The 121,896-nt window shown below is 51.8% G+C and overlaps 1 protein-coding gene across 11 annotated transcripts; it reads left to right on the top strand.

Annotated features, from left to right (window-relative positions):
• Window positions 1-72,930: 72,930 nt before the first annotated feature.
• On the top strand, window positions 72,931-121,022 carry ZBTB40 (zinc finger and BTB domain containing 40). 11 transcript variants are annotated; one of them, XM_054222483.1, is made up of 19 exons: window positions 72,931-73,049; window positions 79,896-80,176; window positions 80,359-81,149; window positions 81,781-81,914; window positions 88,879-89,074; window positions 89,605-89,747; window positions 95,093-95,285; window positions 98,141-98,277; window positions 99,081-99,270; window positions 100,329-100,462; window positions 101,441-101,609; window positions 108,080-108,487; window positions 108,982-109,188; window positions 109,926-110,090; window positions 110,545-110,759; window positions 111,355-111,517; window positions 112,274-112,360; window positions 113,334-113,554; window positions 114,286-117,253. In XM_054222483.1, the coding sequence occupies exons 3-19, from the start codon at window positions 80,420-80,422 to the stop codon at window positions 114,481-114,483; spliced, it is 3,690 nt and encodes a 1,229-aa protein (XP_054078458.1). In that variant the 5' UTR covers window positions 72,931-73,049; window positions 79,896-80,176; window positions 80,359-80,419; the 3' UTR covers window positions 114,484-117,253. The 11 variants fall into 11 exon arrangements, 7 of the variants coding, with proteins under 7 accessions (XP_054078458.1, XP_054078459.1, XP_054078460.1 ...); XM_054222484.1 differs by having other exon boundaries at window positions 79,943-80,176; XM_054222485.1 differs by having other exon boundaries at window positions 79,991-80,176.
• Window positions 121,023-121,896: the final 874 nt, after the last annotated feature.

The following is a 121,896-nucleotide window of genomic DNA, read 5'->3' on the forward strand; positions in this document are numbered from 1 at the left end:
CACTTCTTGTCCCTGTCCTAGCAAATTTTAGTAAGAGTTTACCTTTTGCCATCCTATTCCATGGGTACTTTTGACCCCAGGGCTGCACTGACTGCAAGGGGCTTGGCGTGCGGTCCTTATTCACGGGGGATGGGTCTTCTTCATGCAAGAGCTTCCCATGGACTCCAGTGGACTCTGCCACGAGCAGATGCATTGCAAACAGCGGAGCCGTCTCGCCAGAGCGAGTGCATCCCGCACTGCCCGCAGCCCACCAAAACCCACAGATTTTTGCAGTAAAGCGCCAGGGCCAAAATTTTGCGGTGTGCAATAGGGATCAGGACAAGGGAGGGCAGTGGAGAGGGTCTGCTCTGCCTGCGGGATAACGCAGGAACGCGGTGAGATGAACAGGTGGTGGCCGGGGATGATAAACAAGAGTGTCTCCGCATGAAGTAATTTGCCACAGGATGTTGATGAAGCCGAAAAGTTAAGCGAGATTCCAATCCGGGCTGGACATTTGCATGGCTAACAAGAATATCCAGAATTATAATAGTTAATACCGACACCGCACTCGGAAGAGATATCAGATCCGCGGCCTCAGGGCAAACGCCGACTGTAACAGATTAGGGAGAGGCCTCCGGTGGGGGATGGACTTGGGGGGGGGATGGATTAGCTGACACCTGCCTGATGTGGGGACTCGCACCTTTCCTGAGCACTGGACGTTAACCCCTCCAGCGGGCAGCCCGACTCCCACCAGAGACTGCTGATTCATCAGGATGGATATATTCCCCGGAGATCCGTTGCTGCGGATGAAATCCTGATGGAAAACTGCCCGGTTTCCTGCCAGCATACCCTTGGCAGCCCGCCTGACCAGCTGGTAGCAAGAGGAGAACATGGGAGCCCGGCTCCCGAGACGTTAAACTCTCCCGACTCCCGTGCAGACCGCTGGGCGAGGGATGGCGGGCTCCCAGCTGGTGGACCACGGTATGGTGGTGTCTTCCAGCCTCCCAGCTTGAGCCCACCAGCTGGAGGAAAAGGGGAGCGATGGGCCAGACTGCTCTGCCTTTTGCAAAGGCTGCTTCTGGGTTTTCATCTCAGATCGACCCCCAAACAAATTTCGAGTCACCAAAAAGCAGCGGCAGGGCTTCGTGATCCCCCACTCTGCTGCCTGACCCTGCTTGTCCACTCCTCCGTTCATATCTGATACCCTTTCCCTCTTTTTCTGATCTTTGCCCATTTGCCCGGGTGACCAAATATCTTCCAGGGTTGCAGAAGATTCTGGTGGGCTCCTTGCAGGTTCTCCACCAGGCAGGGATGGTGTGTGTCCAGCTTTGCTACTGGACAGAGGAAGCTGAGGTGGGTCTCTCAGGGTTTGGCACCCCCAAATCCAGGTCCCCATCTCCCACACAAGTACTGACATAACAACATGGGGACACCCTGTCCCAGCACTCTGTTGTATAGGGACCCCTGGGGGGGGTGTCCCTCATTCATCTTCCTCACAGGTTGTGGATAAACAGGACGTGAACATGGGGCTCTCCATAGATGCAATGGTAGGAGACCACTCTTAGCCTGATGCCTCAATTCCTGTCTCTGCTGTTTGTGGGTGGCTGGAAACGGACTTTTTTTTCTTGCTTTAAATGCACACTCCCCTTTGCTAAGACAACCCTGAGACAGAAAATTCTGCCAGAGTTTTCCTCCCTGAGAAGGTCGCCTGTGCCTTGTCCGTGACAAAACTCCCAACGGCCCACGCCATCCCTCAGATAAGCCGCCTCTCAGAGGAAAGGTTCAACAGTGACCGAAAACATTCGGGATATTAAATTCTTGGGCACGAAAGCTGTGCTTGGACGTGCCACTCCTGGAAGAGTACACAGTGCCATCTAGCCGCGCTGGTCCGAAGTACAGAGCTCTCTGCAGGTACCTTCACAACCCCAAAACCCAGACCTCTGCACCCCCGACCTCAGGAAGCCTTGTCACCCCTTTTCTGTCACTGACCAGGCTGCTGGGAGACGAATGTTTCCAGCCCCGTACCCGCGGGTGGGGGGAATGTGCTTATTTCCGACACATGTATTTGTTTTTAGCTCATGGTGAGGTTTGTACCTAAGCAACCCAACCTGGCTGAAACGGCAATGTTTTAGTAAAAGCTGGGACTGGTCCCGTTTCTTCACGGTCTCCTCCAGGGTGGTGGCTATGTCTCCTGGTGTCTCCCTTCTGTTTGGTGGTAGTGTGCTGGGAGACCTAGTCTCCTGGTCCTCACTGTCACTGTTCCCCTTTCTGCACCCGATGGGTGGGAGAAGCACAGAGAGGTGCTTGTTGTGGCTTCAGGCATTTCCCAAAGTCATTTCTTCTGGTCCTGGCCATTATTTCCCTTCTTTTCCATTTGGTAGATCTCTGTGCCAGTCCTGGCATCCAAATCTGGAGAAAGATCAGAGATGGTAGGATAGCTGGAGAGCTTGGGGTGGCTTTAGACTCCATCTAGCAATATGCTGAGCTCCTCTGTTCCAGCACAGCCATGCTCACAAACATCTACCTCAGGTGTCAGAGACAATGTCCTCCAGTTGGCTTCACTCCGGGGTTTCCTTTGGTGCTGTGGCATTTCACCTGCGAGGAAATTGTGGGTCTTGCTGGTGCTGAGTGTTGATTCTTGGTGCCCATGGAGGGCAAGTCCTGTCTCTTGGAAATTTCACAGCTGGAATTGACAAGGCTTAGACTGTGCTGTTCATCATCTGTCTCTCCTTTCTTCCCCTCTACCATTTCTCCGTCCCTCACCAGAGGATGGGATGGAGAGAGAAACGTGCCACGCACCTACCCTCTCATCTGGCATGGAGGGAGATTTAAGACCTGATCTGTCTGGACTAGGATTTCACTAGGACTTCAGTCCTCTGTCAAGCCCTGGCACAGCTACTGGATGCCTGACAACCGTCTTCAGCTGAGCCTCATTCCAGCTGCCATCATCAGTCAGGAACATCTGCAGGTCTTGATGCTGGAAACCTTGCCTTTTTGTAGTCCCCTCTGCCTCCAATTCTTTGCTACTTAACCTGCTTTTCTGGCCCTTCCCAAACCCCGGTGCTGAAACCATGGGCCTTTACCACTGTTCTGTGTCAACCATATTAATTTTAATCTCACCTCACATCACTTTTTTATTCTCGTCCATTTCTATCAGCTCCTTTTCCCACTTACTGCTCTGTTGCTGGACTGTGTGGAGCAAGGGGAGCATCTTGTGTAACTCTGGGAAGAGTCCTTCTTGAGCATGGTGTCCGTCACCCTTGGATGTGTAGTGCCTCTGGTTGAAAATGCTGCAAGATGCCCTTCACTAGCTAAGATCCCATCATCATGAACTATAGAAGAAGAATGGGCAGGATCATTGGAAAGACCGGTTCCTTGGGTCTTCTCTAGTTATGTGTGACCTGAAATCTTTATGATGCTCATAACTTGGCAAAAGTTGTGACAACATTGAGATACAGGCACTCACATACACACAGACAAATTATTTAAGCGAAGGCCAAATGCTGTTTCTCCTTGGCCCAACTCTTCTGGCTTAGGTTTCCCCTGCAGACAATCCAGCCCAAAACTGTACCTGAGGGTGGGATTAATTGAATCCTCCGTAGACACCAGGAATCTATGGGAGAGCCAGTGGTGTAGGCACCTTCTAGAGAAACTTTGTCCTACCTGCAATGCTTGCCTCAGGATGATGTGATTTTTTCCCTAGAAGCCCCTATTTCTCTCTGATGACTATAAAGGCAGTCAACCCTGTAGCTGGCTGAGATGGAAAATAGCCCAGCGGTTAGAGTCTGGTGAAATGTAAGTAACTGAAAACAGTGTTTTATAATAGGAAACACTGCCTTAGCACCAGACCTTGCTGTGAGAGCCACCTGTGACAGTGCGGGAATGGAGGAGGCTGAGCCAGGTCTCAGTTACATCCTGCCTCCTGGGCATTTTCGTGCAGGGCTGGGTGTTCAGCTGCAGTTTTACATTTATTCCCCACACGCCCTGATCATGCTGGTGTGATTTTGGAGAATGAAAGAGCGAGACGTGTCCTGCCTCTGCTGGGCGTCTCTTTGGTCACATGGAGATATCCTCGGGCTGAGGGCTCCTGTGCACCATGGCTGGCTGGGTGGGTGTGGAACTGCATTGGACAACTGCGTCACACTGCTTGGTGGGAGAAAAGGAGAAGAATGGGAGAAAATGAGAAGAACAGGAGAAAATGAGTTTCGTCCAGAGCTATTTTGCATTGACATTAAGGAGAAACATCAACAGCAGCAGATCAAAATATGACAAAACTGGGAAGCTTTAATCCAAAAACTGAAATTTTCTGGAAGACCTGAAAAGCATTAAAACCCAAGAATGAAGCTGTGGCTGTGCTCCTAGCTCTATCAGGTGTAACGTTGCCAACCTGGGCGATAGTATTGCAAGTCACTCTAAAATTAGTGTTTTCCTTAAAGCCCTGGCTGCTGGAGACAAATAAAAAGCATCTATTAAAGAAGCGTGATTTTTCAGCCAGTCTCATGTTTTCTGGAGCCTGATGTTTTCAAGACAGTTGAATTGTTTCACATCTGTGACTGGCGATCCTGTCGGTGCCAGAATACAGCCGGGAACTCACACAACACCCCCCGAGCACGGGCGCACGCGGGTGTTGGCGTGTGCTGAGGTGCTGCCAACGCGCAGGGTTTCAGCCCGTCGTTGTTCCCCTAATAACCCAAGATGCTGGAGTCCTGTGAATACCTACGCCTCTCAGTTTTCATTTCAAATAAAACTCGTTTTCTAATCCTCCCTGTTGCAGAGGAAAAAGTCGACAGACTGTTTTGAAAGCAGCTTAAGCACCCCGAAAGCAGAAGGCCTATAAACCAAATTAACGAACGTAATATTTAAACAAGATTGCAAGAGGTTTAAGCCAATTCCATGCTATTTTGAAGCCTCGCTGTGCTCTGTGCCTCGCTTGGCTACGGTTGGGGTGGGAGGTGGTGTGGGCAGAGGAAAAGCTATCATCTGCTCCCTAGCTTAACTCTGTTTCTGCATCTTGTTCCTTAAAAAGCCACCTCTGAGGCACCCTCTCCAGGGCTCCACAGGAGCGAGGGCCAAGTGCATCCCTGGGGAGCGCAGGGAAAATTTAATCTGGGTAAATTGTGAAATGCACAGGGAGAAGGGCTGGATAAGGACAGCTTCCTTGGTGCTCCGCAAACCCCAAGGGAACCAAATGGGACCAAGCTGATCCTCTGGCTTCTCTGAGGCTCTACATTCATGGTCTGCACCGCACGCTCTGCGTCTTGGCCTGACACCAGGGCAGGGACGCTGACTGGCTCCGAACTGACAGTGCATGTTATAATAGCTGTTTGGAAACAATTAGGAGTGTCTTACTGGAACCTCACCACTGCTTCTGGGAGGCTTTTGGCTCTAAGGCTCCAGTTGTAGCTGCAGACATTAAGGTCAAGAGGAGGTCGGGTTAAAAATACAGGATAGATGCGCAGAGCCCAGACAAGCTCCATCTGACACTCATGGCGACTTGGCTGCATGGCTGCACACAGACCCTTGGCCGTGCACAAATACGCAGTGAGCACCCTGGAGTGCCATCGTTGCTGGTGTTGCCATGCTCTAAGGCTAAAAGAAAGGCAAAGTTTGTAGAAAGAAACCATCTTACTGTGTCCAGCTCTGGAGCCCTCAGCACAAGAAGGACATGGACCTGTTGGAGCAGGGCCAGAGGAGGCCACAGAGATGATCCAAGGGCTGGAGCCCCTCTGCTGTGAGGACAGGCTGAGAGAGTTGGGGGGGTTCAGCCTGGAGAAGAGAAGGCTCCGGGGAGACCTTAGAGCCCCTTCGAGTCCCTGAAGGGGGCCTACAGGAAGTCATAGAACCATAGAATCATTCAGGTTGGAAAAGACCCTTGGGATCATCAAGTCCAACCATCAACGCCACTCTACAAAGTTCTCCCCTACACCACATCCCCCAACACCACATCTAAACGACTCGTAAACACATTCAGGGATGGTGACTCCACCACCTCCCTGGGCAGCCTATTCCAGTGTCTGACCACTCTTTCTGGGAAGAATTTTTTCCTAATGTCCAGTCTAAACCTCCCCTGTTGCAGCTTGAAGCCATTCCCTCTTGTTCTATCACTAATTACCTGTGAGAAGAGACCAGCCCCAACCTCTCTACAGTGTCCTTTCAAGTAGTTGTAGAGAGTGATGAGGTCTCCCCTCAGCCTCTTCTTCCTCAAATTAAACAGTCCCAGCTCCTTCAATTGCTCCTCATAAGATTTATTCTCCAGGCCCTTCACCAGCTTCGTTGCCCTCCTCTGTGCTCGCTCCAGCACCTTGAGATCTCTCTCATATTGACGTGCCCAAAACTGGACACAATACTCACGGTGTGGCCTCACCAGTGCTGAGTACAGGGGGACAATCCTGGGGAGGGGCTGTTTGCAAGGGCGTGGAGCAATAGGACGAGGGGCAATGGTTTAAACTAGAGCAGGGCAGGTTTAGATGAGACATTAGGAAGACGTTCTTTCCACTGAGGGTGGTGAGACACTGGCCCAGGTTGCCCAGAGAGGTGGTGGAGACCCCATCCCTGGAGACACTCAAGGCCAGGCTGGATGAGGCTCTGAGCAACCTGATCTAGTTGAAGATGTCCCTGCTGACTGCAGGGGGTTGGACTAGATGGCCTTTAGAGGTCCCTTCCAACCCAACTCATTCTATGATTCTATGATTCTATGGTCTTGTTTGTTAGGCTGGTTGCTATATGCAGTCCTGTATACAATACGCAGCCCCAGTCTGCACAGGACCGGAGGATCACAGGACAGTTCATGTCAGAAAGCACCTCAGAAGGTCTCTGGTCCAATGTCTTGCTCAAAGCAACATCACCCATGAGATTAGGTGAGCTTAGTCAGGGCTTTATCCAAATTGCACAGCCTCTCTGAACAACGTGCTCTGCTGCTGGACTGTGCTTAGAGGTAAGAGAGGTTGAAACCCCTCTTAAGGAATACATTACACCGACATGCACAGACATATATGTACACACACACACAACATGCACAGACAGAGGCAGGGAGATGCTTGCATTCACTGTGCTCACCTTCTGAGATAAATTACATGAGCTAAAAAGCCAGCCTCTGCAGCAAGACCCCCAAATTCATCCAGTTTGGCCCCAAGGAGACCTCTTAACACACCCAGACCAGATACTCACATCCATCGCCCAGCCAGCACCACCACAGACCCATTTGGATGAAGCCTGGCTGGAAACGCAATGAGGAAGAAAAGGAGGCGAAGGGCTCAGCAAGGAGTGGTAGTCCTGGGAGTGGTTGTGTCCACAGCACAAGATCTTCCATGCTGAGGCGATGGGGAGCTGAGGTAGGACACCCAGGACAGCCAAAGCCTGGGGAGAAGTTGGTATAACACCCTCCCGAGTACTTTGGGATGGAAAGGCTGAGTGCAGAGTGGAGGAGGAATGAGTCCAGTGTCCCCATCCCATACCTCTCTGCCCCTTTAGATCCAGGCTTGGATCTTCTCATTCAGTCATTACTCAGAGCTCAAACTCTGGAGCAGGGCTTCAGCCAGTGGCAGCTAATCCCAACAGAAGATCAAGAGATGGACCTGATGAGAGGCACCCTCAGAGAAGGTGGGACTCAGTGTGCCACCTTCTGCCTGCCCATATCCCAGTTTGGAGAGGATTGGAGAGGGAGCTATAAAATACACTTGAAAGTGCAAGTTCCAGGTACTTTGGGAGACAAACAGACATTTATTTTAAAAGTCAGACAAGGAAGAAGAGAAAAAAAACCCCTGGAAGTCCAGGCACACCTCCCTGGCAGTCTCTCTGACTCTTGCATCATTTGCAGCACTCTGGAATGGTTTTCAAAGCCGGGTTTTCATTCCCTGACTGACAGTGGTGCTGGTTTAACTGAAAGCTTAAGCTACTCAGTGTAAACAGGCATCCAGCCTGGGAAACTGCAGCCAGGACAGGGAAAGTTTGTCAGAGGCCATAACAGCTTCAACGACAGGATTCCCTAATCCTGCTGCCTCTAACAAGCCCATCCAGCTCCCCTCCATCCTGGGACCTACCATCCCTTGTTCCTGGATGGTCTTGTAGGAATAAGACCCTTTAAAGAAGGAGGGTCTGCAGACAAGTTTCCCCTTGCAAAATCAGGACACAGAAGTCATTGTTTCCTGTTAGGATGATTGCTGTGAAGGGTCTTTGGGCTGCTGCGAAGTGAAGGACAAAACTCAGCATGACTCAGAGGTCGCTTTGGCTAAGGAGGACCTTGCCCTGTGAATAATGCTGCTGAGAGCAGAAGGGGAAGGTTCAGGCCAAGGCAGGTGCTGGTGGATACTGGAGGGATGCAGATTAGTTTGGAAATGAGGAATTCACAGGTTGATGGTGGCAAAGATCAATGAATGCATCATCAAATAGGAGCTGATCCATAAAACAAGCTGCCACTGCTCAGGGGAGAGGCTGTGCTGGGACCTCCCAAAGAGACAGTGATAAATGGAGCAGACATGCCACTGGTCTGTGTTATCAACAACAAATGCTTTGACCCTCTCCGCTTTTGGCCAAAGGCTGCTGGTATTACAGGGAACCCTCTCACGGCCATAATGGAGCTATACTGGTTTATACTGGCTAAGACCCCCGCAATTCCCAGGCGGTTGATAGACAGGGTGGAAAGAGGAGCTGGTTCCCCGTGTGGGCTCATGACTCTAGCTGGCTGGCAAAAAGCTTCCGAAAATTTTTTCAAAGCAAATAGGATCGATGGAAAAAATAAGGAGAGTGGGAGAATGAAGAAGAGACGTGGGGCATGTGGGAGAGAAGACCTTCCCCAGGCTCTCACATGACCCCAGCCACACGTGAAGGAGGGTCTGCAGGGAAGAGTGCCCAACGGGGAGCAACACACGGCGGCTGAGACAGATGTTCACGGACACTCGTGATTCAGCTGTGACGAAGCTTTGCACAAGCGCACAAAGGAGGCCACTGTAGTGCCACAGGTTCCTTCGGAAATCCCAGTCTTTCTGAGCTGACCAACGTCATGCCCAGTCCTGCAGGGTACAGAGGAAAGGGTTAACGCCTCCTAAAACCCTGTTGCGTTGGGAACGCAACAGAAAATCTGAAAGCAGGTCAGTACCTCAGCTGCTTCTGAATTCTCATTAATTTGCGTTCCCCTCTCATTTATTAATGGGCTGACTCACACTGTATTTGCTTTCCCTTTGCTGCAATTTGCAAAATTCCTTCTTATTCCCAGTAGCCCTCTTGGCAGTGTTATTTTTCTCTGTTTTTCCCTGGCCTTTATCATTTCCTTGCAGGTCTTAGCTGAGTTTGCATATTCTTGCTCTGTTCCCCTGGCTATTTCTTTTCAGCCTTTTTCTTTTCATCTTCAGGCCTCCTAAAGCATCCCTTGGGGCTACCTCAGTGACTCTGGAAGAAGCTGGGAATATTCTGCCACCCACCGTGTCCATGAAGGGGATTTTAATAGCTCCCTTGGCTCTCCATTCCCCTTTTCCTTCCAGTCCCATGCGGGGACCCAAATGGCCTACCAAAGGCTTGGAAGCTCACAGGTCTTGGAGCAACCTGCATTTCCAGACAGGGAACCACAGATCCCAGTAAGCAACAGGTCCTGTGGAGATGTTGCTCTGCCCTTTGCTGCTGTCTGCTCCCAAGTGCTCCGTGGATTGGTTATTGCAGTGGACAGACTGCTTTCTTCTCCCGTGCTCCAGCCAGCGCTCACCATCTTGCTGTGCCTGTGGTGGAGCCAAATCTCCTCCAACCCAAGAGTCAGGCAGCCTATTAGAGATGGCCCAAGACTGCGGTCCCTGCACTGTCACACATCCTTTGGCCCCTGATTTGGCTCAGTCCAGGATTCGCACCCGCAGAGAGCAAGATCTGAGTGTGCCCGTCAGGGGAGCACTGTTTGGCTATATGTGCCCACCACGAGTGTCTGGGTGGCTATATGAGCCTTTTGGGTCTCTACACATTTGTTTTCCCACGTGCTGGAGAGTGCAGCTTGCCTTGCAGGGGTTCACCATTTGGTGCAACAAATGGGGCGAGGGGGGTGGTGGTTTTGTGGGTGCCAGCCTTGCCAGGGCTCCTTGGGTGCTCCCCTTGTCCTTCCCCAGATTTGCCCACAAGAGGGAGGCAGCGACTTGCGGTGTCCGCTCCCACGCTGCATGGGCGTCGCAGGGTCCCAGCCACGACGCCCGGGGTGCCTGGGGGCCCGTGGGCTGCCTGGGGGCTGTACCCACCCTGCACTGCCCGCACGAACTGCTGGTGACCAGGTGCCTCGGTGGGGTGGCCACTGGTGGGTGGCTGGGGCTCATCCACGGCACATCTCGCCCTGTGTGGGAAGAGTCGAGGGATAGCATCGTCTTGCCACTCTGGCTATTTTTTCGTCTCAAAACATCAAAAGATGTTGTTGGTGTTCATTTTTTTTTGACCCGAGTGAGATTTCTGTCCTCTTCCAGGGCTGGGTGAGACCTGTCATGGTGCTGTGCCCATTAGCAGAAGACTCCTCCTTTGCCCGTAACACAGACAGTTGCCAGCAGAAGACAGGAGCTGGAGGGTACTGTCCTTGACAACGATTTTCCATATCTCTCCAAACCATCAGCCCTTGCTTATTGTGGAGCAACGAAGCCCAAAGGGAAAGGCTGAGCGACTCCCTGGTATATTTACCAAGGTGATCCTTGGAAATTGATGCCTTTCCATGGACCTTGGGAAGGCAGGAGCAGGGACTCTGCTCAGCAGTCCTGGATACAAGGCAATAGCCCTGTTTCCAAAACAGCCCTCTTAGCACACTGCCTGCCTTAGAAATACTCCTGGGACCTAGTTCTAGGCAGCCAAACTCCAGTTACAGCTTAGTCCCCATGAAGCTTGCCAAGATCTTTCCCATATGGGGATCTGTTGAGGCAGCATGGTTAGTCCTGGTCAACCCAGGTGGACGGGAGGTCACCCTTTGTTCAGATATCAAAATAACAGGTGCCTATTGTAATGGGCACAAACTTGACCATGGGAAGTTCCACCTAAACATGAGGAGGAACTTCTTTGCTGTGAGGGTGGCAGAGCCCTGGCACAGGCTGCCCAGAGAGGTGGGGGAGTCTCCGTCTCTGGAGACATTCCAACCCCGCCTGGAGGCGTTCCTGTGCCACCTGCTGTGGGTGACCCTGCTCTGGCAGGGGGTGGGACGGGGTGATCTCCAGAGGTCCCTTCCAACCCCTGCCATTCTGTGATTCTGTGATCACACATAATTTACTCCAGTGCTGCCTGGATGACTTCAAACATAAGCGTGTTCCTGTGGGAAGTTCAAGGGAAGTTGGTAGCAGTCGGGGATTTCTGTGTCAGGTCCTGGGTCTTTCCGTTGTCCAAGAGATGCCCTGCTCTTTGGGCTGGACTCATGCAGTCATGATGCCTTCCTGGCTAACAAGGGCAAAGCTGGGGCTTGAAGCTGCTGTAAGACGGACCATCCCAGATCATGCCTCCTGGCAAGCAGTGGGCTCTGGGGTCATCTCACCCCATATAAGCAGTTCATTCTTCCATGCAAAGTGGCCTCGCTCCAGCAAGGGCATAGAGATTGCTTGCCATGGAGAGCTGTAACTTCTACAAAGGCTTCCTTTCTCCAAACCGTGACACAATTGTTGGAGTTAAATAAATCTGTCATGCACAAAGCAAACTGCGTTCAACAGTGTCCTCTCCCACTCCAGCCGGATAAAAGCCTGGCACTTTGGAAAGTGTTTAAAAAACATTTTTCATTCCCTTGTGTTCACTCTTCCCTCCTGTTACATCCCCATTGCACTCACTCATTCAGGAGCCTGCACAAGGACCTGAATTTCTAATAGGAACAAAAAAAGCAGAAAGGGAATAAACCCAGTGTTAAAACCCATTCAGAGCTTCTATTATTTGGGACCAAAAGGGGAAGGTCCCTTGCAGGTCACTTTTAAATGTGTCTGTCTAGAGGCAAAGAGATTCAAAGTGCATTTATCATCCTTCTTATTCATCCTCTTTGTTGTCCACAGCAACCCAGGGATTTTTTTCCTGCTTCGTGATGCGGTGATTGCTACAAACCCGGCTGGGCTCAGCCACCATGTGAGGAAGGAGGGTTCTCCTCTGCCTCACACATCAGCAGCACAGCTGTGAGCTGCATACCACTGCCACAGCATTGGTGGTGACACGCAAGGTGGAAGGCGCCCGGGATGACTTGTCCCAAAACTCAGCTGGGATGCAGGGCAGCGAAACCCGGGCTGCGGTGGGAGCAGCCAGCTGGAACCTTTTACGCGTAGTAATTCACCAAAAATGGGGTTTCAGCAGGACCAAAAGGAGCTGTAAGTTCAGGTTTCAGTCGTTTGGATGTGTGTGAAAGCGTCAGCATAGTCCTGCTAGATGTTTCCAAGGCAAAATGTCTCATTTCAGAAGTGCCAGAGTATTTCATTAGACAGCCTTGAAACAAAATTCTTTTCCTATTTTCATAGGGCATTTTTATTTAAAGGCTGACCCAAAGCAGGAGAATATGAAGCTAAGCAAAAACACTGGGTAGCCCAAAGGAAAGGGTTCCTTTTGAGTCAAGGGGACAAACGACTCCAGAGAAATCTTCTGCTCCCTGGGCTTGGTCCCCAGCCCTGGGGTCCCTGACCCAGATGTGGGCTGGATGTGGGGAGAAACCACTGGTGCAGCAGATCAGCAGAGTGATGGCAAACTTCAGGAGCGGAAGGACAACAAGGAATAGACAGAGAGGGAGCTACGGGAAACAGCATTAGTGAGGGAGAGAAAAAGGTAAGGGCAGCATGTGGGTGATAGCAAAGGAGTAGGAGAAGTGGGAGAGGCATATCTTCTACTTAGCTTTCAGTGGTGCAAAGGAGGACATGGTGGGAGAGGAAGGGGCGAAGCCCAGAGTAACGCAAACTGAGACATGGGTTGGAAGAAGAAGGGTTGGAAGCTTTGGTGTTTCCTCCCTCTTACCCTAGGGGATTTTGCTATGAAAAGGACCCCGTGGCCCATCCAGGGGTGAGGTCCATGAGGCTGGTTGAGGTTCACTGAGGTTCAGGAGAGAAGCTGAGTGTTAGGCAGGCTGTGGAGGGAGCAGGGCAGTCAGGCTGGATGACCCAGAGGCTGGTGGGCCGTATCCTGGTGGCTTGTTGAGACAGGCAGGACCCACGTGTGTCAGTGGGACAGAAAAAGAGTCATGGGGTGATCTCTTCCTATGGCTTAACATCTCCAAGTCTTTGTACCTTCCAGGATCCTGATGTGAGAGGGGATTCCTCTCTGCTTTGGCATATCTGGCTGGTGACTGCTTGGCCATCTTTCCTCTTGCCCCGCTAGGAACAGTCTGGCTTCATGTCTTACCCCCATGGCATCCCTTTGTCATGTCCCTTCACATGTCATGTCCCTTCACATACTGTGTGGGGCTGCTCTTCTCACCAAGGCCAACATTGTGACCTGTCAGTCATCACGGTGTTACCCCAGCTCTGGATCCAGCCTGGTGCCTTTTAGGTCTCCCATCTCTTTCCAAACAGGTGGCTATGAATTAATGAGGTCTAGGGATAGTCAGAGAGTTATAAATATCTTCTGAGATGATGAATTTTAATTAGGACCCTCTAACGAGCACAAGATGAAATCAGGAATGAGAATGATGGTCCCCCAATGGATCTTCATTAACAATTTAAATGACTGAGGTCTTAATTAAAGGGCTCAGGACTTAGCTGAGGGATTACAGATTGCCCAGGGGGAGAAATCAAAGACTTCAAACCCCCTTTTTTACAGAAGGTAACGAGCTTTTAAATTAGATTTTTTTTAAAAAAAAAAAAAAGAACAAGGCCTTGCTGTTTTATCTGGCTTCTTCACTCCTTCAACGATGCTCAGATCTTGAAATGTGCAACCTTGGTCTGACAGCCCCCCCATCACGTGCAAGTCCCCACACTGCTCCTGTTACCACCTCACCTCCGTGTCCCACTAAACACTGACCCTTGGGCACGGACAGCATGAGGGTATCCATGTTCCCCTTAGGGAATCCCCCAGGGATTCCTGATCTTGAGGAAGATACCTGCAGGGACACACTGAGATGAGCCCAATCTCCATCAGCTTTACAACTCTCCACCCTTGTGTAGTGGCTCTGAAATGTTTTTCCTAAAGAAAAATACTGCATACGTTCAGCTTGTGTTTGTGAAGAGTTTCAGGATATACAAAACCAGATTTTTTTGGACAATTGTAGTATTTTTTCATGCTCAACCCCAGGCCTGTTGCCTATGGCACACATGCTTCCAGACAGCAGTCTTCCCTCCTAGGCAAGCGTTGATATTCTCTGCAACACCCAACCCAGAAATTGTCCTCCTTTCTTGGGATGGAGTGACCTTCCTGTCTCTATTCCTGCCTGCCACCAACACAACTCCACCTCGTCCAGGCAGCCTGCTGTGCAATGGCTCTCCTGAGCTGGCGTTACCCGGGTGTTAGGGTGACGTCTGAAAGCTGGTGATGCTAACCCACCAGGGTGACCTCTGTTAACGCCAGGGCCTGCCCGTGACTGTCGTCTCTCTGTCAAGTCTAGTGGACACAAGGAGGGAGGGGATGCTTGGAGGTGGTTGCATGAGAGAGCTCCAGGGCAGAGGAGGAGTTTCAGACCATGGGGCAAAGAAGAGTGCTCAGACCTCCTGATGCGGTGCTTCTTTCCAAGAAGGAGAGGGACAGCCAGAGGTGGAGGCAGACAGTGGGATGCTGCAGAGGGATGGATGGAAAGAGACACCAAAGGTGAATGGTCAAGGTGGAAGTGGCTCCAAAACCTGTGGCTGGGGCTGGCTCCTGGGTCCAGCGAGGCTCAGGAGCAGGTCTCACACAGAGGGAAAGACACTTCTGTGCCATGTTTCACAGAAGCTGTTCTTCACAAGCATCTCCATTCCTGCTGGCTCCTGAATCTCTGCTGCTCCCATGGGTAGAAGCTCAAGGAGGGTCATCTGTGGGGGTAGTTTGAGGAGCCTGTGTGAGGAAGAAGCCATTTAGGAAGAGCAGAAACACTGGAGCTGGATTTCCTGGCTATTTGTGCCTGGAGAAATGGCCTCTGTGGGGATGCTCTGCTGGTTAATAAGATCTGAACTGCCCCAGCATCTGTGGGGGAAGATCTGTGAAGTGTTAGATCCTCCACTCTCCTCCCAAAAATCTCCCAGGAACATCACTGCTGAGAACTGCACTAGACGTTTGGAGATCAAGCTGGGCAAGCTTTCAGAGGGCTGAGAGAGATACACAGAGGCACTGAGTGCTATCCCATGACCTCTGTTTCATTAGGAAACTTGGCTAAAATGGACGGATGCACTTGGAAAGTGAAGCAGGAGCCCTTTCCAAAGGGGCTGGCTTGGCTCTGCGCAGTCTGCTTCGGAGCTAAGATAAAGGGCACTATAAAACCTGCAAAAGCCCCTGAACTGGCATGCTGAGTCTCACCCTGGGCTCAGGTCAGAGAGCTGCCGCGGCTCCGGCACGATGATGAAACTGTGGCTGAGAGCTTTGAGCGGCCGCAGAATGGGGCATCCTCGCCTCAGAGAGGGCCAGTGGGGAGCCGAGCGCACCTCTGCGGACATGGTGCTTCCAGGCTCAGCGAGCTCTGCACAGCTCCTTCAGGACCCAGGGGTGACAGCAGATGAACACCGGGTCCTGCACAGCTCCAGGTACGCGGGTGGAAGGACAGGATGCAGTGGGGCCGAGCACTGGCTCTGGAAGAGCCCGTCAAGGGAGTGGGGCTGGGTACCAACCTGGGGCATTGCACAGTGGGGTTGGCCCCGAGTGAGAGGTTTGGGGGTGCAGAGAAACCGCTGTGGAGTCCTCCCTCTTCTTCACACTTTCACAACAGAGCTCAGCATGGAGGGGGGGGCACAATCCTAAAGCCAGTGCCCACGTGCTTCTGCCCTCGCTCCCTATCTCAAAGGCACCACAGCCCCAGCATCTTGACCTGCACAGCTTCAGGGATGCTGGAGGGAGAGAACAACTCCTCTGAGGAGCCAAAGGACCATCGCTGACTCTGTGTCCTTTGGGAGGGAGAATTGGGCTGTGAGAACCGCTGGTGTCCTGAGATGACGAGCAAGAGAAAGTAAGTTCTTCCAGGGCATGGGGCACAGGCTGCTTCGCCTCCTGTGCTCTTCCCTCTTCTGCATCCTTGCCCTTGCCCCGGTGCCGTGCTGCCCAGGGCACCAGGACACGGGGCTGGCTTCTCCCCATTGAGAACCCCCCATCACCAACCCCACGCCAGCTGACCCACTCCCCCCTCTCCCGGTGAGCCCTGCCTCAACAGGTGACAGCCCCGGGCTCCGCCGATAAATCGTCCCCATGGCAGGCATGGGCGCAGGGGTGGCTGATTCATCCTCCCCGTGCTTGGTGTGGCGAGGAGTCCTCGCCACTGAGCCGTGTGTCCGGACAAGCGCTTGGATTTCTGTGGAGACGGGGAAGGCAGCTGGGCTGTCACCTGTCTCAGACAGCAAAGATCCCTCAGGAGGGTCTTTGCTCACCCCCTCCTTGGAGACTGCTGAGGATCTGGGGGTTTTGGGAACCTCCTCTGCAGTGTAATGGGTGGGAAGATCACACAGCAGTTTTGGGTCTGTACAAGGTAGAGGCTTGTCTCCCTCCCATTGCTTCCCAATCAGGCGCTGGGACAGAAGTGTTACCTCAAGATGAGGGCTGGTTTTGTTGTGCAAAAAGCCCTGGAGATATTGGGGAGAGAGTTTCTCAGGGGGATGAATGGGGCTGGGCAAAGGATGGATGGGAAGTTGCAGCCTCTCCCAGCCACAGAAAGTTGATGATTTTATCACCCTCAGCATGGCAGGTGATTTCCAAACTCAAGGAGACCAGCCTTGTCCCAAAGAGCATGCTGTCTGCAGAGGAGGACAAGCAGGACGGTGAAGGCTGAGACCTGGCACCGGCAACATTAATGGAGATGTTGATGACTTTAAAGAGAATCTCCTCTCTTTTTTCCCCCCTCTTGCTCATCTGTTCAAGACTTGGTGACTTTATGCCCTTGTGAGCTCTTCGGAAGGGGCAGCAATCTCCTGCCTGAAGGGGCAAGCTGTCTATGCAAGCTGTGGGGTTCAGGACAACGGTCCTTGTGGGCACCCATGATTGCTGCAAACAAGGTCTGACCCCTGGAAGACCCTACCAAAGGGGGTGGCCCAGCTGGGACCTGGAAGGGGGTCAACCCAGACCCATCTCCACCTTTTTCTGTAAATGAGCCCCATGGTCCTCATAGCTGAGGTCATGCATCCCCTAAAAAAAAAAATGCCTCATCCATTCCAGTTGTGATGCTGGCCCCCAGTGCACCTCCGGGTGCTGGGGGTACCTTGCCCGCCCCCAGCTGCTGCCCCTGCTTCTCCTGTTGCAGAAACCCGGCCGGAGCGGTGCCTGTGGTGCACCCACCACCGCCCCCATCGCCATCCCCGGCAACCCGAGGTGCGAGGGTGACTTCACCGGCTGCCCGGAGCTGGCTCAGGAGGGGGAGCAGCTGCGGGTCTGGCGGGGACTTACACCTATCACTCTGTAACTTCTGACAGAGGCTGGATTTGCTGAAATGTTCACTGGATTTTTTCCAGCCTGTTGGGGCTCATAAATCTGGCTGTGCAGAGGCCGCTCCTGCTCCTTCCCCTCGGTGAGCGGGGCTGGTATTTTTCTTGGAGGGCGAGACTGGTTGCAACCCTCCTTCCAGCACCTGCCTCTCCACCTCGAGCCACATTCCTGAGCGGTGGCGGAGAATGGGTCCGTCTCCGCCAACTGGGGATGCTGTGGCCTCTGAGCTGGCCCTGCTCCTCTGCAGCAAGGCAGTGAGGAGGTGTTGGTCTTCTCCCTGCTCCCACAGAAGCCCCTTTTCTCCAAGCCATCAATCTGTTTCAGAGCCAGAGAGCTGAGCTTGCGTTAGGGGTAGGACTCCACCATCTCTCATGGCTTCTCCTTGCACAGAGGGTCCAGAAACATGCTGTGATTGCTGAATGTCCTGTTCAGCCTGGATTCCTGGGGGACTGCCCAGCTCAGCTGGGGGTCTGGGGTGGAGCATGGCTCCAGGGCATTTCATGGGACTCTCTTCCCTATTTTGGCATGAGTCTCTCTGTGCCTCCCATCTGGAGCTCAAGACATCTCGTTGCTGGCATGGGAGCTCCCAGATCCCAAGAAACAATCCATGGTTCCCAACATGGAGGACCTCTACCCCCCTGCATGGGCCATCTTGATCTCCAGGAGGGTAGACCACCAGCTGCAGAGCAGACTGAGCGTCGCAGTAGGCGAGGAGGAGGGAGGTGGCTGGGCTGGGGCAGCCTGGCTGGGGCAGGTCTGGTTGCCCATTGTTTTTGGGCATGCCCATCATTTAACATTTCTCTGACTGGGATCTGCAACATCCCAGCTGCTTTTCATCCATCGATCCTTTATCAGTTCCTCATGCCCCGCTCCAGAGATCACCTTTGAGTGAGGAGCTCTGCTTTGGCACTTGTTGTGATGCACCAGAGAGGACTGCGGTGTCCCTGGGAGATGCTCCAATACTGAGTGAGTGTCTGAGCAGCTCCTTCTTGCTCACCTCCCACCACAGTCCTCTTGCCCCCATCACCTGGACAGTTTTCCTCGTCTGTTGTCAGCGATTTCCAGATCCCCTGGGGTCTCACTGTCAAGTATTTGCGAGCCCTGAGGGATGTGGGATGCCGTGTGGCTGGCCAAGGGATGCTGGGTGAGCATCATGGCTCTTCCTGCTGGAAGCCGCCTGGGATGTGCAAAGGGAAGTATGTGCATGTCAGAGAGGGCACTGAGACGCACCCCTGGGCAGTGCGGGGAAAGCCAACACTGAGAGCTCTTCCGTACGCCGGGATCGTGTTACACGCCTCGCTGTAATTAGCCTCTGGCTTTCCTTGCGGAATGAGCAATCGTTTCTGTAATCTGCCAGAGCAGAGTTATGGGCATGTCAGGCTGGCACAGGGGGGCTGTAAAACCAGACCTGCCTGACCCACAGCCATCATTTGTCAAAAGGAAACCACCTGGCCAGAGAAAAAGGGATTTATTTGCTTCTTCCTTCACCCCAGTCTCGCAGGCAGAATGTCGGCTCCTTGGCGAGTCCCCAGCTTTGCTGCCACAAAAAGCAGCCATTTGTGCCTTGTTCAGCTCTGTTCCCCAGTGCTTCTAGCCCAGCATCACACTCCACACAGGTATCCTAAAAATCTTTACTTTCTGATCCCAGAAACGTCCTGAACTTGTTCCCGGTAGCACAGGGACAAATTCGGAGAGTTTTGTGCTGGCTTCAAATGACTCTGTTCTCCAGGCCCGCTCTGCATGGAGATGGGGTGCCTCCGCAGTGGTTTGCCCAGGTAAACACCCCACGCTTTCCCCAAATCTTATTTTGCTCTGTTTGTTTCCAGGAATGTTTCACAGGAGGCGTCCAAAACACAGCTGCAGCCAAGGATGACCCGCAGCAGCATGGCTTTTCTACTGACCATCACCTGCTGAACATCATGCACCAGTAAAAGGTCATATAATGGCCCCACAAGGAAACACCTTGTTCCCCAACCCCTCCTGTAAGGTGTCAAGTGTCTTACAAGCAGATCGAGGACTTGGGATGCAACTTCATTCAAATTTAAAAGCGCATTCCCTTGAGCTGCCAAATTTGGCCCGGAAGATTCAGCCAAATTCCTGGTCCTCCTGGTGCACTGTGGAGACCTGAGGAGACTTTCCAGCTCCTGCTACTTTCTGCCCACGTCTGTTCCCCCTGTATCTGACCCTACCAATGCCAGCAGCACTGGGCCACCTTTGCTGTGTGCCAGTTTGGATGCCCAGTGCATGACAGCATCTTGTCTCGTGGTAGGTGACTCATTTGGGACCTGCCCCAAGTCCCATTCTGAGATTTCCACTCCAGCCACATTATTAGCTCCCAGCCTTGATGGGAGCCTTAGGTTACTCATGAAGCATCTTTATTCTGTAGTTTCTGATTAAAAACACGTTTCTGTTTCATCCTTATGGGAAGTATAGCACTTATTGCTGGGCTGCAGCTTCATCTAACCTCTTTGGCCTAAGTTAGTCAAAAATATCTAAACACAGCAGGTTTTCAGAAACGTAGCTACTTCCTAACTGTCTCTTCTGGATGTGGAGTGACACTCTGTCCAACTGTTGGTTGCTTGCCCCCCAAGAGACCCCACTTGTCCAGGCACTGCCAGCACGCTGGGGTGCTCTTTGCCTCTGGGAACCTTTTGTGATTCAGAAGGTTGGATGCAACAAAAGGCTGGGGAGGTTGATGTGCGTTTGGGGTGTCCCCATCTGCTCTGCTTGGGTACCCCGGACCTCAACATCTTCAGTTCCCTCAAGACTGTGTCTCACCTGAGGTCAGCTCGGCCAAACGCCACAGAAACTCTCTTACCCCATCATTGAGCGATGGTGACACTGCTCAGTTTATGCACGGGAGTCCACTTGTTACAGCAGTTGGCCTGTGACCAGAAGACTCATAGAATCATCATAGAATCAGAGAATGTGTTGGGTTGGAAGGGACCTCTAAAGTCCATCTAGTCCCACCCCCCTGCAGTCAGCAGGGACATCTTCAACTAGATCAGGTTGCTCAGAGCATCATCCATCCCAACCTTGAATGTCTCCAGGGATGGGGCCTCCACCACCTCTCTGGGCAACCTGGGCCAGTGTCTCACCACCCTCAGTGTAAAGAACTTCTTCCTGATGTCTCATCTAAACCTGCCCTGCTCTAGTTTAAACCATCGCCCCTTGTCCTATCACCAGATCGGTTTTCTAGGCTGCTGGTACTAGAGGAAACTCCTAGGAAGGTCCTCACGTACAGCTTACACAGCTCCCTGAGGAGCTTCCTTGTTGGAGAGAAGCAAAACCAAGGATGTTAGACCCTTGCCTAGGGAGGCCAAGCAACTCTTCTCACCACAAGTGAGGACCTATGTGCTGGAGAGGTGCTCCAAAGGAACGCAGACCTTCCTGATCAAAAGAGGAAGCGCCGGTCCCCGTGCCAAATGCAGAAGGTTGTCTCCAGCTCTGGTCAGCCTCCTCAAGGCCTGGTGGACAGTGCTGGGACCAGATGAGACCCAGCTCCAGAAATGTCCTGCCTCTGGTATTTCCTACGGTGTCCCAGCACAACGTGCTGCCCAACTGAGCTGAGCCCCACAGTTCATGCACAGGGCACGCAGATGCCTCAATCTGCTCCTAGAGCTGAGACCTCCCATCAGGTTTTGCTTGGCAGATCAGTGGGAGGTGGAAGGTCTGCAGGAGAAAGCTTCATCCCGGCTGCAGTTGGGGGTGTGTGTGCAGGATACCAAAGCTGGAAGAGCCCGGTTTGAGGGGGCTGGATTACAGCGCGCACCCAGATTGGTGTTTCACAGTGGTTGGAAGTGCTGCCTGGTGTTTGCTTCCTTTATTTCACCACTTTCAGATCCAAAGAAACAGCTGAAATCTCTGAAAACAGTGAATTTAGAAGGGGAAAAAACACACTCAGAAACTGAAGAGATCAAGGGAGCTTCAAAGGCTTTATCTTCCAAGAATCCGGGATTATTTTTGGGAAGGCAAGTGGGGCAGAGTAATGAAAGGCAGCAGATAGCCCCTGCCTCTCATCCCATGGGGCTGTGGGTGCTGCGAGGCCAGCTCGTCTCGGATTCAGTTGGGCAGATCCCAGGCTGCGGAGAGCCAAGACTGGGATTTATTTCTGCAGTTTCCCATTATCCGAATGTCCTGCTGGAACAGCACCAAAATACAGAGACGGGAGTTTTGTAACACTATTTCTACTGCAGCGCATGATGCTTGGACATCCTGCGACCAGCCTGGGCTCCCGGGTGCAGTCAAAGGGCCAGATGAGGCCAAAGGGATACTACCTCTCCTACAGCACCCCATATATTCAGCTCCAAGATAAACAGAAGTTCCCCCATGGTGTCACTGAGAGGTGAGAGAGGAGACAATATAGTGGGATGCTAGCCCCCGAGGAGGGGACATGTCCCAGCTTCGTTGCTCTCTCCTGGAGTATATGCTCAGATCGCAAGGGGCGATTCATACGTCTGCCCTGACCCTGGATGCAACTTTGCCCTTCGTCTCTGAAAACTCTTCCTCCCCTCTCCAGAAATATTGGTCCAGCAGGGAGCCAGGGTCTAGCCACAACTATGAAATGAGGCAGATTGCCACCCATTGTGCCCAGAGTTTAGAGATGCTGCCGTGAGAGACATCAGAAACGTTATACTTAGGGGCAAATCAAGTCACGGGTGGCCAGCAAAGGTTTAGCTCCCACCAGCATGTGAGCTAAAGGCAGAGATGTGATCTTTTCCCTTAATGCTGTTGTTCTTCCTGTAAAACTACAGCATGACTTCATGCAGGGACCCCTTTCCACTGGATGCACACACAGGAGAACGCTGCTGGCCTGGCTGGGCAGGTGGAAAAAAACTCACCTTGCTGGCCAGGAAAAGCCCACGTATGTTTTCCTGCAACTTTTTCAGGTAGAGGAGCTGGGTAGCAGCTGCCCTCCAAGGATAAGGTTTTAGCACATCCAAAACACAGCGCTGTCTGCAGTCAAGGGGTTTTTCTGTAAAGGGCTTCTGTGGTGGCAAAAAGTTTGCCGCTTTGTGGGTTTCTGCATGTAGCACCTTACTCTTTAAGAATGTGACACTGCTTTAGAGAAATAACCGGTTGACGGCTGTTACCCCCTCACTCTGAACTCTAAAGCACTTCAGCAAAGCACCCGTATGAGGCGAAGGCACCCCGAGTTCGGCTGGTCCGAGCCCGGTGGGTGATTCACCCTTGCCCAGAAGCTGTCTGCTCCGCATGCCGGGAGGCTGCTCCCGCTCCAGACAGACGCCGTTCCGCACACGGGTTGCACAATCCCGCCTGGCGGCTCCGGCGGCCGGGTTGCAAAACACGAAGCTCTCCGTCCGCGGCAGTCACACTCCGGCGACTCACCCGAGAGCGAGCCGTTGAGCTCATCCGTCAGGGGTGCCAGGCTTTCCAAAAGCACAGACAAAGATGCTGTTAACGGGGTTTTAACAAGCGGTAATTTGGGAAAGTCCGTATTTTCTACGGAAACTGGGCAAGAAAAGCAGCTACTGCAATGCCCCCAATATTGCAGATGTCAAGGCAGGGTGCTGGCTGCCGGCAGGGAAAGGGAGGGATGGGGATGGAGGAGGGATCATTTTTCATTTTCCAATACATTTTTCATTAGTAAAGCACCTGCGGGGCGCACATCAGGCCCCCTCTGCGGAGGGGAGTGGGGGCAGCACCACGCTGGGTGGTTGTGCCGGCCCCTATCGCCAGGCAGGGCTGTCCTGATCGAGTGCGGTCAGAAGTAATCCCACACAATTACTCTGAACAAGCACTGTTTTCCTTGGAAATAAAGAGCCTTCTTTCAAAATATCCCATTTTTATGAAATATTGTTTTTCTGCTGCCAAGTTTGATTGGGAGTTTTTCCAAAAATTATGATTTTTTAAAATTCTCTTTTTAAAAAAATAAAAAAATTAAAAAAAAAAAAATCTGAAACTCTCCCAAAAATCTCCATCAGAGAGAATGGAAAGAGCATGGAGAGAACGTGTCTTCTGTTGGCTCAACGCTGCGCCCGGACTCGGAGTGATGAGGAACCCGGGCTTATTAACAATCGAAGAGCGATGCGCCTGCTCCTGCTGCGCACCGACGGCAGTGACCGCACGCCTGGTGCGAGCCGAAAAGCCAAGAGACTTGAACCTGAAAATTGCTCAAACCCCTTCTAATCAGAAGTAATCACTGTTATGAAGATAAGCAGCTCGCCCTCAGAAATTCTGCAAAAGCACAACATTTCAGCTGTGTGTGGTGGGTCAGGGAGGTTGCCCGCCTGTACGCAAGGCAGACCCCCTTTTCTCATTTGCACTGGTTTCTGCAGCGTCCCTCAGACCCCCAGGAAACGTTGCTCTTTCCTTCATGAGGACTTTCTCTTTTCTCTCCTGAGAACTGGCTGTGTTTCTGCTCCCTGCTCTTCCCTGGAGGTTTTTCCCCACCTTTTCCCAGATCACAGCCCCGGTCGGGGATTTCTCCTGCCTGCATCTCCCCCTGCCACGCAACCATCTCTCCTTAGGTGCAATTTCCCCCACCTTCCAGAGTAGTTTCCCGCCCTGGAAAGATCTGAAGAATAAGGTGCAAAGAATCAACTCGCACCCACGCAGACATGGGGTAGGAGAAGGGCACGTGCCGGTGCATGTCGTCATGTTGCCCACTAATACCAAACTAGGACAGTCCTGCTAATAAACAGCACAGGGAAAACTCATGAGGAGGAAGGTGGTGCAGAGGAGGGGATGGAACGCTGAGAAGATGAAGGTTCTTTCCCTGGGTGTTTCCTCACGGCAGGGAGATGGTGGAAGAGGAGAAATTTCTCGTGTGGTTCCAGCTCCCGGCAGAAGAGACCGCGCAACTTCGTGCTCAAGCACGCAACAGGCAGCCAGTAATGCTGTAACAGACCAGCGGAAAAACACATGGAAAAAGCAAAATCCAGCAGACCCAATTCATCAGCACCCACCATAGCACATTCAGAACTCTTGCCCAGCATACAGAAATTGGATTAGGAATATCTCCCAGAAAAGGCAAGTAAGAAAACCTCTTTATCCTGGGCTAGCTTCTCCCACACGGGGAGCGGGGATGGTTACGCTGGTGTAAGAGAGCTTTTCCAACCACACGGCAGTGGCCAGAGTCTCTCTGTCATTAAAATTGCCAGCCTATGCTTTAAATGACTTAGTTTGCAGGCTGAACTTTAAAGCTCCTTGACTGGTCATTACAGAGTTTCCTAGAAAATTTTAGCATGTGAGCTTGTCGTTGGTGTCTAATACCAATAAACAAGCCTCAGTGCTGGTGCCTTCCATCCCCAGTGCTGCAAGTGAGAACATCAGAGGTTTCTCTTTCCTGTGAAAAGCCCACAAGCCAGCCAGGTAATTAATTTTCTGCTTTTGAGGAGAGCTTAGTCTGGCAAGGAGTTCAAGGCAGGAGCATTAGCAGAGCTCAGCTCCCGCTGAACCCCGGGAGAGATGGATGTACCTTCTCCGAGGGGCCCGCTCAGCTGGGAGGCAGCTAGTGAAAGCAAAATAGGCTTCCTAACAGGAATCGCATCCTGAGTCATTATTTTCAGATACTTGAGTGTCAGCCAAGGACATACAGTGAGTATGTCCCAGCATGAGCCCTGTTGATTTTATCGTCCTGTTATTCCACCATGCACGAGGTCGCTGCCCATCCTGGGTTTTGAGTCATTGACCCAACTCTGTCTGACTTCTCACCAGAAGAACTTCTCAGTGCCACCCAGCAACAAGCAGAGCCCGGGGCATGTCTCAGAAAACCAACATAATAAGGAGGTGTTGCTGCATCCCAGGGTACCAGCATTCCGTCATTTCCCCATCCAGCATGCAAACTGTTGGGGCTTCACCATGAGCTGTGGTGTTTCCATGTGGGACATCCTCCAGGCTGGGGCAGTTCTGGTTACTCAGGGACCTGGAGGCTTTTCCGAGTGCTCCTACAAACCAGATGGGTTATTGCACAAATTGCAGCAGATGTTTCCACCTTCTCCTGTCCACAGCTGCTTCAGGCGGTGCCGAGGGGAGGCTGGGGTGTTGTTTCTGCCCCCTCTCATTGTTGCAGTAGTCGTCCTAAGGGAGCAGGGGAACAGTTTTCTCCACGTGCTGGGATCGGTGACCTGCAGGTCTGTGTGAGGTGATTTGATGAAAGACAAACACACATTTTGCCAAGTCTTTTTTGCACCATTTGCTCTTCATTGACAACTGCCGACTGTGCCCCAACCAGCTCCCCCCTGCAGGTGGGTTGGCCGGTGGCAGCAGGTCACCGTGGAGGTGCTCCTGCATGCTGAGAGCAAGAGCTCTGTGTTCCCGGACAGCTGGTGGTGGCCTCTCTGCAAATCCAGATATTGCTCCCGGGTCAACGGGGCTAAATCGGCCAGTTGGGCCAAGGGGCTGGGCTCTGCCTGCCCAGCACACAGTTCCTTTCCCATCCCCATGCCAGCTCTTGGCCCCGAGAGGTACGAGCACCAGCCACCCGCAGACCTCGCATCCTGGGTTGGGTGCCCGGTGCGTGATGCAGAGTGGGTCCCTTCTTCAGGCTTGGACTTTCGATGCTGCGGCCGAAGAGGGTACGCACATCAGGGGTTTGATATGGTCCAACGCAACAACGTGGCACGTCACCTCGGGGACAAATGCCCACCTCCAAGGGGTGACACATCTTCCCTCTGTGCTGGTCCCTTCCTTTGCCCCATCCTGCCGAGCCCGAAGAGCGGAAAATGACTCTGCAGCAGCACGCTGCATTTTTGCAGGGGCTGGGGGATCCCCTCCCCCCGGCGGCCGCTGCTGCGTGTAAGTGTTTTATTGTTTGCCTGTTGAGGTGTGAATGAAGTAATGGGCTTTCTCCATCACTTCATCCGTCTCTGGCTGACAGCTTTGCTTAGACACATTGTGCTGTTCTGTATAAACCCTGTCACCTTGCCATCTCCAAACAGACAGCTTCCTCTGGGAAACTGTAATCAAGCTCTCCTGAGCACTCAGCCCGCACTGTCCGCGGCTCGTAAATCACGGCGGCTTTCCTGGAAAATCGCGAGAGGAGACAGATGGACCGACACACACGCACCCAGCCGTGGGGTCCCAGGGCTCCCGGGCAGGCGGGCAGGAGCCACGGGCTGGCCACGGGCAGCGGGGCTTTCCGGGAAGGGGGGAACCTTTGGCTGCCGATGTGAACGCGCCTGGCTGGGGTGCGTGGACCTCAGCGAGGTGAGGAAATGTTCCTGCTGACCCCGGCGCTGCACCAGCCCGCACATGGGCTGGCACTGCCGCAGCATCTCTGATGTGCCGGAGGCCAGAGGCGCCTGTTTCGGGACCCAGGCCTGACCCGCGGGCAGCGGGGATGCGTGCTGAGGGTCATTCACAGCCTCCATGCCCAGCCATTAGATAGGGAACACCTTTCCCTCGGTGGTGTTGAAGTCTCCTCTGATATCAAGTCATGGTCTCATGTTGCCAGAGAGGGATTGTGAACGTGGCTGGGTTGCTGCTCCTGAGTGCTCAGCCGTCTCAGGACGGTGCTGGTCACGCCTCAAGCCCCCAGGCTGGAAGAAGCATCCCCTGTGAAGCGCAATGGGAGGCAGCACCCGGCCTGCAAGGACCAGCTGCCTCGGGGTCACGGCTCCGCTCCTCCACGCCGTGCTCACCGCCTGTCACGTCCCAGCTTCACGCTGCTCGGCTCGTGCATTGCCCTGGGCCCCCTGGCAAGACGCCTCTGCCCGGGACCTGCCAGTCCCCCCGGGAGCCCAGCCGTCAGTGCGTCAGCAGCAGAGCTGCCGCATAAACCTCTCAGCACCGGGAGAACAATGCAGCGGGCTTTTCTCCATCCACCTGGGTTGAAATGCTGCGTCAGGAAACAAGACGGCAGCTCCCATTAGCAGCCCGTGCCTCTCGCTCACTTATTTTGGGGAGGATGCTTGGCCAGCTTCAGCCGAGAGCTGGCAGGAGGCGACCTGGCCACTGCCAGGAGCTGCCACCACCATCCCTGGAGCTGCGTAGGCGCCCACGCGAAGCACCCAACGCTGCAGGACCAGTGTGTCCTGATCATCTGGGGCTGGGGAGAGATGGCTGAGGGTAACTTCTCCAGGGACCCTTCAGCTGGAAAAAGGTTGTGTGCTGTTTTTTGCCATTTTTATCCTCTGTCTTGGGGATTTCACGCAGTTGGGAGCAGAAGCAGGGTGGGAATGGCCAGTTCAGCACCAGCTGGAGAAGGTCTGTCCTCCTTCTAAAGGGACCAGACTCCCCACTTCGGGACAGACCACTATTGCCGTCAGAGATACCAATTTCAGAGGACAGCAAGGCTTTATGGACCAAAGTCTTCATTTCATCCTCCCTTTTCCCTGGAGTCCATCACCAGGCTATCAAGGCTCCCCTTACCTGAGCCCAAACCTGTGGCAGAGGTGCTGAGCTCCAGAAAAGAGGTCAGGAGCTGCCTGTTTTGTGGCTCTGGCTGCAAAGGAGGTGAAGGCGAGTGGCGGGTCCGGCACACTTGGTGGGGAGGCGTATATCTGGCCTGTGACGATGGAGCGTTAAACACCAGTGAAGTGTGAGAGGAGACAGGGGCTGAGCCGGACCCGGGGCTCTCTATGAAATACAAGAGGACTTTATGTCTCTTTTAGGAGCCCGCAGCAGTGGGCTGATGTTGAGCCGGCGCGCGGTGCATTAACCTGGGATTATGTGAAGACTAACGATCGCCCGTTCGGCGCTGTCATCCCTCAGCGTGACGGATGCTTAAAGACTTTGCCGGCACGGTCCTGGAGGATGGGCCAGTGCAGCCAGTGTGTGTGTGCGGAGAAGCTGCCGGTGGGGAGAGGCAGTGAGCCCGGGCCCCGAATCCCCAGCCCAATTCAGGAAACCATCAGCATGATATGCAGCCCTAATTAGGGGAATAAACTTAGCAAAGAATTCAAACATAAATTTGCTCTTGCTGATTTCAGACTTCGCACACGTTCACTGAGCGGACGGGTTCCCCCAGGACCCCGTACTGAGCTCTGCACTGTCTCTGATTTATAAGGTCCTCTTGGACATGCTAAATATAGTATTAAGTGTAATAAATGTAGATCACTTTCCTAAATATTCTGTGATTTATGCCCAGGCTCCTTCCCCTGAGAGCTGGGCTCATAAATCCTCTGTGCAGAGCTGTCGCGGGGGGCACATTTCCTCGGGCGGGTTGGAGAGTTAATAAGCGGGAAGGGAGCGCCGAGCGTGAAAGGGAGCAGGGGAGAAAAGCCAACATGGGGAGGGTCAGAAAGAAAGTGGATGGAGCTGCGGGGAAGGAGGGAGGCTTCCCAGCGCCCTTTTTATGGTGCATGTGGCACCCCTGTGTTGGGCAGCAGGATGCTGTGATGCTCCTGCTGGGAAAGGGGCTGTAGATGTGTCCTCCGTGTCAGGCAATGCGGCTCTATAGAAGGCTGTGGGAAGGATCTGGAAGCCCTGGGCACCACTGTGGGGTCAGGGTCCGTGGGTGGGGAGCAGCTGTTGCAGTTTGGAGGTTTGCTTGGCTGACCCGCCTCCTGGGCTGCCTTAAAAGTGGTTGCATCCTATCATGTGGGCTGCTCTTTGCTTCCCTTCTCTGTGCAGGATCCATCATGGATCACGTGAAGATCAAACAGGGAAAATGCTGACACGAAGGCTGGAGGATGTGCGGGCAAACCCCAGAGCCCAGCCGGAGGGAACAGGAAGGGTTTGACCTACACCCAGCAAGGCACAGACTGGGGAATGGATGTCCCTTGGGATGCCCAGGGCAGCTCCCTTCCTGTGCCCTGGGGACCACATTGAGACCTACCACACGATGGGGCAGCTCCGAGAGCCTTGCAATGGCGTTAACCCCACCACAGCTTGGAGACGAGGGCTGTTGCAAAGAAGGGCCGAGGGGGTGTGAAACAACGTGGGAAGATGCTTTGGATGTTTCCTTGCAGGGCTGTGGCAGGGGCTTTTCTCAGCTGAGCTGCCACCTTCTTCAAACTTCCCTTGATACTCCCTGATGCAGTCCTTCCTCCCTGCCCTCCCTCCCCTTCTCACCTCTTTTCTCCCGTCTTAGGTGTGATTCCCTCCCTTTTGTTCCTCCAGCCTCCTCTGGCGAGGTCCAGGCTCCTGACCACCAGCCCATCCTTCAGCCGAGCCCTCACGGACCTTCACTCTCCTCCCCGCTGACCATTTCTCCCCACCACTTTCTCCAGTGCCCATTCTCCATCCCCACCATGGAGCACACCAGCTCATCACTCGGGCCTCTCCCTCCCACGGGACCATCCTCTCTGAAGCTGTTCCTGCAGCTCAAGCACTGTCTGGGCAGCAGAAGGACCAGCAGCTAAAACTGTGTCTCCCCTGAAGAAGTCAGGCCACCCCCGCAGCTGCTTCCCACTCCACCCGATGAGAAAGCAGCCTTGGACGAGGTGCACTATTCGATGGGAAAGCAACAGTGCAGGCTGGGAAGGGTTGCAAGTTCAGAGGAGGAACCTCTGGGCCAAATGGGAAGGGGACCTGTTTGAAAAGAGCCTCCTAAAGGGAGGAGAAGGGAGAAAAAAATGGGAGAAGTAGAAAAAAAAAGAGCTGCAGATTGACATCGGCGTGCCCTGCAGAGAAAGGCTCGTTTGTGATCGCGGACCGTGCTTCCCGAGGAGGACAAGAGGGTGATTTATCTGCAGCAACAAGAGATGGGTCAGGCAGGGAGAGATGTGAAACGCGGATTTGGTCAGAGAAAACGGTCCCACCAGCCCTTGGCACAACAAGGGAGGCTGTTGTGGGAGACAGGATTCAGCAGTCCCTTTTTTTGGAGATGATCGCACCAGTTTGCCTCCTTGGTACGCGCAAGGATAATCTCAGCGTGCAGCTTCACTGCTACTCGACCACAGCCAAAGCAGCAGGGCTGGAGCGGGGCACGAGGCCAGCTCTTTAATGACCGTACTCCGCATTACGGATTTCCAGTAAAAATCCATCATGATTAACGCGTTGAATTTGTCACAGCCTAGACTTTCATGACAAAAAACATGACTTTTTGGGTTTTCTCACAACAAGTCATGTTCTTTGTAATCTAATAAGTGCCGCTCCCCCACAGCCCTTTACAAACTCAGCTCTGTTTTGTTCCCGGGTCGTCGCAGATGGGAAAATGACCAGAGCTGTGAAACACTTTCATGCCATTTGTCAAGTTTTATTAAATGGCTTGGAATATTTTTATTACCAAACAAGGGTTTCTCAGTGGGGCTGGGGACCCTGCGTGGGCCCTCCTCCATCTCCAGGGCTTTCGTGTGTTTTGTGTGACTCCTTTCCCCCGTTTTGCCCCCACAAACAGGCAGCCCTAATGAGAATCTGAGATTTCTCAGCAGCCTTATGTCAAGCAGAGGAAACCTAGAGGAGCATTTGCATTTAGTTGCTTGAGGTATTTCAGTGTGAAAATGTGGGCTGAAAATGACAGCAAATGGGCAGTGAGGTACAAAACCCCATTAAACCATTTTCCCCCTATTAGAAGGAAAGAAAAACACCCCATCACCCCATGCGGATTTGTTCCCATTGGTATGAGCGGGGCTGTGGGAAGCTCCCACAGATGAGGATGGGATATGCAGGTCACATCACCAGCGTGACACATCTTCTGCCCTCCGTCCCTGGCCATCTCTTCCCTGTACCGTGCCATTTCACGCCATCCCGTACCATCCTGCCCTATCTTAACTCATCCCACCTAGTGTTTCTCAGTGCTGGCCTCCTCGTTGCCTGCTTGCAATTAGTTTGTAAGGTCAGTGCAAGGACTCTTGCATGGAGAATGCCTCCTGTCCAGCCAAAAAGTCTCTTGGTCTAAATTGTTACAAAGAAAATTGAGGAAGAATTGAGGAAGAGCATGAAATCCTGACAGCTGATGTAAACTATAAAGTAACATGCTGGTCTCACAGCATGATATATATACGACCAGAGGGTGTTTGTGATCCAGCCACAGAAAGCCCACATACAGTTTAGCTCTTTATTGCAGAATTTGCACCGGGATTTGGCAAAGAATGATAAGAAAGATGCAGGCTTGGAAAGCCCTTCTGGCCACGGGGCTTTGCAATGAGAGGTATAAAGTCCCCACCATAGGAAACCATCGCGGTCACTGAGGAGGGTTTGTCTGGGAGACAAAAGTATCTCGATTGTTCGGGCCAGACTTTAATTACCAGATGGGAGGATGGGTTTTATCCTGAGGCAGACTATCCCCTCCGGTCAGGTTGGGCAAGGCCCAGCCAGGACCCCGGATGACCTGGATGTCTGGGGAGACTCTGCAGCACCTCTGTGCTTCTGTGTCCTGGGCAGTGATGAGCTGGGCAGGATTTAATGATAAAAGTTCATTTTTTCTGTCTCTGGGCAATTTTCCTCCTGTGACGACAGCAGGACTGGGCTGTCTGCCAGGGCCGGTACCAGTCTGGGGGGATGGAGGTGAAGCCCAAGCACACTGGAGTGCAGACGAGGGACCCACCAGAGGTGCAGAGGACGTTTCCCAGACAGAAAGGAGTGGTAGGACAGTCCTGAAGAGATCCCCCTGCACATGCAGTATGAAACACAGACCGCTGCTCAGTCTCTATGCCTTAGGGCAGTGAATGGCACTGATTTACCCCATGAATTCTGGCACGGTAAGTCCTGCAGTACCTTGAAGGCTGGGGACTCTGTAACGTTAACTCTGAAATCAATAACCAGTAACCCTGGCCCAATAAACCAGGGTCTGTAACGTAACGTCTCCTAAGGCTCAAGGGCCAGGAGTGCAATTTGGATAAAAAAAGCGTTAGGCACAGCCCCAATGGAAATGAGCAGGCTGCTGGGGACTCTGCTCACCACATGCTGCGTCACGTGCTGTGTGAGCTACGTGATGGGATTATTTATCCAGAAACAACATTTTCCTCTTTGTAAGCCTCAAAGAAATCATCACTGCACAGCGGGCATTGCCCTGCTTAGCAAAGAGCAATGCACCCTCCAGCCTAACCTGTGAATAAGGAAGAAATATTTGAATTTTACTGAAGTGTCTGTAGGTTGGAAGACAGTTTATGGGACCAGATTCAGTGTATAATACTGGGGTCTGCAGACGGGTCAGGAGGAGAAACCAGTACGGAAGGTCAGGCTAATCTCTTAGCACAATGTATTTTTTCATATTACAGATGTCAGTCTCCCATCACATGTATATAAAGAGGATCCAGGCAAATCCAGGGAACGGTCTGCTACCAGAAATGGTTGCAGGTAGATGGATGGGGAAAGAAAGGACCAAGTCCTTTGTTAGGGTTTTTGTCCAGAGTCTCTGGTTGGTTCCTGGGTTGAGGCTGATGCTGGGAACACGGCCCAGCTGCGGAGTTCAGAGTCACAGACCTGGGACACCAAATCCCCCCGAAGCCACGTCCAGTCTCCCCTCCCGACACCTGCAGTAGTGATGGATCTCCAGGAGGTCAGTGAATTGTTCTGCACCCATGCGCCTTCTATTTACTCTTCTGCCTTAGACACTGCGTTTTCACTGAGCTCCAGATTACCTGGTTCTGCCCCTAACGAACTTGCTTGTACTTCTTCAGAGGTCTGCTGTGTGTTTTCATTTTGCAAATTAATATTATTTCTTTCTGTCCTTAGTCCTAGGCACGCTCAGCTCTTGGCAACTTTCCCTGTCCTATTTGGTGTTGGCAGTGTGTCAGGGTCTCTCCACTTTATCTTATCAGAATAGTAACTTCTCTCTCCAGATATGAATGCGTCCAACTTGCCTGTTTCCCTCCTCACCAATTTAATTTGCTTCTAATGTTACCGGTAGTTTCAGGGCGGTTGCTCAAAACACTTGAGCCCTTCTCTTGTCTTTTATGGTAAGATTGAGTGATACCTGCCCAGGCTTCCCTTACAGAAGCCTGGGGACATTTAACCAAGGACTACCGGTGTCTGCTAATTTGATGGCACAGGCAGAAAGGCGAGCCAAGCTAGCAAACGTGGTTGTTACAGATCTGTACCAATCTCTCCGATTTCCCTTTGCCATTTTGCAAGGGCCACTTGGGTGACCTGCCCCATTGCTCACCTTCGTTTGGAAGGTGATCCTGAGGAGCACGCTTGCAGCACGCCCTCTCTTGCCTCATTCAGTGCAGCTCCCGACAGCCATTCAGTCTCTCACGGGGTTGACACTGGTTTGGTGCCCCACGCGTCTTTCGTTGCTCCCCTGCTGCCAGAGGACGTGCCGCAGCTTACCCTGTCGCCATGTAAGGTTTCGGGTTTTTTAACTTTGTTCTTTTTTTAAACTCTGGTTTCATACTCAGTAGCAGCACCGGAAAACACAGTCATTTCTGAAGGACGTGAGCTCTTCCATCTGGTTTGGGAAGGCGGGGGTATTTTCTTGGAAAGGATGCATCTGAAAGCTGTCTAAAGGGGCTGCGTGCAACAGAAAGCAGAAACGTCCTGGACTGGGGAAAATGTACTGCTGGAAACACACGATCCCAGCAGAGCTGGTGGAAGGGGGCTCGGGGGTCTCCAGACCAGCCTCCCACCAGTAGCAGGACTATCTCCAGCACTCGATCAGGGTCACTGTGGCTTTGTCTGGCTGAGTCCTGGAAAACCCCATCCTGCACCTCTCTGGGGTGCTGTCCCAAAGCATGGGGAAGACGAGTTTCTCATTGTCCTGCCTGGACATACCAAGCACCGGTATGCCATTGCCCCTGGTACCATCAGTTTGGCTCTGTCCTCTTTGTAACTGCCTTCTGAGTAGCTGCTGCTGCATTCCACCGCAGGACGAGGCAGCTCCGTCAGACGGCCATACAGTGCCTGGGCTTGGTAAGAGCTCAGAGGAGACCCCAGAGACAAGACACCCGGGCACCAGCCCTCGTATATCCATGTGCAGGCTCCCAGGGACCCCAGAGCTGCCACTTGTACGAGCAGGGGTGATTTATGCTGACTTTTCATTTTGTTGTTTAGTAAATCAGGAACTTGGAAATCAGCATGGTTTCTTGTGCGAGCCTCACTAACGGCCGAGGTTATCACAACAGCTATAAATCCCCCACGATTCTGGATGGGAAATCTCATTATTTCTCCTCTCTCCTCCCCTCCCTGGGCCATGAGATCTGGCAGAGCTGTAGGAGAGAGGAGTTGATTCAATCCAGCTCCGGCTAAAGTGATCAACCATGAATCATCATCTCCTGGAGACCCTCTCTTTGCTGAGCCTGGGCTCCCAGGGAAGCTGTGCTGGCTGGTCCATCAGCAGGTACCGCCATCGAGGCCGAGCAGAGAGCAAGGTGGGACATCTCCTGCCCTGACAAGGCAGACTGCTGTGCAAGGGAGGTGGCAACCAAGCTGCCCTCCTTCTTTTGTCCACTCCTGCACTCTCTGCGGGGACACAAAATGGCCAATGATGCTAGACAACCACCATGAGCAGGTCTTCTAGGACTGGGTAAGACTGTAAAAGGTCCTCAGCCAGCTAGGACATGAGGGAAAACACTCATGAACAAAGACAGACCCAAAGGGAATTCCTCTCCTGTCTCCTGCTGCCTTCCCATCTGTCTCTGCCCCCTGGGAGAGGAGTGTTTCTGTGCCACCCTGCCCCATGGGTCCCACTCTCCTGCCACCTGCGCTCCTCCTCCTGCGCCTCCTGGCCCTTGGTGCTGTCTTAAACAGATGCTCCAGAGCCTTGCAGCTGGCACGTGGGGAGGACATCTTCTGCCGTGCCAGGAGCCCATGGGAGTCAGATGATTTATGACCTTCCCTTGCACTTGGCAACCCTCTGGAGAAGCTGTGGGTGCCCATGTAAGTCCTTCTTAGCTGGTACATCTTGTACGAATTGCTGCTAAAATAAGGACTGCTGTGCTGCAGCACATCAGTGAGTCCTGCAGCAAGGCGTCTCCTTTTCATCTGCTGCGATTCCTTCCCTGGTACCCCATTTTCGGGTAACACAAAAAAGAGAGATGGAGGATACCAAGTCATGTAGGTCTCCCCTTCCCAACACCTTCTCCTTGCCTTCTCAGCCCACCTCCCTCCCAGGCTCCCTGGAGGACCCCACTGCTGTTCCCCACAGCCTTCCTGTCCCTCTGTTCCCCCATGTCCCATGGGCCATGACATGACCGCAGGGGAGGGCGCTGCTCCAGAAGAGCACCCTGCTGACTCGTGTGACGGCTTCATAATGTATTCCAGATTCCCCTCCATTCCCATCCCTGCTGCGTCCTGTCATTTCCCTGGGTTTTGTTTGATTGCTGCTGAGCACAGATCTTCGTGTGCATATTTGTGTTAGTAGCTCAGCCACTTCATTCTTCTGTTCCTACACAAGTCTTGGATGCATCATCGGGGCTCAGTGACTTACTGCTCTTCAGTGTGTCAATTTATTCCACCACCTTCTTCTGACATGACCGTTGCTCATTTTACAAGCTGAAATGAGCAGATCCAGGGTAGCTTTCTCCCCAGCACCCTCTGTGGTCCTCAACAATTTGAAGAAACCACTCAGATTGCTACTTTTTGCTGTCACCCTCCGTTTCTCTCCCAGGCTTCCAGCTACTCACAAACATCAGATTTTATGTCTTTTTATTGCTTATTTTTATACCTTCTTTATTTTATAACATTTTTTCGCCATTCGCTCTGATGAAATCCCATCCTAATTCCCTTGTTAGGTAATCCCTGGCATGCTTTACGCTTGCTTCTATTGCCTGCGCTAAGGCTGGATTTCCTTTTTCTGAAGTACCCCGTTCAGCTCAAATACGTGATGAAACCCTGTCATGTCAGCTAATGCTGTTGGTTTTCTTTCCCACATGGGCCTTTCTGCTTTTCCTCTTAGGATACGCAACCTTCAAAGCCTCATTGATGGGCACATACACGGCTTCCATATCAAAGCTACGGCCTTAAATGAATTTGCCTTTAGGGCCCTTTAAATGAACTCTCCTCATTTATTTATTTTGAAGTAAGTTCCCGCTTTCTAACATTGAGCAGCCTCCAGCCGTTTTGGAGGCAGTGCTTCCCCCAGTGACTCTGGCTAATTGCGTTGTGATCGCTGGAAGTTAATAGCTCGCCACTGGCAGCTTCTTGAAGTAAAACCTCCACGTGATTTTTGAGCGAGGGCAGAAATGGCAAGATGTCTATTAAAAAAGAAACCCCCAAATAAACAACTCCGGCAGTAGTTGTAGCTCTGCGTGTTGCTGTCTGGCTCAGATCAGTCACCCCTGCCTGAAACAGAACCCAAATCATTCATACTGTGGTTGCACTTATTTGTGGGAGAAATGTCAGTTTTGATAACAGTCATTACAATCAGTTTTGAGGGACATAGAGGCTTAATTATGAATTTGAAGCAGTTTCGTCAGACGGATTTCAGATTCCTTGACTCCAAACAAAAGACGCAAAAATGGGGCTCGAAGCAGCAGATATTCCACCAAATGCTGCAGATTCCCAAACTTTTCAGACCAGGGTAAACTTGCAGGCACGACTATATGCGTGCCTGGGCTGAAGTGCGTGTCGTAAAAGCATCCCTTGCAAAAATATCCCGTGTGTGCCGTGGTGAGAAAACGTTCCTCTAAAGCCTCGCTGGGTTGCGCCCTGGTGCTGCCCAGATGCTCCAGGGCTTGTGCTGCGGCTTTGCAGCCATGTTGCACCCCCAATGGTGTTGCACCCCCGATGATGTTGCACCCCCGTTGGTGTTGCACCTCCGTTGGTGTTGCACCCCCGATGGCGTTGCACCTCCGTTGGCGTTGCACCCCTGATGGTGTTGCACCTCCGCTGGTGTTGCACCCCCAATGGTGTTGCACCTCCGTTGGTGTTGCACCCCCGATGGTGTTGCACCTCCGTTGGCGTTGCACCTCCGTTGGTGTTGCACTCCCAATGGTGTTGCACCTCCATTGGTGTTGCACCCCTGATGGTGTTGCACCCCTGATGGTGTTGCACCTCCGACGGTGTTGCACCTCCGTTGGTGTTGCCCCCCCAATGGTGTTGCACCCCCGATGGTGTTGCACCCCTGATGGTGTTGCACCCCTGATGCATCTCTGATCCATCCCCAACTCCTGCCCGGCGTGGGCCGGCAGGGTCTGAGTGCAGCATCCTGCCCGAGATGCCCCGATCAGGAGGTGCCTCCCGAAACAGCGAGGCAACTTCTCCCCCTTGAGGGCTCTCTGCACACCCACCTATTTGTATATAAATAGCAACTTCACCCCCGTGTCCCTGCAGAGGGGACACCGCTCCTGCTGCCCTCAGCCCCCCCGATAGCTCCCGGAGGAGGAGGGCAGGCTGTGGGTGGCATCGCGGGGCTGCCGAGCCCGGCGTAGGCAGCTCCCTGCCAGCTCCAGCCGGGAGCCAGCATTCCTCCACCGGCAAGCCTCTCGCCCCCATGAAAAGCCCCAATTCAGCCGCCTGCGCGCCGAGTACCTGACACCTTCCCCAGCACAAAGAGGGCTTTCTGCCTCCCGCAGCCGGCTGCTGCCGGGGAAGCGGTGGGCACAGAGAGCTGCCTCTTGCCGAGAGGGGTCACCGAGCCACATCCTGCACACGCCCCAACAAAACCCGCTTGTCTTGGCGGGGGGCAGCGGAGAACACAGCCCGGGGCAGGTGGCTGCCAGCCGGGATTACGGCTCCCGGTCTGCCAAGCTTCTGGATGGGGCCACTCGCCCCGGTCTCCAAGCCTTGCTCAGGTCAATGGGATGGCAAAGGTTTTAGGACCAGCCCTGTGCCTGGGCTCCTGTCTGTGAGCTGCTGACCTGGCCAGGCAAGCGGGGGTGGTCGGTGGTCCCCTGTCCCTGTGCTCCTCCACAGCAAGCCCTGAGCTGGGACGGAGTGGGTGGTCACGCTGAGACTGCCACGCTGGTGGGTCGGAGGGGGCGTGATGATACACAGGCTTGGCTGGGAGGTGCGGGGTAATCCTAGCACCGAAACAGGGTTTGTGATGGATGGAGAGTAACTCATTTAGGGAGGCATCCACTGGGGAAGCACTGGCGAGGCTGTTAGTCTTCATATTATCTTCTTTGTTCTTCCCATTCCCTAGGAGACCCTAAGTTGGAAGTGGTCCACAAAAGCTCCTTCACCCGACAGTGCCTAAAAGCAGGACACAGTGTGTGACGCAGACCCCGCAGGACGTAAATTACTCATCTCGGAGACCCTGCACCATTTCTGCTTTTCATCCAGGGACTGTCAAGTGCGATGTACATAAGCCATCTAGGAGGAGAGGACCATGCTGCAGCTGGGAGCCAAAGCCTCTAGCCTGCATCCAGGGCCTCCCGTGCCTGCTCTCAGCCTGCGCCTCGGAGCCTCTCCCTTCCTCATCAGTGGTCTCCCGGCACGATGTTCCCAGAGCTGGGTGTTGGGAACCTGCCTGGGCCCCCTCCCCAGGTTCCCTGTCCATCACAGAGGGAACCCAGCCTCGCAAATCCATCTCTTGATCAAGACACCTAAAACTCAGACTGCGCGGTGCAGAGCATCGCAGCAAACCCCCTTCTTGGATCCGGTCCTGTGAAACTCAGGGTGCACGTTGACTTCAGCCAGCTTTGGCTCGGACCCTGCGGTCATCCTGCCACAGGAGCACAAAGGTAAGTCATCTTCCCCAGGTCTGGTGTCCCACCAGCCCCGGGCACTGCCTGAAGAGGCTCAGCCCATTATGAGAGACCAGGGAGATGCTGGATGCATTTGCATTCCTTCTGAACGCAAGTCAGATGTGACATGAAACGTCACAGTTCAGGCAGATTGGCCACAAAACCAAAACCAAGATTGCTCTCAGCAAGATGTGCAGACCCCTTCCTGTCTCCCCTAATCATCATTCTGCCTTTTATTGCTTTCATGAACTCTCTTGCAGAAAGCACACATGGCTTAAAAAAACCCAGATCCATTCTAGGTTATGGCCCACGTTTCCAAAGCAACAACTGAGCACTTTGAAGGGGAAGCAAGAAATCACCGTGAGGGTCTAATGAAGGGATAAAAAGCTGAAGTCCCGGGTACGTACCATGGGATACCTTTCCCAGATATGTGCAAATTTCGCACAGGTGTGTCTGAGCAGGTGCCCCAGCACAGCTCACACATCTCATGGCCACGTCTGTCTCTCTGTGTGCAGACTGTGGGAAGGGTGCAATCCTTTCAGAAAGAAATGGAAGAGCCTTGCTCCATCTGTACGTAACAGCTGGGAAGAGCAAAATAAATCACAACCTCAGAGGGTTGTGATCAGCGGCACAGAGTCTAGTTGGAGGCCTGTAACCAGTGGTGTCCCCCAGGGGTCAATACTTGGTCCAATTTTGTTCAGTATATTCATTAATGACCTGGATGATGGGACACAGTGTATCCTCAGCAAGTTTGCTGATGATACCAAGCTGGGAGGGGTGGCCGACACTCCAGAGGGCCGTGCTGCCATCCAGCGTGACCTGGACAGGCTGGAGAGCTGGGCAGAGAAGAACCTATTGAGGTTCAACAAAAGCAAGTGCAAGGTCCTGCCCCTGGGGAGGAAGAATGCCAAGCACCAGTATAGGTTAGGGGTGGACCTGCTGGGAAGTAGTTCTGAGGAGAAAGAGTTGGGGGTCCTGGTAGACAGTATGAGGACATGAGCCATGAGCCAACCATGCGCCCTTGTTGCCAAAAAGGCCAATGGAATCCTGGGCTGCATAGGGAAGACTGTGGCCAGTAGGTCGAGGGAGGTCATTCTCCCCCTCTACTCTGCACTGGTGAGGCCACAACTGGAGTACTGTGTCCAGTTCTGGGCTCCCCAGTTCAAGAGGGACAGGGAACTACTGGAGCGAGTCCAGCGAAGGGCAACTAAGATGATTGAGGGACTGGAGCATCTCCCTGATGAGGAAAGGCTGAAAGAGCTGGGACTCTTTAGCCTGGAGAAGAGAAGGCTGAGGGGAGACCTTATTATGGCATACAAGTATCTAAAGGGTGGGTTGAAGGAGGATGGTGCCAGACTCTTTTCATTGGTTCCCAGTGACAGGACGAGGGGCAATGGGCACAAGCTAGAACATAGGAAGTTCCGTTCAAATACACGGAAAAACTTCTTTACGGTGAGGGTGACAGAGCACTGGAACGGGCTGCCCAGGGAGGTTGTGGAGTCCCCTTCTCTGGAGATTTTCAAGACCCGCCTGGATGCAGTCCTGAGTGACATGCTCTGGGCAATCCTGCTTTAGTAGGGGAGTGGGACTAGATGATCTCTAGAGGTCCCTTCCAACTCTGAAGATTCTGTGATTCTGTGAAATTAGTCTCCAAAGCCTTCCCTGCTTAATGCACTGAAGACCCCGGGCTCCGAGCGCTCAAGCAGGACTCGCATCTGCGGCTTCGTGGCGGCTGCAGGAGTTTCTGATCCCCAGAGAAAGCCGGCGAGTGGCGCAGAAGTGACGTTGTGAGTGGAAAGCGTGGCAGCGCTCGCAGCGCAGGGCAGGTCCCTCCCTCACTAACGCAGCCCCCAGCTGCAGCCCCCAGCTACAGCCCCGTTGCTCTGGAGGTTGCAAGGCCTGATCCTGGCACTCCCACACCATCCGCAGGCACTTCTGCTGGGGAGAGGATGCCGTCGGGGCCACGGGGGGAGATACTTAGCTGTGCTGCTGTCACTCTCCGTGGGACTGTGCTTGGAGGTGGCAGCAGGCACCTCTCCACCTCCTTCCTTTCCTTCCACATGTCAGCATCTCTCCCTCGACCCTTTTTCCTTCTCTCTTTGCTGCTTGGAGCTCCCCCATGCAGGCAGCCAGGGCAGAGATGCTATAAACAGGATACGGGCTCTCTGGAAATCTGCAAGCAGGAGCGGCTGAAGGTATTTAATAGTATCCCTGCAGTAAACAGGGATAAAGAGGGATCAGCTGTATGGAGCAGGGAGTCAGTATCAGATGGAGTTGCTCTGCCATGCCGACTATTTACTGAAACAGGAAACAAATATTTTTTTGGCTTTTGCCAAAGAAAGATTTCCTTAAAAATGTGTTAATATTAGAAGTAAAAATGTAGCTTTTAGACATGTTAAGTGGCCACATTCACTGGAGTTTTATTTACTATATAAAGGTTAACATTGGTCTGTTTATCCTACGGACGAGATTTCCAGCAAATTACAAGAAGGGTCATGTAACAGTCAGCTCCTGCCTGCCTGACTTTATTTGCCAGCGCCAAATCCCCGGAGCCTGTGGAGCTGGAGCCGAGAGAAGGGATATTCAAAAGGAGTCTGAGGATGGGAGAAAAGAAATAACAGAGCTTTGAGTTGCCTGGAGTTCACTCACCAGGAAGGTGGAGGCTGGCATCATCCAGGTGCTGGGGTGGGGTGGTGAGAGGCAGAGATGCTGCGTCGGACCCCCCAGAGCCGTCTGAGAGCTCCAGTGGGAGGAAGGCTAAAGAAAACCCGTTGTGAGTGCAAGCGAGCTGCTTTCCTGCTAACCCCAAAGAGCCAGTTTAAAGCCTGGATCAGGAGATTTTATCCCTTGGCCAATGCTTCTTATGTAGTTTTACTATGATTACTCTGCTGGAGATATGGTGGGGCTCCAGAGAAACACCCAGCCTCTGTCCTTCACCCAGGAAGGGCATCCTGGGACCTGTGCTGAGGGAACACAGTCGTTTAAATTTCTCTGACGGACATGCCGTCCCTTTCCTGAGGGGTCAGGCTGCCTTGCACCTTGCCCGTCCCCCCTGATCCGGCGGTCCCCTGCTTCGGACAGGTTCAACGAGGTCGTCCCATCTCCTCCTGCCAGTTTTGGGACTTGCTTCTGCCTGCAGCTTCCCACAGCGCCCCGTGGGAAGCCTATTCTCAAAACATTTGTGAAAGTCCTGGCAAATGATTCTGTGTTAAAAAATACATCAGAAAATGGGTACGTTATTAATGGCCCTGCTGTCAGCACCATAAAATCTGAACGGCGAGGCGAGGCTTTTCTTTAATGAATGGTACAATCAAGTAACACCGCTATCTGGAAGAGATGCTTTAGCCAAATTATTAGCCCTAATATAGAAAAATCAAGGTGAACATCAAAGGCTTGAGATACCTAGGAGGTTGAATTAGGTAATTTACTATTTTTCTGTTCTTAACCTGTGATTTGCGTAGCCTTATTAGCTGGAATCAAGGTGGCCTTGCAACAGTCCTAGCAGAGGAGAGGCAAATGCAGAGAGCAGGCAGGGCAGAGCCTGGCTGCAGTTGAGAGGTCTTGGTGCTCAGCTGTGGCGTTGGAGCCCTGAGATCGGGTTTGGACCTGGTAAAAGGCTGCTTAACACCTGGGGACACCTCAGCCGCAGATTCGCACGGCCGTTCCTCAGAGTGGTTGGCACCGAACGGCGCAGTGTGACCTGCTGCTCGCTCACGGCATGAAGAGACACGGCGGTCCCAACCTGCTGGGTCCTGACAGCACTTCCACGCCACGCGGGTAAAACCTGGCATCGCCACAGCGGGTGGGGGGAGAGGTGTCTGGAGGGGAGGGACAGCCAAAGCGAGCTAACACCAACCCGTTGCACATCCAGAAAAGGGCCAGGCTTTGCACCTGACACCATGTGTGGTCCTGTCCGATTCGGGAGCTAGGGGGCCATCTTTCCCAGTCACGATGGGTTTTCTTGGAGGGAGGCAGTTAATTTCTCCCTGCCATGTTTCACTATCTACCCACACTGGCAAGGTGGAGGAGCTGATCGAAGTTAAAATATCACAAATATCAGTTCAGCTCCAAAACTGAAGGCTGGAAGCAGCCAAGAGCCGCGCTGCAAAGGTGCGTAACAGAAAGTCTCGGCAGCATTAGCCATAGCTGCTGGCGTATGCATTGTCTATTGCCAGGGGGGAAATCTGAATCAGAAATAATGAACCAAGTGGAGAGACCTGTGGAAGGTATGGGTGGAGACAACTGCTCCCTGAAGACCAGGAGCATCCCAGCGTCAGCCCGAAAGGGATCATCCCTCCCAGGTGAACGTTTCCAGGACCGGTCCTCCTCAGGGGTCCAACTTCTTGCCTTCATTGCATGGTGAATAATGAGAGACCTCCCCAGGCCTTCATTTTGGCAGAAAGGTACGAACAGGTCTCCATGACCTTCACAGAATCATAGAATGAGTTGAGCTGGAAGGGACCTCTAAAGGCCATCTAGTCCAACCCCCTGCAGTCAGCAACTCCCCACACCTCCTGGGCTCTCAGGCTGCTGACCATGCATTGGCTTTAGATGTACCTTTTGGTAGCTTTTAAGAGTTGATCTGTATTTTCACATTGGTCCACCCCTGTGAGTCAACGGCAACATTGCTGATTTACAAACTTTTGATTACTTTTTTTTTTTTTTAAGACTCCTTTAGACTCCTTTTTTTTTGGCTTAGTCTGTCCTTAATTATAGCCTGTTCTTTATTTTGGGCTGCCCTTTGTTTTCCCTCTTGGTCTGTCTTGAAAAGCTACTCATGGATGTGCTGTAATCTGAATTATTTTGGTGCCATCAATGCCTGATATTCTTTTATCCCTTTTTGACTTTTCTTCCTGAGCTTTGACGCCTATACGTCCTCATTCAGACTTTATGTTTCTACTACACTTCTCCACAGATGCTGACAGTCAGGCCTTTTGAAGGAAGCCGTCTTTTCCTGTCCTCTGCTCTGATCAGGGAAGGTTGTGTCAATAAGGCGTGACTTTTGAGAGCTTTTCATCTTTTCCTACACCCTGATGCTGGGCAGTCTTGTGTGGGTTGTGGCTGGCACATGCTCAGCCAAGGGGGACACAGAGACTTTTGCGTGCTCTTCAGTCTGGTGTCTGCTGGTGGCGATGGGCAATTCTGGTGTTATTTCTCCTTTCCAACCAAGCTTCTCACACTCTGAGACAGGACAAAAGGCACGAAGCATTGGGTACCAGAATGGTTTCAGTAATTTTATTCTGCACGCGTAAAGCTGGCACGGACCTCAGCAAGGGCCTTTGTCTTCCCAGGAACAGTCTTTTCTTTCTTCTACCCCAGAGAAGGCTTGCATCCATATTTCTTTGACTGCTGGGCAAGATGATTCAGCCACGGTGAAGGGAGGAGTCATTTGGCTTCCAGCCGGTCACCCTTCTCCTGTCCAGCTGGTACAACTCTAATGGCACGTCCCCTCTTGCTGACCATTGCCATCTTCACACCATTGCTGGAAATGGAGGCTTAATAAACTGCAGCTCAAAAATGTCGATGAACTTGTGGGTTGGCTGTGTTGGACAGGAGATAATTTGTGGTGAAATCCACAAAACGTCTGGGATTTGTAAATGTTTTCATGATGACTTGGCTCTTCTCCAAACACTCCCATCTACTGACAAACACGAGCCATGAATCACCGCACACAGGAAAATCTTCCAAGCCCTTGACTTACTCCTCACCCAGCTCCGCTAGACGTCCAGCTCTGATAGCACTTGCTGCCCATGGGGAACGAGAGCTTCAGGGTCAAGGTGAAGGAGATGTTTGGCAGCCCCACAGATGCTCTGTGTAGGTCCCTGGGCAAAGGAGGTGGAGACATGGCACCCTGGCTTTTCTGGGTCGCAGCCCACAGGACAGAGCAGCGCTGGGACTGTCCCAGCTGATGTCAAGGCCAGGCTCCTTGAAATAGCCCAGAGATTACCTCCTTTCCCAGGGAAAGGATTTGCTTTCCACTACTGAAGGTGGGGCCCAGGCAGTTTTCTGCCTGATATCAGCTGGGGTTAGCGATGCCTTTCTGCAGACTGAGATGTTTGGGGTCTTGCAGAGCTCCTTGCTGGCTGCCAGCAGTGTTTCCCATCATTCTCATTTTTGGACTCAGGAGTAAGCCTTGAGCCAGCTGGCTTACTAAGAAAAGCCCTTGAGAGCTGCTACTGCAAGGGCATCTTTGCTATTTGTCACCCTGCATCCAGCGGGACCCCAGGGCAGGATGGTGACTCACCTTGCCAGGCAGCCTGGCTGCCGGGAACTGCTCACCCAAACACAAGTCATGAAATACTCCACCGCTGCTTCACAAACACAGTCGCTGGCAGCAGTACGTTGGCTACTGGGGCTCAGCCCCTGTGCCAGGGACAGACTCACAAAAATAGCTGTTGATCTGGGGGCAGGATGCTTTGTCTCTGTCTGTGAGCCCATGTGTTCCTGTTCCCGCCTCCATCCCCTGGTCAGGCTGGCAGAAGACAGAGAAATGATTTCCAAGAAGCTTCTGTCCTCCAGTGCCTCCTGGTCTCCCCAAGAGGAGCACATTAAAGGGAGTCCCCCCTTGTCAGAGTTTCTCATGGGGGCTGTTACAGCAGCCATGCTTTCCAACCCTGGAGTCCCGCATCCCCTGCACCCTGAAAAGCAGCACGTCCCTGTAGGGTGGACATCCTATGGGATGCCTTGGTGGCTTTGCCGTGTGCCGCGCAGAGTCCCTCAGGCAGGACCACAGACAACAGCGGGCTCGCAATATTGTTCCTGGGATTGCAAAGTCACGGCTAACGGCACATCCTCCTGCAGAGGGAAGCAGGCTTGGAGGTCCTCTCCTTCTTCTGCTCCAGTGAGCCCCAGTACCACAATCTTCTGTGAAGACACAACAAACATGGCTTTTTCCAGCTTTGGTGGCTGAGAGGAAGGACACATGCTGACAAGGAGGGCTCCTCTGGCTTGGGGAATGCAGGTATCTACACCACTGTAGCCTCTAGCTGTGGCATGGAGCCCTACAGACCTTCCTCAGACGCATGTGATATGTGACACATTTACTACCTGTAAATGCGATGGAGCCCAGGGATCCTAGCCCACAGCAATCCCTGGCAAGAAACTGATGTTTGCTCCTAAGTCACCTTCACTTTCAACTTCAAACACAAGAAAATGCCAGATTTCACTCCTGTTTCCTCATGGCTATGGTATGTTCTGCTTTGTTGAAACCCTTAGATCCTAGGACTGGTTTGAGGACTCCGCCAGAGGCCAGCCCACTGTTTTTATCTGGTCCAAGCACTTATCTCAGAAAGGGCAAAGCGTATGTCACCATTTTGTTGCCTGGCATCGCCAGAGACTTAAGCCCATTCTCTCAGAATTTGTCCTGTGCATTTCCAGCACCCCCTTCCTCCATCCCAGATCCCATTCTTGGCTTACCGCAGATATTTTTTCCTCTCTCTCGCATTTCCACCTCACTTTTCCTGCGACGTGTCCCCCAAAATGGATCAGCGAGCAAATTCCAATCTGCCTGGCACAAGGTGACAGTTGATCTGGAAGCAGGGTTTCTGAGCACACTGACCACTTGGCTGGTCCTGGTGTCCCCTCAGAAGCAGGAGCTGCTATGCCACCTTCCATATGACAGGGGAGGGCTAAGATGATGTGGAGCAGAAAGAAAGGAAACTTCCTTCAAAATGAGCTACAGAAAAACCCACCCTCTCTCTTTGCCCCTTCCAGCCCTTGGGACTGGATTTATGGAGGCAGCCTGATGTCTCTGGCAACCTTGTGCTGATCCTGCAGAGACGGACAAGGCACCTTTGAATGTCAAGTAGAGGAGAGAAACTTCTCTCCCAGCTCCAGCAGAACAGTCCAAGGTTGGGATTAGAAAAGGATGCCCCACAATGAAAAGCACTGCCACTCCGGGGAAAGACTTGGGAATTTTGTTTTGCTGCATGCCACCTCCTTGTTAGTGACGGGATGTTAGCCTGCACCTGCCTCCCTCTCCATCTGCATCGTAGGAGAAGTGCCAAGAAGGGAAAAGGAGAACACAGCAATCTCTCGGTGGTCAGACATGTGTCCCCAAAGCTTTGCCAAATTTTTGGCATTGGCAGTACTTAGCCATCACATGACCGAAAACAGTTTGAGATCTTAGGAAAATGCCTTATTCTGAAATGGACTGACACGCAAACTTCATGAAAGTTTGGAAGGAAAACTACTGAGATGTTTTGTTTTGGAAACACCTGCAGTCCAAACAGTTTGTATTTCTGAAACCAAACTATTCACAACTTCCTGCAAACCTGGAAGCCACTGCTTCCTGCCAGCTGCTCTGGACGTGGCTGAGGAGCACGGGAGGGCTGGGACTTGTGGTTGCCTCAGAGCTGGGTGGGCAGACGAGCCAGCAGGGAAGCGGGCAGAACTCAGAGATACCACCTTGCACTCAGTCAAAATCTGCACGTTGCATGTTCAACAATGCTGCGGTCTGCCAAAAACCACCCTCCAGCAAGCTCCAGCCTGTCCCAGTCCGACTTCCCAAGGAGATACGCGTCATTTAGCACAGTGTGGCAAGAGGAATAGCGGCTGGAATGGGTAAGCAATGGGCAGTTACGTGTGAAGGCTGAGCAGGAACGCTCCTCTTCCCATGCAAACCTTGAATTCATGCTTTCGGGGCAATGCCACACAACCTGAACAGTGGTACCTTTACACAGGAAGGTGATGGTGTCTGTGATGGGATGGTTAGACTAGACAGTCTGTGGCATGGACCAGCTCTCTTCCAACAAGCACTTCTTCCACTGATTGGTAGACGTGCCCCTTCTGACTACAAATATCATGACTTTTCCAGTGGTCTCACACCTTCCTCCATACAGGTTTTCCTCCAGGGTATCTGCCAAGGTATGCCCTTGAAGAAGGCCAGGATAAGGACAGGGCTGGAGAACCAACAAGCTAGGAAGATGCAAGGAAATATTTCAAACTCAGGGGCATGGAAAATGTCTCCTGATAGTGGCTTTCTGTCAAAGGCCTCTTAGGTGAGTGTCATTCTTTGCTGGTAGATGGTTTTCTTTATCAGCAGATTCCCTTCTTGGGACTTTTGTGTTTGCTGAATGACTCATACCCCCGGGACACAACCACTGATGTGGCAGAGGTAAAGCTCCTTGCTCCTGCCAGAACTGCAGGGACTCAAGCCATTGGCCATATCCATCATACTGCTCATGGCCACAGCACCTCTGGAGGACTACCCAAGAGAATGTCTCTCTCTGTGCACAAGTGTGGGTTTGAGATCAGATTTTACTGGTGGCACTAGGCTTCTAGACAGGTCATGCTGCATTACAGAAGCCAACTGGTAATTTAGAGAGGTTAGTATTCGAGGTCTCATGCTAATGATATTCAATCCTTGATGGAAAGGCAGTTGGTTGAGTGGAGTTTCCAACCAGAAGGAGGTAACTAGAAGAGACAGTTTGGGAAACCCTATAGGGAGTTCGTGGTGTGTGGAGAGCAAGTCTCCCTCAAACACGTACAGTGTAGTCTGTGGGGAACGAGCCTATTTTCTGAAGATTTGCAATGAAGTTTTCATTCAGCATTGGAATTAAAATTCATTTTATTATGGGACCTTTAAATATTTCCAGAGCCTGACCTTTTCTGGAGGCTGTTGACTAATTAATGTCTGGTCTGGTATTCTTCAAACTTTCCACATAGTTCAACTTGTTGCCAGCTGCTTTCAAACACATTTTTCAAGAAATTAGGTTGTAATTAAGTACAGTTATTAATGACTGTTTTTCCTGCCTTTCCCATTGGGTTTGCAACTTACTTTGCTCCATGTGGCAGAAAAGATGGCCAATATTTCAGGGGGTGAGTGAAGGAATGTCTAATATGATCTTTGACATGTTGATTTGACTCCGCTCCAACGCTGCAACGAGTGGTGGTGACCACCAAACCGCACGGGAGACACCTAGGTAGAAAAGCACGCAGCCAGGGCCAAGTGCCTGTAGGCAAGCTGACAGGTGGGGCAGGGAGCTCCTTCACCCTTGGAGATCCAGCATGTGGGGTGAGCAGTTCATGCAGGTGGGGTGATGCATTGGTTGCTCTTTGCCCTGCTCCCCCAAGGATGGAGAGGAGAAGCTGCAGACCCACCGGAGTGAGGGAAATCACTATCATGCTTAAAATTCAGGGCATGCTGATGTGGGAGCTCTGTAAATAATGTCAAGCCCGTTGGTGTGAACACTATTCTCCTGCCCGCTCCTCTCTCCGCCCAAGAGGGACTAACAGGGAGACCCGTGTGCGGAGAGAGCAGATGGAGCCGAAAGCAGCCAAGAAGGGAAGCGGCACTCCTACGCAGAGCCCAGAAAGGTTTTACACGCTCTCCGCTCTCCGGTGTCGCTGAGGTCACTCCTCTTTGTCAGGCACATGGCAGCAAATCCCCCTCTAAGCCCCAGATCTCGGAGGCATTATAATAATAAAAGCCTGGGCTGAAGCGTCTGAGCAAACACATGGGCTGAGCAAGTGTTTTTCCCCAGCCCCGGGACCCGGTTATTCTGGGAACTGGCAGTGCTGAAACATCAAGGAGGCAACATCATCCGGCAAAATCTGCTGCCAGAGGGTCGGCAGCGGTGCGGGGGGCGCCGGGCAGGTGAGGGAGCCCACCCACGAGGGGGGACAAGGCGGGTGCATAGCACCTATTTCATTTCCTGACTGGCCTTCAGCTGAGTCCTGGCAGCTCCGGGCAGCCAAGGCAGCGAGGGTGGAGGCAGATAGATGGTGACAAGTAACGCACACGTGCAAGGACACAGGGGCGCAGACGTGAACAGCCCCTTGTCAGAGGGCTGGGGTTTCTCCAAGCATTTTACATCCCACTTTTTCCCCAGGGTCTTGCCCTCTTCCTTTTGCTTTCAGACGGTGGTCCCGATGCCATGCATTCTCAGTGGGACGGAGGGGCCCTGCAGACTGGCACCCTCCTGGCCATGCACACGAGCACAGGCAGGCTCGCACATGTGTGGTTCTGGCACGCGTGCCCACACGTTGCGCGGGGCAGGTCTGCAGGAACAGCGCGTCCCACAGCCAGGCGCACCCTTGCATGCACTGGATGATGGGCCAACACGGATGCTGATGCTAGAGGTATGCCAACAGTACGGAAATCCATCTGTGCTCTGCTCCCAACCACAAAAGCCACGTTCAGGAGTGAATGATGTAGACCTGCCCAGCAGGCACCTGCCTGGAGAGGTGCCGAAGGGCAGGTCAGCCCATGGAGCATCCTTTCTCCTCCTTTCAGCCACAGCTGGGACCTGTCCCACCATGTGTTTTGTCAACAGATGTCCAAACATCTCAGGCAGGCTGCGTTGCAGTTTATCAGCATCTACTGCCTGCCCTTCAGCACATGGGACCCGGTTTTGGCTGATCTTTATGGGCTCGGTACTTGGTGCCAGCTCTGGAAGCAGCTGGAGGAAGGAGTCAAGAGGGAGTTGGTGACAGAGGAGATGGGGACACAAGCCACCGATGGAGATGAACTGAGAAAGGTGGAACTTGGCCTTGATCACGGCCCAGGGCAGCCTGTGGCCGTTCCCAGAATCGGAGCAAGGCTGGCTTCTCCGAAAGGATGAACAACAGGCCTGCTTCATCAGCTCAGCTGCTAGGAAGGACAGAGCAGAGCCAAAAATCCAGGAGAAAAATGTTATGCAAAATTGTTCATCTGTTACTGATTGGGAGGCTGAGAGCTCAATTCAAACCACCCAATAAAACTGGCTTGGACGAGAATTTCCTGAATCCCAGATTAAGTGAATAAAGATGTTTCAGGAGTTCAGGGCCGCAGTTGGGTGGTTTGCACACAATTTGCTGTTGGTTTCACCCTTTGTTGCTTAATCAAGAACAGAAGGAGGATCTCCCATCTCATTCGACCAAGGGAAAAAATTATTTCTTCTAAATTTAAATTAATTTCCTGTTTCAGGCACGGCTCTGTTTATCTGACCTACAGAAGGGCTCCATCTTGGATTGCAGCTCATTCTGCTCTGTGTGAGACACTCTTCCCCTCGGGGACTGCAGCATCCCCAGGCTGGTGGCATTGAGTCAGCGTGGCAGGGTTGTTGCAAGCGGACCTCAGAGGCTGAAAAGTTAACGGTAAGAAGTGCTTTGAAAGCCAGGTCTCAGCTCTGAGGAAAAAAACCTGCAATTTCACACACCCCGTGTGTCCCCCCGACTCGTTCAGGGAGCAGGTCCTTCCCCTCTGTACACCTCACTGCCACCACCGTGGTCCTCAGTTGTGTCCTTGGAGGAAGCGCCAAGGAGCGGTGGGCGCTTGGCTGGGCCGTAAGGGCTGAGGGCAGCCGGGTTCAGCGGGGAGCACATCCCACACCCCGCTCGCTGGGGACTGAGGGGATTCCCCGCCCTTGCAGCATCCGATGTTGGAGAGCTGCTCTACCAGGGGGCTTGCGCAACGCTGAAAATCGCTTATTTTAATAAAGACTTTTATTCACGGTGAGGGAAAGGAGCCAGGCCGTATGTACTGAAGTCTTTAGGAAGTTTCCGAGTCATGGCTACATGTCTGGCTCCTAAAGGCATCAATCTCCACATCTACCCATCTCCCTTTCTCCCCGTCTGTCGTTCACCTTGCTAGTAAATGCTGAAGTCTTTTTACAAACTGCAAACCTCTAAGTCACCTGGCTCCTGATTCATCCCTCTAAGTGGCATCACGCGTCTTGCTGGGACTTCAGGCTCTAATTAAGTGTGGAAAAGGGATGGAGATCCCTAGAGAAATCAGAGATCAAATTTTAAAGAAGGAAAACTAGATCAGAACAAAAGATAGAGAATCATCATGAGAAACTTCAGAAGTATGGAAACAGGCTTTTTACTCAAGGGCCCACCTCTCTAAACCCCAAGCTTGATTTTGCATGAAAATCTCTCCAGAATGTTCTCTTTTGCAGAATTTCTGAGGAATTTGACTTCTTAGGAGGAGTCCAGAGGCTCCAAGGACGAAGCAAGCTATTTGCAGCCTTGGGTCTGGAGTCATTACCACCGTACTGTAAAATGCAGCTTGTCTAGATGGCAACCCAGGGAAAATATGACAGTAACTGTCAGCAGGAATGTGATGGGTATGAACACCAAGGAGAGACATGCTTTCCGAGAGCCCCATGGGAGGATCAGCAGGAGTAATGGGATGTATGTGAGCAACAGCATATTTAGGCAGAGCATCAGGAAACGTTTCCATCTCGGCTATTAGTTTTATTAGGAAAAGTCTCCCGTGGGAAACTGGAAGCTGCTTCACTTGACGCACTCCAAGCTAAGCACCAGATAACATGAAGCAGGGAAGAGGCGTGTGTTGGTGGGGGCAGATGGCCCAGATGACCTAATGGTCTTTTCCATCACTCCGATTACAATCTAGCCCGGGTAGAGGCTCTTCGCTTGTCTCCGTCTGACTCAGGGTAATGACGGCTGGAGAATAACATGTGAGCTTGTTCCAGTGTTATTTTCCAGTTTCTTCATTTGAGGTCTCTGGGTAAAAGATGGGTTGTGGAGTGACCTCAGCTGAAGTGACAATATTTCCCAGTCCTCTTGCCAGGTCCTCCTTCTCGCAGGGCTTGTGTGTGTTGGCGCGGGGGCTGCCAGGCTGCCATGGGACCCGAAGGCCAGGTCTCAGTTCAGGAATTGGTGCTTACCAAAGGAGTGGAGGAAATAGATACAAAAGCCATCTAGAAGAGCTGCTCACCAGCTTTTGCCATCTGAGCCATGGCTGCTCCACAGTTGGTTACTGCCTTTTCTTGGGGTTGCTGGTTTCCCTTGGAGAGATGGTGGGAGCAGCCTAACAGGCAGAAGGGGCTGAGTGCATCTTCCCGGTGCTCCGGGAAAGCACAGCTCTGCCGAGATGAGGCCAGGAGACATCCAGGGATTCATCTCGCCCAAAGGGAACCCTCTGGGCAAGGCTGCTTCTCTGAAAACAAAGCTTTTTACAGCTCGTGGGCTGAGCTGGCCAGAGGCGTGCAGACTGCCACCTGCTTGGCTGAAACCCATGTGGGACACATGCTGGGGTCCTCCTCTCTCCCCTGGGTAGACGTCAGGGTTTACCCTGTAGTGGGGACCTCCAAGCCTGTGGTAGCTCCCTGGCCCATTGCCCGTAACGCCTGGGAGCAATATTCCTTCTTCTCAGCTGACTTCACTCCCTCCTCCTCCTTCAAATCCCCTTTTTAAACTCTTCCATCGGAACTCCGCCAGTCTCTGCCCTCCCTGCCTGCCCAGGTTGTCCCTCAGAGGACACAGGGAAACAACACAGGGCACAGACTGCCCTACGTTGTTCAACGCTGAGACGAAACAAGCTGATGAGCGACAAAATGGTTTGCACAGCCCCAGCTCACCCCTCTCCCTGCCACGTGCAGAGCCAAGGGGGATGTGCAGGTAGACAGTAAATGGCTCTGGGCTCACACTGGTGGCTCTGGAGCCCATCCAGCTCCTCTGCTGAAACCTCCCAGCCGCTGGCTTGGGTTTGACACTGGCCCTTCAGCAACACAGCTCAACGAGGTGCGATCAAGCTGACTTTTCCATGCTCCTCCCACTGCAAAGCACCTTACTGAAGTTCACCTCTTAACATTAAGGATATTTCTAAGTGCTTTATTAAGGGGCACAACAACCTCTTAAATACTTTGTTAACTAAGAGCCTTGACAGCTAGATGGGGAGTATCCCCTTGAGATGTGCAGCGAGTGCATCCAGAGGAGAGCGTGCAAACCCACCATCTGCGGTGGGGAAAGGAGGGCGGCCGTGCTCGTGGTGCAGAGCGTGGGATGCACAGGGATAGAGTCATGGAATCACAGAATGTGTTGGGTTGGAAGTGACCTCTAAAGGCCATCTAGTCCAACCCCCTGCAGTCAGCAGGGACATCTTCAACTAGATCAGGTTGCTCAGAGCCTCATCCAGCCTGGCCTTGAGTGTCTCCAGGGATGGGGCCTCCCCCACCTCTCTGGGCAACCTGGGCCAGTGTCTCACCACCCTCAGTGGAAAGAACTTCTTCCTAATGTCTCATCTAAACCTGCCCTGCTCTAGTTTAAACCATTGCCCCTCGTCCTGTGGCTCCATGCCCTTGCAAACAGCCCCTCCCCAGCTTCCCTGGAGCCCCTTCAGGGACTGGAAGGGGCTCTAAGTTCTCCCGGGAGCCTTCTCTTCTCCAGGCTGAACCCCCCCAACTCTCTCAGCCTGTCCTCCCAGCAGAGGGGCTCCAGCCCTTTGATCATTTTTGTGGCGTCCTCTGGCCCCGCTCCAACAGGTCCATGTCCTTCTTGTGCTGAGGGCTCCAGAGCTGGACACAGCTGGACCCCAGGTGGGGTCTCACCAGAGCAGAGCAGAGGGGCAGAATCCCCTCTCTGGATCTGCTGGCCACGGATCTTTTGATGCATCCCGGGATGCTGCTGCCCTGGCTCCCATCTGTCCCAGGGGTGGGCCAGGATCCTGAGCTCTGCTGAGAAGCACATGCCTGAATGCTGGAACAAGAATTGTTGGGGATTTGGATGCTGCATTTCATTGACTTTTGTTGGCTATTTGAAAAATGTGACTTTAACTCTCACTGTCATTCGGCTTCGCCTCACTTTGCTGTCTAGTCTAGGAGCTGTCTGGGATTCTTTGCATCTGGAGAAGAAAGATGGATCCCTCAAAACTGCATGTCCTTGCAGCATTTCAGATGCCTTTTTAGAGTGGGATGCACTGTCTCTGTCAGCCCCGTGATACCTTTCCCAGAAAGCAAACCTGGGACTGCCTGTGACGCTTCCTAAAACGTTCCCATTTTAGAAATACCTGACGTGACGCTACAGAAATCAACTGGAATGGTCTGTCCTGTGCAAAGTGATGGCAAAGATTTTCTCTCCCTGTTGGAAGCAACCAGTATGCTGCAAGCACAAGAACTTCATGGGAAAAGCTTGTTTATGGGATTAATGACAGCACAGAGTGGTTGCCTGAGATGGGATAAAATCTTATCTAAAGAAAAACACAGAGGGATGCTTGGTGGCACAGGAAGAAATCAAGCTGGAGGCATGAGGGGTTCATAGGTACTGGAAAACAGAAAAACGAGGACACTTCAGTCAACATTTAATGGTGGTTTGGTATCAGATGTGCAGGCCGCTGCTGCAACAATGGACGAGGGAAAGCAGGGACTCTGGAGAGGGTTTCGGCTTCAGCTGAAACGCAGAGAACAGAAAGTCCCACTGCTGCTGCGAGGCTGAATATGGTCTTGATACGCACAAGCAGGGAATATCACGGAGGTGGCATTACCCCTGCATGTGATTTTAGTGACATCATCTGCAAAATGGCACATTCAGGTCTAGTGCTTATGCTTGAGAGTGACACTGAAAACTTGGAAAGGACTCAGGAAAGAACTAGAAAATTATCCCAGGGCTAGAAATCATTCTCAATGAGAGACTAATGGAACATGATCTGTTTAGTTTATCTAGTTTTTAAGAGGTGATTTAATCATGGTCTGTGAGAACTGATGTGGGGGAATATTTGGAGTGCAAAGGGCTTTTTAAGAGGGCAGACAAAGACAGAAAAAGATCCAGGGATTGGAAAGCAAAGCTGGTGGTTGTCGAGCTAGAGATAAAGTAACTATTTTTAACAGTGGGAACAAGGAGCCCAGAGACGTGGTAAACTCTCCATCCCACGTGGCCTTGAAACATATTGGTCACTCTTCCATGAATATGTGAACCGAAACACAAGATGTTGGTCTCGGTGAAGTTAGAAATGTGAATTTCCAGCTAAGAAAACCTGAAGAGAGAGATACTGCATCTTCACCACATGCTGGCGTGGTGGCAGGGCCAGGTTTAGCCCCTGCTGACGCTTGCGAAGGCGGACAAGCACAAAGCCACGCTTGCTCTGCGTAAAGTCCTACCTGAGATCGCAAAACCTCTACTATTCGAACCTCCCTTTCGTGGTTCATTCACCTGTGCTGATCTTGTCTTCTTTTGTATCAATGTGATATTCCTGGGAGCTCGTTCAGTATCCGACAATCGTGAAAGAAAACCTTTCTGCACCTGACTCATACTTTGAAAATGCATTTTCAGGAAGGGAAAGCTCTTGGGACGTTACCTAGAACAAAACTTTCTGAAATGGGAGCACTGTGGCTGGGTTTGTGGCAGTTCAGTTGCTCCCTCCCACATGCAGCACAGCTCACAACTCAGCACTGCTCAGCCCGACCTGAAAAGGGCAGAATTTCATGAACATGCAGATTATCATTTCTGGTGAGGATCCTGGCTGGTGACCCTTGGGAGGGGGAATCACAGAATCACGGACTGGCAGAGGCTGGAAGGGACCTCTGGAGATCACCCCGTCCCACCCCCTGCCAGAGCAGGGTCACCCACAGCAGGTGGCACAGGAACGCCTCCAGGCGGGGTTGGGATGTCTCCAGAGACGGAGACTCCCCCACCTCTCTGGGCAGCCTGTGCCAGGGCTCTGCCACCCTCACAGCAAAGAAGTTCCTCCTTGTGTTTAGGTGGAACTTCCCATGGTCAAGTTTGTGCCCGTTACCCCTTGTCCTGTCGCTGGGCACCACTGAGAAGAGCCTGGCCCCATCCTCCTGACACCCCCCCTTTCAGTATTTATCAGCGTTGATAAGGTCCCCCCTCAGCCGTCTTTTTTCCTGACTGAAGAGACCCAAATCCCTCAGCCTTTCTTCATCAGAGAGGCGTTCCAGTCCCCTCAGCACCTTGGTAGCCCTTTGCTGTCCCCTCTCCAGCAGTTCCCCGTCCTTCTGGAACCAGGGAGCCTGGAACTGGACCCAGTGCTCCAGCTGTGGCCTCCCCAGGGCAGAGCAGAGGGGGAAGATGACCTCCCTCCACCTGCTGGCCACGCTCTTCTTGATGCCCCCCAGGATGCCATTGGCCTTCTTGGCCACAAGGGCCCATCGCTGGCTCATGGGCATCCTGTTGTCCCCAGGACTCCCAGGTCTCTTCCCACAGAGCTGCTCTCCAGCAGGTCACCCCCAACCTGTCCTGGTGTGGGGGGGTTATTCCTCCCCAGGTGCACCACCCTGCACTTGCCCTGGTTGAACTTCATGAGGTTCCTCACCGCCCAACTCTCCAGCCTGTCCAGGTCTCTCTGGATGGCGGCACGGCCTCCTGCTGTGTCAGCCACCCCCCAGCCCCCACCAGCTTTGTGCCACCAGCAAACTTGCTGAGGGTGCGCGCTGTGCCTTCATCCCGGTCATTGATGAATATATTGAACAGGAATCTCCCCCTTTTCCTCAGCAGGCAATAAAACTTCTTTCCCCAGCCTACCTCTTGCACGTTGCTGGGACGCATTCCTTGGGTCTCATTACTTCCAAAATAATTTGGTTGCCCTATTTGGAAATTTTTGCAGCTCCCCTATCAGGCAGATCTAGAAGTACAGAAGAAATGAATTTTATTCTAGGGAAGTAAAAGGTAGATTTTTTCAGGACAAAATTGGAAATAGACTTGCTAAAAGAAAACATGAAATGAGGAAAACACGAAATGAGGAAAACACATGCCTGAACTTCTCCTGGCAACGTTTGCTCAAGGGTCAGCGAGGGGATCTGGGGTCCTGTAGATGCAGGTGCCGATGAGGCAGCTCAGGTCTGCTGCCCTCCCCAGACACACTTTGCTTAGGACCTCCTTCTTCCCAGTTATACTGGAGGGTTAGCAGATATGCCCAGGCTCATTCTGGGAGTTCGCCCTCCTGCCTCTAGGAAGGATCAATGTCATTTCATATCTTTCATGGCTGTGGTGACGAAAACTATGCTGGGCTGCAGCTGGAGCAGCAGAAGCGTCCTTTATTATTTACATAGGTCTGCTTTCACCTAGGAGGAGTTAGCGGACTCACCCCTTCTCCAGGCACCTTCTGTGGCACCACAACACATAGGTTCTGAATTAGGGAGACTGTCACTCCTGGGACACGCTGCAGGGGCTCCCAGGACATTGCTGGATTATATTACAACAATTATAGCATGCAAATAAGCTAGCTTTGCCCTGGGGGCATGGGGCCCTCCTCCATGTCTCCCGAGTCTAAGAAGGTCACAGCACTGCCAGGGTAAAATGTCCTCTCATCAGTCAGATGAAGCTTTGTTTAGGTAGGTCTTTGCACCTCAAATGTCCTTTCTCTGATGTGAAAGGGCCCAGACAAGCGCCGTGGCAGGAAGGTTGCCCCTAACGTTGAGGTGACTTAAACCGCAGGCTCCCCACACGGCAGCCAAGCTGGCCACCTCTCTGGTTGACTGCCCAGCGGGAAGGCTGATGCAAATAGCAACTGTGGACACTGGCACTCGCTGGAGGACAGCACAAACATGCATCTGTGCTGTTTGCCGGTTGCTATTCAGCACCCATCTTCCTTCTGTTTGTAAAGCTGCAGGTCCACCCAACCCACGGGCAGAAGCTGTCGCATGTGGCCAAGCGGCACAGTCAGGCATCGTGGCAAATGAACAACAAATAAGCAAAAATATACTCTGAAAATAGTTTGAGGCTAAATATTGTTTGTCCGAGTTACTTGACCGAGACTCCTGAAGGAGGAAGTCACAGGCAGGAACTGAGATCACCCTGTGAAGGATGAAGATGCGAGTGAAATTCATCAGCTCCTTTGTCTCGCCGGACAATCACAGCTTTCATCCTTGACCAGTTGCATTTCAAAACGCGTCTCATGCTTGAAGCCAGAGTGGATGCTTTGGCCAAACTATTCATCACATTGAAGTCCTGGGCTTAAACTGTGCTGCTCAGCTCATTGCCGCAGACAAGGTTTATCCAAGCATGTTCCCAAGGCTGTGAGGAGTCCTGGATCCTGACACAGATCTGAAGAAACATGGCTGCGTGGCTACGCACCAGTTTCTGGGCCCTGGGAAGGACTAAGCTCTTCTAAATCACTTCTCTGTGAAACTGGAAATACGTTGGGAACTGAGAGATGGAGATGGAGGCTTCTTCCTAACCCATTTTACCCATGTCTAGTTGCTTCCTACATATCTTTAATGACCCCTTTCTTGTAGTGGGGCACTTGCAGTAAGATCTGTATTAGCTGGCTGGGAAGTTGGTTCATTACGATGGTGTCCTAGGTCTGCCTGAACCTCACACCATGCCTCCTATTCAGATGGGCTTCATTTGTGAAGGAGTCTCAATAATTTAGGGGAAATATGTTGGAAAAAGCAGATGGGTTATTTGCTTCTGCAAAGACCCTGAGGATAAAGAACTAAAACTGAATGGCCTGCGTGGGTCTCTGTACGGTACGTGGTACACAACCGCTGCTGACAGGTGTACAGGATTTGTGCAACGCTGGCAAGTCCCCGTCGGACCCATGCTGGGACAGGATGTGTCTTCCTGCCCCTGCACCAGGACAGCTCTATCCACTGCCTGCATTTTCTTTGTGAGGAGGTGCTTGGAGCTGTGGCCCACCCCGGGGCTGCTCCAGTATGAGCCACGGGCGCTTTAGGGCTGTGAGGCAAAGATCTAGCAGCCAAGGGTGTTATATGTTTGTAGCTGAATGTGGATGGTCTCAATGCCTGGACACGGACATGGCATGCGCTTCCCTGTGTGTTTCCTCTGCATCAATAAGAGCTTGCCCTCCCCATGGTGAGAGCGGAGGTTTACCCGCATGGGCACGTCCCTCAGTCCCATTGCTGAGACGCCCCATTACCCGAGGGCTAACTGACAGAAAAATCCTGCAGGAGAAAATCGGAACAGGAGAGGGAACAGGAATATAAAAGAGAACTTATTGGGTCAGAGCTACAGCCTGTCTAGCCTGCATCTAGCAGAGGCAAGAGGAGATGATCATAGAATTGTTAGGGTTGGAAGGGACCTTAAAGATCACCTAGTTCCAACCCGCCTGCCCTGGGCAGGGACACCTCCCACTAGATCAGGTTGCTCAGAGCCCCGTCCAGCCTGGCCTTGAACCCCTCCAGGGATGGGGCTTCCACCACCTCCCTGGGCAACCTGGGCCAGTGTCTCACCACCCTCATGGTGAAAAGCTTCTTCCCAATGTCCAGTCTGAATCGTCCCATCTCCAGTTTTAATCCATTCCCTCTAGTCCTACCATTACCCGACATCCTAAAAAGTCCCGCCCCAGCTTTCTTGTAGGTCCCCTTAAGATACTGGTAGGCCACTATAAGGTCTCCTTGGAGCCTTCTTTTCTCCAGACTGAACAACCCCAACTCTCTCAGTCTGTCCTCACAGGAGGACAGCCCTCCGATCATCGATGTTTCAGGTGAGCCTTTGCAGCCTGAGCACCCCAGTCTTTACCATCCACAGTCACGGGGCTTGCGACAGTCGAAGGTACATCCCTGCCTGTTCCTTCTGATATTCCCTCACGGACCTGCTGTCTGTTAGTTGGTCTAATCCCTTTCTGACCATGCCGACAGCATCCCCCTCCACAGCCTCTTGTGGCAGCAAATTCCTGAGGTTTTACTCACTGCGTGAAGAAATCTTTCCTTTTCTCTGTTCCAGAGTGACATCCTACAGGTCCCACAGACTGCCCCTGGTTCTTGTCCTTGGGATTTGATTTCATGTGCACCCGATTCACCACCTTAGGAATTTTGTAAACTTCAGTCACATCCTTCCCAGCTTTCTCCTCTCCAAAATGATTAATCCCAACCTTTTCAGTGCCTCTTCACAAGACAATTGCTCCAGCCCCCTTGCTCATTTTAATTTTTAATTGAATTTCCCTTCCTATGTGAAAGTTAAAGCCTCCAGGTTTTTTTCTATCCCCTGTTTAGTTGAGGAGAAGATCTGGCGGATCTTCTCTAGGGGCTGTAATTGTAGCAAGGGAGCACTCAGATGCTTGAAAATATATCCTAAAAATATCAAATGCCTTGTTTGCGATGTTGGCTGTAGTCCTTCTGGATTTATAGTTTCTTTATAGTTTTCGTATTGCTCTTGCTCCAGCAACCTGTACTGGTAGTTGAAGACATAAGTGACCTACAGCTATAGAGAATCCCAGGATTTTCTGCTCTGCAAAATGAAAAGGCTGTTGTGGTTTAACCTCAGGCTGAGGAACAGAAAAATTCTGAAGACAACCTCAGATTGAGGTAAAAAAATCTCACGGGTCCATGTCCCTGGTGGCTTACCATAAACATGCATTTATTTAACACTGGGCTGCATGTGGTCCTGGAGCATTTGCAGGAGGATGGTCGATGTGTTTCACCCTGCTCCCAGAGCTGTCTGGAGATCCCAAGTGTTTGCTCTGCAGAAGCACAGCTGTGTTTAAGAGTGTCATCCCAAGGCTCACTGCAAAGGTTAAGCTACATCAAAGGAAGTTGTTCTTCCAGAGTCAGGGTTGAAGGACAGAGCTCTGGTATATCAGCATGCAGTTTGTGTGGTTGTGACGGTCCATCGGGCCATCAGAAGGTCTTTGGGACAGGGAAAATGGACATTTATTTGTAAATTTTCTGGTCTCCTGAAATGCTCATGGATGAATAAATGAATGAAATGAATAAATGAATAAATGAATAAAACCCAACTCTCCACCATGCTTCATCTGCTTCATCTTCTGTAAAAGCATACGGCGCACGCACAGCTGAATGGGGTAAGTTCATCTTGAGCACAGCATCAAGCTGAGCTTCTCCCCAACTTTATGTTCATCCCTCATCTCCTGCTCCTTCCTGGCCCCACACTTGTATGTCCCCACCCTCAGAAAGACCAGGTAGAGCTTGCACTTAGCTCTTGACTCTGATGCCTACAGTGGCAGTTCTCCAGTGAGGATCCTGGTGGCAGGACACAGCTCCTGTCCATTGCAACCAGGACAGTGTGTGCAGGAAGCTACGGGGCAGGATGGGGCAGCACCAGCCCTCAGGTGACTGTTCTCTGCAGAAAATGAAGTGTGCAAGCAGCAGAGAGGAAGCACTCCAGAGAGCAGGGACCCTGGAACAGGGACTGCAGTGAAGGGACTCACCCAACCAGGTGCTGCTCTCTCCTGCACGCTGCACCATAGCATCATGGAATCACAGAATTGTCTAGGTTGGAAGGGACCTTTCAGATCATCGAGTCCAACCACCAACCTAACACTGACAAAATCATCACTAACTCATGTCGCTAAGCACCATGTCTACCCACCGTGGCAGGCAAGCATGGACGTGAGGGCTCTCTCCTCCCAAAAAAGGAGGTGTCCTGCTGACCAGGGTCACGACTCATGCAGAGTCCCTTTGCCACGGCCATAGATCCCAGGGAGCAGAGGGTGGTGGGCAAGGAGATACTCATCTGCCCTGCTCCACGGCTCTACGACCTCTGCATCCCACGTGGGCAGATGCAGGCTGCCCTCGGCTGTCCCCACGCAGACCCTGCGCACGAGTGGGACGCTGACCTCTCCCTGCACAAGGCTGGACGCTGCAGCCTGTGCTTTGGGATCTGCTGACTCACGCGGCTGACTCACTCCAAGGCTGAATTTCCATTGCCCCACGTTACTCCGCTTTGCTAAGCCCTAAGTCCCCCCCCTCCCCGCCCATGGGGATCCTCTCCCCGTGGCAGGGAGGCTCTCAGTGCTGCAGCAGGAGAGCAGCAGCTTTACCGAGAGTCAGCAAAGTGGCTGAGAAACGACAAATGGGTTCATGGTTTGGCTGCAGCACGTGCCGAGCAGAGCCCTTGCACACAGCTATTGCTACTGCTCACTGGGGCAGGGCAGGGATGCCAGGAGGCCAACTCCAGCCTCCAGTGTCAGCCTCCAGGGGGAGGTTGCCTGGGACAAGAGCTGTCTGACTGTACCCATCTGCAGCTGCATGGCCTCAGCCCAGGGCTGCAGCCCTGCAGCCACCCAAGGACCTGCCCGATGTGTGCTCCGCTCCTAGCTGGCCACGTGCAGCACCAGTGGGCCACACGGTTGGTGCTGCCCAGTGCTGCAGACCAGCCTTTCTGCTTTCGCCTCCGGAATGGGGCACATGGGCGCACACAGAGCAATTTGCCTCCTTCCTCAGGAAGGGATGCAGAGCCTTGCCCAGGTGGTTAAAGGGGCTGTGAAATGCAGAGCTCAGGAGGAAAGGAGAGACCAGAACAAGCGTGTGCCAGCTCAGAGCTTGCTCTGGCTGCCTGGTAAGAGCAGTTCATCTTGCCTTATGATTTCCAGCGCACTCCATGCTTCAAAGCCCATCTCACCAGAGGTCTCTCACCCTCAGAAGACAAACAGTCCTCCAGGAGGCTGTCCCTCTGACAGGTCCCTGTGCTGGCTGAGAGGTACAAGAATCAGCTCTTCCCTTTAAGTGCAAGAAGAGGATCCACCTTGGGTCAGGGAGAGCAGGACTGACCCTTCAGTTTTCCCTCGTGGTTCCAGTAATGGGGTCTCCTCAGCCCAGCTTTGCTCCCAGCGCATGCTACTGGAGCAGCAAACCCACGGCATTGGGAAGGGAGAGAAGGCTGGTTCATACCTAGCTGGTTTGAGTTAAGTGGTGGGGATCTCTGGGACACTTGTTGTCCCCAGACCCTCCTGTGCCTGCCTGGCTTGGCTCCTTCCTTCCTTGCAGTTTATTGCTCAAAGTTCCCACCAGATCCCACTAAGATGGAGTAGCTCTGTGCTGTCCCTGGGGCCTGGCCAGGGACATTCTGGGAGGATGACCAAATGCTCACCATACATCTGGTCTGTTGTCCCCACGCCTGCCCTCCCCTGTAGGAGGTCAGTCTCAGGAAGAAATGTCCACAGCTGCCGGGTCAGGGCAAACAGGAAAAGGTCTCTGAAACTCTACAGAGAGGAAGACTCCTGGTTGACAGCTTCCTCCCCAAGTGGCTCAGAGCGACAGCCTCAGGTTTCAGTTGCTTCTGCTGACCCACTACTGTTACCTCTGTCTTATCTGTACTGTGTTCCAGCCAGGGCAGTGTTATCCACACAAACATTTAAGCCATTTTTGCTACAGAGAAGATGTAGCCTTCTGAGGGATCACACATCCCTTAGGCCATGGTAGGATATGCCTCTAGCTCCAAATGAGAGCCCTCATCTTCAGGGATGGGGATTCTGAATGGTATGGTTGAATTTGAAACCACTTACCATGATTGAACCACTTTCTTCTTCTGGAGGTTCCCCATCCCAGGAGATCAGGCTAGATCAAGGTCTCTGGTTTCTCTCAGATGTGTCCGCACAACAGAACAGTGTCCCAGGCCACCAGAGCATGTGCCATCCTTTGCAGCTGGAGTAAAACACATCCCAAGGGCAGCCCTTAGTGTTCACAGGCTGGATTAGACATGCTCAGCCACATAACCCACCCAAAAAACTTTCTGGAGCTTTGCAAGGCCCTGGAAACCTTTTTTCACCCTATTTCTGAGTCTCCGCTCTATTTTCCGGATGGTGCAGATGCCTGGGAAGCACAGTGGAGGTGCCGGTGGTGTTTTTCCCAGAGGGTGACTGTTGCTGGGTACCACGCATCGGCACAGCACATACCCTCCGGCCGGTGCAGTGTTACCGCTGCCCTGAGCCAGCTCTGGAGGGGCAGGTGGGTGGGTGGCTCTGCACAACCTGTCCCTGGTGTGTGGAGAGAGAGCTAAAACAGTCAGAAGGCTAAACCACTTCCCTTGCAAAGAACTCTGTGACAGTCGGACCTTTTCCAGGTCCGCTATGCCTAGAGAGACCCCAAAATAAAGATCCATGCCTGAGGCACCGAGCCCCAGGGGAGAGAGGAGCAGGCTGGTGCGCTCAGCCCCGCGCACTGGGCAGCCACACAGATCCGCGCTGTTGACAGAGCCAAAAATAACTCCAGCATCTCTATTTAATGCTATTTAGAAAAACCTCCCTCTCCGAAATGGTGAGCTTCCCCAAAGACAGGATCAATATTTATAAATGTCATGACTCCCGTGACCCGGTGATTTATATGGGACCCGGGCTGTTGGTCAAGGTTGCTGCAGCCCCAGCCAGGTCTGTGGGCATTAATAGCGTCAGTCATTTCTGCTGTTCCCCAGGGGAGCAGGACAGGCTGGGGTGGCTGGAGGAGGAGGTCTGGGCTGTGCAGGGAGGCTGCTGGGCAGGGGCAGCTCACGCGGAGGCTGAATTTTCCTCTTACATGAAAATGTAATGAATTTGTGAGGAAGTTCGGCGCCGGTGCCAACCCAGTTGGGTTGAAGTTGCCAAGTAACATTGGCTGGAGGTAAGCTGCTTTCTGAATGGGCTGGGGCCTCCTCTGTGATAGCAGAGGGAGTGTGGGGCACCCCCTGGACACAGAAGATTGTCTCCATCCTCCTGTGCCCAGGATTCAGATCAGCTTTCCTCCTCCCAGGAGCCTGTCCTGCCCACGCGGAGAAGAGTCTGGAGGTCAGTGCGTCAGCTTTGATGGACACAAACAACATTTGAGCCAATAAGGAAAACTGCAAAGAAATAACCATTTGGGGTCAACGTGAACTGCATTTTCTGGATTGCAGTTTTCCAGGCCACCACTCAGCCAGCAAACACAGTACTTGCCCAGTCCTCATCAAGATGGCTGTCCCTTCCTACCAGACTGGCTGGCAGTCCCCCTGCCCCCTCTCACCACAGCCGGAGTAACGCAGCACGTTTTCTTGGGTGACAAAGATGATTTTAATAATTTCTCTCCTTCCTCTCATGCCTTGCCACCCCTCCACTGTTCCCATCCAGCTGACTGTGGACTGCAGTAGAAAGCAGATGGGGGTTATATTTAACCCCCAAGTCATCTCCGTGGCTCGGTCTTTAGCACAAACAAATGTGTCAGCAGATGGCAGGGACAACAAGCTGTGGCATGAGGATGGAGAGATGATTACCAGCAACTCCATAAACTGATCTTCCCTGATAAAAACGCCTCTTCTGCAACACTGCTTCCCAAAAGGTCCTGTCTGGCATTTGGACTGGGATACCCAAGAGATGGCATATGGGCTGCCTGCATGAGCTGGGGATAGGTCCCACCTTGCTAGATGCCAGTCATCAGGACCTCTCCTACTCAGCCTTCATTGATCCCACCACAGGACAGGTCCCAGTCCATGAGAAAGGACCCTTTGGAAGTGTTTGGGGCACTACTCCTCTGTGACAGAGGCCTGGAAGCAGGATGCTTCCCAGGCAGGTGCACGGGGCACAGATTTACCTGTGTGGCTGAGTGATGGACAACATCAAGCCTTTCTCTGTTCTGCAGCTCAACGCTGCTGGCTGGAAAGGAGCCCATGAGCCAGACTGTGGCACTACCTTGGCACCATCAGGGGACTGCAGGAGTCTCCATCCCCTGCTCCTCCAGCGAATCATGGTGGCGGGAAAGCCGAGCGTGCTCTCTGCTCCCAGCCGGCAGCAGGCACTGGGGTGCAGCCGCCTGTGTGCGCTGAGGGCCAAAAAGGGGACTGGCGGGAGTCTCTGCCCCCGCAGGAACATGGTCCATGCAGCAACTGGGTTGGGACGTGCAGAGGCACATGTGCCACAGGGGGCAGTTTGGAGGGAGAGCAGCTAAGTCAGCAGGGTAGCGTGTGGCTGGAGCCCCGCCAGCACCTGCCACCTCTGGAAATAGCTCTTCCAGAGAACCGGGTTACAGGCATGGAGTCCCCTTCCCCTGTGTTATTACGCAGCACATGATACATGAAACATGTTGGCAGCGGTCAGTCTAGGGAGAGTTGCAGCAAGGGAGGGAGTGAGATTAATAGGAAAACAAATCAGCACCTAGAAACAGAGCAAACGGACAACATGGAGGCACCCAGACCACCGGGGATGCTGGATTGCAGACAAACCCGTGCACATGCATGGAAGGAAAAACAGGCTGTGTGCAGAGCTGGCCACCAGGAGTAAAGACAGGAAAATGAAAGGAAAACCCTTTATTATCTAAATGGGGATATGATTTCTGGAAGAACAGACTCTTCAGCCCAGGAATGGTGTTTGAAGCACTACAACAGCTGAGAGAGGTGTTGATGGGTGCTGTCACCAGAAAAAATGAGAGTACGGAGATACTGTTTTTTACCTAAAGCCAAGACACGGGAGAAGAAATAGATACTTGATTCTGGTGCGAGGAACCCTGCATCAGCATGCGCCTGCAGAGGCAGTAAAGCGGAACATGTGGGGGAGATGGTGAGAGAAGCAGACCTAACACAGAAGAAATGTCACAAGACTAACAGTTACGAGAAATGATCGATAATGGGTGGTAGCTGCTGGTGTTTGAGACACGCTGGCTGAGCGCGATGTACAATGGGCACAAGGGAATAGAGTGGACAGAAAAATGTGTGGCTCTGGGTGGCAGTGGAGGAACTGCTCTGCGCTCAGCGTCCAGCGCAGTCTGCGGCTTGCGGATCTGGGAGCAGGAATCCTGCCACGCCAGAAGCATGCTGCTTTGCTAACAGAGCATCTGCGGAGAGGAAGGAGGTTGTTCTCCAACAGAAAAGGAGCTGCTGAGCCTACCAGCTCACTGCAGCGCATACTCTGAGCGATCCCCGGTCACCACGAAGAAGCCCCTATTGAGGAGCTTTGGAGATCAGCTCTGAAAAAAAGAGTTCAAGTGAGTTGAGCTGGGCTTACCTTGCACCACGCACGCAGAAGGATCTGCAGTCCTTCAGCTTGTTACAGCACTGGCACGGCTGGAAGGAACAGCTCAAGGGATGTTACAAAGATCCCAACAGAAGCGGGTACTGAGACAGGACAATAATTTGTACAGCAAAGTTGATGAAATCATGGAAAATCAGCGTGCCAGATACCAGCAGCTCCTACCAGCAGGTGAGGGGTGAGTTCTGGGCCACATTTAGGGTGGGAGTTTGCTTAAAACAGGCCAGGCACTAATACCAGGGGACTGAAGAGCTGACATCATGGACAGATGCCTAGGCACGCTGAGTTGAGGATGAAGGCATGCCTGGAGTGGTGCCAGGGCTGGATATTGATGCTCTGCTGAAGACAAGTGCTATGCCCCATCCTGAAAGGAATCTCTGCAGCCTCCTGAAACTCCAACCTGTCCGTGAAAAGACTGGAAACCTGATCATATTTAGTAATGGATCACAGATACGCAACTGCTGCAATAGCAACCACAGAGCCCAGGAACCAGACTTTCTAGCTGCCATTCAAATCAGAAATCTGATGGAGAAGGTGAAGCAGCACTGAAGATGCACTTTGTAAAGCCTGATGTTCTCAATGTGTTCTGCTCAGACGCTGGGCCACCACACTCAGGAACGAAGTGGGCACAGTCTGGCATCCTGTGGAACCTGGACACAAGACATCCTTCCCCACGTACCACACGGAAGGGAGCAGGAATGGCAAATATCAAGGAGATGGTCCCCCTTGGGAATCATCGCAATCAAAAGCAATGAAGCCAAAAGCCAAGGAAGCTGGTGAACAAGAAACTACAAGAGGGCATTAGGAAGCCAGTCTGGGTGCCAGTGGGCCTGAAATTCAGTGAAAATTCAGTTTGGCTGGAGAAACACAGCAGTGAAATACTCCAAACCCATTTACAGTCCCTGCTTCTTAATGTGAATGTCCCCTTCCCCTAAAGACCTCATCAGACTGAGTCTGGAGGGCAGTAGAGCTTGAATAACAGGGCAACTTACAGTCTCGGAGTACAACCCTGGAATGTGCTGGCAGAGGCAAGAGGATGGGGCAAAAGGGGGACAGACTCCTCTGCCATGAAGCAGCTGCTCCCCTGGGAGGAGGGGGAAGGACTGGGGTGGGAGGAGATCTGAAGTTTGGTACACGAGAGTGCACTTTGCTTGGTAACTCCCAGTGTCTCCTCTGGGACAGCTCGGAGGGGCTGTGCATGGTGTTCTGCTCCATTAGTAATTACTTTATGCCAGCACATGTAAATAATTATTCTGGCACAGCTTCCCAGCGGAGTGCTGTGTGCAGTCCTGCTGAGCCGCTGCAGCATTGACCCCGGAGCACAGCCTGCTCCATGGGCTCCCTTGGAGGTCGATACCAGGAGTGACGAGATTTGTGTTCGCACATGGTCAGGCTGCAAGTCCTTGCCTCAACAGCACTTTGGAAACTTCTAGTGTCTGTGCAGGTGAAGTGTATTCCCATGTTACCAAACTCACTGCTTCCCTTCAAGAACTGACTGTGCAGCCCACCCCTTTCCCTGAAATCAGACCCTCAAGAGAGAAGCTTTGGGATTAAAAACATGGAAGGGCGAAATGCTTACAGAAGGAAGATAAAAGAAGCCTCCATCACTCGATATTTTCTGCGAAAGGTTTTGCCTGAGACGGGGCGTTATAAACCCCTATGAACAGCAAGGCTTCCAGTGGACGCCAGAGTCCTTGCAAACTGATGTGCCTCTGCATGGTGTGACATGAAACAAACCTTTCACCCCAGAGATCTGCCTCTTTCCAAACTCCAACAGTGCCCTCAAGTGCTCAGAGGAGAAGCCGCAAGCCAGTGATGGAGCCTTGCTACCACCCAGGCTGCCGTGCAGAGGAGAAATTATGAACTAGGAGGTGAAAGGTGTGGTTGCATGGCCTTGAGCTTGGCTCGCTGCTGTCCCTGCCTGTGCTAAGCCGAAACGGCTGCACCCCCCTTTCTTATTTCTGTCCCCCTGCGACATGTGACGGCCCAGCTGTCACCACGAGATGCTCCAAGAGCACCCAAAGCAGACCCGTGGTCTGTGTCGCCTGGAAAAGACGCACGCGTCAAAAGCTTGTGAAAACGGGGTGGTTTGGATTTGACCCCTGGAATGATCCCACCCAGCCAGACCTCTGGACCCGTCCCTTCAGAAGACGTGACCTCCTCTGGAGAGGAGAGGACTGAGTCTCAGTGTCCCAGCTTTGGAGGGGAGGTTGTGCTTCACCCCATCTGACTCCCTGCTGTGAGCTTTCCAAGCTGTGTGGAGACAGTTTTGGCACAGCAAGGCAGGGCAGTCCTTGCTCCGTCAGTGGGCTGCGCCTCAGCGAGAGGGGCTCTTTCAGGGAACAAGAGACCTCTGCCTGCTCCCAGTGAGACAACAGGAGCTGAAGACACTGTACATGCTCATCTGAGCTCTTCTGTGCAACACACAAGTGATCCCTGGCACGATGGTGAACTCAAAAACAGCTCACCTGCTGGTTCCCTGGAGGGTGACCTGGTGGAGCTTTATCCCACAGTCCTACACTTTGGGGAGAGAAAACATTCAAATGGTACACCTCCACCCACCAGTACTTGCTGTACAAGAATTAAGACGTTTCCAAAGGACAACAGGATGTTACTGTGATGGGAACTGACAAAGGTATATTGGGACACTGGTTTTGTCCCCCGTTTCCTCACCCTTTCCTTCCTCACCCTTCCAGGCTACTCTTAGCCTGGATCATGGCATTGGTTTGATTTACACCATGTGGCCCCAAAACCCATTGAGTTAAGCAGCAGAGGGGATAGAAACAGATGGGGAAGGAAACTTGGGAATCAGTTTTTGTCCCTGTTGCCAGAGTATCATGGGACCGCCCACTCTGACCACATTACTTTCAGCCCTTGGAGGAAAGCCTGCCTAGCTTCTCTGAAGGCATGTTTGTTGTTCTCTTCCGTCACTTCTCATCACGCTACTGTCCTGATGTCTCCGTACACCACCAGCCATCACCTCCAAAGCAGGAGACCGTAGCTGCTCTCTCAGCAGGCTGCCATCATCCCACCAGTCCACCTTGAATCACAGACACTGCCAAGCAAACAGCAATTTTGGCTCCAGAGCAGGTTTCAGCAGAGCCACCTTTTTGTCACCTTTTGCTGCACTGCCTTGACCTGGGCAGTGGTGGTTGTTCAGCCTTCTCCTCTCTCTGATCCTGGTGAAAAACAGGTGCCTGCTGGAGGTGTTTGCTGGAACTACCACAACACAAAGCCAAAGCAGACGCTATACAGGCAGGCTCACCAACATGGAGCCAAATCCTCATGCCCCACTAGACCCATTTTAGTGCCGGTGTTGCAAGTTCCTTCTCCAAGGACCAATTCTCAAGGTACTGGAGGCATCAGGGCTTTTCCGTGCCACCCTAGACTTTGCAGGAAAGGTTTTGCTGCTCTGGAGAAGGCACCTACTGCAATGCAGAGCTTCTCTGCTGTGGCTCATCGCTGCCTCAGAAACCATGAGATGACCCTGTCAGCCGGAGCAGGTCTGACAGTGATGAGCATGGTCATTCTAGTGTAGCGGGCAGAGCTCGCTTGCCCTTCGTCTCACCGATGCTCCTTGGCAAGTGCCAGCTTCTCCTTGTGGCAGATGGGGAGCAGGTTTTTCATCTGACACAGCCTGGCCATCATCTTCAGGTCAGCTGCTGTCAGCAGCCACAGCGCATCAGACACCAGTGACTTCTCAGGGCTTCAGCATCAACCTGCTTTGACCATCACCAGCCTGGGGATAAAAACAACCAGATCTGGGTCCAGTGCTTTTTCACGGGGAATTCTTCAGCACACAAATAGGAGCACTTATGAGAAAACTGGTGGAGGGGGAACTGGCAGCTGTAACAGAGACAACTAGTTGCAGGAGACTGGCAAAGGACCGTAGTCTGTGCAGGTCCCCCAGGAACCTCTCTCCACACCTCCGCAAGAAAATGACCTGTCCTGCTTTTCTTGCATCCACCAAAAATGACCTTGAAACCTGCTGCTGCGATGCCATTTCTATTCTAATGGCCAGAATACCTGGCTGTGCCACTCACGGCTGAGGATCCCAGCCAAAAGGCATTTCCCTGGCAGAGCGCAGAGGATCCAGGACAGAGCAGGTCTCATCACGACATTGTGGATTTCTAATTAATACCCATTTGTTTGCAAGCTGATCTGCCCAGCCACACGCCCGCCCCAAAATTTCATCCACCTCCCTGTGGAGAGGGTTTGACAGTCGCCAGGACCCACAATCCCAGGCCTGCCTGCTGCTCTCCAGCAGCTCACACACAGCCTGGTGTCAAACCCTCATAGCCAAGGATATCATTCTCCCCACCTCCATGCATTCATCCCGAAATTAGCACTTGTTTATGCAAATGAGTCGGCTCATTAGGCTTCCCCCTCAGTCCATCAGTAGATGGCAGCAGATAGCCCCCTTCCAAGCCTGGGCATACAAACGGCAATGCCTGAATTTGCCGCCCCCTGCACTGTCCGGCGATATATTATTTTTTTTTCATGCAAAATATGGCCAAAATCTTTCTGCTTCCACAATGACGTGAGTCACAGAAAACTTTCCCAGAGCTGCGGGCAAAGGAAACAGCAGTTTTGAGGTGTGCACATTGGCACTGCACAACTGTTCGGTTAAGAAAAGCAGAATGTAACCCCGGTAAGGGATCACATCTTTGCCGGCCAGGGTACAATGGCGAGCAGGGACACTTGGTGGCCGGGCAAGTCTTGCTTTCCGTGGCCATTTGGAAGCTCTCAGAGCTGAAATGAAATGCACCCAGAGGCCCTGCGTGAGCTACAGGCTGCGTCAGATTACTGACAGAGAGGGGGAACATAAACACACTGAGGTCCCAGGGAGGAATGAGGATCTTTGCCAGGTGCGTCTGTACAGAAATACAAATTGGGGTCTCATGGCCTCTGCCCTGAGCGCAGGTTGCCCACACAAAGGCTCAGCGAGGGCGGCATGTTCCCACCCCATGTCCTGCCCTACGCACTAACGCACAGCACCTTGAAATGCACAGTGGCCTTCAGCATCTGGCAGCTCCGACGCCCCTCGCATTGCCCGGGGACACCCAGCCACCCCAGGGGTCCCTGCTGGACTGTCTGCACCCCCAATGATTCATGCTGGTGGCCCAGGTGGGCTCCCCAGGGCCCCCATGAGCTGGGCTGCAAGCTAGCTGGCGAGGCTGCCCTCAGGGCGGCTGGGGAGGTGTACAAGACCATGGCAGTGGTGAGATGGCCACTGGTAAGGAGCAGGCAGTCGTGCCCGCGGTGTGCTGTGAAGCCAAGGGCTAGTGATGGCACGTGGCTGATGGAGCAGAAGGCCATCGGGACCAGGACTGCATCCCTCTGCCCCGCTCCCCTCCCACCGCCGGCGCCTCCGCAACCTTCTTTCTGGAAGCCCAGCGTGGCCCAGGCCCACGGGTGAGTGACCCAGCAGCAGCCTCGGCTCCTGCCTGGGAACCCTCCTCCTCAGCCCGGCCGGCGCCTCGCAGCCGGCCGCCCCCCACCACCGGGCGGCTCACCCACGGCCCGTGCCCCGCCGCCGCCCTCCTCAGCACGCAGCCCCGGCTCTGCCCCGGGAGGAGGATGTTTTATTAACCGCGGGGCTCCGTGGTCGCCTGAGGCAGCCGGGCGGGGACGGGGACAGGCCCGGGCTGCGTCTGTCAGAGCCCTGCGCATGCCCAGCCACCCCGCTTCGCCCCCCCGTCACGGCTTCAAGATGGCGGCGGGGCCGCCCCGCGCCGCGGAGGGGAGGGGCGGCTGTTGTTGAAGCTTTATTGTTCCCGCCGCCGCCGCGCGCCGTGTCCGCCGCCCCGCTCCCAATAAAGGTAACCATGGCGACGGGGGCGGCTGGGCCCGGCCCGCCTCGCTCGGCCCATCCGCTGCGGGACGGCCCTGAGGGGGCCCAGGTTCCGTCCCTGGCCCGCCCTGCCGGGGCCTGGCCCGGCCACCCTCCCTCCCTTAGCGCTAAACCCGGTGCGGGGGCCCGCGCGGGGCGGTGCGTCTCCTCCGGGGCAGGGACCAGGAGCGCCCGTCCTTGCGCGCGGGGAGCCACCGGCTCTCACCAAGCCTTTGAGGGCGGCTGAAGGGAGCTCTGCGGGCTGCCCCGGCCTGCAGAGTAGCCGGGAGGTGGATCCCCCCGGGAGCGGTGTGTTAAATCAGGGTGTGCTTGACGGCTGCTGCGCGGCGGGGGCGGCGGGCGAAAACGCGGCGGATTGTGGTGCCTCTCTTTTACACCACTGCCCGTGTCCCTCCTGCCGAAGGGAGCTGGCTGATTGCATCGCTGCCGTGGAAAATACGGCACGGCTCATTTCTTTTGCAGCCTACACCTATAAACCAAAGATTCTTCCACTAGAATTTCCGCTCTACCAGTGAGCCTGTCACCTGGGTACCACTGCCCCCCCAAAGATGTTCTTCATTAGATGCACTGTAGGGCCCCTGAGCTGTGTTCCCTGCTTGGGCAGAAGCTGTGAATCTCTCCAGGCAGGCATGGAAGGGAATTATCTTGCACTTCCATGCGTTTTGCCGTAGCAGATTCCTCTCCTTTCTTTGGAACGCTAATATGTCTGTTCACCGAGATGATTGTTGGAAGACTGACCCATCAAGAGACAAATAAATAGGGTTTTTTTTTGCGCTCTGCCAAAAAATCAGTGGTCTGATTCAGTTTTTTGTGTGATCACCAGCTCGACAGAGCTGCGGAGGAGGAGCAGGGCTGCCCCGTTCAGTAGCAGCTTGTTCCCAGGTTGTATTAGATTTATTATGGAAATGTGCTGAGGTGGGTCTGAGTCAATAAAACCCATCTCCTCCCCAGGGAGAGACAGGCTTGTAGGTGAGTCTTGGGGGTAATTTCTTCTCTGGGGGACCGGAAGGCTGGCACACCTGATTTATTGGCCCAGTGATGACATAAGGCAGCATGATTCTGCAGGGGTTTGATTCAGATGTACCAAGTATCTTGTGTTTGAGGAGGAACTTGTGTTTCAAACCCGGGTCCAAGGACAGAGCGATGCAGGAGCAGGCTGTTGGAGTACAGACCGGAACGGCGGTCCTCTCCCAGCTGTCACCCCACCCCCTGTGCCCTGCTCATTCGCTCTTGGTTCATCTCTCCAGTATATTTTGAGGTAACTGCCACAACACACTGCTTAAACAAGGTGCTGAGAATGTGCCTGTTGTCACCCAGACCGCAGCTCAGCGGTTACAGAAATCTTCTAGGAGATGGGGGAAGCGAGTTGGCTTCCTGGGTAAGTGCCGTTAAGGCTTTTACATTGCTGCATCCTCCTCTCTCTGTGTTGTAAAGCAGCTGCACTCGTGTTTGAAGAGTTGTTGTGGGTCCTTTTGCCTTAATGGATTTTCAAGGCTGTGGAGGCCTGAAGGAGGAGGTGACAGTGGTGGAAGTTCAGGTGCTTCCTGGCTTGCTATCTTGATAGATTTAGCTTGGAGTAATTTTGTGTACTTTACTAACAGGTCTGTGGGAATCTGTCCCCATTTTGGGCTGACCACACTTGAGAAGTGTCATTTAAAAGCTTTTTTTTTCCCCTTTGTGCTTGAAGAGGCCTTTGGATGAAGGTACCTTACGGCTGTGTTGTACCTTGTCTGCTTTTGGGTGTAATAAATGTCTTCTGCACTTCTGCTGTCAGCAAAATGGATTGCAAAAGCTGGTCAAAGTAGTGTTTTGTTGTTGTTGTTTTTTAAATAAAGAAGCCACTAATAAACGACAACATGCGGTCTTCTCTGATGTAAACCTACCTGGCAAACAGGAGCTCAGATGTCCAGCTTCTGTTTTTTGAGGACATTATGGCAACCTGCAAAATGTCTCACCATGCCCAAGAACACTTAAAGCGTGAATGACATGGACAAGCAGAGACTGGGGCAAACTTTGGCTGTCGCTTTGGGCTTGTGCTGGTTTCCCACTGCGTGATTTTGTGCTCTCCTTGGGGCAGCCCTATTCCAGGAGGCACAGGCAGCAGCCCTCGCTTTGAAGAGTAATGGAAAACTTGCTGTTAAGAGTTGGAGCATACCTATTTGTTTTTCAATCTATTATATTTCCATTCAGAGCATCAGTGCAGACAGATAGCCAAAGTGTTGTGTGTTTTTGAGAGGTATATTCTGCTGCCTTTAGAGACCGCAGAGCGTTGAATTTAGTCAAAGTGTTGCTTATTTTCCCCTTTTATCTGTCTGCACTGATGCTTTGAACTGAAATAAAATAGATTGAAAAACAAATTGGTGTGCCCTGGCTCCCCGTACTGGATTTTACATTATCCTCTGGGAGAGCTGCCTGCTCTGGCCCTCTGGAACACCCCAGAGAAAGGTAATGACCCCTCAGCCTCTTTCAGCACTACAAAGACTGAATTACTTTTGGTGGGAGAGGTAAGAAAATTGAATTGCAGTACGTGATTTTCTGGCTTTCCAGTAACCCTTTTTGTAAGGTCATCATCTTAGTAACAAGAAAACAGGAAACTGGTAAACACACACAAAAAGTATTCAGATTCTGATTTAAGGCTGTCACTGTCCTTAACTCCTCAGAGCTGAAAAGCCCATTGCTTGGAGGCTGCTGTCGTACCTGAGGGACTGCAGGGCCAAGGAACACGAGAGAACGCATCTCGGCTTTCTGTCCTGCTGCATTTACCGATTTACATGAGTCTTTTGAAATGAGTCTTTGAATAAAGTGCAAAATGGGTAGAGGTGGGGTGAGCTCCTCTCGCAGGGGCAGGGAGCCTTCCTGGGCTGGGACCTGCTCTTGCTTCAGTGACCACTTTGGGTTTTAGCTCCCTTGAGCAGAAAGCTGAGAGTGCTGGGAACAGGAGGGTGGTTGGGCTGTTCCTGTGAGACCCCCAGGTCTGCTCTAACAGAAGCGGCATTTACTTCAGACAGAATTACAGAGAAGCTGTATTCTTCCATTTTGCTTATCTCTTTCTATCCACTTTATTTGCTTCTGCCTGCTTTGTTTTAGCTTTTTTAGAGCTTGAATAGGAATTGGTTTTTTTCTACTTTTGCAGCAGGTATACAGGCTGCTTTTAGGAAGCGTCATTATCCGTCCGTGCATTGCGGTGCACAGCACTGTGCTGGCAGCAGAGGGAGCGCAAGGCTGTGGGTTTGTGCCTTTAAAAAGCTGTGATGGTATTGCTTAATTTCTTGGCGGTGCAGCAATATTTTTTTTTTTTTTTTGAAAGCTAAAAAGCCTCTCCATGTGCATCCCAAGGAGTAATTTCAGGCATGGAACACGTCTCATGCTGGCCACTGAGATGCTACTAATCAATGCAGGAAGGAGCTTTTGGCATTATTTTATTAATGCCAGCAGGTGTGTTGACCAGCACCTTGTAAAAGCCCTTAATTATGGAAGTGAGGGGCATACAGAATCTTTTTGCTAAGGCCACGGAGGCATTTAAATTCTTTCTGTGCCTTGTCCTGGGCTTTCTGATCATGTGAGATACTGCGGCAGCCTCGTAACTGTGAGGGAGGGTTGGTCTCATCTGTGCATCGTTGGAACACCTATCTCGGTCGCGTCTAATTGCTAAAGTGCTCGGTCCTAAATTTCAATTATCTTTTGATGAACCTAGTGACGTGGATGGCTTTTGAATCTGTTGAATATAGATCAAAGTAATTCCATGAATAATGAAGGGAAGTAATTTAATTTGGAAACTCCTTTTGAGTTCTGTAGATAGAATTGGGTGTTCCTTCTTTCCTCCTCTTTGAAGAGGCATTGTTGCCATCAACATATCCTTTTCATGTTGTAATGTAGCTTAAAGAAAAATACACCATCCCCTTAAACTGTGGAAGTGTATGAGGACAGGAGTACCTGGGAAAACGAAGAAAGAGCTGGAACTGGATGGTGGAGGGTAGTGTTTGCTGCAGACGCTTTCGGGACCTCCCATACTTGTGAGGTTCAGAAGAAGGGGCTTCTTTGCTGAAGTGGGTGTCCTGAGAGCAGTCACAGGTGATAACTGCTGCCTAAGGCCGACAGGAGGACATCTATTGACATGTAGTTAAGTAAAGCATTATGAATTCTGTGCACTTTTGGAAATTTGTCTCACATTGATTGACTTCGCAGTCTCACTGGAAGCCAGTGGAATGAAAACTCCTAAGCCACCTTCGTGTTCTCCCTGGGAAGCTGGCAAGACAAGGCTTAAGATGTCCCCTGACGTTCCTCAAAAGTTTCATTTTGCAAAGCCTGTTTGTTGTGCAGCTAAGATGAGCAAGTATTTCTGTCTCCTCTGTCCCTCCTTCTGACTCGAGATGATATTTTGGAAGAGGGCAGTGCCTGTGTGGCTCAGGTGTCAGAGGTCGCAGAAGCAGCCCATGTAAACCATATTTTGCCTTAAGTTTGATATTCACAAGAAGTCCCCAGAGAGCCTGCCTCCAAAGAGAATGAGAGAAGCAGCTTTAAGCTGAAAAAGTTGTGAATGGCTTTTTCTTACCAGTGGTGCTGGCAGAGGCAGATGGCTCGTGCCCTGTAAGCACTCGTCACTGCTGAGGTGTGTTGCCTGCTCTCGGAGAGATTCCCAGTTCAGCCCAGTCCCCCTGCCAAACATCCCAAAAGCCATGTAGAAGATGAGTGCTGAGGCTGGGAGGTGAAGCTAGAGAAATTCAGGTAAGAAATGAGGCAGGTAATTTAAGAGTTGGAATAACTATGGCAGTGGAGGGTCCTCCCCCTAAAAATCAGTTCTTATCATGACTGGGCACCTTGCTGGAAGAGAGGCTTGAGCCAAGCCCCAGTTACTGAGTCTGGAAATCTAGGAGGCAGTCACGGATGAGAAATCAGATTGCTGCTGGTGGTCCCTTCTGCCATAGGCTTTGAAGAAAAGCCTGACCTGTGTTCTAAGTAGGGGGCAATTGCCTTGAGAATGGTCTTGGCCATCACCCCTCCTTAAAAATAAAAAAGTCTGTTCTCTTTGGCAGTACTGGATCTTTGGGTCCCTATCTATAGTTAAAGAGGTAAAATGTATTTAAACAAATATGTCTGACCTAATTGCTCAGGACACATTTTCCAGGGCTCTGAGTTGCTGTAATAAAGACGGGGAGGTGCTGCTAGGCTGCTTAGAGTTTCACTGTTTTGAGCTGTCATGGGCAAATATATCTTTTATATCTTGCCAGGAATAGAGGGAGCAGACGGCGCTGCTGCTTCTTCCAACTTGCCACAGTGGAAGCGATAGGTTTTATGCAGAAGGCTATTCATGGCAAAGTGAGCAGGCATCTCTTCCAGGACATTGATGTTTCCTGCTTGTCCTTTCGTAGGAAGAGCCACAGCTATTATTATTTAACCAGCAGACCCAATTTCATCTCAGATACTGGAAGTCCTTCAGCTCTAGGGAAGGAGTGGGTGGACTAAAACCGCTATTACATTGAGTCTGGCAAAAGAAACGGGTCTCTTTCTTCTCCCACGACCAGCAGCAACTCCGCTGATGGCAGCTTGGTTACTTGTGATTTACAGCGGCGTGGGAGGATAGCAGAGCCCGCGTGTTTAATTGGCTGGAAGTGCAGGTGGCTGGCCCTGTGGATCTGGTACTTGCAATGTAGCAGAGATGAGCTGCAGACCAGACGGCCCTTGGTAGCAATGTGCCCAGAGAAGCTCTGGCTCCTGGGAAGCAGGAGGGTGGGCTATCAGGAACTGCTTAGGTTTCCCTGCCTCCCAGAAAAGGACCCACCCACCCACTCACCCTGTGCTCTCGCTTCAAAGGTATTCAGATGGAGAGCATGACATCTCTGCTTTGAGATGATGTCAAAACCATCTGTGATCTTATCCCGATGATTGAAAAGCAAGTTACATAGTACTTTGTCTTTAAAGCACGGAGGGGCTCTTGGCTGAGCAGGAGAGCTCCCATGCGCAGGTGGTATCCACCAACCAGTTGCTCAGCTGGCTGTAGCTTTGGTATGAAGTGATGGCTCTTGGCTCCTCCTGTCTTCCCGCAGCCACCGCAGGCAGTGTCACACAGAAGGACAGCTGGGGTCCTGTCTCCCTGTGGGCAGGAGGTCCTGCTTCCCACAAAGTCTGAACTCCAGAGGGGCCAGCACCTTCCAGGAGCGAGATGCCAGCTCAACCTGTGCCCAGTGTCTGCTCACCACTTGCAATTTGGTGCAAGCTGGGAGTTGCTCTGAGCCTGCTTCCGTGCGAGGCGGCGCTTCAAGGTGGTGTATGAGCCTCAGCTCGTTAAAGCTCCTGCCCAGATGATAGGCAATATTACTCCTGCTCTCTACAAGAGAGTAATAAGCTGGGTGCAAAGATGTTAAGCAGCTGAAGGTTATGCAAATTGTGTCCATCCAGGTGCTCTTCCTCTGGTGCTCATGCTGTTTTGTTTCAGCATCGTTGCCAGCACTGGTGTTGGACGTCCTAGTGTGTAGACAAGGCAGTAACATCTTTATCTTGTCTAGTTTAGATAAAAACTCCAGATATCCTGCTGATAAAAATTCTGTTGGCAGATGTCCTATCTGTACTGCCTCCCGCAACGGTGCGGGGGAAAAAAGGAGGTTCTGGTAAACGGGATTAGGGCTGTGGACTTCTGCAAGAAATTATAGCTGGGGAGGAAAGGACTTGTAAATCAACGAGTTAGGGCCGTGGTGTGCTGAGAAGGGAGGTGCTGAAGCCCCCACCTGCCAGCAGACCTCGATCTCCAATGCTCACTTGCCCCTGCTAATCTTAGCACTGATGTGGGGAGAAAATTAACTGGTCCCAAACCACTTAGTGCTTTGCAGGTCTAAACCAACACCTCGGATTCTCTGTGTTTGGTAGCTGGTTTGAACAGGTCCTCCTGCACTGCTTCCCCACCTGCCCTTTCAGAAACCAGCTCCCGAATTCAGCATCGGTGCCTGACCTGAAGAGCATTCATACCTCCTTCAGCTCTGCCAGGGGCACGTCAGGGAGTTTCTTCTCCCTTTTATAGCTCCTGGGACTCAGTACTCATCTTCAAGCTCCTTCTGAAGTACTTCTATTGCAACAGTATCTAGACCCTTCAGCTCTAATGGGGTAAGTTGCTGAATTTGGGGAGTGAGAGTTCAGAAGGGGGCCTCTTCTTGCTGTAACTGCTGAACTGCAGCAGAGGAAGCTACTAGGAGGTGTAAACTGAAGAGTAATTTTTGCTTGCTCTTTCTTTCTCTCTTGGCATCATCTGAGCAAATTGCTAACGGGATCCTTTGTTTTTTCACTAGCTGGGCTTTGTGAAAGCAGTGTGGAGAGCACAGCGAGAGGAGGCCAGGAGACTCTGGTGCCATGGAGCTTCCCAGTTACAGCAAGCAGCTGCTGCAGCAGCTGTACGCTCTCTGCAAAGAGCAGCAGTTCTGTGATTGCACCATCTTCATTGGGAATGTTCACTTCAGAGCACACAAGGTGGTTTTGGCTGCTGCCAGCCTGCTTTTTAAATCCTTGTTGGACAGCACAGACACCATCTCCATTGATGCTTCCGTGGTGACCCCAGAGGAGTTTGCACTCTTGCTGGAGATGATGTATAGTGGCAAACTCCCACTGGGGAAACACAATTTCACCAAAGCAATCTCTGTGGCAGATAGTCTGCAGATGTTTGATGTGGCTGTTTGTTGCAAAAACCTCCTCAGGGACCTCATCAGCTGTTCAACTCAGGACCCGGTAGTGAGAGAAGTCTCCGACCAGGCATCAGACTCATCTGGAAACCATGCTGAAGCTAATGACCTGCCTCAGTCTGAAAAACCTGCTGAAGGAAAACCAGATATCCTCCTCCCTCAGGCAGTTTCCCCTTCTCCTGGCCCTGTAGAAGCAGAAATGGAAGCAGATGTTTCTCCTCCTGGCCAGGAACTTACCATGAATCACAGCTGGGTTCACCAGGATGCGATGCCGAGTGACTCCAGATCCCTCTGGGAGGATTCACGCTCTTGTCCTCATCAGCCTGCCCGTGCCGAGCGGGATGGCAGTGCAGAAGAGGAGCTTGCTGAGCCGCCGCAGGTGAAAGGAGGACCGAGGGATTTAGGTGAGACTTTACAGGTCTGGGTGCAGCGTTGCCTCTTATTTGCAACTGCATTGACTCACCTTGTTCCTCATACGGGGGATCTTTTCCTCTGTGTCGTGTTCTTTTTCGTTTGCCCTGGAGCGGCACCAACAAGTACCCCTTTTCTGCAGGCACTTTCTTCCTTTGGCACTGTGCAATGCTCCCTTGGGCCTTTGTAGTTCCTTCCTTCTCAACAGAATGCTCACTTTACCAGAACCCCAGTGAGCAAAACTTTTCTTACCCATGGATGTGATTGCACCTGGCATACGGGGGGATCTGCGTTAGTGCAGGACGTGAGATGGAAAGGCAATCTGTATGACAGTAAGTGAACAGAGTTGCCTGCTAATGCTACCTTATCCTTTAAACTCCTGTTCAGCATGGGAGGAAAACAGAGGCTGTACTGGGTTTAAAATAAATGTTCCATTTATAACTGGTGTTAAATAAACTGTTGGTTTTCCCTCCAGGCTGCGTGATACCTTTAGAAGGGATTTGTGATTCACAGTTTCCCTATTATAGCCAATGTGCTGGTTACAAACTGATGCCTTTCAATCACATCATGCTTTCAGTGAATCCCTTCAATTAGCAAATAACTCATCTTGTTTCTCTCACACAGCAGCAGAGAGCAAAAGCTGTAAACTGGATTTCTTTCTTCGATATGAAAGTATTTTCTCTGAGGCCCTTTCTGATGCCCGAGCTGTGCTGAAAAGACTAGAAGAGTGCGGAGAAATTGATGCCTCTCAAAAGGAGGTAGGTGTGTTTACTTGGGTAAATGATACAAGTTTTTTCTTCACCCTGCTGAGGGCTAGAATAGTTTGTTCCCTGTTTAGGAAATTGTTTCATGGGCAACTGGGGATCTGGTACCCGGCTGGTTGAAGGGCAACACATGCCCACCTGAGCAACCCCCTGGAGAGAAGCATCTGTAAGATCAAGCTGCTCGTGCATGTGGGTAAAGAAATATATGTCCTGCCCTGAAGACATCTTTGTTGTGTTGTAGGAGAGCTCCAGCACTGATTTCTCTCCTTCTGTTATGGCATTTGCTTTGGGAACTGTATCGACTTGTGAATGACTGACATATGAGATCCCAAAATAGACTTCCCGAGCCCTCGGCAAGGGCTTGCTGCGGAGCATGTGCTTCACTCTGCGTATGGCAGGCTGCTCGTGGGGGGCCTTATGGGGGGGTTACGGGTGCCACTCCAAAGCACTTCTCCTGGCGATGTGCCGCTTTAAAAGCAGTTGTCGCTGATGAATGATGCTCGAGTTACTGTTGGAGGGGATATTCGAGTCTGCTGCTTGGTTAATGCTGAAGGATACTCTGGGCTCTGAACAATGGTAGCCAGATACCAGCTGTCGTACCGGCTGAAAGCCACCACAGAAACAGCAGGGTACGTCCATATCGGCGTGGCAATGGTGCAGGAGAACACGGAGCTTGCAAGTGATTGTGACAGGTTGGGGCGGGCACTCATGCTGGCCACACGCTGCTGCGTGATTGTGGGGGCTGCGGAAAAACCTCTGGCCACTGTGGAGTGAGGATGGGACTGTGCTTGCTCTCCTCACCCCGGCTGTTTCTGATAGAACGTTTTTCATACCAAGCTGCATGAACTGCCCTGCCCATGCCTTTACTGTATGTGGAAAAATGAGAATGTGACTGTTTTATTGCCGGCTCTTCGGTGGCTCCGTGGTGAGCTGACCTTTTGAAGCCAAGAAATGCTATTCCCTAGGTTGGGAGGCTGCGATGCTGTCTAGGTCCCCATGTGCGTGCTGGCTGGGAAGCTGTCTGGGTTCAAGTGGCTTGGTCCCTGCAGTACCAGTATGACCATGGGACATAGGATGTTTTGGCCGTCATGGCATTCTGCTTTTAAAAACCCAAGGCAACATGTTTATTAGAAAAAATACAAACCAAAAACATATGACAGCAGGGAGGAGAGCTCCCTTGAGTCACAGAGTGCAGGTTCATTTTCTGATGAGCTTTTTAATGTTCACGGAAGGAAGCACATGTTCCCTCAGCTGCTGACCCTCCTGATGGTGTTCACCTTAACATCTCTGGGGCTTTAGGAGGGAGATGTGGGTCCTATTTGTGTTTGTAGTAGCAAGCCCAAGCCTGGTCAGGCTGACAAGCACCTGTGCGTACGTTGCTCTTAGCATGCCTGCGCACCTTGAGAAGAGTTAGGTTTTTGTATGTTTGTTTGTTGCTCTGATGAAAAAAATATGCTCGGTTTAAGGTTTTTACCTATTCTGCACCTTGTCAATTGGAGCAGAGCTGGGGAAGGTGTTGTGTGATGTGGATGGGCACTGCCAGAAGGGATTTGGCAGCTCCATGCACCCGTGCCAGCAGGCATCACCCATGCCGATGTTCCTTTCCCTTGCCGGCCCGTGCTGCCTCTCAGGGCAGAACCGCACCAGCAGAGTGCCCAGGCAGGCATGCTGCCTTGCCTCTGCTCTGCATAACAGCCCCATTTTCTATTACTTTGCAGTGACTCTTGTTTCATGTTTCCTCAGCACCTCCAAGACCCAGCAGGTGAGGTTCGCAGACCTGTGCCCAGCCCTTTGTGCTCCCAAATGAGCTGTTGCAGCAGGAGCTGAGTGAGAGGTTGTGGAGCTTGGAGACAGTTTGGGTGTCTGACTGCAAAACAGCGGCTGGACAATTTTTCTGCAGCTATAAATAAACACTGAATAAATGAGAAATGGATTTTCTTTAAGCCTTCCCGAAAAATCACTCCTCGGCTGTGACAAGCATGAAAAGCGTCAGCCCCAGGGCAGCGGGGCGGACAGACTGCAGCCTGGCGTAAGCAGGGGCTCCGCCAGATCTGTCCCTCTCTGAGCTCCCCTCTGAGACAAGCAGGACCTATGGGCACCAGCACCGAGCCTGGGCTCTGTTTCCAGCAGACAGAATAGCTTTTTCCCACAAGGGCCTGGTGTTTTCTTCAGGGGAAACACAGGGATGTGTTTTTAATGTCATGCTTCAAGTGCAAGTCCAGCTCCAAAGAGCCCAGCTCAGGATGTGTAATTAAGGCTGAGATTATGCCAATGGTAGACGTCAATGGATTTTATTTTTTTCCTCCCCCCTCCCCCCCCCCCCCCTTTTTTTTTTATTATTTTGTTAGTTACTTGCTTGAAGTCTCTTAGGTGCCTTGGGGCAAGTAAAAGTGGGGCTGGAAGCCACGGAGGTGCTGTTTGCACTGGGCAGCCTTGCTGGGTGTGCTTGCCCTGCCGCCGGGGAGATCTCCTGGCCCTCGCGCACGTCCTTCTGCTCGGAGCCTTTTGTAGGTGGCCTATCTCCATAGGCAAGCAGCGATGTGGTTTGGAGAGCAAAGCCTGGACAGCGTGGGGGCTTGTGGGTGTTCGTGGGGTTTTTGCAAACCTGCCTGTTGACGCTGAGGCTGTCCTGGTGTTTAGGCGTCTCTGGTTTCAGTGGTGTTTTGCCTTGGACATAGCCTCTGTGTTTCTGTTCTTTGCTCATGAGTTTGTACCCACGTGGGTACCTTGTTCCCCGCCGTGCTCCTTTCTGCTCCCCTCCGGTGCTGCTGCCTTATTTCCTGCTGCCTCCAGTGGAGGTTCGTTAGTCTGTGGGGTTTTTCCCTAAGGAAGTTTGTGGTGCAGGGCTTGCTTTTGTGAGAGTTGTTGCTTCTCTCTAAGCTTGATGTTGTGTGTTCTGCTTCCTGGGCTGAAAAATGCAGATGTGTTGCTTTTCTGTGTAGGGAGATGTGATTTTTGGGGTTGTTTTTGTTTTAGAGTCTCTCTGTGTATCTCACATAAACTATTCCTATCTAATTTGGTTCTGGCCTGGATGAAACCTGCTTGGAAATGAGAACAAGACTGAAATTGCAGTAATTTGGGGAAGCGTAGAAAAGCTTTGCTGGTGTCAAGTCTTATCTTCCTGTGCTCTCTTAGAGAAACTCAATTCAAATTATTGCACAGCTCATTTGTTCCCTCTACTGCTGGGTTCACATGAAGTGGGGGAGCGTTGATTCTCCCACGTAGAATAAATGTCACTGTGCTTGTGGATCATTTCCATTGCCTATAGGCCTGTCCAATTATTGTCGTCCTTCGTTTCCAGCTGCAGGGATTTCTGGATGCGGCAGAAGAAAGAAATTTCCCGTTATCTTCTGCATCCTGATTAGGAGTGATGGGTTGTGAGGGTTTTATTTCGTGATGACAGAGCTGGAGAACTTCCCCCCCGCCTCTGCCCCTGTTCTGGTGTACTTGTGTGGAAGTTTGGGCTGAGCTTTTGTTCCTGTTGTGTGGAGCACGCAGGGGTCAGGGTTCTCACGGAGCCTTGCTGGTACTGGGGGCTGCTTCATCACTCCCGTACAAATGCAGGCTGGAATAAAAAGCACTTCTGATTTCTGAACCAGATGCAGGAGCCTGTTTTTTCACTGATTATTGTTTGCGCAGTGATAGCTGATTGACTTCACGGTGCAGTCATAGCCTATGAGCTTCTCTGTGGTCCAGACGTGTACATCCAGTCCCTGTGCTGTCCGTGCCACTGACCCTGTGGGCAGGGGCTCTGTCTGGGCAGGTTCCCAGTTGTTGGTTTTTTTTCTATTTTCTTCACCTTATAGACATTAAAAATTAACCAGGGAAAAAACCCAAAGCAGCCTGCGTTCACAGACAGCTGATGGTTATGTTTTTGGAAGTTTCCCCGAGATGCCCAGCCTTCTGCGGTCAGGGACTTTGCAGCTCACTGGATGGCCAGTGCAGCTCTCCTTGGGGAATGGAAGTGGCGTTGAGGTGCTGGCACAGGATTGACCATGTTGAGGGCTGAGTCTTGTAACTGAATGTGCCTCGGCTTGCGAGGGAGGGATCTGAAGGGAGCTAGCTGCTTCTGTCACCCGGAACCCCATGGCTTTCAGACTGTCTCTTGCAGATCCCTCCGCACCACCCTTTGGATGCTTCCATCCACTCTAAAGCCAACACTTGAGAGATATCTTTCAGTAATAGTCACTAAAGTGGGTTTTTGCTAAGATGTGCTCTCATGTGGGAACGGGAGAGTGGATAAGGCATGAAAATCTATAACCCTGCTTGCCTACCTGCAGGGAAGAGGCTAGTGGCCAGCTGGGCTAGTGGCTGCCCTGCTCTGCCCTCCCTCTCTCCCCACGTCCCTCTTTAGTCTCAGTTACGGGTCATCAGATGCTCAGGTGGGATGTGCGTTACTTGCCCATCTGGTTGAGGTCCTCTCTGGGTGCCGGGACATCGCTCAGGTTGCCACACCACTTGAGTTCAGCCCAGCCCAGGCTCAGGGTCGCTCCCTGCAGGGCTGGCCACCAGATGCTCCTCCAGCATCCCTGTCCCAACCTCAGTCTCACGATCATGTTGGAGAGGGAGGTGGAGGCCTTGGAAGCACTGGCTTACCAGGAATGTTGTGCGTTGGTGTGAGGAGGGAGATGAGTGTCTGGCTGGGAGGACACAGCACTAACTCAGCTCTTGCACCTTTCAAAAGCAGGTTGTGGCTCTGCACGAGCTACCTCTTCCAGCACGGTATGTTGTAAGGAGCAGGAAATAATAAGGAGCAACGGGGTAGAGCAGGACGGTGGGCCAAAGGGACACCGCAGTGTAGAAATTTATTGTGTTAAGAAAGAGATATGGAAAAATATGGAAGATGTGGAGATGATATGCAGATAAGTGACCCACCTCTTGCAGTGTTACCTGCAGAGATTCCTGTTCGGAGCTTGCCTTGGAGCTGCCGTGGGTATGGGGAGGTTTGAGATAAACTGGGAGGGCTGTTTTGTGGTATTTGACCATAGCGGTACTGAGCCACTGAGTTGTTAGTGTTGTGGCCACCGGAACTGACACCCTCCAACCGGGAACCAACTTCTCAGTGGACATAGAACCTATTTGGTGGCGCAGCTCTAGCTGAAGCCAGATCTTGGAGAGCAGGATTCCCTGCTCAGAGATCCCAGCTCTTCCTCCAGTCTGGAAGCCGGATGTGTGCTAATTTGTGCCAATTTGGCCATGAAGGGTTTTACAAGTGTCCCAGGCTGTGGAAGCCTAATGGATCAGGCTGTAATGCCTGGGCACATTATGACTAAGTGGAAGCTGGGATTCCAGCTAATATCAGTATTTCTCTTTTTTTTTTTTTTTTTTCCCCATGATCTTTGGGAATTGTTAGTGCTTCAAATGAAGTCTAAAATGCACTGTGTGCTCTTTTCAAAACAATGCGAAAAGGCTGTTGTTCCCACTGAGCAATGTGTCCAAGGAAAGGTCTTCCAGAAAGAGACTATAAATAGCAGAGCCTTTCGATTTCTGAAAACTCATTTCCATTAGCCAAAGCCACACACTGAGGAAGGGATGCTCTGGCTAGCAATGCTGTTCTGATTTTAATTAAAAAAAAAAAAAATTGAAAAAGTATTGTGACAATGCAAGATACTTTTCATCCATGTCGGTGAAAACATGTGTTTGGCAGGGTGCTGAGCACCTTTAGGATGGTGAGAGTCAAGATATTTTGTCTTTTACACGACCGTTTTGATGTGGAAGGTGCTGGGCACGCAAACCTTGAGAACAAACATGATCTGGTTATCAAGTCTCATTACAAATTAATGTTTGCATTTAAAAAAAAAAAAATACCTTTAAGTTTGTTCTTCAGCACGTGTGCGGCATCTCCTTTCTTCCTTTATAACAGAGCCCTTCATGTCCACGTCTCTCTGTTCGGCAGGAAAAATGCCGTTAGCGGGTAAGAGCTGGGACTCCTGCAGCTTCCCCTCTGTGGATACTCTCTGCAATAGGTCATTGCGCTGTCACGCTGCCCCTAATATATGACCATTTACACCTGCTAGGAAAAGCAAGTCCCCCTGGTGCGGCCCCAAGCAGTTGCATTCAGCCTTTTTATCATAGAAATAAAAATGACAATGACAGCAGAAAATGGCCGCTCTCTCTGGAGCTGGGCTAAGCTCTCCACTTCAAAGGTACTTTTATAGCATCCCTGGAGCCTCTAATAAAGGACGCCTGCTCTGAAAGGCTGGCATCTCTCCTGGAGAGCTGGGGATTGTGTGTCTTCAGGGGCAATATTTACAGCGTTAAAGGGCTCCAGGGAAATGGGAGCAAGAGTTACAGCTTATTTCTTTTCCTCTTATTTCCATAACTGCACAGGCACGCTTGCCTCTGGTTGCTGTTTCGGGTCAGTGGAGTGGATTTTGGTGCTCTGGGCGCGATTGCCGGGTGTGCTGAGAGCCCACGACACTCGGTGCTTGTGTGCCTCCTCTCCAAATCTTTCTTTAGGAGATGCAGCTCCACTGTGACCTGGGGACAGGGATTCCGGAAGGTCACACTTAAAATGCTCTCCGCTTTCTGTGCAAGCGGTTTCTCCTGCAGTGAAATCTAGTATGCCTTGCCCTGGCCTTGGGCTTCTGAAATGATGGTCTTTAAACCATGTTTTATGAGGTCCCTTTGACTTACTGACATTCGGCTGTTAGGGAAAGGAATGAAGAGAAGTGTTTGGTGATAAAACCAGCTCCGGTTTGTGGGACGGGCTGTAGAGAGGAGAGCTGGCAGGCAGTGCTCGCTGCAGGAGCTCGGTGCAGGGTCTTTTCTGAGAGCCAGCTCGGCTTCTGTCGGGGGGGCGGGGGGGGGGGGCGGGTGGTGGAGGGTTTTTTTTGTTTGTTTAATTTTTTTTGGCCCCTGAACAAAACCTCCAGGACTCCACTTTTTTGCATTGGTTTGTACGGGGCAGTTGACTCTCTTATCAAAACCACCCTTGCGTTTGCCTGTTCTGTTGTAGGCTGTGGCCAGCTGCCTGGCAGAGACGGGGGAGCAGTCAGTGTTCAAGAAGCTGCTGAGCAAAGTGAAGGATGCGCAGACCCTGGCTGCTCAGACCCTCGTGTCTCTACTGAGGCTGTTTCAAGATGCAAACCCCAAGCTGAGAGCGGCTTTGCTGGAGGGGGAAGGGGGCAGTGGAGAAGCCCTGCAGCAAACAGGTAGGGAAGTGGGTGCAGCCTCTGCAAAGTGAGTGGGCAGCCTTAGAGGCAAAGCAGATCTCCAGAAACCCTGTATCCTTACGTGAATGCAGGAGGTTTTTGCAGGCTGGCCAAGATCCTGGAGTGTTTCCGTCCCGCGGCAGCGGGGTGCAGGCAGCGCAGGGCTCTCCCCGTTGCTGCCTGGAGGGTGGATCGATGGCTGCGCAGCCAGCGTGGGTCAGAGCATGGCTGAGCCTCAGGACTGAAAGCTCCTTTCTTACTTGAGGCCGACACAAAGCAGTGGCCTTGCAAACCTGGTGTTAACCTCCAGCTTGCTTTATGGCTTTGTGCTCTGTTAGATAAATGAGACGTTTTCCTTTCATAGAGTTTAAAGAGAATAGTAAAGTGGTTTTCGTCTGCTGCTTGTGCTTGGGATGAGCTTTACTATTCACTTAGATCTTTCACAGAGTCTCACTCGCTTCAGGAGCCTGTCAGTTCCTTCAGACTGAGTTGTTTCTTCTCTTGTGTTTCTGAAATCTTTTTCTCCCCAGAGAGCACAGACGAGGGAGAGACGCTGACCGCTCGCTTGCTGGGACACAGGGAGGAGCTGATCCAGAGCGTGACACAGCTGAGCCCCATTGTAGAGTTCCTGGAGGCGGCAGAAGAGGGATTCCTGACTGCCTTGGAGAAGCGGGTAAAAAAATCTGAAATAAGGAAAACTCTGTGGGCGAGGGGGCGTGTGTGCGTGTGTCTGCGAGGCACTGCCTCACCGCGTGGTTTGCCAAGTGATGTTCTGGCCTCACCTGGCCGTGTCACCTCCCCTTTGCACAGCCCGGACTACGCATGCGTGTTGTCTCAGGTTCTTCTGCGCCGAACTATGGGAATAGTGAAAGCTGATCTGCAAAGGCAACCTCAAGACCAGGATGAACATTGCCTGACACAGTGTCAGACCGCCCCTGCAAGCGGAGCCTGGGACAGAGGAGGCGCCTGATCTCCCTCGTAGGCCACAAGAATGCCTTTTTGTGGGCCCAGAGAAGGCTCTGTAGTGGAGTGTGGTTTCAGCAGAACCACTAATACCTCTGTGCTGCCTGTCAACTGTTCTGTCCTCGGGTCATCAGCTTACCTTTCAGCTGACTCTCCCGGCTTTAACTCTTTTCTTTAACTCTTATCACACAGTTGCCCGTAAGAGTAGCACATCCACTGACTGGTTTATTTTAAATTGGGGGTTTTTTTTGATGTGTTGAATGTGGTGGTTGGTGGGGAGGGCTGTTGCTTTCCTGTAAGCAATTGCATTGTGTGTGCTGGTTTGTAGAAGCCCTAAGGACAAAATAGTGCATGTAACCTGGGGGGAGCTGCCTATACCGTGCCTGTGCAGCTGAAACTTGCAGGGTGCCCTAGCACGCTGCGTTCAGTACACAGCTTGCCGCCCTCCTGTCCTAGTCTGTCACATGAGTTAGTTCCCCTGACGCAGGATTATAGCGAGTGGAAAGTACTGTTGTGCTCGGTGGCGTGAATGATGGCTGCTTTCTGTCTGAGTGAGCCTGACCAGAGCCACGACAGATGGGCTGAGAACCTCTGCCCGTCTCGTAAGTCCCTTAATAATGTCTTGCTCGCTTGCATGTGATCCTGACCAAGTGTCCGCCCTGGACCGTCCCTGGGTATGGGTGCAGCTCGGTGCGGGAGGGCCAGGGAAGGTGCTGCCAACAGAGGCATCCACCTTGTCATCACAGGCTATGGCGTGACTGGTGGCTGATGAATTTTCCCCTCCAAAAGCAGCACGGCTGAGCCTGGAATGGGGAGGTGAGAGGAGAAGGCAACATGTGAATGCAGCAAAGGACTCGGCATCTGCTGGGGACATTGCGGCTGTCAGCAGAGACCTGCACAGGGATGCCTGGGGCCAAGCTGTGAGCCACGAAAGCTGCATCAGCAGTAGGGAGATTAGGATTTTTCATATATGCTTGTTCGTGTTGCAGTACGGCCTTTCTTTAAAGGCTGCACCCTTTCCCTGCACTCGTGTTTTTTTTGTGTGTTCATGGAATTAGGTGGTTGAAGCGCAGCCATTTTATATCTCCCTTCCCATTGGAAAAAAACCCAACAACAAACCCAAACCATTCTGCCATCATAATCGTGCTCCGTGGGCACAGGGTAGAGCCTTTAATTGCATCATCATATGCTTCAGGACTCCTGCCTCGTTTGGTGGAGGGGTAGTGTTACTTGGTATTTCTTTTTATCCGCTTCCGTCACTGTATATGCTCCATTTGCTGCAGAGCCTCCAAACCCTGCTCCGAATACAAAATCCTTCTCTCTACGGGATCCCTTCGTGCTCTTGTTTTAGCCCTCAGGTTCCCAGCAACTAACAGCTGTATTTGGGGAGCGCTCCAGTCAGGCTGGGTGCAGAGCTTTTTCCCTGCTGTGGCACAGGAAAATAAGGCAGAAATTGCCAAGTGTAGCCTGACCTTGGGGGGTTCCTTTTTCTTTCAGGCTTGGTTTATTTGTTTGGGGTTTTTTTTCCCCCCCGGACAAATGGAAAAGTGCCTAATTATATCAGAAGTTAAATTGATTAAAATGGTGGGCCTGCGGCAGTTGTGCAGTTGAGATCTCTGGTGTCTCCGGTGCAGTACTGGGAAAACGAACATGGAATTAGCAGCCACCTCTGAAGGTTTCGTCTTACCTGATTCATCCAGCATTGCGCTAGAGCTGTGGGCTGGCAGAGATAGGATCTAGTTCTCCAAGGGCTCAGAAAGATGAGGCTTTCCTTTTTCTTCTCACAGTCACTGCCTCATTAGCTACACATTTATTCAGCAAGACAAGCATGAGTTTTACATGTAACAACCTTTTTTCTAGGCAACTGGGTTCTTTCTGCGCCCGGTCCAAGCTATGCACGCAGCAAGTTTGATTTCTTCACTCGAAAACCAGTACGTGATGTGTTGCGAAGCCCCTTTGTAAATCCCTGTTTTCATGGGGAACTATTTACCTAGAATTTCTATTTTTTGAGTGCTTCACTTTAGTAGTTTCTGTAATGTGGGGAGGTAGGGTGGAGGATTTGGGGGATGGCTTGGGTGCAGATTCTCACGCAGGAAGAGCAGGTGACCTCTTGTGCGTGGTGTCCCATGGCTTAGGTCATCGCGGCGACCCGTCCGCAGTACAGCCCTGACCCTGGAGCATCAGAGCAGCTGTTAAAAAGAGCCGTCCTTTCTTTCTGTCCAGGCTCTCTTCCAGAAGGGGACCTGGGCACATTGAGCTGTGTGCTTTCCCTCCCCTTTGGCTCCAGGGGCTGCACAGCTTGATGTTCAAACAAGCTGCTTCGGAGCTGGGACAGGTATGAATGATAACACGAGCAAGGTTACTGGCCGTTGCAGGAGCAATCCTAACTGGACGCGCTGGGGGATGGAGAAGTCCCGTTGCAAGCAGAACTTTCTGTTTTTCCCCTTGCAAGTAGGCTTTCTGACTGTCTCACCTGGTTGTTGTCAAAATGAGTCTCAAAATGTCAGCAGCGCGTCCCCCACTGCCGGGGCCATCACTCCAGCGCCGGCCAGCCCTTGCTGGGGAGCAGTGGTAGGTGACAGCGTGAGCTCCCCGAAAAGATGCTGCTCTTGTACCCCTTTTTGTGTTCTCTTAAAAGATGACTTCAGACCGAGCAACCCAGAGTCAGCTCAGTGTGAATTAGATGGGAGGATATGTCAACAGGCTCACTAACAGAGTTTTGGCTATAAAAGGACAGATTTTTGGAAATGAGAGAAACTAATTAATGAGATCAGCTGCCTGTGAGAGCGCAGGAGGAGCTGTTGGATTAGTTTCTTTTATGTTAAAGGTAGGAGAACTGCCTGAAGTTTGCACCCTCAATGAGAGAGGAGAATTTGTATAAGAGGTTACAGACCTAAAGGAATGAATAACTTGAGGAAGAGGATTGGGACCTGCAAGGAATGGCTGAAATGTCCAACAGGCAAAGAAATGGACCTTAGAGGTACGAAGAGAGTCTTGCGGTGTGTCAGGCTGCTGGGCTGCACAGCCTATATTGAGACAAGGAACAAACGTCTGATCAAGAAGAAGAATAATGGGAAGAGATGACCCTCGAAGTCACAACTGAGCCTAGGGACAAACCCAGGAGGGACATGGAAATTTCCTTCAGCTGTAGTGAAACCACGGCTCAAAGGGCATCCCCCAGGAGGAGCTGCCGCATGTGGCTACGAGAGCGACAGCGAGGTTTATTACTGTATTTTCCAAGTTGAGAGTGGTTTCTACAGTTGCTGACCAGGATGGACCCATGGGAGAGGGAAGCAGCGATCCAGGCAGCCAGCTCTGTGGGCGCACAGGAATATGCGTTGGGCAGGCTGGAGGACACGTGTAGCTGAAGCACCGTGTGTAAGCCAAAAAAAAAAAAAAAAGGGGGGGGGGGGATAAAATGCAGCAAAGGGTATTCAAGTAAATCGTTTCTGCCTGACCTGGAATCTTTATTTGATGAGATAAAAATGGGTTTTTCTGCCTTGATCTAGAATTGAGCAAAGCATTTGAATTTCACGTGAGGAAATTGTTAAACTAGAGGAAGCGGTGATATTAAAAAAAGGTTGTATCTTACTGGGACGTAACCACAGCCTGTGCTGAAGGCAGGACTGACAGGTTGGTACAAGGTTACCGGTGGAATTCTTGGCAGTTAATTAATATTAACGCTAATGTTATTGACACAAAAGTATCAAAGCACGCTTAGCAAAACTTGCTGATGAGCAAATCAGTGATCTTCTGTCCCCACAGAGGAGGATCTGCAAGAGGGAGAAGAATTACATGGCTGCAGAACTAAATAGGGAGGATGGAATGGCGTGGTAGTACGAAGTGAAGCGTGTGCTTTTCGATGCTGTAACGAGAATGAAGAATTAAGACCTCATCTGAAATTTCTGCGTGCCATTCCGGTCTTGTTCAAAAATGGTGAATTTGTATTGGAGCAGAGACAGATCTGCAGTCGTAAGATCAGGGGAGGGGAGAAGCGGTTTTGCGAGAGGACCTGCCTTGTTTAGACAAGTGAAATGAAGTCTGAGAGGGAATATGATTGTGCTCTTATAAAGAAATTGGAGAGGAAGGGTAGGGTAAACGCCTCAGAGAGTTTAGAAGGCTTTTTAAGCTAAAAGATAATGTTGGCACAGGAACAAATGGGTATACGCTGGCCATGAATAAATTTAAGCTGAAAATTAGAAGAATCAACAGGGGAATGAGACTGTAGAAGAGCTTTCCAACCAGGGGAAAGGGAGCAAAAATGTAACTAGTTTTAGGACAGATCAGAGTAATTTTATTAATGGGACTGTGTAGTGTAGTGCTTACGGCAGCAGGGAACGCGGCTGGTGACCTGCAGAGTTTCTAACAGTCCGACATTGCAAACGCTTGGGAACGCAGCGTTTGCAGAGAGGAGGTCAGCCCGCATTTGTCAACTGGCTTTCCCTTGTAGGAGGGAAATACCTACCTTGTAGGTGCTACAGTGGCATACCAGAGCTTTTCCAAGCTACAGTGATTGCATCTCACACAAGAGATGTCTCATGTGGCCTCGTCGTAAAAATAATCATTCAATTAACAGGAGGTTTATTTAAATAATGAGTCCTTTTTTTTTTTTTTTTCCTCTCCATCCCTGTCTTTCGCCGACAAGCAGAAAAATTGCGGAGACAAGGGAAAATAGACTGCCAATATAAAAAGTATTTTCTACAAATATTAAGTGAAATATTGTTTTGAATCCTATCTTTAAGTCATTTTTTTGTTCCCTTTGAAAAAATGCTTTTTTGCTTGTCCGCCACTTCCAAGAGCTAGACGTGGTGGAAGAACCCACCGGCATAGTTTTCAAGGTGGCATATGTCAGATATACCTGGGATGCGTTTAGATGTTCCTGTAACTAGCACCCCGTAACACCTCCCACTTAATCAAATTACTGGAAGCAGTGAATATGGATTAGTTGCAGTACTGCCTGCTGTGATGCCGTTCCTGTTTCTCTGGTCTCTCTACAGATCCAAGAGTTTGTAGGAAGCTCTCACAAACAGGTTCTTGTCTGTTTCTTTGTCGCAGGTAGTTTTGGATTGCTGCGAAGGCGGCTCTCAAAGGGAAGCCATGGACAACCTGCTCAGGAAGGTGCATGAAGAGAAAACCCTGAAAGCGGAAAGTTTGGTCAAACTTCTGGGGGCTGTGAAAGCATCATTCCCTGGCCTTCACCTTCTGCTGGACAACTTGGTGGCAACAGCAAATGTCTCTGATGTCAAAGGTATGGGTACGCTAAACTCCAGATGCCTGGGGAGTCAGTTCAGGGGATTGCCAGGAAGTCTGGATGCTTGTCTGGACTTCAGTGTGCTCTTGGAATCTCATTTTCATGTAAGGGAATGGGATGGCCTTTTTATACAAACAAAAACGGTCTGGGAGCACCGGGGTAGGAGGACTGTGCCAACAAGAAAGCCCCCAATTTGCCACGCAATGAGCAGTGTTGGGCAGAAGCCTGTTGGGCTCCTTCCTGGACTTTGGCACCGATAGGATAGAAACTAGGATGTCTTATTGGGCAAACAGGAGAACTGTTCCTTCCAGTGTCAAATTACTTTTGGGTTTTCAGTCACTTAAAAGCAGCAGCATGTGTCTCGATAATAAACAGAACAATTTTCGCTTAATAAACCCTTCATAGGTGAAGGCGTCTTTACCAAACTCTGGTCCATTGGTGGCTTTAACTCATGGTACTTGCTGGCTTTGAAAGTACCTAAAACTTCCCCAAAGCTGTAGATGTCTTGGAATAAATACAGGCAGTGTCTTACCTGGCTTCAGTCTTCGTGAATTCCTCGTGATTGAGGGAGATTGTGGGCTGCGTGTTTGGTTGGGTAGTGTTTCTGCACATCATGGTCGTTGAGTTGTGGTGTCCTGTGTGGAGCAGAGTGTGCTGATGGGAGTCCTATGCTTAGTGTCATCATTATCTTGGACAGCTAGTCCCCTTTTTATTTTGGTGGAGTTTTATTGTTCGTGGCCTGCCAGTGGTGGCTCTGGGGCTCCTGAGTCCTCACCATTCGGCCGGTGGGACAGCCTTCTGAGTGTGGGTGGGTTTAGGCACACCCCTGAGCAGTTCAGAGAGAGAGGCAAATTTCACCAGCTCTGAAGTCGCTTAAAAATTAAAAACTAAATTAACATGCAGTGAAATGTAAATGAGTGTTTAATAGAAAGCAAAACTGTGCTCATAATGCTGATAATTTCCTCTGTAGCAAACATTCCCGACAGGCAGTTTGCTTTGTCATTTGTTAAGCACGATTGCTTTCTTGAAACACCAGACTCCCAACATGGTTAATTATCTAGTGGTAATACCCATTCCAAGGAGGAGCGTTCCTTAATTACATAGAGCTGAATCTCCTCAAATTGCAGCTGGAACAAACAGAAGCACAAATATTTCTTATCGGGGAAATGAAGAGGGAGGGAATGATTTGAGCCACTGATGGCAGCCTTTGATGTCCTCTGCTGTCCCACCAGCAGAAAGGAGGACGTCTCGTGCAGCGGCGCAGGGCACGCTCTGCTTATGGAGCTCACCTCGGTACGGCAGCAGAACTGAGAGTGCATTCATAACAACTCAAATTGGTGTAATTTGAAACAGGAACGTTCCGATGGGAGAAGGGGAAAAATATTTTTATTATTTGTGAACCGTCCCCTGATCCATGTGGGGCATGTCCCAGTCATACCTAAACCCTACGGAGCTGAAGCGCTTAAAGAAGTTCCCTCAGCTTTGCTGGGGAGTAGGCTCGTGTCTCCAAGAAGTCTTTGTCCAGGGAGTTCTCATATTAGCTCTCAGTCTTCCATTGATTATTCCCACAGCCTGCCATTGCCTCCTTCAGCATCCCGGAGAGCTTTCTCTTCTTACCCAGCACGGTGTATCTTCGGGGTCCCAGAGATTGTATTTTCCCCAGGCTGTGTGTATTTAGCTGCTTTTCTCCCAAGTAGTGCTGTGCGAATAATAGATTTTTCTGTTTGGTACTGAACCAAAATAATTAAAAGACCTAAGCACACAAACAAAAAACATGCACAGATGTCTTGGATGAACTACAGTTTTTTTTTGTTTTGGTTTCTCCTACAAAAGTATAGCTATGCATCTTCTCCAATTTAGAAACTCCAACAGTGAAAAAAATCCTTTTCAGATTCATCTATTTGGCAATTCACAGTTTTATTTATCAACTAATCTGCCAACACGTACGATCATATATTACTTTTGGTACACAATGTATTTTGCCCAAGCCTCTTCATTATCCTGAATAAACACTGTTCCTCTTCCTTGAATTAGTCCTTTGTGTCCTGATGCTGGTGTGTCTTTAAAGGGTTGTGGTGTTACTCTAGAGTAATGGTTTCTCAGATCCATCAGGGCAAACCTCAGCAGACCCAGCCTGGAAGTAGATATGGGAGGAAGAAGGAATGAGGTTAAAGTTGCGGTTTTGTGGTGTACGGGAGAGAAGAGGGTGTTAGCACCGCTTTGCAGTCGCACGTCTGCTTTGTGTTCCCTTAACGTTTTCACCAAGGACAACTCAGCCCGCTAAGTTCTTGATTACTGTGGACCATCTGGGTGTTTGTAAAATGTTTGATAGTCATACACCGCTGAGACAGAGCGTGTTGCAGAGCTCCTTCTCAACGGAGTGGATCAAAAACTCTCACTTACAGACCTCTTTCAGTGAAACTACAATTAAGAGTCAGTAGTGGGGTCTCCTTGATTCCAGGGCATCAGAAGAGGCTGATGAACACCTCGAGGTGTTGTCTTTACAGACAAGGCCACATGTTTACCTGCTGAACATGGCTGAAAACTGAGACTTTCTTCTTCTGGGCTCATACTAGGACAGAAACTCGCCAGGCATTTGGGTGCCAGAGATCTATTTCTGTAGGCACGTGTGGGCAGGGGATATTCTGTGTTGTCTTTGATTTGGAGAAGTTTTGATTTGTCATGTTGATCCCCTGCTTGAAGGTAAATCCAGGTGTCCTGACCGTAAGGCTGTCTGTTAGTCACCCAGGGAGAGTGGGCTGCCTTGGCTTTTTCAGCCCCCCGCAGCTCTGAAGCCCTTTGGGAAGATGCTGTAAGCTGAACTGTTCTCATTTTCATTCCCTTGCACTCAGCCAAGTGGAGCCCAGAGGATTATGGAGCCAAACTGTTGAGACGATACCGAGAAAACTTAGTGGAGCTCCTCACGGACACCCAGACGCTGCTGCAGGGCATCTCTGCTGCACAGAGCCTGGCTCCTGCTGAGAGGGAGGTAAGCGGTCTCCTGTCCATCTGCAAGGAGATACAGAGCTTTAATCCCCATCTGTGATCCCTGTCAAGTCTTGAGGACTTGATTTACCACCTGTCACGGCTTGGTTTGGGGCAGGCCTCCAGCAGGACCCTGTTTAATGATTCTTTAGTATGCTATAGCGGGAGTGAAGCAGGTAATGTGTATGAAGCTGAAGGCTGGCAAGTAAGAGCGGCTGATTGGGGCACTGAAGAGAGAGGTTCAGCCTTGGAGTGAGTTGAGGAAATGACTGATGTGTTTGGCTGAAGAGAGACCTTATAACGGTCTTCCAGTACCGAAAGGGGGTGTACAGGAAAGATGGGGAAGGACTCTTGATCAGGGAGTGTAGTGATAGGACAAGAGGTAACAGTTTTAAACTGAAAGAGGGGAGATTTAGATGAGATATTAGGAAGAAATTCTTTACTCTGAGGGTGGTGAGACAGTGGAACACGCTGCCCAGAGAAGCTGTGGCTGCCCCATCCCTGGAGGGGTTCAAGGCCAGGTTGGACGGGGCTTGGAGCAACCTGGGCTGGTGGGAGGTGTCCCTGCCCAGGACAGGCGAGCTGGAACTAGATGATCCTTAAGGTCCCTTCTAACTCTAACCATTCTGTGATTCCAAGAGCTGGGCTTCCAAGTGATCACTGCTTGAGTTGCACCACGAGCCATGTCTTGAGGAGGGTGGGAGCAAGGGAAGTCTGGGTCTGGGGTGAGCCATGGTCGTGGCTAAGCATGATGCAGGGCAGGTGGATGGGGTCCCCTGTTAGTGCCTTGCTGTGGGTCTTTCCAAGGCAATGGAGCAGGTTGTGAAGCGAGAGGACGGCGGTTTTGCCTCCCTTGTGTCGGCGGCGTTGGAGGAGCAGTCTCTGTCGGTCTCTGCCATTTGGCAGCTGCTGCTGGCTGTGCGGGAACCTGCACCGCTGAACCTGCTCATGGAGGAGATCCGGAAACAACCCGGCGCAGAGTTTTTCTTCCAAGCAGGTAATGGTCTCGGTGTCCCTCCCAGGCTCTCCCTGAGCTTCTCCTGCTGCTGGCAGGAGCTGCTTTCTAACTCCTTGACCTCTCCCCAGCCAGGAACCTCTTTCCTTCCAGTGGGTCTCAACACCTATGTCCTTGGTGAAACGGTTGACTGGTTGGAAAAGCACTTTTGTCTGCAATTGTGTCTGCTTTGCTTGTGGGTCTGTGCCTTCAGGTTTTGTAATGAGCAAACCTTTTCAGAGCTGGCCACCATCCTGTGCCCATAACCATCTGGAGGCCCACCAGACTGAAAGCACGGGTTTCATCTGTGTGCAGCCACCACGCTGACCCCCTCCGAGCCTCAGTCTCTGGCTTTGAGTTTTCGTACTTTAAAATCTAAACTGTTTTTTTTCCCCTCAAAACTGCTGTCAAAACCTCATGCAAGTGTGAGGAGTGCTGAGGTTTGTGGTCTTGTGGGGCAGGAAGGGGGGGCTGTGCAGAGCCCGCTGCGTGTGCTGGCCCCGTGGGCACAAAGCTGGGGTTCACCTGCCTGCAGGGAGATGCCTTTGGGTAGTTGCCTCCGTCCAGACTCCTCTCCTCCGTCCCCTCTGTGCTCAGCCCGAAGAAACCAGCACTTCTGTTGCATCTGGCTGCTTTTTACGTGGCTGTCCTCGAATGAGGCAAATTGTGCCTAGAAATGCCTGTTTCTCTGCAAAAGTCAGAATGGGGTGTCTGTAATTGGGGGAGAGAAGAAATCCTGGGTGTTGGGAGAATCATGCCTGCCTTTTGAGGTTGTCAGTGTCTCTTTCAGCAATGTGCTTTGGAAAACCTGATCTTCTTACCCGACATTGGACAAGCAGTGAGAAGTGAGGTCTGCTGGGGATTTACGCTGCATGTCAGGGCTGCAATTAGTATAGCCAAAGCTTGCCTGTAGTTGCTGTTTCCTGTGCCCTAAAGAATTCACTCCTACTGTTAACAGCTCAGCTTCAGGAGCGGGCTGGACAAAGCTACGTGAAGCTAAGGCAAGGTTCTCCTTGGGTTTTGTGTTTTTAAATACCTTTACGTTTTATTTTCCTCTTCAGTGGCCACCAGCGAGAGCGCAGCCATTGAGATCATCCTGCGGCACAGCAAGCTGATCTCGGAGACCATCCAGCGGAGAGCGGACCTGGAGGGCTTGGCCCCGGGGGAGGCAGGACTCACAGAAGCAGTAAAAGAGGTATGAGGGGATGCTCTCAGAGCCGCTGTGGTTTGGGGCTCAAAGCGTGGACAGGGCCTACAGCGCGCTGAAATCAAGGGACGTGACTTACGTGGGGGAAGCCATCCAAATTTGGAGGTGCCCCTCTGCTGAAGCGAGAGCGCGTTGGGTGTGTTATGTAAATTCTGCAGGAGCTCTTAGGCAAAAGAAATTGCCAGGGAGATTCTCAGTTGGTGAAAATGTGCATAGTCAAACACGGCAAAACTATTCCAGCTCTGCAAGAGTGCCGAAGTCCTAGAGAAAGCAGAGCTGCCAGGGAGTGGGTTTCCATTTGAGCTGGCTGTTCCAGGACATACGAGAACGAAACGCTCCTAGAAAATGCACCGAGGATGCCATGATTGTGTAGCGTCCTGGGGTGCCTTCCCTGTTTTCCCTTTGACGAGGGAAATGGGCTGTGTTAGTTAGTAGCGGGCCCGCCTTTTCCACCAAGCAGTCTGCAGTTGCTCATTCCTGCTCTGGTTAGCTGCTGTTGGAGATGTGGAAGGGTGAGGTATGTACGGGCATGCACAGGTCCTCACCCCGATTCTCCTTGCAGCGGCTGTCTGAAGGTTTGGATTTGGAAGGGAGAGAAAAGCCCCGAGAGAGTTGTGTATGAAAGACAGGTTTATGAGTTAGGTAAGCTTGTGATGCCGTAAGGCATTGACGAACCGCTCTTTCCGTGGAAAGGTGGTTTTAAGTGAGCTAACACCAAATCAGAAAGTCAGAGAATTTAATTTCTTGTAACTTTTTTTTTAATCCTGAAATTCTCTCAGCTCATGCACATACGTCAGTGCAGGGGCAAAGACCTGTGTGGAAAAGGATTTCTTTTCTGGTTTCTCAAAGCAGGTTCCCAGCAGTAGAGATGAAATAAAGCAGACGTGCCCTCACTCCCAGACCATCCCGACCTTTCACAGCCCAAAATCTCTATCATGTGGTGCTTTCTTCTTCTTGCTTCTCCAGCTACTGAGTATTTCTGCTCAGAAAGAAAGTTCAGAGGCCTCCTTGAAAGCAGCTCTGAGCACAGCCCAAGAGAAGTCTGTCCTGGCCATCAAGATCTGTCAGCTGCTGTGCAGTGTCCACGAGTCCTTCCCGGACCTGCAGCCGGTGATGCAGGAGCTGGGGCATGTGGGTAAGAAAAGCACAAGCTTTCATCCTTCAGTGATTTTTTCACACATGGTTATGGGAGTTTTGGGCAATTTGGTAGTGAACCTCCGTGTCGTGGTGGCCTGAGGTCATTTCACCCCCGGGCAGATGTCAGCGTTGTACTTGCAGGAGGATTCACAGGGGTGACCTCTGTATCCAAGCACTGCAGTGTGTTTTTTTCTGCTCCTGGTAAAATGCACCAGATTAAAGTTTTGTGTGTTACAAGGGTTGCAGAGATTGTAACTGACCCCATGCTGGCATTCCTTAACGGTGTTTGCATTTCTCTACCCCAGCCCTTGCTCAGTAGGCATTTAGGCAACTTAGTTGTCTCATTTGTATCTATACTTTTTTATCTTTAATCTGTGGGGTTTCTTTTGCTCTTCCAGTACCGTATGAATTTGGACTTGTATTAAAATCCCTGACTTTATCTGTGTACGTGTGGGTGCTTCACATGCTGATTACGCAAAGGTCACATCGGAGCGCGCTTGTCTTGTGCAAAGATGACCGTGACAGTGCAGTTTGTAGTCCCAGACTACTTTCCGAGTTAATTTTATAGTCCCTTAATTTGGTCTTCCTATGTATACACTTTACAGAGCAAATGATCCCCTGGGAGGGTCCCACAGCAGTAGGGGAATGTTACATACTGTACTAGTTTGGCAAAGGTAGAATGAAACATATGCAGATAGCAATTTGGTGAACTCTGGAAACAAACGCATAGCAATAACCATGTGTGAGACCCTGCCCTGAGCTGTGGGATGCTTTCCAGCTGAGTGGAATTGTGTCTCTGCATTCGCCATTTGAAGGAAGAATGCTTAACAGGATTTGATGCTTTAATGAAAAAGATAACAGAGGGCCAGGAAGCTAACTGCAGGTTTGCATTCTCTGGAAAAGGATGCAAATGTGACTTGCTTATTCTGTTTGCTCACATAACATTTTTTTATAGCATCGTGCTTCCCAGCTCATCCAGATTCCTTGGGCTGTGGATTCCACTGGGATGTACACAGTGTGCTTTTTATCCAAGCACAGGTGCTCATTCAGCTCAATCCGTCCCTATTTACTAGTGGTGCCAGAGATGCTTAGCTTATGGTGCAGTGTGGAAATATTAGCAGATTGCTAGGTAGTTAGAGTAAAAAGCTTATTATTACACAGAATCACAGAATGGTTTGGATTGGAAGGGACCTTAAAGATCATCTAGTTCCAACACCCTGCCCTGGGCAGGGACACCTCACACCAGCCCAGGTTGCTCCAAGCCCCATCCAACCTGGCCTTGAACCCCTCCAGGGATGGGGCAGCCACAGCTTCTCTGGGCAAACTGGGCCAGGGGCTCACCACCCTCACAGGAAAGAATTTCTGCCTCAGATTTCATCTAAAACTCCCCTCTTCCAGTTTGAAGCCATTACCCCTTGTCCTATCATTACACTCCGTGATCCAGAGTCCCTCCCCATCTTTCCTGTAGGCCCCCTTCAGGGACTGGAAGGGGCTCTAAGGTCTCCCCGGAGCCTTCTCTTCTCCAGGCTGAACCCCCCCAACTCTCTCAGCCTGTCCTCACAGTAGAGGGGCTCCAGCCGTCCCAGCATCTTCGTGGCCTCCTCTGGTCCCACTCCAACAGGTCCATGTCCTTCTTGTGCTGAGGGCTCCAGAGCTGGACACAGGACTCCAGGTGGGGTCTCACAAGAGCAGAGTAGAGGGGGAAAATCACCTCCCTAATATCTTGTCTTTTTTTTTAGGGGTAGGAGGTTTGTCTGAAAATTTAGGTCAGGATCATGATCAGTCTTTATGAATGAACACAAGCCTCCTGTCTTTGACTCTCACCATCATTTCGTGTTTGACAGTGACAGGTCAAGCCAATGTCCCCCGCGTGCTGTAAAGGGACAGAGAGCGAGCTGCTGTTCGTTAACTTGCCTGCGTTCTTGAGCAATGGGGGAATGTTGTTGGGGTGGTAGGTGGTGCTTGGGAGCAGTGGGCGTGTAGAAGAAACTGAGGACCTGGATTACTGCTCTAGCCATAGGGCTCGGAGGGCGATAGCACATGTTCTGCTCCCCTTTTTTGACTCAGTGGCCTTAATGGTCTCCTTGAGAGATATCCTACACTGTAGATTCAGTGTTCATGCCCAGTTCAGATCTAGGTCCTCTCTTCTAACTCTACCAAGAGCTGCCACCAATACAGTTGGCTCTTTCCCTTGGTTATGGCTCTGATGAGGATTTCCAGAGAAAAGGTGATTCCTTCTTATCTGCCATTCCCTTTCTGTCTCCTGCTGATGCTGCAGGCACCTGCCCCACTCCCGTTGACCCTGTCTGACCACGGGATGTGCCAGGGCTGATGCCCTGGTGACTCTGGAGGAGGTAAGCCAACAAGAATTGCACGTGCCTGTGAACGTGCAGCCCACCTTAGCTTCTGGACACCTTGCAGTGCTTGCCAGCGAGGGACGTGGGGAGTCAGCTAGATTGCTCTGGCAGATGCCTGCTTCTCTGGCACCAATATCAAAGAGAGCAGACTGCTGTTACTAAGTGTCTTTGCAAGGCTTCAAGCCAAGGTTGAGACTAAATCAAGCAAGAAGCAACATCAAAAACAAGAACCCTGGAAAAACTGTATTTCCTTGGCAAAAATATATATTCTGTGTGAAGCGTCCAGAGGAGGATTGCCAGTTACCAGCCCCTTCTTGGCATCCTACGGATCTTTGCACTGAACGTCCATATCTTAATTTCTAGGCCAGTCTCCTCAGCTCCGATATCACTGCTTACCAGCCCTAAATGTTGCAGGTGGCTTTATGGATCAATAGCCATGTGGCTCTTGGCATGAGATAGGAATGATAACGGTGCGCCTCATGTTTGACGGATGTGAGCTTCCACTTGAAACAGAGGAGATCTTACATTTCTGAAGAACATATGCGCTGCATGGAGATGCGTACAGTTTGCGTTTCCACTTGAAAGCAAGAGTTCTTACATGTCTACTGAAAAAAAAAAATAATAATTCTGATACTTAATTTAGATGAGCTGAAGCACTTGGAAAGCATCAGGCATCCCTTGTGGAGCAAGCTGTCTGCATCCATCCCCAACCACACTCAGCATCATCAACTGGGTTGGTTCCTTTGGTGGTGATACGATATGAAATCTGTTGGCTTCTCCTTGAGTCCCTTCTGTAGTCAGGGCGCGTTCATTGTTGGCAGCTGGTGCTTGCAAGGATGTCTCTTCCAGCCAACTCCATAACCTCCTCTCTTGCCAGCTGCTTTCTGGGTCTCCGTATAGTCACTTCTTGGGAGATCATATTTGTCAAGATATGCCTCACTTTCAGATCTCAGAAATGTGTCAAGAACTCCGGCTTCTGCATAGTCTTGTGTTTAAAAAAAGACAGTTTGCATCTAACTTAGGCCTGAGTCGGCCCCTGGAAGTGTTAAACTCTGGGGTCTGTGAGCAAAGTGCCATTCTCCTCTGTAAAGATTCTGCGTTAGAAGCCACCATGTGTGTCAGCAACCATTGGAATGACCTTCAAAATGCAAAGGGGTAGGTGGAATTTTCTTACAGCTTAAGCTAAAGAAGTGGGAGACGGGATGGTCACACACCAAGGGATCTTCTGCTTCTGGAGTCATGAATTGCAGGGAGGGTAGAGCAGCCACTAGGATTACAGACTCAGCAGACCACTTACAAAAGAGAGAGAGAACTCAGTATGAAATATGCCATAATTAATAGCGGGGTTTTTCTTCCAGTGCTGAATGTCTTTGCTACCAGAGAATGGAAAGTGATGCAAAGTCCAGAGTCCCAGAGGACCCCACAGTCAGGAATTCATGGTGTACGTTTGCCCTCGGGCTCTGTCTGCTCCCAGGAGGCTCAGCCAGGGGCTGCATGCTAAGTTCTTGCCTCTCAAACTTGACACACAATCGTTTCTTCTCTCTGGTCTTATTTCTCACGAGAGCACTCGGGTTCACCTCTAAGCTTCCTGCGTCTCTGAGGATGGAAGCTGACTGGGTAACGTCTGTTGCTCAACACTGCCCTAACGAGGTATGAAATGTTGTCTTCAGCCGTAGGAGGGGTTCTGGGAGACATCCTGGCTGCCAAGTGGAAAGGAATTGCTGCCCTGACGTAGCCATGCCGTGTGTCCCCTCTTCTGTTCAGGCAGCAGCCAGCCCGTGGTACTTGATGCCATTAAAGAAACCTGCAAGTTCAGCAACCTGACACCTGACCTTACTGTCACGTCAACTTTGTGTCATACAGTTTAGCATGTCTCCCATTCATCTCGTGGTAGCCTTTGAAAGCCTTTTGAGGGTCTATTCCACCATCAGGCAAGGTTCCTTCTGCCTTCCAGAATGTATATATTGCACTGGCATGGGACTACACGGTGCAGGTACCTAGCCATTGATTTCACATGATCTGCTTCAGCTTTCTTTCAGACTCTTCTCTGGGAGTAGTAGCATCCCCCTGAAAATGGAGCTGTTCACGGAGCCCCTTTTTGCATTTCCCTGTGAAGGTGGACTGAAGTTGAGAGCTCCCCCTGCTTTTATACCATTATAGTCTTGTGCTGTTGTTTAGGTTAAAGGTTTGAAATCCTTTTCACAGGCATAAGAGCAGGAGGACCACGAGCCAGCTCTTGGCCTACTGGAGTCTGGGGCAAACTCCTCTTCACTTCATCTCACTCAGGTTACGCTTGTGCTGCCATGGCACTTTAGACATTTCCAGTCCTGGTTTCCTTAGTGCTCATATCTTCACAGAATGGTTTGGGTTGGAAGGGACCTTAAAGATCATCTAGTTCCACCCCCCTGCCCTGGGCAGGGACACCTCACACCAGCCCAGGTTGCTCCAAGCCCCATCCAACCTGGCCTTGAACCCCTCCAGGGATGGGGCAGCCACAGCTTCTCTGGGCAACCTGGGCCAGGGGCTCACCACCCTCACAGCAAACAATTTCTGCCTCACATCTCATCTCAATCTCCCCTCTTCCAGCTTGAAGCCATTACCCATCATCCCATGGCTCCCCTCCCTGATCCAGAGTCACTCCCCAGCTTTCCTGGAGCCCCTTTAGGGACTGGAAGGTCTCCCCAGAGCCTTCTCTTCTCCAGGCTGAACCCCCACAGCTCTCTCAGCCTGTCCTCCCAGCAGAGGGCCTCCAGCCCTTGAATCATCTCCGGGGCCTCCTCTGGCCCCACTCCAACAGCTCCGTGTCCTTCTCCTGTTGGTGCCCCAGAGCTGGAGGCAGCACTGCAGGGGGGTCTCCCCAGAGCGGTGCAGAGGGGCAGAATCCCCTCCCTTGTCCTGCTGGGGATGCAGCCCAGGATGCAGTTGGCTTTTGTCCACATGCATCCTGCCCAGCAAGGTGACTCTTCTTGACATTCAACATTTCTGGGAGATTTAAAGATACTTCTTCATTTGGGTCAGAAAAACTGATATTGTTGGTTGTAGGGGTGTGGGAAGAGACCTTAGAGGTGAAAGGCATGTACTGCTATCTTGACGGAGCAGGACAAACTGGAAACCAGTCTTCCAGTCTGTTTTTCTCCCTTGGTGTGTTCAGAGGTCAGTGGGTCACCACTTGACTTCTTAAGATTTCCAGGTCTGTTGGAATATGTCACCTGGTTTCTAGTTCGTTGGAAATCCAGGGCAGTAGTGCTGTGCAAGGAGGACAATTTGCTGAGCTCTCTCCATAGCGAGGAATGCAGAAAGTTTTTTCAAGCACAGGCTGAATTTCGTGTGCATTGGCAAAAGAAGTCTGCACTGGTTTCCATGGCCACGCAGTTGCATGGTTGTCATTATAGCAAAGAAGCCAAACATATTTGTTTGTATTTTGATTTCTTCCATACGTGCATTCCCTGCGGGTCTCTTCTGTAGACTGAGATTCCTAGGTGAATTTTACAGCTTGAGCTTTTTGAGATGATGGTGTTACGGGGCCTCAGAAAAGCATTATACTTTGTAAGAAGTGAATGTAATGAGCGATTTAAAATACCTCAGGGCCCTAACCACAAGACTCGAAAGGGTCGTAGCAAGATTATCTGTTCTCTTTCAAAGAGATTGCGTTTGGGAAGTGTTCCTGAGATTTCTTGTAATTAATGGCTGGATATCCTCTCTCTATGGCAGACTTAGACAGTATCATACCTGAGGCTCAGATCTTCAAACATTTAATCATGGCCATAACTTCATGTGTCTGAGCAGGAGGCAGATGCTTTGAAGCAACTGATGTTCCTGTTTGAGGAGCAGGCTCTTTGGAAAATCTGGCCCTGGCTCTTGCCAATCTAATCCAGCCCCTGGTATGTGTGGGTGGGGAAACTCAAGGACCACTCCTTCATGCATCGTACCATGCCACGGCCACTTCTTGGCAGAGCCATGTGCCACCGTTGTGGTGGGACAGCGTGTCTGATGTGTGTCTTTTCTTGCTGTGCAGGGACAACTGTGTAGGAGCATTCAGGAGACGGGAGACTGAGGGGCTGGTGACTAGTAGGACTGGTCACCACCAAAACAGGAATTATTATTTCTGTAGGTCTCTTGACTGAGGGAACTGGGGAGAAGCCTGGGATCAGGAAGTGGAAGGTGAACAGTGAATCCCAAGTTGAAGCTCTGGACAAAGATGAGGACAAGGCAGGAGGTGCCGGTGCCAAGGAACCAAAGGAACACCAAGAAAAAGCTTCTTCCAAGAAGAGTTTTGTCTGCAAAGCCTGTGATAAAACCTTTCACTTCTACTGCCGCCTGAAGGTGCACATGAAACGTTGTCGGGTGGCCAGAGGAAAGCAAATCCAGTGTAAGGAGTGCAGCGAGGTCAAATCAACAAAGAAGGAACTGGAGAAGCATCAGCTGGAGGTCCATGGGATGGTGGGAACAGCCAAGAAGAAGAAGAAGCGTCTCCCTGTGGCGTGTGACATCTGTGGCCGAGAGTTTGCTCATGCCTCAGGTAGGGTTGGTGGGAGCAGGGTTGTTTGGACGTAAGTCTGGGCAATGTAATAAAGTGATAGTCTGAAATCTCCTCCTCCTCCCTGCGGCTCTCTGAGCGCTGTGTGTGAGAGAAACGCAGCTCAGCTCATTTCTCCTGCCCCACTGAGCACAACCGCTTTCTGATTAGTTCTTCCCTAATTGGTTTTCCACATGGCTCATCAAGGAAAAGTGGGGCTACTGGCAAACTTAAAAGCCTCCAAAAATAATCAGGCTGTTCCAATTCTGCGGCTGGTTTAGCAGGATGAGTAAGAGGAGTTGAGACTCTTTGCCCTCCCTGTGTCAGCTCCTGGTATCGTGGTGGACCTCCAGCCAGGAGGACACAGGTGGACCCCGGTGTTGCGGGTGGGCAGGTGGACCTCTGGGCTGGGTGGAGTGGTGCCTCTGCAGCAGCATTGGGCAGGGCTGGCACTGGGTCCCACCAGTGCCACCCTGGTGTCCTGCCTGCCTCCCCAGGGATGCAGTACCACAAGCTGACGGAGCACTTTGACGAGAAGCCCTTCTCCTGCGAGGAATGTGGGGCCAAGTTCGCAGCAAACTCCACGCTGAAGAACCACCTACGGCTGCACACGGGGGACCGGCCCTTCATGTGCAAGCATTGCCTGATGACCTTCATGCAGGCCTCCGCCCTTGCTTACCACACCAAGAAGAAGCATGCTGAGGGTGAGCCTTCCCTGCGGGAGCCCGGCCATGATCTTGGCTTGCTCCGTCCACTTCTTCCTGCCCTTCTCTTCCATCTGCCTCCTGATCGCTTCTCCAGCCTTCCCATCCTTTGGGAGGCTGCTCCCAGACCTTCTTCACCCACCTGGTTTTGGCTGCTGTTCCCAGCTCTGTCTCTCCCCCATCCCCTTCTCCAGCTCCTCCCTTTATCCACCCAGTTAGCAGCTTGCTCTCTGTTAAGGCGATCTTGGTCTTTCTCTGCCTTTCTTGTTTTGCTCCTGAGTTCCTGAGCTTCTCTCTGTCCCCTCACATCTAAACTCTTGTGATGCGACCTCCTCCCTCTGGTTAACCTGCTTTCTCCTGTGCCTCCCTCTGGCTGAATTTCACGTAGGTTTTCATGGCAGTGCTTCTCCTGCCCCTGCACCCCAGACCCTTCTGCTACCGGGGCATGAGCATGTTGCAGCTGGGCAGTTAATTTTGAACACGAGACATGCCCGTGTGTAGCACCTCCAGGAGCATGTATTACCTCCAGATACTTGAGATCTGCTGTAATCTAATATTCCCTGCGCAGGTGTGGTTTTCTCCAGCACCTCTAGGGCCTTCTCAACCCTGCACTGAGATGCTCTGGCTACCCCAGGGAAGCCTGTCCAGTTTACCATCCCTCCCTCTGAAATTAGGCGTAGTCTGGGCAGAGCTCCTGTCCCGTTAGGTGCAGGCTCTCACCCTGGGTGTCACTGCAGGGAAGATGTACGCCTGCCAGTACTGTGACGCTGTGTTCGCCCAGTCCATCGAGCTGTCGCGCCACGTCCGGACTCACACGGGGGACAAGCCGTATGTCTGCCGGGAGTGTGGGAAAGGCTTTCGCCAGGCCAACGGGCTCTCCATCCATCTCCGGACCTTCCACAGTGAGTGTGGTCACCTGCCTCCCTGGCTTGGGCAGCCCAGCCTGCAAGACACAGCTTCTGGGGGGTCATGGGAGACCCATCCGTGCCAGCAGAAGCTTCTGCAGGTGTTACTGGTGCCTGCAAGCTGCCTGGGCATCTCATCATGGAGGTTTTTTTCCTCCCAAGAAAAGAAAGACTCTTTAGTGATTTGATGCTGTAGGTAGGATTATTCCAAAGAAAATGGCAGGGCTGGCTTCCAGCAAACTGCAAGCTGCTGGGAACCTGCCACGGGAAGCTGTAGATGAGCAGGAGCAGCAACATCTGTATGCAAAGCCAAAACTCCAGTGCTAGTTTTCATCTGGGAAGTAACAAGCTTTTATTTCCCTTTTCTTTCCTCCCTCTGTGAATTCTCCTCTTAATTCTTTTTTTTGCCTTGATTTCTTTGCCACCTGTTTGTTGCGTTTCTGGGCGGCAGACATCGAAGATCCCTACGACTGCAAGAAGTGCCGGATGAGCTTTGCCACCCTGCAGGAGCACCGCAAGCACGTCCACGAAGCCCACTCCCGGGAGTACCACCCCTGTCCGACCTGCGCTAAAGTCTTCAGCGCCCCGTCACTCCTGGAGCGCCACATGGTGACCCACGTCGGAGGAAAGCCCTTTAGCTGTGACATCTGTGACAAAGCTTACCAGGTGAGCTGGTGCAGCAAGGATCTAGTCTCATGGGCTGGGGGTTGCCGTTGCCTGCTCCTGCACCAGGATGTCCCTCCTGGCCACGTGCACTGAGTGCAGCAGTTTGTGGTCAGCAGAAGGAAAAATTGCACAGAGGAGGCAGAGTCTGTAGAGAAAAGGCAAGTCCATGGAGAGAGATGGGCCGTGACTGCAAAGGGCTACTACATACCTGCCCATCTGAACCCTCAGGAATCTCTTTCACCCCAGTTTCTCGCTGCCGGGAAGCATAGGGATAAAAATAACTCGTGTTGCAAACGGCATGCCTCAGTGGGAGCGTGTGTGGGAGTACATTCCTACCAGGGAACAAAAATTCACACCAAAAAGAGACCTGCAGCGAGAGAGATGAGCATGAGGGATTCAGCAGGGTTCAGCTCTTCAGGGGCAATGGAGAAACAGAAGCGAGGTGTTAGCTGTTGTCCTGTGGGAGGACGAGCAGGTCCCGTACCTGCTGAGCACAGCCCCACTGTTCCTGTTGCATCCCGCGCAGTTTCTTGCTGTCATGATGTCCATGGAACAGCTTTGTATTGTAACCATGATTTGATCCTTATCATTGCAGCAGTTGTCAGGGTTATGGTATCACAACCGGACCCACCACCCTGATGTCTTTGCAGCTCAGAATCACCGCTCCTCCAAGTTCTCCTCCCTGCAGTGCAGCTCCTGTGACAAAACCTTCTCCAGCACTGCTGCTCACCGAAAGCACGTCAAGGCAGAGCACGCAGGTGATGGCCCATTCGTTAGCAAACAAAAACGCGTGGCGACTGCTGGGAGAGATGTAGTAATAACTCTGATAGGAGAAGATTTCATGTCCCGTTTACCTGCAAATCACAGTAGATTCTTTGTATGCTGTAGCAGCCTTTTCTGGCAAGTCTCACCTCAGCGTCTTGCAGCTCACTTAATAGAATAGAATCATAGAGTGTGTTGGGTTGGAAGGGACCTCTAAAGGCCATCTAGTCCCACCCCCCTGCAGTCAGCAGGGACATCTTCAACTAGATCAGGTTGCTCAGAGCCTCATCAAGCCTGGCTTTGAATGTCTCCAGGGATGGGGCCTCCACCCTCTCTCTGGGCAACCTGGGCCAGTGTCTCACCACCCTCAGTGGAAAGAACTTCTTCCTAATGTCTCATCTAAACCTGCCCTGCTCTAGTTTAAACCATTGCCCCTCATCCTATGGCTCCATGCCCTTGCAAACAGCCCCTTCCCAGCTTTCCTGGAGCCCCTTCAGGGACTGGAAGGGGCTCTAAGGTCTCCCCGGAGCCTTCTCTTCTCCAGGCTGACCCCCCCCCAACTCTCTCAGCCTATCCTCAGAGGATAGAAGGCCGCTTGCTCTTGGCCTCTCCTTTTCCTGCCTTATTTCCAAAGGTGGTCCTCACGTCTATATGCATGTGTGGTGTTGCTGAAACATTAACAAAGCTATGGTCCAGAAGGTCTTGTAGAAGAACTTGGGTGCACACTTTTCTGTTCTTGGCCTTGTTTGCAGATGTGAAGTTCCACGAGTGTGAGATGTGCAAGGAACTCTTTCCCACGCTGGCTCTTCTGCAGGTCCATGTGAAGTGCAGGCACTCAGGTCTGTTACACTTGCTGTTGTTCGTGTTAACCTTGGGAGCAAAGACTGTTCCTCTCAGTGAGTGATGTCTAAGGTGTAAGTGGGAGAGTGAAGGTGGGTGTGGTAAGGAAGCAGAGGGAGAGGAAACACAAAACGAATGGATGAACTGGAAGAGCACTGGTTTTGGTGGGACTGGGACATGTTTGTTAAGCTTCTGGGGCCACTGGAGTCAAGGAGGGATCTGGAATTACTTGTTACAGCAGATAAGAGAGCTCAGTGCGGGTGAGGAGACATCAGCCCAGAGAAACAAGGAACAGAACCCCAACCATGGGAATCTGTGGAGGACAGAGCTAGTGGGAGACTGGAGAAAAAGGGAGTTTAGCACCAGAAAAATCAGAGAGGGACCTGCACTTGGGGAGACCACGTCAAGGGCCCTTTGGCAAGTGAGCGATCTGAAGCAAGGCTGTGGGGCAGGGTGAACTGGCAGATCAGACTACTACAGAAGGCGAGTCCCCAGGGCCGTGCATGGGACAGCAGCGGGGGAGACGGATCAGGAGACATTGGAGGGGACAGTCCACAGCAGCCTGGAGAGTGAGGACGCAGGAGACCTAGACATAGCCCTAGCTGAGAGGAGGGAGCCCCTGGGCTGGATGATGGGTTTGCAGTAGCTGAATCGGGAGGTGCAAGCCAGGTCAACAAGGAGCAGTGCTGGATGATGCAAAGGGAGAAGAGATGTTTTTGGGAAGGGACGGCCGCAGCTACAGTCATACACCAGCCTGATTCTGAATGCCAGTGCTGCAGAGAGCTAGATCTAAAATGGACCTGAACAGCCACGAACTGTTTGACAGACAGTGGTGTAGCCAGGAGAAGGGACACTGGCACACGTCCCTGGTGGGTTTCAGCCCTGTGCGTTCTGGCCATTTGCAGCTCCCTGTGCCTTTGGGCTGGCCCTGGCTGTCGCAGCCCAGGCTCAAGGCAGTGCATCTCCCCGCAGGCTCCCAGCCGTTTCGCTGCTTGTACTGCTCAGCATCCTTCCGCTTCCCAGGGGCCCTGCAGAACCACGTCACCACCGAGCACTTCAAGCAGACGGAGAGCACCTTCCCCTGTGAGCTCTGTGGGGAGCTCTTCCCCTCCCAGGGTGAGCTGGAGGGGCACTACAGCGCTGAGCATCCCAAGGTGGTCTTCTCCCAAGCCACCACCACCCAGATTGTGCAGGTAAAGACTGCTCTGTGCCACAGCACCCGCGGTTGTTCATCCGTCCTCCACCTCCAACCCTCTTGTTCTTCCCAGATCCACCCTGTGACTCCTGTTATTCCTTCTGCTCCCTGATTCCCCCTTCTTAGAGGGGTCCAGGATGCAAGCCCCCCAGCCCACGGTGCTCTGGGATTTCTGTGCTGGTGTGAGGTGGGCTCGCTGGAGGGGAGGCAGCTCAGTCCTGGTTTTTGGGTGCTGAGGAGAAGAGACTGACAGCGTGTGCAGAGGTGTCTGGTTACTCGGAGGCTATTAAAGCCCAGATGACACATCCCATGAGATTATAGCTGTTTTGTCGGGAGCCAAATGCTAGGCTTGAACCCAGAGTCTTTCTCTTCATCCATCAGTGGAGAACAGCTCCTTGGATGAGGGAGCCGAGGGTGCAAGATTCCCTGGGCTGGCATTCCTCCAGTGGATAATCACAGAGCGTTTATTGTCTACGACTGCTTGTGGAGCTAAATTATAGCAATTTTGTGGAGAGAAATATTTAAATTACTCTCCTGTCTTGTCTTTTGCATCATCAGTGTGTGGCGTTCGGTGTTTCCCGTTAGTCTCACGCCTATTGTAATTGCAGACCTCTGGTGTGAAGCTAAATGTTATTACCAGAGCTGGGGCCAAGAAAGATGTGGGGAGCAAAGCGATCCTGGGGAAAGCAGTGCTGTAAGTGTCTGACTCTCAGGTCATCTTCCACACAGGTAATTCAGACATCGGAGCAAGGAGCAGCAGAACACATCATCTCTTTTGATGAGGCACAACTTGCTGGCTCCCAAGTCTTTGTGACGTTGCCTGAATCTCAGATGAGCCAAGCTGGCTCCGAGCTGGTGGCAGTGACCATGGAGGACTTGTTTGATGACAAAGTTACTCTGATTTGTGAAGAAACCAAGGGAGAGTGAGCAGCGGGTGCCCATGCGTGGCGCCCGGTATCCACTAGACTCGTTCAGGAGCTGTACATGCCGCTCCAGCAGAGAGATTTGGGGTTTCTTTGGGAAAGCAGCCCTGGGGATGTGACGCTGCAAAAGAAATGGCATGCAGCAAGCACAGCATGGCCAAGGACAGGAGGAGTTTGTAGACGTTCGCAAGGGCCTGGGAACTCGCCCTGCAGTCAGCAGCTGCCAGCTCAGGTGAGCTGGACCACTCAACCCTCTAGGCTCAAGAGAAATAAAGAAGCAGAGGAAAAAATGGGAATTGTGTGTGTTCACATGTGAAGAGAGTGGAGAGGAGGAGACCAATGCAGGACAAAGCTGGGCCAGTATGGGTATGTGAAACCAAAGAAAAAGCTGCCCCGAGAATTCGGGGTGGAGATTATAGCTGAATCAGTGATGCGCTTGCAGGTATCTGCTACTCTGCAGGATGCGTAAGGGCTGCTTTGTTCCTCGGTTGCTCTCCCTGTACCGTTGTGCCACCCGTTGTGCCAGCTGGAAAGGTCCTCCAGTGCAGCTGACGTTTGGGCCTCAAGCAGAGACTGGGGAGTTGTGCTAAATGGCTTGGGAGCTGCTCAGGCACCGCCGTGTGCGTAGCACAGGTCTGATCCCATCCATGTCTTTGCTGCGGCTGTCCCTTACAAAGAAGGGTCACGGGCAGGTCCGGGCGTCCACATCCTCTTTGCGAGCAAGCAGCCCTGCCCTCTCCCACCTCCCCTCTAATTCACCGAGGACGTGCTGAAGCTGCTGCATCTGAGAAAGGGCTGTGTCTGCATGGCAGGGCCCCCGTGACTGGTATCAGCGGATTGGCACTAATGAAGGCATTTCTGTCTCAGTGTGCTGCTGTGACTGCACACAGACGTTCCCCGTGGCACACAGGGCATTGCTTTGTAAAACGCATTCAGATACCTGCCATAAAGTTTGCTTGTCTGGTGCCAGCGCGATGCAACAGCTTCATTGCAGCACAGCGGCCCCTTTAAGGCTAAATTTCATAAGGCTTTTTTATCTGCCGTTTCCTAAAATATAATCTGATAATTAATGGTTTGCTGAATCCATTATGAAGTGCAATTAGATAGATGCAGGTTTCCTGTGGCTCTAAGGGGACTGGTGGCATTTATCTTCCTTTCCCTCATGCCAAAAGGTTGAACTCCGCCACTGCGATATTTACATACTGAGCGGTGATCCCCGCCGCATCTCGCAGCCTGAGACCCTGCGGCGAGCAGCGCTCCTTTCATCACGCTGCCCAGAGCCACGGCAGTGCAGGGGATGAACAGATTGGAGTGTTCCAGCAGCATCTTGCGCTGGTTGCTCACAGCCACCAGGCAGAGATGGCGACGCAGGAGAGTGCCAGGGTGGTTATGCCAGTGAGATAGTTTGTTGTTCCTGTTAGAGCTTGGAGAAGTGAACAACAAGGGGTGACCCCAGGAGAGGGGCTTTGTGGAGCTAATGTTCTCTCTGGCATTTTTTTGGGGTGTGCGGCAGCAAGCACATGACGCTGTTGAAGTGTTTGTTGCACATGTCGTGAAAGTGCTTCCACCTTTCTCTTCCTCAGTTGCATGCACAGCTTGTCCTCCAGGCTGTGCTGTGACGATGAAATGGAGGAAGAGTGAGGTTAAGTTGCCACTGAATCCAGGAATGACCAGGAGATGGTGCTCAAGGTCTTGAGGATTAGTGCTAACGGCCAGGTGCCTCTGCACCTTTGCTGAAGCTCCTCTTGGCCTTCCCAGGCCATACCCAGCTTCTGGGCAGGTGTGGAGAGACCTGGGGCCACCACCAAGCCGAAGGACAACTCCAAGCTCTGGACAGGGCACCTCCAATCCCTGGTTGTCGCTGCTTAAAGAAGAGCTTGAGGCTAGGCTGTGGAGAAAGAGTGGGTAGGCTGTGGAGAGCACAGAGGGTACTGCTGGAGACCATCTCATGCCTGCCTGGAAACAGAAGAGCTGAGCGTGGCGCTTAGGATGAGCACAGGGATGGTGACAGAACAAGCAAGTGCGTCTTGATGGTCACAGAGCAGATGTGTCGGGAGGTAAGCGGTGGATTTGCTCCCACGGGCTGCTGGAGATAGAAGCTGTTTCCCCCTTTTCTGGCTCCACGGGAGCTGTGGAACACAGCCTGTAGCACAGGCTAGGTGAAGCTGATCTCCCTTTTTTTCCTGAAAAACTCTGGAGGAAGACTAAAGGTTTAGCAGGGTTTGGGGAGAAGTTGCCTCATTTATAGCCCCCTTATAAGGCTTAGCTCGGGAGAAGCATGCAAGTGATGCATTTTGACTTTGATCCCTTTGGTCCCTATTGACCGAGTTTTGTCACAGTTGAAGGGGGACAGTGTAAATCACACATCAGGTGAGGTTCAGGCTCACATCTGCTGTTTAGGGTCATCTCTCCTGCCTTTGTGACCAGCAAGAGCCTGCGTAGATGTATCCTCAGCAGAGTCCTGCCAGCAGTATACGCCCAGTGAGAGCTCTGCGGCTGTACAGGGACTATCAAGCATCTCCTGTATCATTATGAGGAGATAATAGCTCAGATCCCCCTGTTCCAGTTCCTTCTTGATGGATGAAGTACGCACGTGAGAGCAAATTGCAGTGTTAGCAACACCTCTATCCTGCCTGGAAGGAAGATGCGTTTCCCAGGGCACATCCTGGTCTGGCGAGCCCAATGCTGAAGATGCTCATCACTAGCGATTTTTTTGTTATGCTGCTTATTCTTTTTTTTTTTCCCTCTGTAAAAATAAAACACGGAGAATGAAAGATGCGGCTGCACAGTGACAAGTGTAAAGCAATTGATTGGAAGGAAGAATCCTTATTTCTGAAAATGTGATTTTTGCAGGTCGTCTTCCAGGTGCTGGGTGACCCATTGGGTTACGTGGGGTCCTGTGCCCCGCTTGACCTTGGTGCCATCTTCTGTAAGGGAGCGAAGGAGCTATTGTCAGGTCAGGCTGGAGCACGGGACTGTCCTGCCCTTCGCTGTGTCCTCCTGTTGCAAGTGCCAGACACTTTTGGAAAAAGCGCAGGCTGTCTGTAACAGAAGCCTGGGGAGCAACGTCCCATGGAGGACGTTAGGTCAGTTAATGATTTCTATATCTCCGTGCGTTAACTGGTGCCATTTAGGGTGCAGGATTAAGCTCGTGACTGTTAGGAAACTTCTGTTTTCTGCACCAACTTTCATTCTGACCCAGTGTCTGTCCCGTTCACTGAAGGCTCCTTTGGAAAAAGGCAGGATGCTGCTGGGTACAGCAACGGCTGTGAGCGGCCCCTGCTTGGCATTTCCCAAGGCAAAGTGTAATTTTGCAGCCCCAAGGTGTTGTTTTAACACAATATATGTGAATTCTGGGCTTTGGTTTTAGGTTTGGTTGTTGGGGTTTTTTTTGTGGTGGTTTTTTTTTTTTTTTCTTAAATCCAACCCATCTGTGATTAGGTGCAAAGATGCCGCTGCCTTGCCCAGGAGTGAGGGATGGAGGTGGCGGGAGCACAGAGGGAGCTCGGATGTTGCTTGAAGCCTCTCCTGGGGGAGAGGAGGAGGAGAGTTGGGTACCAGCGCTCTGAAAACACTCCGTGTGAGTTGGGCAAGCCCTGGAAGCCCCTGTGCCCCGGCTGATGCTGATGTCTTGACAGATTTCGTTACCGGTCTGGCAGGCTGCCAGCACGTCCCCAGCGAATTCAAGCACTGGGAAAGGGAAGCGACGTTTCCAACGACCTCCAGCTCAGCAAAAGCCAAGCGGCGTTTGGCAGGGCAGGGACGAGACGCTTCAGCAGCCAGAGGGAATTCCCTCTCCTGAATATGGGTGGTTTGCTGCAGACAGTGAGAGCCGAGGCGCTTCCTGGGGAGATGGGCTCCGTAACCTTTTTGTAATGGGGAGGAGGAGGCTGGCTAATGGACGGGGCTTGGCCGCCTCTCCAGCATCAGTTAACGCGTCTAATCCCCGCGCACAGTCAGCTGTACAGTGCCTTGTTGGAGTAAGTCGCCACAATTCCTGATTTCCTGCGTTAAAACAGTAATTCCTTTTATTGGGTCTCCAGCCAGCCTTTCGCACATGACGAGAGCGCAAGCAGAAGCTCTCAGTTTGCCTTCCCTGCACCATTTATGATCACTTAAAGCAGGAAATCTGCCCAGGTTCCTAATCACATTTAAGCAAACCTGATAAAGTGAGCTAGCTCTTAATCCACTTAATACGAGACGCGTGGATGCTGTGTAGCGCCCGCTATATATAGCTTTCCTCTACCGACAGGAGTGGGGCCAGGCAGCGCTCACGAGTCCGATCATGGCACCTGTTTTCTGTGACCTGCGAGGAAACAGAAAGTCCTTGCTGGCAAAGCGTGCGGGCAAGACAGAGGGTGGAGGAGCAATAAGGAGCAGTGGGGATCCCAATTGCCTGGCACGCAGGCGCAGCCGAGCTGTGTGCATCTTAACATCGCTAAATGTCAGGCTCCGTATTTGGGAAGAGGTGATGCCGGCCACGCGGAGAGAGGAGAGGACTGCGGTCAGGATGTCTGAAAGCATCCTGGGGTCCGCTGGTTGTAACCGGAGGCGTGCGGAGCCATGAGTGATGTTTGAGGGCTTTAGGAGCTGCTTTTGGCAGGAGTCGGGAGGCGTTTGCTGCTGCCCCCTGCTCTGAGCGTGGCTGCGGCTAGATGTCTTTCCCATACAGCTGCTCACCCACAGCAGCGTGTGACAAGTAAATGACAAACTGGAGGCTGCGCAGGCAACAGCTACCAGCACAAGTCAAGGAGTGGAAAATCTGCCTTATTGCACGAGAGCGCGGGAGCTCTAATTGCTCAGCGTGGTTAAGGAGTGACCTGGTGGCAGCGTTCACCCCGCTATGCCAGGGGACTGCGTTTGCTCTCGTCTCTGTGTTCTAGCAAAGGCAAAGTGCTGAAGGGCATCAGCGCTAGTAAGAGTCCATCTGTGCAGAACACAAATGCTTGGATTTGCCTTGTTTCCCTTCCCCTTTTGGACACCCTGGAGATGCCCAGCATTGAGGGCAGTCCAGACAGCGACCTTTTCAACTTCGACGGGAGCAGTTGATGCCTGTCTTGTTCCCAGGGAGCTCAGGGTCAAGTTTGCTGACTGATATTTCCTTCATCCCCTGGATCAGGGATACTTACAGCCCTGCAGCATATGGGAAGTCTGGTCTGGGCAAGCTGTCTGCTTGCGTTCTTCTTTGTGCTTCCCAGACCTTCTCCCACTGCCCCAGAGCCCCTTGCAGATGGGGAGGGCTGGCGAGGATGGGTCTGTTGTACACGTCCTCGCTTGGAGCACGAAGTAGCTGCCAACAAATGTGTCTGTCCAGATAGATTAGATCTAGCTTGGTGCCATGCAAAATGATCTCAGCCCACAGGTCTTCCAGCCATTGGAGGCTTCCTGACAGAGATGGAGTTTGCTCTCCTCCTCTTGGCTGTAACAAGGTGAGCAGAGCCCTGCCTCAGGTTTCAAACTGCCTGTGGAGATAATCCGTGCCCCTCTAGCTGTGCTGAACCTGTTAATGGGCATGATGATGGCTTTCCCTGACGTGAATCTGGCCTTCTCTGCCCAAGGAGGCCAAGGCCATATGCCACTTACTCCATGGCGTTGGCTTTCTTGGCCAGCACTTTGGTAGAGAAGGGCTGAGCTCAGTCCTTGCCATTCACCCTCATCCCTCTGCTCTGCTGTGCATTACCTGGACAAGGTTTCCCTGCAGGTTCACCCCAGTCTTCCACCCACTTTCACCCGAACTTTATTGTCACCCAGAGCATCTTCCCAAGTGTTCATCTCATGGAGGTGGTGCATCTCGATATACTCTTGCCATGAGCTGAGCCCCATGCAGGGCTTTGCTGTCTGTAGAGACTACACATGGATGCGTAGCTGGAAAGTCTCCGTTTGCTGGTAAATAACTCCCATTCCGGTCTTCTGCAGGAGTTTCAGGGAGGGCTCTGCTGGGTGGAAGATGGGTGGGGTGGCTTGGCAATTACAAACGTGTGGGTGGTTCCCTTTATCCAGCTTGTGTTGCTTTCACTTTTTCTAGCCCAGAGGCTACAATTGAGACAGTATTTAGAGCAGCGCTGCCCTGTCAGTTGGTGCTTAATGCCCTAATAATATTACATTTGTTTAGCCCATTGCACTTCAAACCTTAAGTTGTTTCTTTTGTCTCTGAGCATTTAATAGCTGTTGCTATTGAGCTGTCCAGTGACACACAGGGCTTTTTCCAGTGTGCTTATAGATGATAGTGAATTTGGCGATACGCAGGAGTAGGTCAGATGGTCCCTACGGTGTGTGTGAACTTCCATTTATCAACACTACGTTTCCCTTGCAGCGAGACTGGTCTCTGTTAGCAGTGAATTCCCTCTGCAGCTCCCTACAGCCTCTCTCATCGACTAACCCAGATAATCCTCTGCTATCTGCCACATCTCAGTAGATCTATTAAACACACAAAAGTTCTGATGTCCTTGTGTGTAACCAGGGTAGGTTGCAAGATCTTAAATCCCCCAGTGCAGGATACTGTCAAAGTTTTATTGAAAGTCTAAATAAATAAACCACTCTTACTCATCCATTTCTCAGTGGTTCAAGAGGGCTTTTCTTTTTTAGAGGTGAGGGATTGCTGTTCACTTGATGGGCTCGTTCAGATTACCAGTGATACAGCTGACCAGAAGTTGATGGGGCTGATGGGACCCTGGGGTAGGTGATACAGCTGACCAGGAGTTGATGGGACCCTGGGGTAGGTGATACAGCTGACCAGGAGTTGATGGGACCCTGGGGTAGGTGATACAGCTGACCAGGAGTTGATGGGACCCTGGGTAGGTGATACAGCTGACCAGGAGTTGATGGGGCTGATGGGACCCTGGGGTAGGTGACACAGCTGACCAGGAGTTGATGGGACCCTGGGTAGGTGATACAGCTGACCAGGAGTTGATGGGGCTGATGGGACCCTGGGGTAGGTGATACAGCCGACCAGGAGTTGATGGGACCCTGGGGTAGGTGACACGGCTGACCAGGAGTTGATGGACCCTGGGGTAGGTGACACAGCTGACCAGGAGTTGATGAACCCTGGGGTAGGTGACACAGCTGACCAGGAGTTGATGGTACCCTGGGGTAGGTGATACAGCTAACCAGGAGTTGATGGGGCTGATGGGACCCTGGGGTAGGTGATTGGATGTGGGATCCCAGGAGCTTTGCGCAGTTGGGGTTGGGCCTGCCCACAGCTCTACTGGAGGATGAGGACAGGTAGCACTTGCTTCAGGGGTTCACAGTGACTTTCACGCTGAAGAAACCAAGCCATCAGCCCTGCTGTGTGTCCAAACTCTCTTCGCATGTGTCCCTCTGGGACAGACTGCCAAGCTTGGGCCGGCTCTGTCCCCACTTCTGTTCAGTCTTAGAAGGGCCAGCAGAGCCGGGAGCACAGAGTGCCTTACGGCTGGTA

Source organism: Rissa tridactyla, chromosome 16 (genome assembly GCF_028500815.1).
Source record: "Rissa tridactyla isolate bRisTri1 chromosome 16, bRisTri1.patW.cur.20221130, whole genome shotgun sequence".
Taxonomy (NCBI): domain Eukaryota; kingdom Metazoa; phylum Chordata; class Aves; order Charadriiformes; family Laridae; genus Rissa; species Rissa tridactyla.

What these genes read in the sequence shown, in the direction of transcription:
- ZBTB40 (XM_054222483.1), top strand. Translation starts at nt 80,420, where the DNA reads ATGGAGCTTCCCAGTTACAGCAAGCAGCTGCTGCAGCAGCTGTACGCT. An exon ending in AGAGTTTGCTCATGCCTCAG is followed by an intron (nt 108,488 to 108,981) that starts GTAGGGTTGGTG and finishes CTGCCTCCCCAG; the next exon opens with GGATGCAGTACCACAAGCTG. An exon ending in TCTGTGACAAAGCTTACCAG is followed by an intron (nt 110,760 to 111,354) that starts GTGAGCTGGTGC and finishes TTATCATTGCAG; the next exon opens with CAGTTGTCAGGGTTATGGTA.